The sequence below is a fragment of the Phascolarctos cinereus genome, unplaced genomic scaffold (genome assembly GCF_003287225.1).
Source record: "Phascolarctos cinereus isolate Bilbo 61053 unplaced genomic scaffold, phaCin_HiC Scaffold_9;HRSCAF=440, whole genome shotgun sequence".
In the NCBI taxonomy this organism is placed as follows: domain Eukaryota; kingdom Metazoa; phylum Chordata; class Mammalia; order Diprotodontia; family Phascolarctidae; genus Phascolarctos; species Phascolarctos cinereus.
Window position 1 is genome coordinate 172258987 of NW_027556402.1, and position 144179 is coordinate 172403165.

At 38.1% G+C, this 144179-nt stretch overlaps 1 protein-coding gene across 1 annotated transcript; it reads left to right on the top strand.

The window, feature by feature from the left end:
* Positions 1–23107: 23107 nt before the first annotated feature.
* On the top strand, positions 23108–91098 carry SEPSECS (Sep (O-phosphoserine) tRNA:Sec (selenocysteine) tRNA synthase). Its single transcript, XM_020992404.2, has 11 exons — positions 23108–23335; positions 24979–25133; positions 28639–28757; positions 28952–29110; positions 40756–40909; positions 59078–59180; positions 64255–64384; positions 64499–64590; positions 81669–81762; positions 87633–87723; positions 89267–91098. Exons 1-11 carry the CDS (start codon positions 23222–23224, stop codon positions 89577–89579), a joined length of 1524 nt encoding a protein of 507 aa, XP_020848063.1. The 5' UTR covers positions 23108–23221; the 3' UTR covers positions 89580–91098.
* The last annotated feature ends 53081 nt before the right edge of the window (positions 91099–144179 follow it).

Consider the following 144179-nt stretch of genomic DNA (forward strand, 5'->3'; position numbering starts at 1 on the left):
CATATTGTCTCTGTCCATCTGTCTGCCTCTCTCTCTTTCTCTCTCTCTCTCTCTCTCTCTCTCTCTCTCTCTCTCTCTCACACACACACACACACACACACACACACACACAACACACACACACACACGATGTCCCCAAAGTCTTAGTGCATTTTAAGGTTTATTATATATACATACAAACAGGAAGTTTTTATTAGGGTCTTATGTGACTATGACTATAAAGAAAAGATTAGCAGTCCTTTCTTCACATGATTGATTAGAACATATGCCAAGAAAGTCCCATGATCAGTAATAGAGAAATATGGTGAGAAAAAAGTCAGTGAAGACAGCTGACCTTTGGTTCTGAAAGAGAACATAGAGATCTTCATCCCATGTACTCCTTCCGAATACATAAATATCCTTGTGATTCATCAGGTCATTAATCTGGTAAGAAGCTGCTAAGTGGACAGACTATCAAAAACAATAGATGCTTCAAAGAGCCATGAATTATCGGCTTCATTCACCTGAAAGCAAAGGCTATTCTAGAAGTAAAATTCAACTCCCAGGTTCCTAATTTTCTGTCTAAAACTAGGGAATGAAGGGGCTCAAGACCCTTCTATGTGTATGGGTTTGTATTTTTTGTTTTTGGTCAGGTAAATAAAACTTGTTCTTTATTTAAAAAAATAATAAACTGGGGAATGACTGGGCCAAATCTTATAGACCCTAACCATGTCTATAAATAGTCAATGAATACTTATTGGTAACAGTGATGATAATGACAAAAATGATGATATATGGCTGATTTGGACAGAATTAAGAGACCTGGTTGACCTGATTTACCACAGCTCGTTTGGATTGTGTAATAAATGATAGATCTGGAATCCCAAGGTCCAAATGAAAACAGAATCTCTTGATTTCACCTGAATTAGCCTTTTCCCTATCAGAGTAAAGATTGGTTGACATGGCCCTACTGCAGGACTCACACACAGCCTTTGGAGAGATGTATTCTAGAGACTTTTCCCTAATGAATGAGGGCCTGTCTTGGCCTTGAACAACATGGGAACATTATCCATAGGCATACCCTGCATTGAATCATACACAACAGTGACATAAATATACATATGGTACTTGAAACATTTGAAAGAAAAGTACTGTGTAGTGAACATATGATCAGTCAATAAACATTTAAATGCCTATTATGTGCCAGAAACTGTCCTAAATTCTGAAGGAGCTCAGTGTATATACTGCTCAGTAAGAGCTAGAAATTTCTCCTCTTTCCTCCTCTTTCTTCTCCTATTATTTCCTTTTCTACATTATCATCATTACTGTTATCAAATTCTTAAGTGGAGTGGGAATTAGAATTGGAAAAAAACAAAATCTGTGTTTTTATGGACTTCATTTTCTAAGATGGACATATTGACAGAGACACACAAACCAAAACATTTATGAGGGATAAAGTACACATAACACAAAACACATGCATAAAAATTAGTTCAGATAATCACAAAATAGTAACAATATATAACATCTATAATTTCAGAGAGGTTTTTCTTTAGATTGTACTGCAGACCTACAGAGGAAACCAGAGATATATGGAGGGAATTATAAACCATCTCCTTAAATCAAAGTATATTGATATAATATATAACAGAACCAAGTATAAAGTGCTGTTTTGAGCTCTCTGAAGGATGAAAAGTTAACTTGGATTCTTTGTCTTTGGTCTTATCTCAGTATCTGTAACCTAAACACATTCGTTTAAGATTGAAGACAAAATAAAACTATACTGACATATCTTAAGACACATAAAGACAACTTATTCATTTGACTACTCTTTTGCAACAGAACTATAGCTGACTCAACTTTCCAAGGTGCAACTCTGTCATAAAATAGGGATGAACAGTGGATGAACTGACACCTGTAATGGGCTTTTATTTCTATTGTAGGACTGTGCTTAGTTTCTAATATAATACTAACTACCTTCACTCTGAAAAGTCCTGTCGTAAATCACTGAATTCAGCATTATTCTTAGGTGGTATATGGGACTAACATGCTCTTAAAAATGAAATGGTTTGTTATTTATGTGGAAACCAAAAGAGAATTCTCCAGTATTAGTCTGGGTCACAAATTATATGAAATTTTCATTATTTCTGGAGGTGTAAACATATAGTAAAGAGCTTTGGTTGAATAGTTTTGACCTTTTTGTAAAAAAAAAAAGGTACGTAAGCTGACAATAGAAATATTGGTAACACTCAGGTAGAGGAATAAATATCCTGAACATAATTCTATTAAACAGCTTGTTATCTTGTTTTTGATGCAATTATACTTAACTCAAAATGTTCTGACAGAATTGAAGATCCCCAATGAATATTTTTGTTAGGCTGTTAAGAGTGTTGAAGAAATGCTTTTATAAAACCTATTAACTGGAAGTCAAGCAGACTATTTAATAATTTATTTATTTTTATAGGATAACTTTAAAATTTTGAACTCAGTCTAATTCCATACCTTTGGAGTTATTTTGATAAGGAGCTACTATTAATATTAAAATGGTGATGTCATCTACTGGTTGCAAACCTTTGCAACTAGTAGAGCTCTTAAGAGCTCTTTGGTCTCTTAGGAGACCAATATATTTAAACTGGTTGCTTAATCATATATAGCAACATAGACACCAAACTGAATTCTGTGATAAGACTGTTAGTATATTTGAAAATTTCAAGTTATTTTTAAGATATACTGGGTTTGGCAAAAATTTCCATTGATGTCGTCAATTGCTTTTTCTCTTGGGGTTAAAAACTATGAACTAGATCTAAAGGGATCATTCATCTATGCACAATCAAACCTATTGATTTTATGTCTAATAATTTCTTCCATCTTTTGATTGGTTATGTTGCTTCTCTCCATCAGTGGGGCAAATATATTATTCCTTTTCCTTCTATATTTTTGTTGGAGAGTTTAGTCCATTTACATTTAGTTTTGAAATTATTAGATTTGTCTTTTCATTATGCATTCTACTGATAATATGGCATGAATGATAAAGCACTTATTATATGCTTACTAAATGGCAGGTACTGTGCTAAGCACAAATACAAGAGAGCAAGACAGTCTCTACTCTTCAGGAGCTCATAGGGAAATCAACATATAAACAGGAACTAGAAATCAGGATGAGGGGATGTGAAATTGTGTGGAAGTTTGGTTATGGCTAAGATAAGGTGAAAGCTCACCAGTCAGATTCTGATTCCAGGTGCAGAGTCTTCCTCCCAGTGGTTTTTGTGGGAGGGGATAAGGATAATGAGGATGACCTCAAGAGTGGAGGCTGCATGCTTTAGAAATGGCTGGAAGTAAAAGTATTAAAAGAGAATACACATTCTAAAATTCTTATTTCTTTTATTAATTAAAACTTAGCAAAAAACACTCCAAATAAAGTTCATCTGTCTTACATTAATAAATAACCATGTAGCTATCTCTTAAAATTACCTTGATTTCATCTCCTCCCCCATTTTTATTCCACATCTTTTTTGTTTGTTTCCTGAAGCACTCTTCTGAAGTATTTGGTGATTTAATCAATATAAAATCCCAAGGGCTCTCAAAATATTAGCAACTGGTTTATTTTTATTTGAGAAGTTTGAATTATGTTAAGTACTTGTATTTTTGGCTGAGAGTCTTGGATGTTGTTGAAAGACTCCTTTTAATTGGATATGTCTTTCTGCAAACTTTCTAAATCTTTTCAAACATTCGCCTTTTTCCTTGAAACAGCATACTGAGTTTTGCTGTATTCCTAAAGGGAGAATTGGATATGGATTAGGAAGATTTTCCCTAGTGTGTATATTACTTCCTGTTGATAAGTTTGGAACTAGGGTAAAAACATTACCTTTATCACTTGGGTGTCAATCTTTGGTTCCATAAGAAGGCCATGGAGAAGTAGTGCACTAACTGGTGCTATATATAATAGAATAAAATCAGTCATCTGGCCTAAAAAAGTTAATGTGTTCTCTAAACACCCAAGTTAATACAGAAGTAATTTCAGCTTTGAGGAACATAAAGAAAAATAGTACCTTACATTTTATGTTTAAAAATTAAAAAAAAAACTTTCAAGACCAATGATAAAGAGTATGAAAAAGAAGTGAGGTCTATGAAGAATCCCAATTCTGTGACTCAGATCTCACTCCTCTTTGCAAGAGGATCACAGTTATAAAAAAAAAAATCAGTGAAAGGAAGTCTAATAAGCTAGGCTGTCGTTTTGCCTCTTATTTTTATGTAGTATTCAGATCCCTAAAAAAACAAAGGGTACCCAAAATTTCTCCAAGAATCCCTGAAATTCACTGGAAATACAACTGGAGGTCCACATTCATCCCTCCCTCTGACAAGCAAAAAAGGAAAACAAACTCATAAAAGCCTCCAAAGACATGCGGAGTTCCTAGAAAGGGATTAAATATTTAGGGTTTATTAATCCGGATTTCTAGGGATGGTGAGAACAATATTTGAATCCCTCCTCCCTGTCAGTTTCTCTTTAAAAGGTGTTGAGGCCATCCTTGAGACTTGACTGACTCAGGAGATTAAAGGCTCTTGCTGTTAACATCACTTCCAGGTCTCCAAAGTACAAAAAATATTCATGAAGTGTTCCAGGTGTGCACTTTGATACTTGGCATTTGGAAAACAATGGGCAATTCAGGCAAGGGAGCTTTGCTCAGCTGAATCAACTGAAAGTGTCCCCAGTGCCTATCCTTGTTGAATACCCTTTTCCTGCTATGGCTAAGTAAATTTCCTTTTGTTAACTATTAAATGAGCCCCAAGTGATTCTTTTCATTCTAATATCAAGTATGAACTACCAGGGGACTGAACAGAGTCAGGTCCAGACAGAGCACAAGGCCATCAGGCAAACCTTACTTTATGAACTTATAGTTGATGAGGATTTCAGACAAGTTCTCCTTTAAAAGGTAAGCAAATCTAGGTAGTCTTAAAAGTTTTAAAAAATGAATATGTATGAGCTCTCCATATTATACTCTAGGCAATTTGTGAGGTACCAGTGTTCTAGGAATACAAAATCTACATTGCTCATGTTTACTTCCATAATCATAATGGGCACAGTAATACAATAGAGAGCCATACGTAAAGCATTAAAGCAAGCAAAAGTTATCTCAAAGAAACCGGTCTGACTAGTAAAGGAAAGGCACAGGAAAGCAGACTGTTTAAATGTAGTCTAAAACACAGGAAAAAAAGATACCATTTTTTTCCTAGTGGAACCCTGAAAAATTAGGGCATTCCGGTAAAGTCCCAGACTAAGAATCTCTCCAGTGGGTTCCTGCAAACAAATAGGGGATCTTAATATATTCCAGATGAACCCCACACAGTACAGTACCCCTCTGGCCTACTTTTTCAGTTTTTTTCTCACACTCAAGGATTGAATCCCCAGTGGACAACAACTTCAGGTTCCATCTGTGGGTTGGCCTTTCCATCACTATAGTAAGGTAGCACTCATGAGTCCCCACTGGTGTACTTCCCATTAACAACCAGCAAGTAGACACAATTAGATCTTAGCAAAAGGATTTACTAAGATGGCATAATAAGAACATAGTAAGTACAAAACACTTCTTATAAATCTGGACCACCCTATCTGTCACAAAATGTGCAGTGTCCATAGGAAGAGTGGGGTCAAATACAATTGTAGTGAGAATAGAGTTGTAATGAGTCACATGTATAGGTTCCACATATGTTAAAGGCATTTCACAGTTCCTGGTACTGCAGAGCTAGAAATTCTTTCTCTTCACAGAGTGCTTATTGGGTTTTCAGAGTCTACTTTTTATAGCCTACTCTCTTCTTTGCTACAGGGTTATGATCTTTGGAGCTGCTTCCTTCTTTAGGTGACTTATCTCTATAACTGTCTGTTTGGAGTATGTGTCTCTTTTCTCACTAGATACATTTAGTTCTTCAAAGTGACATGACCAGTCTGGATAGGAAGGAGGGAGACATTTCTTCTCTTTTCCTTTCAAGAGCATTCTCCTTAGGAAGTTTCTGGTTTATTATGATCACTCTCTCTCTTGAACAGTAACTCTGAAATTCATATGGGCTTAGCTATTTAGAGCTTACAAAGGTATGGCTGATTTGTTTGCTCAATCGTTAAAGTTTTTGCTTTCTCTGTTCAAGCAGAGAGGTGTTCATACTTCATAAAAGGATCAAGACATAGACACATCTTTTTCAGTTAGTTTAGCACCTTAGTAACACCTTGAGATTACATTTTGGGCCTTCTGTGACTATGTGACAGAAGTAGGAAAGAAACTCATTCCTTTACATATATATAATAACTTTGAAATGTTTAGTTATTCACATCAACAGAATAGAATAATGGTATGAATGCTGCAAAGTTGCAGATGAAGCACCATTCTCCTCACAAACATATATAGTACCTGAGAACATGCCTGTGGAACCTGTCAAGATGTGCCATGACCCTAATCCACTGAGGTTTCTAACAGGCTGGGTATCATGAAATTCTGGCAGCAAGGAATTTTGAGAGAGGGGCAGTAATAAAAAAAAATTAACATCCTTCTTTGTCCAATGGTCCTATAACCCTTCTGGGTCACTAATGTATCAGTGGGGTATGGCTTTGTCCAATATGGTAGACCTTTTGCTATATGACTTGGTGAGAAATAACCTAGTTGACAATGTAGATTAAGCATCTGTAGGGCATTGTACTACCTGCTAGTAGTGCAAAACTGAGGGTAGTCCCTGCCCTTAAGGAGCTCACTGTCTATTAGGAGATAAAATATGTTCACTGATAAGTAAATAAGTATGTAAGAAATTAATACACAGTAATTTGGGAGGCAATAATGACTGGGAGAATTAATTAGGAAACTCAAAGGAAATAACACTTAAGCAGAGCCTTGAAGGGAGTGAAAGGTTGTAGAGATAAGGAGGAATATTCTAGGACTGGGCAAAGATAAAGAGGTAGAAAATAGAATGTTGTATATAGGAGGCCAGCTTAGCTCAAGTAGAGAGTATGTGAAGAAAAAAAAAGTTTCATTAGCCTGGAAATTCAGGCTGAAATCACATTGGGAAGGGCTTTAAGAGTTTTTATTTTATCTTAAAGTCAATGGAGAACTACTGAAGCTTCTTGAACATAGGAGTAATGTGGCCAGACCTGAGTTTTAGGAATGTTAATTGGGCAGCTGAGTAAAGGATGAATTCTAATGGAGAGAGACTGGATACAAGGAGATGCATTAGGAGACTGTTGCAATAGTCTAAGTGAGAGGTGATGAGGGCCTGAACTAGGATGGTGGTGGTGTGAATAGAGAGAAGAGAGTAGATACAAGAGATGAAGTAGAGGCAGAAGTGAAAAGACTTAGTATCTGATTAGATATAGATCTTAAGGGGGAGTGAAGAGTTGAGGAGGACTCCTAAGTATAAATCAAGGTGACTAGAAGAATAGTGGTATCTTCAAGAGAAATAGAGTATGGGCCGTACTAAGATTATAAGGAACTCATCATACTCATAGTAGTTTCTCTTAGCTTCTCACTGACAATTCTGGGAAGTGGTTTACTATTATTTCCACTTACAGGCAGGGAAATAGAAGCACTGAGAGATTATTAAGTAAGTGGGAGCACCAACAAGTAGGTCGATAGCAAAGTGCCAGTCTATCATCAATGATTTGACCCACTGCCTCTCTCTATGATTGGTTTACACTATGAGTTCAGGTGAATGATCAATCCTCTTTTTCTGTCATCTAGAATATGATATTAAGGAAATTTGCCAATTTCCTCCCTCTCTGAGAAATAGCTGGTACTTAGAACCGATTTGAATCTCATAGGAAGAATGAAGATATGATAAGATGGCCACTTTGAAACTCTAAAGTGAACATTAGGCCAACTTGATTTCTTTTCCAAGTAGTGAGAAGAAAAGCTATCATCAGACTGTCCTATCCACTACAAATATGGTTTGTTCATTTGAATAACAGTTTAGAGGAGAGTAACTGAATAATTTTTCTAAACTTTGAAATCTAGAGATATAGATCCAAGATAACTTGGATATCCAGGAAAATGAATACTTTAAGTATGGTAGCTAAGTCAGGACTTGATCTTGTAGTAGGTAAGGCAGCTTGGTATGGTGGAAAGCATACTGGACATGGGTTCAACTCCCAGTTCTGTTGTTTCCTAACTATGTCCTTTCTAGACTTTAGCTCTCTCACTTATAAAATCAAAGTGTTGGACTAGACAGGCTGTAAAGATCCTTCTAGCTCTAAGTCTCAAGCTCCTACATTGTGAGCTAGTCTATCATTCCTGACAGAATTGGTTTGCTGGAATGAGCATGGCATTGTATATATTAGTTAAGAGTTTGCTTATTCTCATGTAGGAGATGAGCATAATAACAAACTCAAATTTACCTAGCAATTTAAGGTGGATTCTTATAACATTCCTTTGAGTTGTATGATATTATCATCATCCTCATTTTACAGATTAGGAAACTCATGCTGGGAGAGTTTAACTAACTTGCCTAGGGTTATTCAACAATAAGAGTTTGAATCAGGATTTGAACCTATGTCTTTCTGACTCCAAGTCTAGCACTCTTATCAACTGTACCACTGCTTCTCCTGCTTATACATGTTCTGATAAATGTACAACATTTGTTGTTGGCCCATTGTTTCAGTCATGCCTGATTCTCCATGCATGGCAGAGATATTGGGATAGTTTGCCATTTTCTTCTCCAGCTCATTTTATAGATGAGGAAACTGAGGCAAACAGGGTTAAGTGACTTACCCAGGAGATCACACAGCTAGTAAGTGTTTGAGGCCAGATTTGAATCAGTAAAGATTAGTCTTCCTGACTCTAGGCCAGAGGTTCCCAAACTTATTTGGCCTACTGCTTCCTTTAAAAAAAATTACTGAGGCAGAGACAAGATGGCGGAGTGAAAGCAGTGACTTGCTTGAGCTGTCCTCCAAACCTCTCCAAATACTAATAAAAAATGGCTCTAAACAAATTCTGAAGCAGCAGAACCCACAAAAAGACAGAGTGAAACAAATTTCCAGCCCAAGACAACCTGGATGATTGATCAGAAAGGTGTATTGTGCCAGGCTGGGAGCACAGCGCAGAGTAGCATGGGCGCGCAGGCCGCAGCGAACCTGGAGCAGGCCTTAGAGCACTGAATCTCGGGCAGCTGTGGAGGTTTCCAGACTCCTCAATCCACCAATGGCAAAGACAACTTAGAAGGTCAGTGGGAAAAGTCTGTTTCTGTTGGTGCTGAGAAAGGAAGGTAGAGTTTCAGCTCCATTCCCCAACAGCGTGGCCCTGGGGGACAGGGGGTAGGGGGGGAAGCTGCTTCCCAAGCTTCCGGCCCACAAACTGAGGGGAATCCAGTGGCTGATCAGAGAGGGACTGCAGGGATCTGTTTGCCAGTGCTGAGGCAGGAATCTCTTGCTTTGTCCGTGTTTGGATCTGGGCCACAGTTCTAGGCAGCTGTGCTGGGGTGAGGAGGAGCGCTGGCGTGGTGGAGCATGTAGTGGCTGTGGAGAGAAACCCCTCCTCACAGTTACAGGACAGAAAGGAGTACCTGTAGTCACAGGCCAGGAAAGGAATAAACACCTCGCCCCTTATCAAACCACCTTGGAAGAACTGAAAATTTACAGGTCCCTACAGGTATCTCTGAAAACAGCTGTACAAACCCCTGAAGCTTGGGACAGTACATTGTCCACATTAAGAAGCAGATTCATACCTTAACAAAGAGTTTAAAACTCAAGTAATTGGCCGGGATCATGAGCAAGCAGCACAAAAAGAGTCAGACCATAGAATCTTACTTTGGTGAAAAAGAAGATCAAAATATAGAACCAGAAGAAGACAACAAAGTCAAAGCTCCTACATCCAAAGCCTCCAAGAAAAATATGAATCAGTCCCAGGCCTTGGAAGAGCTCAAAAGGGATTTTGAGAAGCAAGTAAGGGAAGTAGAGGAAAAACTGGGAAGAGAAATGAGAGTGATGCAAGAAAATCATGAAAAACAAGTCAACAGCTTGCTAAAGGAGACCCAAAAAAATACTGAAGAAAATAACACCTTAAAAAACAGCCTAACCCAAATGGCAAAAGAGGTCCAAAAAGCCAATGAGGAGAAAAATGCCCTAAAAAGAAAAATTGGCCAAATGGAAAAGGAAGTCCAAAATATTACTGGAGAAAATACTTCCTTAGAAATTAGAATAGAGCAATTGGAAGACAGTAACTTTATGAGAAATCAAGACACTGTAAAACAAATCCAAAAGAATGAAAAATTAGGAAACAATGTGAAATATCTCATTGGAAAAACAACTGACCTGGAAAATAGATCCAGGACATAGAATTTAAAAATTATTGGACTCTGAAAGCCATGATCAAAAAAAGAGCCTACACATCATCTTTCAAGAAATTATCAAGGAAAACTACCCTGATATTTTAGAACCAGAGGGCAAAATAGAAATTGAAAGAATCCACTGATCTCCTCCTGAAAGAGATCCCCAAAGGAAAACTCCTAGGAATATTATAGCCAAATTTCAGAGTTCCCAGGTCAAGGAGAAAATCTTACAAGCTGCCAGAAGGAAACAATTCAAGTACTGTGGAAACAATCAGGATAACACAAGATTTAGCAGCTTCTACATTAAAGGACCGCAGGGCATGGAATATAATATTCTGGAGAGCAAAGGACATAGGATCACAACCAAGAATCACCTACCCAGCAAAACTGAGTATAATCCTTCAGGGGAAAAAAATGGTCATTCAGTGAAATAGAGGACTTTCAAGCATTCCTGATGAAAAGACCAGAGCTGAATAGAAAATTTGACTTTCAAATACAGGACTCAAGTGGAACATGAAGAGGTAAACAGGAAAGAGAAGTCATAAGAGACTTATTAAGATTGAATTGTTTACATTCCAGCATGGAAAGAGGATATTTATAAGTCATGAGACCTTTGTCAGTATTAGGGTAGTTGGAAGAAAAAAATTATATGTATGTATACAGATAGATAGATAGATAGATAGATAGATAGATAGATAGATAGATAGATAGACAGATACATAGAAGGCACAGGGTGAGTTGAAGATTAAGGGGTCATATCTGGAGAATAAAATTAAAGAATGAGAGAGGATTATACTTGGAGAAGAAGAAAGGGAGAGGTAGAATGGGGTAAATTATCTCACAAAAAACCCCAGAAAAGTCTCTTACAATGGAGGGGAAATGGAGGAAGGTGAGAGGGAATGAGTGAATTTTATTCTTGTAGGATTTGGCTTAAGCAGGGAATAACATACACATTCAATCGGGTATGGAAATCTGTCTTACCCTACAGGAAATACTTCTGCTGGAATATATGACTGAACTGAATTATGAATTCAGCCATGAAGAATTAATGGTATATAATGTATGATCACATGTTCATGAACATGTCATATGTTATAGTTATACTGAAAGACCAGAGCTGAATAGAAAATTTGACTTTCAAATACAGGACTCAAGTGGAACATGAAGAGGTAAACAGAAAAGAGAAATCATAAGAGACTTATTAAGATTGAACTGTTTACATTCCTGCATGGAAGATGATATTTATAACTCATGAGACCTTTGTCAGTATTAGGGTAGTTGAAGGGAAAAAATTATATGTATGTATATGTAGATAGATAGATAGAGGGCACAGAGTGAGCTGAAGATTAAGGGGTCATATCTGGAGAATAAAATTAAGGGATGAGGGAGGATTATACTTGGAGAAGAAGAAAGGGAGAGGTAGAATGGGGTAAATTATCTCACAAAAAACCCCAGAAAAGTCTCTTACAATGGAGGGGAAATGGGGGAAGGTGAGAGGGAATGAGTGAATCTTATTCTCATAGGATTTGGCTTAAGGAGGGAATAACATATGCATTCAATTGGGTATGGAAATCTGTCTTATCCTACAGGAAAATAGGGGGAGAAGGGGACAAGAGAACAGGGGGATGATAGAGAGGAGGGCAGATTGGGAAAGGGGGTAATCAGAAGTAAATACTTCTGAGGAGAGACAGGGTCAAAAGAAAGAATAGACTAAATGGGAGGGCAGGATAGGATTAAGGGAAATAGAGTTAGTTTTTCACAACATGTCTGCTATGGACATGTTTTGCATAACTGCACATGTACAACCTGTATTGAGTTGCTTGCCTTTTCAATGAGGGTGGGTAGGGAGGGAGGAAGAGAGAAAATTTGAAACCTAAAGTTTTAAAAACATATGTTTAAAAAAATGTGTTTTCACATGCTACTGGGAAATAAGAAATACAGGAAATGGGGTACAGAAGTCTATCCTGCCCTACAGGAAAATAGAAGGGGAAGGGGATAAGAGAAGGGGAGAGAGATAGAAGAGAGGACAGACTAGGGGGAGGGATATTCAGAATGCATGACATCTTGGGGTAGGGGGAGGAGGGAGAAGGGGTGAAAATTTGGAACTCAAAAACTTGTGGAAGTGAATGTTGAAAACTAAAAATAAATAAATTTATATTAAAAAAAAAAAAAAAAAATTACTTAGCGCCCCCCTGGAAATCTACTTTCTTTAACTCTTTAATGTTTCTTTTTAAATTTATAAATTTTAAAAATATACAAATTTTTTTAAATGATGCATCTTAAATTTAATAATTTATTGTAAATGTGTGGTTTTTTTTCCTGCATTGAAATTTTGATGAAAAAATATTATGTCATGTAACTATATAGTATCATATTATAAACAAGGATCATTACATACACATATTCCTGTTGATCCATGATGGACTTCCCGATGATGCATGACACACTCACCTGTCAACACTTTCTTATTAAGACCTGTTGGCAGACTTGGCCACTGATTGGTTATATTATAACCAATTATAACTTGCTATAATCATAACTTGTTATAATCATTATAACTTGCATTTTGTGTGTTTATTTGGAAAATGATTTAATCACTATGACTTTAACTCTGTTATACAACAGATGAAATGTACAGTTTTTCAAAATTTTCTTTTCTTCTTATGCTTCCACAGCCCCCCTTTTTTATTCAGTACCCCCCACTTGTACTAGAGGCTACTACCACCCCCCTGGATCATTCCAGTGCCTCCCAGGGAGTGGTATTCCCCACTTTGGGAACTATGCTAAGCCCAGGACTCTATCCCCTCAGCCACCTAGCTGCCCTTATGTACATCATTATTTTAAGATTAGTACCACATATTCCCTTCTCTGTCCCACAAAGATGCAAAGTATTCTTACAGGCCTCAAGCTTTCCATGACATCAAAAGCCCAAATTTTTAACACAAACATTTTGTTGGTGTTTCTGTATTGCAATGAGAATCGGAACACCACTACCTCTGAAGAATTAAAGGTGAGCATCCCGCAGAGGGCAATGGACATGTAACCAATGAAGAACTCTAAAGAAGAGCAGAAGTAAAGAAAACAGGCTGGCCAGATGGCAACAGTAAGGGATAAAGTGGTGGATGAGCACCTGTGGTGAACTTTTGGAGGGACATTGACAAGGGTTGGAAAGGATTGGCAAGCATGAGTAGGTTGCCTTCTGTTGGTTGGAGAGAGCTGCTGAATCAATGAGATCCCAAATCCATTTAGGAATGTTCCCATATGTGTAGCCAATTTCAGAATAATTAAGTGGGACAAGTGTTAGCCAATGTGTCAAGATTGTACATAAATAAGAAGTAAAATCTTAAAGTAGCCAGTTGTGTACGATAGTATGAAAAGAGTACTGAATTCGGAATCAGAAAGCCTGGGTTCAAGTTCTGGCTTAGCCATTTATTAGTTAAATGACCTTGAGTAAGTTAATCTTTGGGGCCTCAGTTTTCTTTTTCTATAAAATGACTTAAAAATGAGGATAATACTATTTTCACTACCTATGTCCCAAGATTGTTGTGATAATCAAGTGGAAGCTAAGTAGCCCATTGGATAGAGTGCCTGGCCTGGAGTCAGGAAGACCTCAGTTCCAATCCGGCCTCAGCTATTTACTAGTTGTATGATCATTGGCTAGTCACTTAACTTTTGCTTGCCTCAGTTTCCTCAACTGTAAAATGAAGTAACCTCTCAAGGTTATTATGAGGATCAAATGAGATAATAATTATAAAGCATTAGCACAGTACCTGGCACACAGTAAATACTACCTACTATGTAGCTATTATTATTGTTATTATATAATTGTTGCTAAGCATTTTATAAAACTTTAAGCTATACAAGTGGCAGCCCTCATTATCGTGTCCCACCTGCTATAACATATATGAATACCTAAATTTGGACCACTCCATAGGGTGGTCCTATATAAGGTTTAGAGTCTCTATAAGGCTTGGTGGTTCATGATTTTGTACCCAAAGTTACTTCTGGACCAAATATAACCTGAACCTCAGTACAGTTCCAGACTCTGGAGGATCCCTGGGCAAATAGGAGCCCACAGACACTCCAAACAACTAACTGAACTCCAAATTCAACCTTATTATCTTTGAGTAGCTCAGAGTCTTTAAGGGTTTGGGGAAAATGAGGACTATTTCATCCCACCTGAATCTTGGGAACTAACTCAGAACAGTAATAAACTTCCATAAGAAACATGCTTCCTGGAACAGGTCCCCAATCCACACATTTTGTTTTAGGTCTGAATGCTGGAAGATCCTGGGTTTCCTAGGGTGCTAGAATATAAGGGCATTCAGTGGCATGGGTAATTTGGCCACAGGGATGATCGACACCCAGAGGATGTGAAATTTTTATAGGCGCAAGCATGCAACTGTGTTACAAGAATACAAAATTGTATGAAATTTTTTCATCATTCCCCTCACCCATTTTCTAACTTGGTTTCTTTTTTTTTATTCTATTTTACTGTGCACAGCTTAACATCCTGACAAGACAATGTTGGCAAGCTGTAATGAACTTTGAAAAATATACTTTTGAAAAATCCATTCAGTGTTGAAGGAATCTTAAGAAGGGTACCATTTGCTTGCAGAAAGATGAGTTAAAACAGCTCTCTTGTGATGGCTTAAGATAAATTGGTGATGAGAAAGTTGATGCATAAATATAAAGCATGAGGCATTATTACACTACTCTGACACTTCAGAGAGGGAAGATGGTTAGGGGAATATTTTTTTTCCTGATGAAATAACTCAAAATACTCAATGTTCTTTGTATTTAAAGATGACACTGCTTCCAGCATAGTCTGTCAGTGGCTGTCAATCCCCAGCTCTCAGAAGCTGTATCACAGTACTTTAACTTGTTTTTTTAGTCTTTGTAGTCAGCATGTCTTTGAAGCAACTCCTTGGCTCATCTCTTCCTCAGTGCATAACAAAAGCAGCCTTACTCCAGCCCAGCAGGAGACCAGGTAAATGCCTGGCAGCCACTGGCTTTTAGGAGTATCTTGGGCTTTTAGGACTGAGACAGTCAGCTGCTGAGGTATGTGCTGTCATACTTTTGACCCTGCCCTAAGGGCATGTCCTGCAAGTCATCACTGACCTGTAGGAGCTCCCCTGTTTCATTTTTTAAAAATCCCTTGTACCTTGCATATCATAGGAACTTAATAAATCCTTTCTGGACAAATGAATGAATCCCCATGTAGAGTCCACAAGTTTGTGACCATCTCAGTCCATTCCACTACCCTCTTCCCCTCTTTCCCCAACACACATACGCTCACTCTGAGTTCCAATAAAACAGGTCCCTAATAAATGCTTTGGGGATCCAAAAAGAGTCAACTTATTACTTTTAATACCAGAAATAAAAATAAAAGCTAACAAACTTAGATAGCCTGTCCTATTTTTGGGGGGAACTACATGGCACAGTGGATAGAGTGCCAGGCCTGGAGTCAGGAAGAATCCTCTTCTTGAGTTCAAATCTGGCCTCAGACATTTACTAGCTGTGTGACCCTGGGCAAGTCACTTAACTCTATTTGCCTTAGTTTCCTCATCTGTAAAATGAGCTGGAGAAGGAAACAGCAGAGTACTCTAGAATCTTTACCAAGAAAACCCCAAATGGGGTCATGAAGAGTTGAACATGACTGAAAACTGACTGAACAACAACAAAATTCTATTTTTGGACAGCTCTGTAGATTTCCCCAGTTGATATAAAGAAGTCTAATCCCTCTTCCACAAAATACTTCTTCAAATACTTACAAACAATAATTATATCCTCCTCCAACCTTTCCCCAAGGCTTTCCTTCTGCAGACTGCAAGTCCATTATTCTTTGTATTATACTGAAATAGAACTAGACACATTAGCTTTTTTTGGATGCTACATCATTTTACTAACATATTAAACATGTAGTCCACTAAAATTCTGGGTCTTTTTTATGTAAATTCCTCTCTCACCACTTTCTGAATCTTATTCTTACTCAATTGATTTTTTGAACCCTGATATAGAACTTTACATTTAGGCCTCATAAATGGGTTCTTATTAGTGAAAGCTGTTCCATTCTATTGATAAAATTTTTGTATTGTGCTTCTGTTATCCAATGTATTCAATATCCCTCCTAGCTTTGTATCACCCTTTTACTTTGTATCATCTGAATCGTTGATAAAAATGTTAAATAAGACTGGGTGTCATGGACAGAGGTTTGTACCACTTCACTAAAATCCTTTTTCTCAGTTGTTATCAAACCATCAATACAATTTTGATACAAATGAATGAATGAAAAAGGATTTATTAAGTTCTGACTATCTATCAAGGAGTATGCTAAATGCTGGGGATAAGAATAGAAAAGGAAGTAGGTTTTGCGTTTCAAGGAGCTCCCACTCTAATTGGAGGAGGCAACACTTAAGAGTTTAGCTTCAGGGCAAATGTAAAGGCCTGGAGTCCTTAGGGTGCATTTCCATGTCAGATGACAGTTTCCAGGGTTCTGGAAAGTGTAGAGGGAGGGCTCCTGCTGCTGCTGCTATATAAATGCTGCTAATAGCTAGCATTTATATAGTACATAAAGGTTTATAAAATGCTTTACAAATAGTATCTCATTATCATGGTAAAGCCCCAAGGACCTCAGAATCCAGTGGTAGGGCAGATGATAGGGCCTGGTGAGCCTTCATTTCACTAGAAAAATTACAGTTTTTGAGTCTCATTATCTCAGTGGTGTAAACAGTCATTGCCAGCCTTAATAAGGTATGAACAACCTAGGGTAAGGGGGAGGGGTGGAAGGAAGTACAAGGAAGCAGGGGCCCCGAATAGTGGATCTTTCGGTTGCCTAGCTGCCCTGGGCCTGGGAGGATGACCCAGAGGTGGATGAAATAATATGCTTATTTAGCCAGATCTGAACCTGCCTAACTGTACATTTAAATAAATGTGTATATCCAGTCCGTATGATTATTTTGGCTTATATGTGGTAAAGCGCCCCTGTACAGATGGGTATACCTATTTGAACAGCCATATGGGACCTATCTAAATACAGAGAACAATTTAGGTCCATTCTCAACCAGAATATCAACACACTTTTAAAAAAGGCTGTTAGTAATGCAAATGTTAAATTATCTCTAAGGAGCTAAACAGAATAAGCAAAGTCTATTAGAAGATACTCCTGAGACATGTATGCTTTGAAAACTTTCCTTTGATTACTTTGAAAGGTAGAAAAAGGCAACTGAACTATTTCTCACTTGGGCAGAAGTTGGTTTATTTTATTTAGCACAAATCAAAGTTAAAAGTTTTGAATTCTTGTAAATGGTTCTCTGTACTTGAGCCATTTAGGTTTGGGTCTTCTATCTGGACACATATATGTGCATGTGTGTGTGTATGTGTATGTATATATACATATGGAGATATATTCAGTCAGTCAATTAATAAAGATTTATTTGTTTATCACTACTATGTGCTAGGCACTGAGTTAAGTGCTGGAGATACAAATATGAAAAAGAAAGACAGTCCTTGTCCTCAAGGATCTTATAATATAATTGAGGAAGAGAAAGCATAAAGGAAACTGAAAAGAGGAAAGGGACTGGGGGAGAAAGGACCCAGCATGGGGGCGTGGTAGAATCTAGTCCAAGGGGTAAAAGATGGAAATTTTATATACATACATATATATCTACACACACACACACACACACACATACACACACACACATAATCATCACATATGTTTCAGCAGCATTGCATTTCTACAACTTTTTCTTTATTCCACAGCTACCCTATGAGGTAGGTAATATAATTATTATCCCTCATTTTATAGCTGAGAAAACTGAGGCTCAGAGAAATGCAGTGACACATAGTCACAAACCTAGTGTATTGAGTTTGGGATTTGAACTCAGGCTTTCCTGACTCCAAGGCTCTATCCACTCTTAAAGGCATTCAGTAGAGAAATATATTGTTATCACAGACAGAACCAGGATTTGAATTGGTCCTTCCAGTCAAATATGTCTTTTGAAATCACTTTGTTTCTTCCCTGAGGCAATTTTCTCCAGTACAAATAAAGGCTGATCCCAGGGTGTTGTCTCTGGATGGAAGCAAAGTGAGTTCAAAAGTCAGATTTAATCTAAGAGACTCTCACTGGCTGGCTGACTGTGACCATGGACTTGAATCTCAAAAGGGCTAAAATATCCCTGTGTCTTCTCTGGAAATAATTGTCCCCACTCCCTTTCAGGAAAGAGGCTACATAGTAGCCACAACTCATCAGAGACTATTAGATGGCAATATTATCTCAATGCAGAACCATCAAATGGCAACCTCAGGAATTGCAAAAAAGATTTTTGTGACTATATCCTCTGGGTTACAACGTCAGCAATTTCAGCAACACTCATTGAGGCATGAAGATATGTTGTCAATTAGTCAATAAACATTAAGTGCATACTATATGTCAGGCACTGTGCTAAATGCTGGAGATACAAATATGAAAAAGACAGTCCTTGCCTTTAAGGAGTTAATAATCTAATGAGGGAAGAAGACACAAAACAAAGCTGATAAATTGGGGGCAGAGGGGGAGTAGATACTGGGTTGAGGCATGATAAAATTCAATCCAAAGTAATGCAGCTGGGTGGGAAATGAAGAGTGGCTGGCCCAGGAGGTCTCTTTAAATAAAGGATTGAGGAGGAGTTAGTGTTGTTTTATGAACCAATTGGTTAGGTTTTCTTAGGCATATATAACTAGAAAAAGTCATGAATAGGATACAATTAAACCAATTTTTTAAAAAATAAGAATGTAACTCAGCTTCCAGGATCTTCAGGAAGAGATTAGAGTAAAGAATCAGAGAGGCCCACATAAGCTAGGAAATGCAGAGAGCAGATGAGCCCAGACATTGCATTGGAAACTTGATTGGAGCAAGACTGGCAGCTGTTGGAAAGGACCCCAAAGGCAGTGAAAATGAGCACAACTCAGTTCCAGTGCTTTCTTCTCTCTCTTCCCTCAGAGTGCTTGCTGAAGATGTGTCCATTGTCAGTTTGTCCAGTCTTTTCCTTTATGTCCTCTACTTAGACTAGCTGGGAAGAGGAGTGGTGGGATGGGACATTTATTATCCATGCTGCAACAATCCTGAAACCTTTTGAAAGTCTTTTGTTTTACTGTTTGGGGTTCTATGCTATGTTATTGTCTTAATAAGTCACATGGCCATTAAAAATAAATTACTGAATCCTATGAATTGGGGATTGTGAATGAGGAGAAAAGAAAATTACGACTCATACGATAGGGGCTTGAAGAAGATAGTTGAGGAGGATTTGTTATTTTTGGTAATTTGGGGCATATTCAATATTAGAGAGGGCTCACCTTGAAGGCAGAAAGAACTAGATTCAAGTCTTGTCTCTGACACATATTAGCAGCATGACCTTAAGCAAGTCATTTAACCTATTAGTGCTTTAGAGAGTTCTGTAAGTCCTTAAGCTGCAGAGAAGTGGTAGACATACAAGCATTGATAGATGGAGTCTTCTCTCCTGGGATCTTTTTTTTTTTTCTGGTGAGGCAATTGGGGTTAGGTGACTTGCTCAGGGTCACAGCTTGCTCACAGCTAGCAAGTGTCAAGTGTTTGGTCTGAGGCTGGATTTGAACTCAGGTCCTCCTGACTTCAGGGCTGGTGCTCTATCCACTGTACCACCTAGCTGCCCCTCTTCAGGGATTTTTGTGTGCCAGTGAAATCACAGGTCTAGTACCTATCTTTATCCCTCTTCCAAATCGTGTCTTAGACAATAGTCAGAATGCCATCTGGTGGACAATTAGTATCTTATTACCATTTAGCTGGTTAATTAATTAATCACATGACATTTTACTGCCCTCGATAGTTACAGAGAGCACAGGAATGAGGCAGGTGTAGGTGACTGTAGCCTGGCAGAACCTCTGTCATATGTACCACTATGTAGCATCTACCTCCTGAACCTGCTGACACCAAAAATTATGTTTTGATTGATTACTCATTTGTGCTTGGATGAATGAATAAAGCACTTATTATGTGCAAAGCACTGGGAATACAAATAGAGAAGTCAGAAGGTCTGGTCTCTGCTCTCAAGGAGTTCACATTCTAGTTGGGGAGACAACCCATATGGAAGATTTCAGATGCAAGTCAGAGGGAAAGGTACCATGGTCCTTAGGGTATAGAGGCAAAGCAGACAGCAGTGCTTCTTCTTTAATGTCATTTCCACGATAAAATCATATCAGTTTCTGATGATAGAGCATTCGACGGTGTCAAAGACTTTAGTGGCAAGAACTTTCTTTTCTTGAACATCAGTAGAAGTCCCAGAAGGCTGGAGGACCTTTAGGAGTGGTTGCCAGGCTATATCTCCACAGGATTTGCTTCCCAGGCTGATGTCTGAGGATACTGAGCTAAAAATATTGCTGTTCCCAAGGCTCTTGGGTTCAGGGTTCTGGGTTCTCCCTTAGGGTCTGAAGATAGATAGTGATCAAGGTGGTGGTGGTATTTTGATTTGTCTGGCATATGTTGCCCTCCTGTCTCTCCTTCAGGGTTGCCTTGTTGCTTCAGCTAATCTGGTTTTCCTACCTTTTGTGGAGCAGTCAATAAGTGTTGTTGGTCTCTAATTCATGGGACTTGCTTCCCCTGATGATGACTATGAGGGCTGAGCTGGAAGCAGAAATGATGGTCTGGTGGGGTCTATGAAGGTTCTGTCCCTAGGCCTTTGACTTTACTAACTTGTGTAAGCTTGCTGTTAGGGCAACTCCTCTCCTTGGAACTTGGCCAGGAGACTCTGTCTTTGGCAAGAGATTACAATACTTTTTCAACCTGCATGATTGCTGAACCTGAATTCAAAATATGCTTCTAGAACCTTCATGATCCTTGAACTGGCCTGGCTTCCTGAATGTAGGCTACCACCTGTCCCTCCTTTTTTTTTCTGGTACTATTCTTTGAAACCTGTTTCTAGCACTCACTTCTCTCTTTCTTTTCTGTCCCTTGTTGCTACACCCTCCAGACCAGTGAGCATGTTGTCTAGATTTTATTTATAAGAGAAGGGAGAAGATACAATATACCAGGGTAAGATAATAAGATGTGCATATGGAATAAAACTCCCAGATTGAGTGACACCTAAACCTTCTAATCTAATTGTAACAAAAGTTTCCTAGACCTAGCCTGATTCTCTCTCCGGACTGGGCAGAAGTGTCTAGTATCTTTCCTGTTCTAGGCCAGAATAGAATCTCTTCTACAATAACACCCTGAAGATGATTTTGAGAAATATCTACTTGGGTTCACTGAATTGAGCTTGTTCCTGGTCTCCAATCCCTATGTCTCAGCCAATTATTAAAACTTCTTAACTGGTGTGGTAGATTTATGGTATTCCATATTTCTACTTGCTATTTCACTTCTTCCTTCCTTGGACTCAGATAAATACAATGGGGTGCTGATAGCTCAAATGTTGAAATACTTCGACTGTTTCCATGTTACTCACAAAATTCACAAAAGACAACCTCTTCTCTTATTGGACTTGGTCTATAAATAGGATCATTTCAGACGAAGATGATCTAGTGCTTCCATAAGAGTCACAGACTATGCCCCAGTGGCAGTTCAGTGCCACACATAATTACTGCTGGAATGTGTAAAGTAAAACAGTAATCCTTTATTGTTCAGCTGCCCTGTTTTTGTTCTTTTATGGGAAGAAGGATTCGTGAGAGATAGGCATTCTCACTTTATACCTTCAGCTTTTAAACTCATATATAGTGATTGGATGCAGATGTAGAACATGCAATCATGCTTTATAACTGGATTTCAATTGGTTATAATTATACCTTCAGCTTTTAAACTCATATATAGTGATTGGATGCAGATGTAGAACATGCAATCATGCTTTATAACTGGCTTTCAATTGGTTATAAACTAATATTCTTGAGCCTTTGCTAATTACTAATAAGAAATCATGCCAGTTTGTGGCAATATTAGTATAAATTCTGCTAATTGCAACTGCTTTGGCATTTCTTCCTGGACATCTGATGAGCAGATGATTCCCAGTCTTCAATTAAGCAAATATTTATTGAACACCTAGAATGGCTTTGGACTAACGTCCTAATCTGGTGCCTCTTGGTGTGGAGGTGAACTTGGATTCTCAAAAGCTGTTTCAGGAAAGCACAAGCAGCTCCTACCAAGGTGATAACTTGGAGTTTGAAGCTAATGATAGACTATGTATGTCTTTGTTGTCTGAGGACCTTGTTAAAGTCAACCTTGTTAAGTTCAGAGAAACTTGCTGCAGGTTTGGCTGCAGGGTGATGACTTTTTTTTGGCTTCAACAATTCTTCAACACTGTTATGTTATAGAAGGAGTTTTTTTCCCTTCGCTTTCCCTGACCATGTAGAAAGGTTTTGGTTTGTGTCATTGGAGAGAATATGCATACCCATAAAATGACATTTCCTTGAAATACAAAGTATGAACAATGCATTGTGCTAGGCACTGGGCACCAATCTGTTCTTTGGCAACAATCTCCAATTCTGCATTTGGACCAATGCTTTCCAGCCTAAATGACTTAAATGATCATGATTTCTGATCACTGTGTTTGCTAACAATAATATGGGAAACATCTGCTTACTTCATTCCACCCCATGAAAAATGCTGGTTTAGAAATGTGTGCTTAAAAGTGGCTCCAGAACAACTAGGGAGTAAATCGAGGTTTTCAACCACTTAGAAGTGTTTCCCAGCCCCTATTCCCGTCCCTCCCCACACTGTGCCAGGAACTCGTCACGCATGCTCCGTTCCTCCGTTCCTCCCTAGTCTCAAAGGTTAGGGAGGCGGGGGACGGAAGGGGGTGGGAAGGGGAGGCGCATACGCATGCGCACCGCCTGCCTGTCGTCGGGCGCTGACTCACAGTCGACGCTAGCTCGCTTACTAGCTGGACGCTGCTCGGTCTGCGAGTCGTTTGCCTCACGCGCGACTGTGGTCGTGGGCGCCATGAATTGCGAGAACTTCGCGGCGGGCGAGCGGTTGGTGTCTCCGGCCTACGTGCGGCTGGGCTGTGAGGCCCGCCGCTCCCACGAGCACCTCATACAGCATCTGCTGGAGAAGGTACCGACGTGCCCGGGCCAGCGGCCCATCAGGAAAGTCCGGTCCTGACCCGGGGGGCCGAGCGCCCCCAGCCTGGGCTCCAGTGCCGGGGCCTCCTGGGCCTGGGGGTCTGGGCGGGGCGTAGAGGGGTCTGGGTGGGGCGTAGAGGGGTCTGGGTTGTGCGCCTCTAGGCGAGGGAAGTTAGATTGGCACGAGCTGCGTGTAGAGGGCGAAGTCCACTCCTTCTCTAGGAGCTGCCCGTAGAGTGGGCGCGCCCAGCCCTGACGTCAGTCAACAAACATTTATCGGGCTTGTCCTCTATTCGGGCGCTGTGCTAAGCAAGTTCCCCCCCCCTCAGTGAGCAGTGGCCAAAGATTGAGCCCCGTGCCTTCTGGGTGGTCATGGGCGTGTCACTTCTCCCCTCTTGAGCCTCAGTTCTCCATTGGTTAAATGCGGTGTGAAACTTGAACTGAAGGGCGCCATAACTCTGTGGTTAGAGGGATGGGCCTTGGATTCTGGCCCATCTGGGTTCCAGCGTGATTAAAGGCTAGTCCTTTAACTTCCCAGCATCCCCAGGCAATTAAGACTGTAATTTACAGAGGAGCTGGCCATATGCCTAGGTGAAAGTAGAGTACACACCTAAGGAAATTTTTTTTAAAAAGTCAATATTACGTGCCAGCGCTGGGGGAGAGGGGGAGAGGGAGGAAGGGTTAGTTCCTGCTCTCAAGGAGCTTACAGTCTGAACACTGCACAAGAGGAAGCTGAAAAGGGAGGAGGTGTAGGGTAAGGTACTTGGTGCAGAACATGATGGAGAAATCCAAAGGAGTGCGGCTAATAGGAAATAAAGAGATTGGCTGGCCTGAGTGCTCTCCTTAGATGGAGGCTTTGGGAGGAGCCTCCCTCTGCCTGCCAGTCTGACAAGGTGTGAGTGAGTACCAAGGCCGATGTGATCTTGCAGGATGGTCACCTAACCTCTGTTTGTCTTAGTACACTAGAGAAGAAAACGGTAAACCACTCCAGTATCTTTGCCAAGAAAACCCCATGGGTAGTATTGGTATGCTATGGTCCATGGGGTCAGGAAGAGTTGGATACAACTGAACAACAGTAGCTAACTATATACATTTTCTAATCTGAGCCTTCGTATCCCTGTAAAAATAGACGGTAGAGGTATTTTTCAGATAGGGAAACTAAGGCTCACAGAAGTTAAGTTACCCATAAATGCCAATGATCACAGCTGCTAAGTATTAGCTGTAGAATTGGATGGGCAGCAAGGTGGCTCAGTGGATAGAGTGCTGGTCCTGGAGTCAGGAAGAATGATTTCCTGAGTTCAGATTTGTCCTCAGATACATATAAGCTGTGTGTGACCTTGGGCAAGTCACTTACCCTATTGCCTCAGTTGTCTCTGTAAAATGAACCGGAGAAGAAAATGGTGAACCGTTCCAGTATCTTTGCCAAGACAACCCCAAGTGGGATCAGGAAGAATTGGATATGATTGAAAATAATAATGTGGAATTGGAACCTTTGGCTTCTTAATTCCAAGTCTGGCACTTGATCCAGTATATGAAACATAAAAACACCAGTAAAACTCTTATAAGGAAGCACAATAGTATCAAATAGCTACTGAAGACTGACTAACTTTCAAAACATATTTTCCTCTTCCAAAGGGTAAATGTCCTGAAGATGGTTGGGATGAAAGTACCATTGAGCTGTTTCTCCATGAACTTGCCATTATGGATAGTAACAATTTCCTGGGCAGCTGTGGTGTGGGAGAAAGGGAAGGTAGAGTAGCATCTGGGTTAGTTGCCCGTCGACATTACAGGTAATTTTTAAAAGTGGTGTGTGGTTTCTATTATGTCCTGTAAGGATGCTTAATTTTTTAATGTCTTCATAAAATGTTTTAAATGTTTTAAAGATCAGATTATATGTTTGTCTATATTTTCTAATTTAGAAGTTCTTTAAAAAAGACTTAGAAATAAACTTATCTGAAAATCATTCTCATTCAGCTGCATCTTATTTTCTGCAATACATGTGGAAAAGTCTAAATTTTATTTTAAAAGATTGAACTTTATTTTTTCTACCGACTCACCTTAAATTTTAGAGGTTTTCCCCATTATTTACCACCTATTTGTTGGTTACTACATGTTAGTAATAACAGTAAGAATTCATGGACCATTTAAATCACTTGGTTTTAATATGATCTTATTGAAGTGAAAACCATGTTGTTTTAATTTTCATTTATTTTTGTTTTTTCTTAATATTTCTAAAATTTTATCATTTATTTATTTTCAGCATTCTTGTTAAATTTTTGAGTTCCACATTCTCTTCCTTCCTTCCATCCCTTCCCCCTCTTCACCAAGAAGGCAAGCAGTGTGTCAGACATGTGAAATCATGTAAAACATTTCCATATTAGCTGTATTTCCCAAAAAAGCAAGAAAAATAAAGAAAGTGAGAAAATTATACTTCAGTCTGCACTCAAGTTCATTAGTTGTCTCTGTAGGTGTAGCATTTTTCATCTCATGAGTCCTTTAGAATTTTCTTGGGTTGTTGTATTGTTCAGAGTAACCAAGTCTTTCACAGTTGATTATCATTAATTACAACATTGCTGTTATTGTGCACGATGATCTCCAGGTTCTTCTCAAGTCACTTTGCATCAGTTCATATAAGTCTTGCCATGTTTTTCTGAGACCTTCCCCATTTCTCACTGCACAATAGTACTCCATCACAATCATATGCCACAACTTGTTCAGCCATTCCCCAATTGATGAGTCTCCCCTAGATTTCCAATTCTTTGCTACCACAAAAAGAGCTGCTTATTATAAATATTGTTGTACATTTAGGTCCTTTTTATTTGATCTCTTTGAGATACAGACTGAGTAATAGTATCACTGGATCAAAGTTTTGCAATGCTTTGGACCTAAAAACCATATGTTTTAAAATATCTCTTTGAAAGGAAAAAAATAGATATGCATTAAACATATATAATAGTGAAGTTTTATATAAGCCAAATTTGGTGGTAAATGTAGGTGCCATATTCTGATATTAGTGTATTAAAAATTTTGCAGTAAGCCACAATAACGAACATATACTCAGGCTAATAGCAACAGTGAATTTAATAATATATGTGAAAACACTTTGAAAATAGTTTAGCACTAGAGAAGCTCTTTTTTTTTTTTAAGGCAACTGAGGTTAAGTGACTTGCCCAGGGTCACACAGCTAGTAAGTGTGTCAAGTGTTTGGTCTGAGGCCAGATTTGAACTCAGCTCCTCCTGACTTCAGGGCCGGTGCTCTATCCACTGAACCACCTAGCTGCCCCCCAGTTAGCACTATGAAAATATAATTGTTGAAGCATTGCATTTTAGAGTTCATCTTAATGGTCCCATTATTTACAAACTGAATGTTGCATTTATCAAGTGCCTGCTCAGTGTCAGGCATCATGCTAAGTTTTGGGCATGCAAAAAATGGCAAAAGACTGCCCCTGCTCTCAAGGAGCTCACAGTTCAATGGATTATTATTATTATTAATAATTGACTATTATTATTCTTATCATAATGAAGCTTAGTACTGGTATGCTCTGCTTTATCACAGCCTGCTATAAAATAAAATTTCTGACTAGCAAATTAGGAAGTGATTACTCACATTAGAGGGGTTTTTTAAAAATAATTTGGTGGTTTTTAATTATTAGAACCTTTATTTCACTTATAATATAGTTTAATTTAGGAGCAACTTTTCAAGGAGCTAATTTTTTGTGTATTGTCAGGTATACCACTATGGCAATTCAATTCAACAAACATTCTTTAAGTGTTTGCTGTAAATAAGGCACTGTTAGAGGCTAGAGGTCTGAAGAGATGAAGAAGTGAAACAGACCATGCACTTAAAGAACATGTAGTCTAATGAAGTGATAGAAATGACAAAAGTAAGATTATGATAAATGCAAAAGGTAAGTATGAAATTTGCAAATACAGAGAGTACTTGAAGATGGGAGAAATCAAGAAGGAGGTGGCACCTGAAAATCAAATGGGGAGTACGTTTTAGGTGTGAGGGTAGGCCTGCATGAATGCTTAGAGTGGAAGAAAACAATATTGAAGTACCATGATAGTAGTCCATTTTGATTAGTATGAGGAGTTGATGAATATCAGAAATGAGAAATAAGGCCAGACTTTATTTGGAAAGCTGTGATTTCTACTACCTACTTCTTTTTTTTTTTAATTTGATTTTTGTTCAGTGAATAAAAATCCATTTTTTCTCCCTCTTGTTTTCTTGCTTTGGGGAAAAAAAGGAAGAAAAACATAATTCTTTTAATATACATAGTCACATAAAACAAATTCCCACATTGGCCTTGTCCAAAAACTTTTGTACCTCTGGCTTCACTTTGAATGTATCATCTCCCTTCTCTTGAGGGGGAGAGCATGCATCAGTCATTTGGAGTCATGGTTGCTCACTGTGTTGATCAGAGTTCTTAAGCCTTTCAAACTTTTTTCAAACTTGTCACAATGTTATTATATACTTGTTCTTCTGGTTCTGTTTACTTCTTGTTGATCAGTTCATATAAGTCTTCCTGGTTTTCTCTAAAATTATTTTGCCATATCAACTAAATGAGTTTTTCTCTCAGGTCAGTGGTCCAGATAAATCCTACCACATAGAGCTTAAACAAGGCACTCTAGGAAGGTGTGAAAATTGCACCCCTGTGTTTGTACTACTCACTTGAACTTTGAGCCTATTGTAACACATGTAACTTAATGTAACACAACATGGAGCTCAGCATTTTCTGGCATTAAATAATATGCCTTTAAAAAAGCAATACTTTAAAAGTGTCCTTTGTTTTGTTCTCACTTCATTTTTTATACCTTAGACTATTGCCTTCTTTTTCTGCCCTAATCCTGGTTCTGTTTGTAAGCTCTAGCATCAAGGTAGCACAGTTTCCTTTTATCTGGGGAGAAAATGGCGCCTTAAAAAAAAAATAGGGTGAAACATGTCACTCGCTCCTCCTTAGTACCCAGAGTGTTGACCAAATTTTAGCTTACTATCCTGATTAAAGGAAGGAGGGATTAAAAGGGAAAATTTATTTTTCATGGATGATTAATTGGTCATTTAATTATTATAGTTTCTATATTATAGATATACCTATTGGGAATATAATAGAGGAAATTCTTATATCTGGTAAAAATCTTAACTGGATGTTCTCTTGATCCCTTTTAAGCCTCAGATTCTACCCCTAAAAGCTAACTATTGCTTCTGATTTTCTAGGCTATCTTGTTTGCATACATGTACATGAATTATTTTGCATAAGACTTTTCTTCCCATTCATTGACCCTTCTTTTGTTTAGGTTCATTCATGGAATTGGAAGATCAGGTGATGTTGCTGCTGAGCAACCCAAAGCTGCAGGTTCTAGCCTTTTGAACAAAATAGCCAATTTATTAGTTCTGGACATCGTAAGGCTGGCTGGTGTGTATTATATTAATTCTGCTACTTTTTGCTGACCTGCTAGTGTGTATTATATTAATTCTGCTACTTTTTGCTGACCTGCTACAAATGAGGGAGTTGGGATAGATGGCCTCTGAGTTCTCTCTAGCACTGAATTTGTGATTTCATGAAATGCTCTTAGTTGACTTAATTTCTAATTGCTTCTTTATTTACAGGTGTCCGTTCAGTGGCTGACTGCTTTGTTGTTCCAGTGGCGACTGGTATGAGTCTAACCCTGTGTTTCTTGACACTACGACATAAGAGACCAAAGGCAAAATATATTATTTGGCCACGGATAGATCAAAAATCCAGCTTTAAATCCATGATCACTGCAGGTAATGGAATGCATTGTTAATTATTAATTTTGCATTAATATAACATTGAGAGACAATATGGCTCATTAGATAGAGTGTTGGACTTGGAGTCAGGAAAAAATGGATTCAAATCTTGACTCCAACACTAGCCATATGACCATGGGTAAGTCACTTAACCTCTCTGAGCCTGAGGCTCTAAAAATTATTTACTATGTTGTCTTCAAAATTTGCATTTCTAGAATGATTTCCTGCATTGATAAAAATCACAGATCATTGATGTAGTGAAGTTAATGTTATATAGAGTTTTAGACTTGTTTAGAATCATAGATGATAAACTAAAAATTTATTAAACAGAATACAGTAAAAAGTTACCACAAGTGTGTGTGTGTAGACACACATAGACACACACACCCACACACCCAAATCTAAAAAACCATTACCATGAATTAAATAGGTACCCTTCCAACTGACTGGATCAAATATGAATAATAATTGAAAAATTGGAGAATAATTTTAATAATGATAATGGCTAACATTTCTAACTTTAGGTTTTAAAAGTACTTTACATATATTATCTCATTTGAGCCTTACAACAGCTTTGTGAAGTAGGTTCTATCATTATCTCCATTTTATAGATAAGGAAATTGAGAAAGAGAAGGATTAAATAACTTGTTCAGGTTCTCATAGTATATTAGATAGGATTTGAACTTAGGTTTTCCTGCTCTTAAGTCCAGCTCTCTTCTATGCCACACTGTTTTGAAGAGAAATAAAGGCTGATGACTAGGTCATGATATTCAAGGAGATTAAGAAGTAGACAGTTTAAGGTTATGTAATGAGACGAAATCACTTCTGTAATTTTTGAGAAGGATAAAAGATCAAAACAGAGCAAATAGTGTTAGAAATCTAGATTAGGATTTCTGTGTTTCCTTAAATAAGGCTTAGATCATAAATTAGAAGACTTAGCATATTTTTTTGTATAGTTTCAAATTAATTGAACTACTGTATTTGTACTGTCTTTCTATAATGAACTACTTATCAAGCCATGAAGGTACTCCACTTCCATCAGAGTTGATCAGATAATGCAAAGAACTCCCATTGTCTTGAAAGTATCTGTATATTTCAAGGTCAGAAACCAAAGACTGATTCTGTAGGAAAAATTTTCATTAATAATTCAGAATAACTCTTCTTGTGGCATTGTATTTGCAAGAGAGTGAGCCCCCAGGTTCTGTAAGAAATAATTTATAGCTACTGTTCTTACTATGTAATTTTGATAAATGCCATTTCTTTGAAAGAAGTCAAGATAGACTTACTTTTTTGCAGATGTAATGTGGAGAGGGGTCTGTGGTCTAAAGTTTATTCTTATTGTTGTATTCCAAGGATGTTGAAGGATGTGAAACTAAGTGCAGAATTTCTCTGTTATAATTTTGGTAATTCTATCTCATGTTAGAATTTCACACTTCTTATGAGCAAAAGGTAGAGTTGAGAAAAAAGATGGATGCAGATGCACAGGGAAAATTATCAGCCAACACAGATTTTAAAGACAGATGCAGAAGATGGAAGCAAAGGTCAGTAGTAGAAAATGAATACATAAGTGTGACATGCTCCTGTAAGAATAGTACCAGAAGAACCAAAGCTCAGAATGAGCTGATGCTGCCAGTTAAAGAAAAGGATAGCAAAAAAGATTTTGTTAGCTGTATTGGAGGGGAAAAGAAAATTGGAGAAGAGAGAGACCCTCTACTTGGAGTGTAAGGGATGATGATGATAACTGAATGATAGACATAAGACAGAGCTTCTCAACTCTTGTTTGTTTTTCTCTGCTGAAGAGAATAATCTTTGGACTGGAAAGAACAGAACAAAATTACTAATAGGGAGCTGATACCTGTACTAAGCTGAGAGATGGAAAGTACTTTAGCTGTCCTTGGTGAGTTCAGTTTACTAGTCTCAGATGAACTATATTCTAGGATACCAAAGAACATAACATGTAGGAATCAGTCATTGGAGTGATCTTTGAAAGGTTGTGGAATCCTGGAGAGGTGCCACAGAACTGGAGAAGGGCAAATGTCCTGATTTTCAAAAAAAGGAGAAGAGTGGCATCTGAAAACTATAGGTCGTCTATGTGTGACTTACATTCCTTTCAAAATTCTAGCATGTATTGTTAGAGATGTTAGTGAGTATCCAAAAAAGTAAATGTCTATCTTGAAAGTGAAGGATTCATCAAAAACAAGTCATGACAAACTAACCTCACTTCTTTTTTTTTTTAATAAGGTTACTAGACTTGTAGATCATGGGATTGTAGCAAAACAGTTGACAGTCTCCCATGCTGTTCTTATTGAAAGAGCTTAGAGGAATGACAGTGTGGTTAGATGGATTTGAAGTAACTTAAATGTTTGGATTGAAAGGGTAATCATTAATCACCTAGGTGGTGTAGTGGATAGAGCAGTGGCCCTGGAGTCAGGAGGACCTGAGTTCAAATCCTGCTGCAGACAAATAACACTCACTAGCTTGTGTGACTCTGGGCAAGTCACTTAACCCCAATTGCCCTAACCAAAAAAAGAAAAAAAAGAGTAATCATTAATGGTCCATTGTCACCTTTGAAGGAAGCTTCTAGTGTAGTAGGCCCCAAAGATTTGTGCTTTACCTGGTACTTTTGATGTTTAACATTTTTTTTTATCAGTGACTTAGATAAGGGGATAAATAGCATGTTTGTCAAATTTTCAAACCAGGGGCAGATATTTTAACACACTGCGTGACAGGTTTGGCCACAGTTCTTGATGGGTTTGAACATTGAGCTGAATCTGGTAGGATGAAATTTAGTAAATGTAAAGTCTTATACTTGTTTCAAAAGACCGATTTCACAGCTACAAGATGTGGCACTTATGACTACACAACAGTCTGCAAAAGATTTGAGAGTATATAGTGGATTGTAAGCTCAATATGGCAGTAAGAAAACTGAATGTAGTCTTTGACAGTATGAAGAAAAGTGTTAGGACTAGGGAAGTGATAGACCTGTTGTACTTAGACCACATCTGGAGTATTGTGTTCACTTTTGGGTACCTCATTTTAGGGAGGCTGTTGATAAGCTGAAGATCATCTAGAGGAGGGCAGCCAAGATGCTGGAGATCTCAAGATATTGTTGCATGTAGATCAGTTAAAGGAAATGGGGATATTTATCTTGGAGAAGAGAAGATCTAGGGGAGAACATCATAGGTATTGTGAAGTATTTGAAAGACTATCATGTGGAGGAGGGGGGCCATTTGTTTTGATCTGTATATTGCCACTGAGGAGAAAGTGAGGCTAGTGACTTTGCACAGCCCTACCTTAAATCCAGCGCACTTGTAAGTCATGGCATCACTTTCCTGATGTCATGATCCTTTTTGAGAACGAAGGACAAAAACAACATGTGGAGGAAGATTATATTGTTTTCTGTTCGGTCTCAGAGGGCATAACTAGCTGCAACAGAAGATAGTTGCAAAGGGACAAATTTAGGCTTGAAAAACTAACAATTAGAATTATGCAAAAGTGGAATGAATGGACTATCTTGGAAGTTGTGGGTTCCCCATCACTGGAGAGCTTTAATAAAAGGTTAGTTGATCAATTGTTGGGTATACTTCTTGTATATATGGGTTTGACTAGTTGGACTCTGGGGTCCAACTCTGAGTATCTGTGTGGGTAGTTATACTTTATATCATATGAGAGTTGAGAGGCTGTTTGTTATCTGAGGACCGTATAATTGAATTTGGGGAAATCCATTACCAGAACATTGATCAGCCAGGTGATACATATTTTTTATCTTAGCAACCCAAGAAGATCAGCTTCTAAGGTGTTTAAGAAGTTTCAGTCCCTATATAATGGATCACTAAAGCATATTGTAATTTATATTTAAGAGTAAGTGCTTAGTGACAAATTTGCTAGGAATCATTCTTTCCTCTCATCACCAAACCTTTATTATTATCTTCCCTTTCTTTTCCTTCCTCCTTTTCTAAGACAGTGATAGTTAGATCTGGGAGTTTCTTTCCTTTAAGGAAAAAAAAAACTATGTAACTCTTGGAACTGAATTCCACTTATATTTATGAGACCAAAATCAGATTTCAGACTCAGTAGAACTCATTATTGATGCCTCCTATCTTCCATTTTGAACTTCACAATTTCTGTTGCGGGTACAACCAGCCTTCTGGTCTTCCAGTTTTTCAACCTCAGTGTCCATACTTGACTCCCTGCTTTCTCTCCCTCATGGAATTTCAATCTCCACAATACCTCTTCTGTCCCCTCCTCTTTACTCATAAAACCATCATCCTCATTCGAGCTTTAATCACCCCTTGCCTGACCTAGTGCAATGATCTTATAATTTTCTTCTTTACCTCAAATCCCTGTCTCCTCTAGTCTGTTTTTCACATTGCTGCCAAAGTGATATTCCTAAAGCATCGGTTTTGAACATGCCACTCCCCTGCTCAATAGACTCCAGGGCTCACCATGACCTCTGGGATCAAATATAAACTCATCTGTTTGGCTTTTAAAGCTTTTCACAACCTGGCCTCATTTTTTACCTTTTCAACTTTATTAAACATTATTTCCCTTCTTGCACTCTGTAGTAGAGCCATGCTGGCTTTCTTGGCTGTTCTCACATGTTGCCTCCCATCTCTGTCCTGCTGCCTTCTGTAGTGGCTGTCCTTCATGCCTAGGATACGTTCGCTTCTCGTCTTTACCTTTTGGAATCCCTGGTTTCCTTTGAGACATAGTTCAAGTGCCACTCTTTGCATAAGAATTTTCTTGATATCTTGCCAGCTGGAGTCTCACCCAGAGTTCCTTATACCTGCTTCGTATTTGTTTTACATATGCGTATATATGTATGTACTCATATAAGCCCATAGTTTCTGGCACATAGGAAGCACTTAATAACTGCCTCTTGGTTGATAAGTTGATTGAAGATGGAGAACAAATTCTGAAGCCATTATAACACTCTCGAAAACTCATTCAAAAAATATTACTGTATCCTGGTTTTACCAGTCTGCGGAGATAATAAAGCACAATTCCTATTCCTAACCAATGCTGTTGAGGTCTGAGAAATAGAGGTAAAAGGGAAAAAAAATGGGAAATAGTAATAGCAGGTTATAGAAATAGTATGAAGTAGTAGAAGAACTGAGGCAACAGGGATTTAGAATCCTTTCACATCTCTAGCTTTCTAATGACAGGAAATATAAAGATTAATTATTAGCAAGAATACTTGTATCAAATGGATGTGATCTCATCAGTTTGGAAGTTTTCTCCACAGTACTTATTATCACCTGTTAAACAGGAGGCACTGGAGTGGGAGCAGGAGCAGGAGCTTTCCTAGCAGGTTTACTAGTGATCTGGACAGACAGAAGGACAGGAAAATAGCTTCAAAGGGGTTAAATAATTACTTTATTCTTCTCAAGTGGGTTGCTGATAATGGGAGCATCAGCTCCTACAGCTTCCCCTAATTACTCTTCTCACAGGGGCTGGTGAGAGTGGGGCAACAACACCTACATAGGTGTCCTAGCTCATTTCCCTAAGCCTTGTTGGGGGTCCAGTTGAGGCAGCACAGCATTCCAGCTTGTGCATTCCCCCCTAAACCTCAGTGGGGGCCGGGTGAGGCAGACACACATGCATTCCCCTGTGTATTTTTCAAATCCCCACTCACTGACCAGCGCTCACCTGATTTATAGGGAGCACACAAAGAAGGCAATTAGCCAGCAATAGCCTCACAAGTTTACATGAACTCTAGCAATATTATGCTGACTTAGCACTGCACAAGTAGTAGATTATTCACAAAACAACTCAGATGTTTACATTACCTCATCCCTATATCTCACTGTGCAGTCGCAATAGAAACTGTTTATGATGTGAAAACCTGGGAACTAGAGATATTTTAGCCATGGGATCCTGGTAACTAGTATCTATGATTCTGGGAACTATTATCTAAAAAAGAATAACAAAGTCCATCTTACTTACACCACTCATTCATGCTTGTCCTTGTATGATTCTTGTCCATATCCTCCCATAAGTTTGACATAAGGGGGTCCCATTGTTGTAAAGGCCTTCCTTGCTTTTTCCTGACCTTTTACTACCTCTCATCTTCACCATGTGATCTTGGCCCATCTCTTCCTTTCGTGAAAATTGTAGGTGACATATTTTACTCTTGTTCTTCAAATTTTTTCATTGTTTATGTGTTGCAGTCTGCTAACATGTGCTATGTACCTCTCCATTACTTTGTGTGATACTTATTTTTACTTCGGTAGAGCTGTTTGTATTCCTTGTTTTACTGCTGTAGCAAACCCAATAGAATAATAGTACTAAAAAGATAGGCCATTGTTTTCATGGGAAGCTTGGGGTCAGTAATGGAGCTTTGCAGTTTCTTGCTTGCTTTCCTTTTGTCCAGCTGTAGGTCCAGCTTGTTCATTTGTGTGCTCTCACTCTCCCTGTTGGCTCTCTGCTCTCCACTCTTTCTCATAAGCTCTCTAGGTTGCCCATTCCAATGCATATTGTAATCTGGGTAAAAGAGATTCTTTATCTAGTTGGTCTTTGTGGTGAGGATGGGCAAGTGAAACTCTTGACTGATTGTAGAAGGCTTCTAGGAGACATTACAATCCAAAGGGAATCCTCTTTAATTTAGACTCTGTGTTTGATTTCCTTTGTCATAGGGGCAGTCATATTTGTTAAGAAAGCTTTCTGTTTTATATTTTGCCTGGTCTTTTTGAGCAGAGAGTAGTTGAACAGTTATATTTGTTGTTACATCTTTCAAAGATACTTCATATACGGATTGATGACATTTTTGGGAAGAGAGCTACTTTTTCACAGTCAGCAAAATAGTGAGCACAGTAGGTTCTCTACCTCATTTAGTTAATTGTGGAACAGTTAAGATAGATCCATTCATTGCTGAATATACCTTGCAAAAGCTTGCTTGTACCCTACTGTTTTGACTTCATTGGGTTAATTCCAAGGGTTGGAAAGGTAATTAAGCTTTTCTTCACTTCTCAGCATTTAGCTGTTAATGTACCTAAATGAAGTCACATGATAAACACTACTCCTGTGCCTCTAAAAAGTAAAAGCAAAACCTAGTACCCACAATGTTGAATGTTCCAGTGGGATTTATTGAAGGATATCAGTTGTGGATGAGATGAATTATATCTGGCTGGATCATGAGTGTAAGGAGTGCAAAAGCTTCATGGTCCTCTTGAGTACTTCAGGGTGAAGGGCATACTCCTCTGAGTCTGTAGAGTTCCTTTTAGTCTCCTCCCAACCTTTTACATGCCAGTATAAGTACTAATATCTGTATAATGGTAGCAAGATGAATCTTTGGATCATTCTTGCATATATAATGATGAAGTTATGTTTCTGATGTCAGCCTTTATCGGTAAGGCCTCTTTTCTTCAAGTATTCTTGAAGCTTTATAAGCCTTAATTGCTCAGGAAGGTTTAAAAGCCTTAATTGCTCAGGCAGATACATGTATAAATTCATGTATAATCTTTTCTGAGTAATAGTTGGCCAGGGCACTTAAGATTAGTTTTTTTTAATACATTCATTATTAGTCATTGAGGCAATTTGGCTTTGGTATATATTCAAGATCCTCAGTGACCTTAGGTGCCTATTTTTTTGACATACATTTTTATTTGTGTCTTACATTTGTGCATCGCATAAATTTCTTTCTGTATCTCTTTTCTCCTTATATCAGAGAGTTATACCTTAAAAAGAAGAAAAAGAAAAGAAAAACCCAAAACCAATTAATACATAGACAAAATCTGAAAATAATATGCAATATATCATACCCATGGACCTTCAACTTTTGCAGAGGAGTAGGAGGGAGGTATTTTCTGATATCCTTTTTGGGCTTGAGCTTTTCCTCCACCCTACTGCCCCCCACATTAATTTTCTATCATTTGGTGGTTCTTTCTGTTTACGTCGTTATAGTTGTGTTTTTGTTTTCTTGGCCCAACTTCGCTTTGCATCAGTTCATGTAAGTCTTTCCATGCCTCTCTATGTTCATTGTATTTGTTATTTCTTATAGCATAGTAATGTTCCATCATATTTCTATACCACAATTTGTTTAGTCAGAGGCATCGCTTCCCTTTTTTCTGTAGGAAGAACTAGAATGGACTGGTCGTTATAATGTAAGATTGGTATATAGTTGGTGACATTGGCAGTTGGGTGGTTTTCACAGCATGGTTAGTCTGCTTACCTTTGATATTAATAAATATCCTGAGAATGATCTTGAGAAGAGCTACTGGTACCTTGGGGTGGGGGGAACCTTTTGCAGAAGTTAAAAATCTGTCACAGAAAAAAACACAAACAACCTGTTGAATTTCATGCATTTAGATTTATGAGGCTTCAAGCAGCTTTGCTTCAATCAAATGGGATTACAATAAATCACTCTTAATGCAGTAGAAAAATCCCCAAAGGAGGTTGTGCTTGTGGTTTCAGAAACAATACTATGGATTTCATTTATTACTTATTCTCACTTCCTTCTACTGGTGGGAATACAGACATCAAAGTTTTTTTGTATAGATGGGAGAATAGACATATATAGGTTGGTAGTTGTTTTCTCCATAGCATTATTTGGTTTTGTGAGATTTTGGTTTCTTCCCCTCCTCAGATACTATTACAATAACCTGCAGGTTGACCTGTCTGTCAGGTCATCCTCTGCACGGTTTCCAAAGTGATCTTCCTAAAATTCGGGTCTGACTTTGTCTTTGTCTTCTCTTCCCCTCAGCACCCCCTTTAGTCAAATTTCAGTGATTCCCAGTCTCCTCTAGGATAAAATATAAAATGCTTTGTTTAGCATTTGAAGTTCTTCATAGCTCCCCCTCCCCCACTCCCCTGTCTTCTTTAACCTTACCGTGCTCTACACAATACCTCCCTCCCTCTTCCAGCAGTCCATATACTTTGCGGTCCAGTGACACTGACTCCTTGCTGTTCCTCACACAGGAAAATTCCATCTCTTGACTGAACGTTTTCCTTGGCTGTTCCCCATACGTGGAATATGCTTTCTCATGTGAGCCTTCTGGTTTCCCTAACTTCTTTAAATCTTGGCTAAAATCCCACTTTCCACAGGAAGTTATTTCTCTACTCCCTTAATTCTAGTGACTTCCATCTGTTGATTATTTACAATTGATCCTGTATATAGCTTGTTTGTTCATAGTTATTTGCAAGTTATCTCCACCAGTATTGAGCTCCTTGAGATCTGAGACTGACTTTCGCATTTGTGTTTTCAGTGCTTAGTACGGTGCCTGGCACATAGTAAGTGCTTAAATATTTATTGGTTGACTGATTGAATATCGCTCTTCTTTCTATGTGCTTAATTTTATTCAATTTTTTTCCCATCATTTATACCTTCTTTGTAAACACATCTGAGACAGTGATATTCAATTGTGGTTATTTCACTGTCCTTAATGGTGAAAATTTGTTATTGTAATCTTTGTAGACTTTTTTTTTCTCTGTTTGACAAGGATATATAATGAAATCATAAATGTGCATTGCAATAGAATGAAATAAACATCAACTTCAATGAAATATTAATGTCGAAGCATATATGTAATTCAGGGCCTCCTTACTGTTTGCCTAATTGGTCTTCTTGTTGCCAGACTCCTCCCTCTAGGCCTTCCTTTGTAATTTGCCAGATTTGATATTCCTAAAGTATAGATTCACCCCCCCCCCAAGATGTTTCATTAGCTTCCTGTGGCCTCTAGTATAAAATAAAGTAAAACTTCTCTTTGTTATTCAAAACCCTTCATAATCTGGCTCTCTTTAGTCTTTCAGATTGATTTCAGCTAACTCTCCTTTACTTGAAAGGCTGAATGGTATGTTGTAAAGAGAACTGACCTTGAAGCCAGGAAGATCTCATTTCAAGTCTTGTCTTGTCACACATCTGTATAGTAATCTAAGTAATTTGTGGCAAAGGTATCGCCACACTGGTAGAAGGAATTTTCTTATCTGAGACCTCCCTAAATCAGGTAGTTCATTTATGGAGGATTTGGACAAGATTACATAGGATGAGCAAGTGTGAATGCATTGTGATAGAGGGAGTATATGAATAGAGATGAGATCCTAGATCCGTAAGCATTTCAGAAGGCGGTTATCTATTTAGAGTACTGAACTTGGAGCCAGGAAGATTTGAGATCAAATTCTGACTCAAGTACTTACTAGCTGTGTAATTCTGGGCAAGTCACTTAATATCTCTGTGTCTCAGTTTCCTCATCTATGAAATAAGAGGGTTGGTCTTGATGACTTCTGAAGCTCCTTTTAGCTCTAGATTCATGATCCTTTGATGCTATTTTTGAACAGTGAAACATCATTCATATCCTTCAAATTTAGTGTTTTCCTGGTGTACATTCTACAGTTCATTCAATCTTCGCTGAGCTTTGCCACTCTGGCATCTTGGACAAGTTAACTTAATCTCTCTAGCCCATAAGTTTCCTCAGCTTTAAAGTAAAGGAATTGGGCTACATGATTTCTGAAAGTCCATCTAACTTTTAAAATTCTATAATCTTATTACTCTAGGTTGCTTGGGTATTTAATGTAATAGTTTTTACCTTTTTAAACTAATATTTTGTTTGTTTTTTAGGCAGTTGGGTTAAGTGACTTGCTCAGGGTCACACAGCTAGTAAGTGTCAAGTATTTGGTCTGAGAGCAGATTTGAATTCAGGTCCTCCTGACCTCAGGGCCGGTGCTCTATCCACTGTGCCACCTAGCTGCCCCTAACTGATATTTTAAAGGGCAGTTTCATCACAATAAAAAAAATTGTGCTTATGGTTGATATGCAGATAGCCTTAAATGCTTTGCCAATTTGCTGTTTCTACCAGTTGCCTTGTACTCATAATTTCTTTTTTTCTTTCCTTATAGTAGTTGTTTTATTTATTTATTTATTTATTTTGGTGAGGCAGTTGGGGTTAAGCGACTTGCCCAGAGTCACACAGCTAGTAAGTGTTATGTCTCTGAGTCCGGATTTGAACTCAGGACCTCCTGACTCCAGGGTCAGTGCTGTATCCACTGTACGACCTAGCTGCCCCACTTTATAGTAGTTATCTTCACAATGTACTTAAAATAACCTCTGTATTTTTTCTAGCTAATGTCTTATCATGCATTTCTGTATATAAATGTATAAATTTATACTTTGAAAATAGAAACATACTATCTTTCCTGTATGTGGAATCTTTAACTTGTTCTGGCTTAATGATGCATACTTAATACAACAAATGTCTGAAACAGGTTTTTTTGCCTTTTAAAATGTGCTAGCTTTCACTGTTCCTGTTTATTCTGATGTTAAATAGTTGCACTTAATTGGTAGAATTTGTATGTAAGTGGTAGATCAATCTTCAGTGATTTCTATATCTAAAATTTATTATCATTTACTTAAACATTCATCTGAAATTGATTTTAAGCCTGATTCCATTACTTCAGTTTCTGTGTTACTTAATACTTAATTGAAGAAACATTCTTTTTGGCCATCATTGTCTTTATATTTATATAATTATACTTCCATGTCTTATTTCCTACATTGCTTGGATGATCTATCTTCTAGCAGAAGGAAAAATCAGCCAGGCTTCAGTGATAGAATAGGACTGACTCTATTTTTATGCTATTTTTATAATCTTGCCTTACTATGAATAGTTGGATACATGAATACTCCTTTTCTTTTTGGATACCTTTGTTAGGTTTTGAGCCTGTGGTAGTAGAGAATGTATTAGAAGGTGATGAGATACGCACAGACCTGAAGGAAGTAGAAGCTAAAATCAAGGAGCTTGGGGCTGATAACATTCTATGTGTTCATTCTACTACATCCTGTTTTGCTCCAAGGGTGCCTGATAGGTAAGTCATTCATGTATATTATTCTTTACATGTTAACAAATTTTGTTAATAAAGTGTATATATCATTATTTTAATATGTTTGATTAACTTTTGGGAATAATTAAGTAAATTAATCTCTTTCTAAGAGGATGTAGAGAATTCCTCTGAAATGTGGAGGAAAGCATAACGGAATAGCAAAAGGATTTACTAAAATAGAAGAAAAAAAGGATCTAATACAATGTAAATGATTCCTTTTACTTGAATAGATTCAAGTCTCTCTACCTTCTGCCTGTGTTAAAATTATGATTGCTTCCCCTCCCAGTACTGTTAGCTCTTCTTCATGAAAAGGTGCTGTTTGTCTTGTTATTTAAAAGATGCTTTCCTGCTGTGCTAAATGTCATAGTTTCTCGTGTTCATTTATTTCTGCTGCCATCTCTAGTTCAATATTCTTTCACTCAGTGGGCTGATGTTTTCGATACTTCTGATAAACATGGTTGGGAGCCATCGATGATATTTGCCGTGCAAGAATAAGAAAATAAACTTTTAATGATAGATGAGGATTAGTAATGTTGAGCATATACCTTATAATGATACATATCTAGTTTTTAGCTCAAGATAAAATAATACTTAAATTTATACTTTAAAGATGTTAACATACAGCCCCTTGGAAAAACATTTAAAATTAAGACAATCTTGCTTGAAAAGTATTTTTTTAAAAATTGTCATACTTAATCTTATACACAGTGGTTCTTTTCCTTTGTTTTTATTGGGAAGAGATATTATGATGTGCAAATGTAGATATTTTGCTTTCCAAATGAAAGAAAGTATAAATTTCCTAGTTCAAATTTTAATTTGTACTTGTTTAAATCAGGCAGGCATTCGGTGAGTGCCTACTGTGTGCATACACTGTGCTGGACATTGGGGATGCAAAGACAGAAATGAAACAGTCCTGTCCTTTGGTTCTGTTGGGTTAGATAACATGCTTATATAAGCATATACAAAATAAATATGTAAATGTGAGTTAATTGTGGGGTGAGGATAGGGCAGTAGTAGTTAGAGAGATTAGGAAAGGCCCTCATGTAGGAGGTGAAGCTTGAGCTAAGCTTTGACAGGAACTAAGGATTACAAGAAGTAGAGGTGAGGAGAGAGTGCCTGCCAGCCTTGGTAAACGGCCTCTGCAAATTCACTGGAATGGGAGATGGAGTGTCACGTGTGAGGAATATCAAGAAGGCTACTTTGGTTGGACACAGAATGTATGAAGAAGGAATAACACATGTTAAGATTGGAAAGGTAGGTCAGAAGAAGGCTGTTGTGAAGGACTTTAAGTTCCAAACAGAGGAGTTTAGATTTGGTCCTAGAGGCGATTGAGGTTTAGGAAAATCACATTGGCATCTATGTGGAAGATCATTGAATGGGGGAGAGAAAGGATTTGAGGCAAAGACACCAATTAGGAGGCTTCTGTAGGAGTTCAAATGAAAGGTGATGAAGGCCTGAAGTAGGGAGGTGGAAGGGGATATTGTGGAAATGAGTAGGTAGAACTTGACTACTTATTGGTTATGTTGGGTCAGGGAGTGAGGATGAAGCTATGTGACTAGAAGGATGGTGTTAACTTTGACAGAAACAGTGACGTTCAGAAGCAGAATGGGATTGGGGAAAAACATAGAGTTTGATTGTGGACATGCTGAGTTTGTAATCCTTACAAGACATCTAGCTTCTTAAATAGAATGTTTTCAGCTTTTTTATTTAATTTTTTAAGTTAAAAAATCTATTTTTTCTTCCTTGGCCCCCTTACCTCCTACCTCACAACTCCCCCCTTGAAATAAGGGAAAATAAAACCCTCATCATAAATATGCACAGCTGAATAAAACAAATTTCCACATTGGCCATAATTTTGCACACAGAATGGACCATCCCTTTGTCAGGAGGTGGGTAGCAAGCATCCATCATTAATGTTTTAGAATAATGATTGGCCATTGTAATGATCAGAGTTCTTAACTCTTTCAGAGTTGTTGGTCTTTACAGTGTTTTTATTGCTTAAATTATTTTCATGGCTTTGTTCACTTCACTATTCCTCAATTCCTTCAAGTTTTCCTCGGTTTTTCTTTCTTATAGCACAATGGTATTCCATCACATTAATATGTTGTAATTTATCTAGCCATTGCCCTTGTGATGGTCACCTCTTAAGTTTCTACTTTGCCACTATAAATATTGCTGCTATACGAATGGATACTTTTCTTCTTTGATCTCCTAGGGGTTTAGTTGTGTTAGTGGTATTGCTAAGTCAAAAGGTACTCATAGTATGGTGATTTTGGGGGGCATAGTTCCAAATTGCTTTCTAGAATGGCTGGAAACACTTATAATCCTTGAATAGGCATTTAATTTGCCTGTTTACCACAGTACCTTGAACATTTATTATTTTTCTTTTTTGTCAACTTCACTAATCTGATGGGTGGTATTGAGGTAGAACCTTTCATTTGCATTTCATTGCATTAGTATGAGTTGGAACATTTCAGTAGCATTTTTCTACTTATTAGTATCTTGGAATATTTCATAGAGTTGGGACATTGCATGCTTTGTATTTATTTTTCTGAAAACCACCTATTCATCTTTTGATTATCAATTTAAGAATGGCTCTTAGTCTTAAAATTTGAAGCATTGTCTTACATATCTTGGAAATGAGACTTTTATCAAAGAGACTTGTTGCAAACTTTCCCCCATTTACCATCTAATTTTACTTACAATTGTTTTTGTTCATGTACAAATGTTTTAATTTTATGTAATAAAATTATCCTTGTTATTTTCTGTTATTCTCTCTACCCCTTGTTTGCTCATGAGCTCTTCTTCCTCATCAATACGTCTGAAGGGTAATTTTTTCCTTGCTCTTCTAATTTATGTTGTCAGCCTGTGTGTGTGTAAGTCATGTATCCATTTGGAGATATACCATGTTGTGAGATTTTGTTCTGTAGAGTACAGTTAAGTTACTTCTGCTCTAACTCCACGCTAGACTTTGCAAAATCATAGTGTGGAAAAAAATGGAGTTTAGAGGCACAACCCTCAAAAAACTTTGTTAGTGATGTGTTTTTTTTTTTAAAAAAGATAGGAACATAAAAAAAGCATAATTTTATACACGTTAAATGGTTGAGAAATACGTACATACTATAATAAATGTTAACAGTGACCATGGCCTCAGACTGTCTGGGCTCCTACTACTTGGCTTGCATATAGGTTACCAAGTGGGCCAGGTTAGTAAAGTGTCAGGAAAGTTGAACAGGCCATTCCTGGTCTCCAAGTTGGAGGCCGTGGGCAGAAAGTGGAATGTGGTGACGTGGACCAGCTATTCTTTGTCAACAGCTCTTGCTGTACCTGAAGATATACAGTAACTATGATATTAGTTTTGTTTGTGCAAAAAAAAAGACCTGAAGTTTTCTTGTAGAAGTGGGTACCAGAATAGTTGTGGCTTGTAAGTTGTTGTGAAGAGGTGTAGTTTTCTCTATTCTTGCTGTTTCTCCAAGAAGGAATTGTGCAAAAGCAGATTTGAAATATGCATTATGTTCAAATTCCTCCTTGATAATATCAGTCAAATTGGAATAGATTTACATTTTCAAAACAAGTGTTAATAGCAGAACTGATTGTACTTAGTTTCTGCCAAATTACCTTTCAATTATTCCAGAAGTTTTTTCAAATAGTTGCTATATCAGTAGTTGGGGAGTCTTTGGATTTATCAAACACTAGGTCACTGTGTTCATTTGCTTCTGTACATACATTGTATACCTAATCTATAGTATTGATCATCCTCTATTTCTAGTGCCAGATCATTTTGATGATTACTGTTTTGTAAGTATAATTTGAGATCTGGTATTGCTAGGTCCCCTTTTCCCACTTTTTTTCATTGTTTCCATTGAGATTATTGACCTTTTGTTTCTCTTGAGGAATTCTGTTATTTTTTTCCCCCAGCAAATAATCCTTTGGTAGTTTGATTGGTATGGCACCTGAAATAAGCAAATTAATTTAAATAGTATTGGTCATTTTTACTATATTGGGTCAGTCTATCTATGAACAGTAAATATTTCATTATTTAGGTCTGTCTTTAATTCAGCTAAAAGTGTTTCGTAATTGTATTCATGTAGTTCCTGTGTGTGTCTTGATAGGTTGACTCCCAAGTATTTTATATGTTCTGTAGTTTTAAAAATGGAACTTATCTGTCTTTTCCTGTTGGGTGTTGTTGATGTTAGAGAGAAATGCTGAAAACTTAACATGGATTTTTGTATTTTGCAACTTTGCTGTTATTATTTCAGTTACTTTTTTAGATGGCTTGCCATGTTTTTCTAAGTAAACCATCTGTAAACAGTAATTTTTTTTTCCTTCTTGCATGTATTCATTGCTTTAATTTCTTTTTCTTATTGGTGCTGCTAGCATTTCTAACACTTTGTCAAATAGTGACACTTGGCATTCTTGCTTTACCCCTAATTTTATGGAAAGATTCTTTACTTAATTCTTATTACATAAAATATTTTCTCTAGGTTTTGGATAAATACTATCTGTTATGTTAAGGAAATTATTATTATTATTCCTTTGTTGTCTGGGTTTGTTTTTTGAATATGAATAAGAAGTCATATCTTGTCAAAAGCTTTTTCTGTGTCTGTTGATATAATGTGATATTGTTGTTCTTATAAATATGGTCTGTTATATGGATGGTTTTCCTAATATTAAACCAACTCTGCATTTCTAGAATAAATCCATCTTGGTCAAAGTGCGTAATCTTTGTGTCATATTATTGTAGACTCTTAGTTAATATTTTATTTAAAATTTTTATGCCAATATTCATTAGAGATATCAGTCTGTAATTTTCTTTCTCTCTTTCCACTCTCCTTGACTTAAGTATCAAGACCATATTTATATCTTCAAAGAAATTTGATAGGACTCCTTTTCCAAGACCGAAGTTCAGACGGCTGAATCTGAGATCCTCCACTCTGGTATCAGAACCATACAGTTGCAGCTCTGTTCTTTTCTGTTCCTTGCCCAATAAACAGCCGCAGCCTAGACTGTTTCTTGCTTTGTTATGCTTCCACAATTTCACAGTCCCTAAGCATAGGTCTGCTTCTCAGTCCACACTGGATCTGCAACCCTATTCTGGGGTCAGAGTGACAAAGCTGCCTGATACTGCCTGTTCTGGTCCTGCACAGAATCAGGCTTGCCTCTGCTGGATCCATAATGGCCTCTTCATGCTCTGGCTGAAGGCCCTGTTCAGTCCTAGGGCTCAGTGGCTTTGTGAGATACCCTCCTGACCTGACCTTTATCTCAGAGCCAGTAGACCTCTCTCTATCTTCCTATGCTGTCCTGGGATAGACACATGACTCAACCAATCAATAAACATTTATTAAGTGCCTATGAGGTGCCAAGCACTGTGGTAAGTTGGGGATACAAAAGGAAGCAAACGACAGTCTCTGCCCTCAAGGTGTTTACAATGTAATGATTGTAATGATTCACTGTATTTTCTTTTTTTTTTTTCCTCAAGTAAACAAGCATTTATTAAGGGATTATTATGTGCAAGATACTGTGCTAAGCACTGGAAACACAAATGCAAGCAAAAAGAAAGCTATTCCCTGCCTTCAAGAAGCTTGCATTCTAATGGGAGGAGAGATAACACATAAAAAGGAACTGAAGGGAGATGGGGTTTGGAGAGTAGATTGAGGGATGGCATGGTAAAGAAAATAGAATGAATTATCAGTGCAGCCTAGGAAGGAATAAAAACTTGGTTGGTCCAGGCTTCCGTTGTAAAGTGATTTCTAGGAAGCGCCAGCCATTTACAAGGAGAGGCCAGAAACATGAGGCATACTTCTAATGTGAATTCAGGAGTGAGGTGTGGTGGGGTTTTAGGTTAAAAGGTTTCTGTGGAAAGGTAGAAAAATTCTTGGGGGGATGAGTCAGTAGTACAGCTTGGAGAGGCATGCATTCATTCACCTTATAGCCCAAACAGATTGTTCACTCTTTGTCCAACATTTTAATCTCCAAGTCCATGCTCAAGTCATCTCTTCTGTGTAAAATGCCTACCTCCTGAATCTCTGCTTATAGAAATCCTATGTGCCCTTCAAATCTTAGATACTATGTTTGATCCTCTCTTGTATCACTTGTATTTATCTATTATCAGAGTAATTTGTTTAATTGTTTTAACCATGCTGCTGGATTACAGGCCATTTGAAGACAGGGATAATTTTTTTTTCCTTTCTACTTTAATATTTTATTTTCCCCCAATCATATGTAAAAACCATTTTTAAGTTTCAATTCTAAAAATTTTGAGTTCCAAATTCTCTCCCTCCCTCTTTTCCCTACCCTCTCCCTGAGACGGTAAGCAGTCTGATATAGGTTATATATGTGTGGTTATGCAAAACATTTCCATGTTAGTCATGTTATGAAAGAGAACACTGATAACATCAAGAAAAATAAAGAAAGTAAAGAAAAAGTATACTTCAATCAACATTCAGACTCCATCAGTTCGTTCTCCGGAGATAGATAGCATTTTTCATATAAGTCTTTCAGATTTGTCTTGGATCATTGTATTGCTGAGAATAGCTAAGTCATTCACAGTTGATCATCGTACAGTATCGCTGTTACTGAATACAATGTTCTCTGGTTATGTTTATTTCACTTTTCATCAGTTCATGTTAAGTCCTTCCAGGTTTTTTCTGAGAGCATCTTGCTCATCATTTGTTATAGCACAGTACTGTATTCCATCACAATCATATACAACAACTGTTTCATCTGTTCCCTAATATATGGACATCTCAATTTCCAGTTCTTCACTACCACTAAAAGAGTTGCTATAAATGTTTTTGTACATATAGGTCCTTTTTCTTCTTTTTTTTTAAATAAAAACTTCTTTGGAATATAGACGTGGTAGCGATATTGTTTGGTAGAGGGTGTGCATGGTTTTATAGACCTTTGGGCATAGTTTTAAATTGTTCTACAGAATGGTTGAATCAGTATACCACTTCACCAGCACTGCATTAACGTTTCAGTTTTCCGCGTCTTCTCCAACATTTATCATTTTCCTGCTTTGTCATGTTAGCCAATCTGATAGGTGTCATGTGCTACCTCAAAGTTGTTTTAATTTGCATTTCTCTAATCATTAGAGCATTTTTCCAAGATTATAGATAGCTTTGATTACTTCATCTGAAAACTGCATGTTTATATCCTTTGACCATTTATCAGTTGAGAAATGGCTCTTATTTCTATAATGTTGACTCAGTTTTCTCTATATTTGAGAATTGAGTTCTTTATCAGAAAAACTTGCTATAAAATTTTTTTTCATAGTTACAATTACTATGTGTTACCTTCCATCCTATTTTCCCCATTTATCCTGCACTTTCTTTCCTTTCTCAAAAGTGTTTTGCTTCTGACTTTTAACACCCCAATCCACTCTCTTTTCTCTTTCCCCTCCCTTTTCCTACTTTCCTGTGTGGCAAGATAGATTTCTCTACCGTATATTATTCCCTCTTTTACCTGGTTCTGGGAGAGTAAGGTGCACACGTTCCCCACCACATCCCCAATCTTTCCCTCCACTGTAAAAGCTCTTTTGTGCTTCTTTTATATCAGATAATATGTTCCATTCTACTCTTTCCTTTTGCATTCTCCCAGTGCATTTGTTTCTCATTCCTTTATTTTATTTTTTTAGATAGTTATCCTATCATATTCAGCTCATACTTGGGCCCTCTGTCTATATCTACTCCATCTAACTGATCTAATAATGAAGAAGTTTTTAGGAGTTACAAGTATTATTTTCCCATGTCAGAATTTAAATAGTTTAACCTTATTGAATCTCTTATGATTTTTCTTTCCTGTTTGCCTTTTTATGCTTCTCTTAAATCTTGTATTTGATTATCATATTGTATCAGATTTCTATTCAGCTCTGCTTTTTTTCTTTCTCTCTTTTTTTTTTTTGGTGAGGCAATTGGAGTTAAGTGACTTGCCCAGAGTCAGACAGCTAGTGAGCATTATGTGTCTGAGGCTGGATTTGAACTCAAGTCTTCCTGACTCCAGGGCTGGTGCTCTGTCCATTACTCCACTTAGCTGCCCCAAGCTCTCCTTTTTTCATCAGGAATGCTTGAAAGTCCTGTATGTCATTGAATATCCATTTTTTCCCCTGAAGGGTTATACTCAGTTTTGCTGAGTAGGTGATTCTTGGTTGTAATCCTAGTTCCTGTGCTCCCTGGAATTGGAATATGGCAAGCCCTCTGACCTTTTAATGTAGAAACTGCTAAATCTTGTATTATCTTGATATATCAAGATATATATCAAATATCCATGATATTTGAATTGTTTCTTTTTGGTTGCTTATAATATTTTCTTCTTGACCTGGGAGTTTCAGAATTTGGCTATATTATTCCTGGGAGTTTTCCTTTTGGAGGTGATTGATGGAGTCTTTCAATTTCTGTTTTACCCTTTGGTTCTAGAAAAATCAGGACAGTTTTCCTTGATAATTTCTTTTCTTTTTTTTGTGAGACAATTGGGGTTAAGTGACTTGCCCAGAGTCACACAGCTAGTGAGTGTTATGTGTCTGAGGCTGGATTTAACTGGAAGTCCTTCTGATTCCAGGGCCAGTGCTCTTATCCACTGTGTCACCAACTGCCCCGGTAATTTCTTGAAAGATGATGTCAAGGCTTTTTTTTTTTTTATCACGGCTTTCAGGTAGTCCAGTAATTCTTAATTGATCTCTCCTGTATCTGTTTTCTAGGTCAGTTGTTTTTCCAGTGAGATATTTTCAATTTTCTTCTAATTTTTCAGTCTTTTGATTTTGATTGTTTCTTGAAGTCACATGGAGTCATTAGCTTCCACTTGCCAATTCCCAATTTTTAAGGAATTGTTTTCTTCAGTGAGCTTTTGTACATCCTTTTCCGTTTGGCCAGTTCTACTTTTTAAAGGAGTTCTTCTCTTCAGTGTATTTTTGTACCTCTTTTTTCCACTTGGCCAATTCTGCTTTTCAAGGCGTTCTTCTCTTCATTGGATTTTTGTGCCTCTTTTACCATTTGGCCTATTCTATCTTTTTAAGGTATTATTTTCTTAAGTATTTTTTTGTGCCTGCTTAACCAAGATGTTGACTCTTTTTTCATGATTTTCTTGCATTACTCTTTCCTTTTCCCAATTTTTCCTCTACCTCTTTTACTTGATTTTAAAAATCCTTTTCTGAGTTCTTCCATGGCCTGAGCCCAATTCATATTTTTCTTTGAGGCTTTAAATGTAGCAGTTTTGACTTTGTTTTCTTTTTCTGAGTTTGTTTTGGTCTTCCCTGTCACCATAGTCATTCTCTGTATTCAAGATCTTTTTCGACTGTTTGCTCATTTTTCCAGCCTATTTCTTGATTTTTAACTCTGTGCTGAAGTGGGACTCTGCTTCTAGAACACCATCCCAAGGGATCACTGACTATCCTGAGCTTCAGGCTTCTTGTGCAGCTGTTTTAAGAGATAATTCTGGGGAACTGTAAGTTTTAGGTTCTTCTGAAATGGTATGATCTAAGAAGAAGTGTATTTCCTACTTTGTTGATCTGTGCTCCAGTCTATAAATGACCGTAAGCACTCTTTTCCGCCCTGAAACTGTGACCAGCTTCCCAGATCCCCTACAGCCACAAGCTCTGCTGTGGTAATAATCCTCCTTGTGCTGGGAGGACCCTGAGATCCGGAACAGCAACCCAGATCCAACTGTTGTTGGCAATATAACAGAGTACTGCCTCCATTGTCAGCAAAGGGACCCTTGTAATCTCCTTCAGATCAGTTTTCTGACCCTCTTACCCACTGTGGACTGAGAGGTCTGGAAACCACCACTGCTGCCACTGATTCAGTTGTCCCCAAGGCCTACTGCTAGTTTGCTAGGGTGTGGCCTACACTAGACTGTGCTGCATTCTCACCCCATTGTGACAGACCTTTCTTGCCGATCTAAGTTATCTTGGGCTTGAAAATTGTTTCACCCTGTCCTTTTTTTGGGTTCTGCCCCTGTAGATTTTTTTGAGGTATTATTTAAAGTTATTTGGCACAGTTTTGGGAAGAGGTCAGGTAAATCCCTGCCTTTTCTATGCCATCTTGACTCCACCCCACTGTGTTTTCTTCTCAGGCTTCCCAATCACAGCTCATTTTTATTATCTTTCTCAGTCTTTGCTGAAGTAGTTGTAGGAGAGAGTTGATCTGTACTACATTGTCATTACTGTCTTCAGTATTTCCAGTTTTGAAAACAACATTTCCTCTACTTTCTAAGTTTTATTTTAACACTTAGAATGGTTGTGTTAATACATTTTAAAGAAATACAGTGATCTTTTTCTTTCTCTCTAGCTTAGGGACACTTAGTTTGGTATATCACATAAATATCACGTAATTTAGCAATAATGAATGCATGTTAATTTTTATTACAACACAGTTTTTAGAGGACTACTATAAAAAGGTAAATAAACCCAGTTCATGATAATAGATCTGGCTATTTTCAAGAGCATAGGATTTATGTTTGTAGGTTATAGTGCTTTGCTTTCAGTAGGCATACTCAAGTACTGGACTAGGCTAGGAGAAGGATCTCGTTCCGACTTCACTAGCTCTATGACCCTGGGCAAGTCTCTTGTCATTCGTTATACCCAGTTCCCTCATCTGTAAAATTAGGATGATAATACTTGCTCTGTGTATCTCATATGAGAAAATATATTTGAAAGCCTCTTCTGGAGCCAGGATGGCAGAGCACAGGCCACAGGACACAGTTGACTCTCCCAAAATTCTCCTCCAAACTGTTTTAAAATAATGCCTCAAATAAAATTTTGGTGTGTCAGGGGCTTAACAAAAGGTCAGAGGAAGACATTTTTCCAGCCTGAGAAAACTTAGAAAGTCTGCAAAGGAGGTCTTTAACACTGGAGTGGGCACAGGCCTGGAGTATGGCTGGAGTACCACCAGTCGGCCTTGTAGATAGCCATGACAGCAGCAGTCCAGAGATGGTAAAGGGGGTCTGGTCAGAAAGAGATTACAGGGGAATCTTTGCTGGTACTGGGTGCAGCTAGTATTGATTGGCAGCTCTGTTGCCCCTAAAGAGTCCTGAATTGCAGGTCAAGACATAGAGAAGTACTTGTAATATGCCACAAGGGAGCAGTTCCAGGACCCACTAGTATTTGTGGCTTCAGGGAGCCGGGGCCCTTCCTGGGTAGATACCAGAGCTATAGACCTGGAGAGCAGTCACCACACCTCTCTTAGGATATCACTATCTTGAAAGCACCAGAAACTTGCAGACTCTCAGAACTAGTTGTGAAAACAGCAGCATGGAAAAGTCTGAAGCTTGGGATAGTGTCTCCCCACTCCCAGGTGAGCAGAGCCCAACTTTAACATAAAGTTCAAAGTGAAGAAATAAGCTGGGAAAATGAGCAAACAACAAAAAAGGAATTTGACCATAAAAAGCTACAAAGGTGGCAGGGAAAACAAAGGCAAACTTAGAAGATGACAACAATGTAAAAACAGCTATGAACAAAGCCTCAAAGAAAAATACTAATCGGACCCTAGGCCAGCAAGAATTCTTGGAAGAGTTAAAGAAAGAGAGACGAGTAGCAGAGGAAAAATTGGGAAAAGAAATGAGAGTGATGAAAGAAAATTATGGAAAGAGACTTAGTAGCTTGGTAAAAGAGGCACAAAAAAAAAACTAGAGAAAAAAATCATCTTAAAAAACAGAATTGGCCTAATGGTAAAAGAAGTACAACAATTCACTGAAGAAAAGAACTCCTTTAAAAGCAGATTAGCCCAGACAGAAAAAGAGGCACAAAAATCTGCCAAAGAGAACTTCTTAAAAAGCAGAATTGGCCAAATGGAAAAGAAGGCACCAAAGCTCACTGAAAAAAATAATTCCTTAAAAATTAGAATTGGGCAAGTCATTGGGCAAGCTAATGACTCCATGAGACTTCAAGAAACAATAAAACAAAGTCAAAAGATTGAAAAATTAGGAGAATATGTAAAATACCTCATTGGAAAAACAACTGACCTCGAAAACAGATCCAGAAGAGATCATTTAAGAATTATTGGACTACCTGAAAGCCATAATCAAAAAAAGAGGCTAGACATCATCTTTCAAACAATTATCAAGGAAAACTGCCCTGATATCTCACATGCGGTGGTAAAATAGAAATAGAAAGAATTCACTGATCACCCCTGGAGATCCCACAATGGAAACTTTCCGGAATATTATAGCTAAATTCCAGAGCACCCAGACCAAAGACAAAATACTTCAACCAGAAAGAAACAACTCAAATATTGTGGAGTTATAGTCAAGATGGCACAAGATTTAGCAGATTCCATGTTAAAGGAGAGGCCTTGGAATATGATATTCCAGAGGGCAAAGGAGCTAGGATTGCAACCAAGAATCACCCAGGGGTGAGGAACCTGTGGACCCAAAGCCACATATGGCCGTCTAGGTCCTGAAATGTGTCCCTTTGACTAAATCCAAACTTCACAGAACAAATCCCCTTAATAATATGATTTATTCTGTAAAACTTGGACTCAGTTAAAAGGCCACACCCAAGGACCTAGAAGGCCACATGTGGCCTCAAGACTGCAGGTTCCCCACTCTTGTATCCAGCAAAACTGAGTATAATTCTTCAGGGGGAAAAAATGAACATTAAATGAAATAGATGGCCTCCAAACATTACTGATGAAAAGACCAGAGCAGGATAGAAAAATTGACTTTCAGATATAAGACTCAAGAGAAGCATAAAAAGGTAAACATGAAAAAGTAATCAATTATACAGGACTCAATGGAGTTAAACTATTTACCTTTCTTTGTGGGAAGATGATACATGTAACTCCTAAGAACTTTATAATTATTAGAGCAGTTACAAGGGGTGTACCTACACAGAGGGCAAGGTTATGAGTCAGTTATGTTGGAATAATCTCCAAGAAAAAGAATGTAAGGGTAAGAAAGAGAGATGCCCTGGGAGAAGGGGAAAGGGAGACATAGAATGGGATAAATTTTCTCACATAAAGGAGGTGTGCAAGGAAGAGTTTTTATAGTGAAGGGGGAAAAGGGGCAGGGGAAGATGGTAAGCAATGCTTGAACCTCACTCTCATCAGAATTGGTTCAAATTGGGAAGAATATATATACACATTCAGTTGGGTATAGAAATCTGTCTTGCCCAGTTGGGAGATAGGATGGGAAAGGAGATGAGAGATATGGGGTGAGGTTTTAAAGGGGAGGATGGATTAGGGGAGGCACTGGTTGGAAGTAAGACAGACTTTTGAGGAGGGAGAGAATAAAAAGAGAAGGATAAACAGGAAAATGGGATGGAGGGAAATGCACAGAGAGTAGTCATAACTGTGAATGTGAATGGGATGAGCTAACTTCCCATAGAGTAGAAGTGGGTAGCAGAATGGATTGGCAACTAGATCCAACTATGTGTTGTATTCAAGAGACACACCTGGGACAGAAAGCCAGTTGAAATGAAAGGTTGAGTCAGAGTCACTTCAGCTGAAGTGAAGAGGGCAGAGTTGGCAATCATATTCTCAGACAAAGCAGAAGCAAAGTTAAACCTAATTGAAAGAACATAATCAGAGAAGCCACATTTTGCTAAAAAGTACCGTAGACAATGGAGTAATTATTTTTAAAAATTTACAGCAAGTTTCTCTGATAAATGCCTCATTTTTCAAATATATAGGGAGTTGAGTCAAATTTATAAAAATAAGAACCATTCCCCAATTGATAAATGGTTAAAGGATATAAACAGGCAGTTTTCAGAAAAAGAAATCAAAGCTATCTATAGTAACATGAAAAAATACTCTAGATTACTATTTATTAAAGAAAGACAAAACAACTCTGAGGTACCACCTTGTACTTATCAGAAATGGCAAATACTGGGCAGCTAGGTGGTGCAGTGAATAGAGCACTGGCCCTGGATTCAGGAGGACCTGAGTTCAAATCCAGCCTCAGACACATAACACTTACTAGCTGTGTGACCCTGGGCAGGTCACTTAACCCCATTGCCTAACTAAAAAATTAAAAAAAAAACCAGAAATGGCAAATACTGGAGAGGATGAGAGAAAATAGGTATTATGAATTGTTGGTGGAGTAGTGAACTGGTCCAACCATTCTGGAGAACAGTCTGGAACTATATCCAAAGGGTTATAAAATTGTGCATACCTTTTGATCAAGCAATACGACTACTAGGTCTATACCCCAAAGAGATAAAAGGAAAAGAACCTTTAAGTACAAAAATATTTATAATAAGCAGCTCTTTTTGTGGTGACAAAGAATTGGACATGAAGGGATGCTCATTAATTGGGGAGTGGCTGAACAAGTTGTGGCATATGATTGTGATAGAGTACTTTCATGCTGTAAGAAATGATCAGGGAGAGGAGGTTTTAGAAAAAACATGGTAAGGCCTATATGAACTGATGAAAAGTGAAGCGAGAAGAATTTGGAGATCATTGTGCACAGTAACAGCAATGTTGTAAAGATAATCAACCTGAAAGACTTGGCTACTCTGATAAATACACAGTGATTCAAGACAGTTTCAAAGGACTCATGATAAATCCCATCCACCTCCAGAGAGAGAACTGATGAACTCTGAGTGCAAATTGAAGTATAATTTTCTTTCTCTTTTTTTGACCTTTTTTTTTTTTGCAATATGGCTAATATTGAAATATATTTTCCATGATTTCACGTGTATAATTGATATCATATTGTTTCCCTTCTCAGTGGGTGGAGGAGAGGTGAAAGGGAAGGAGAGAATCTAAGTTCAAAATTTAAAGAGAAAAACTAAAAAAAAAAAAATTTTTTTTTAAAAGGAAAAAAAAAGTCTTCTCTCCCAGCCTGTTTCTGACTTTTCAGACTTCACCACCATGCTACAGTTATCTTCTCACCCTGGAAGATCCCCCCTCTTCTTGTACCTTTTTACTCTGGAAGATTCCTCAACACCTGGGACCCCTTCTTCCCATTGGTGAGTTCTTCCTGAAACTTCTATTTTGAGGAGAGGCTGAGGCCAGCCATCCTTCACCCCTCTCATAGCCTGTTCCTGACTTGACAGACTTTGCCACCATTCTACTGTATGGGTACCTTCTCTTTCCCCACTCCCTTCTCAGCTCCCTTTTATATGTTGTCTTCACTTATTAGAATGTAAGCTAACTGAGGGCAGAGATTGTGTTTATTTTTGCTTGTATTTGTATTCCCAGTATCCCTGTGCCTGTCTCTGGTGCATGAGAATCTTTTAAGAAATGTTTATTGACTGACTGTGTTACAAAATTCTACATGTAGATATGAGTAATTATGTTATCTTAACAGTAATATAAATTTATGTCAATTTAGCTGTTGAATCATTATTTCTGATTAGAGATCTTTTGTAGCTTGAGTTCTTGAAAAATTCACAGGTGTTAGAAATAACTTCTATAATATTTTACAAATTTCTTTGATGTTTTTATATGACCTTGTATTTGGCTGAAAAAATGAACAGGTAATCAGATTTTTCACCAGCCTAATAATAATGATAATAGTTAATATGTATATAGTGCTTGAAGATTTCCCAGGCATTTTACATATACTATCTTCTATATCTTATATCCCTGAGATTGAATGGTAAGGAACTAGACTAACAACAAATATGTCTTCGCAGATAAATTAATTTTATAATTATAATCATAATTAATTTTATAGTTATACTTAATACAGTATAATTATATATTACTTCAGCATTTCAAGTGACCAGAATTTGTTGGTATGAATATTCTTTTTTACCAATGCAAATTCAGCTCTGTTGCAACATAAAGATAGGCTTAGAAAGTTGCAGTTGCTGTTGCCAATCTAAAAATGTTGTTTTAAACTTCAGTCAACCAATAAACATTTATTGAATACCTACTACATGTCATCATTGTGCTAAGCAGTGAAGATATAGAAAGAGGCAAAATCAGTCCTTGCCCTTTAGGAGCTATCTAATGGGGGAGACAACATGCAAACAAATATATAAAAAGCAAACTATAGGCAGGATAAATAGAAATAATTAATAGAGGGGAAGCACTTGAATGAAGGAGGGATAGGGAAGGCTTCTTGTAGAAGTTGAAATTTTAGTTGAGATTTAAAGAAAGTTTGGCAGGTTAGTATTGGAAACGGCGGAGGTAGAACATTCCTTGCATAGGCAACAGCTGGAGAAAAACCCCATACCTGAGAGATGGATTGTCTTGTTTGTGGCATAGCCAGGAAACCAGTGTCACTGGATCAAAGAATATGTCTCATGAGGTAAAGCGAAGAAGACTGGAAAAGTAGAAGGGGGCTAGGTTATGAAGGGCTTTGAATGCCAAACAAAGTGTTTTCTATTTGCTCCTGGAGGCAATAGGAAGTCACTTGAGTTTATTGAGTAGGGGAGTGATTGGGCCTACACTTTAATGGCCGAATGGAGCATAGATTAAAGTGGGGAAAGATTTGAGGCAGGCAGATCCACAGCAGACTACTGTGATAGTCCATGTGATGAGGTCCTGCAGTAGAGTGGTAGTAGCATCAAAGGATAGAAGGGGGCATATTCGAGAGATTTTGCAGAGGTGAAATCAATAGGCCTTGCTAACAGTTTGGATATGGGGAGGTAAGAGATAGTGAGGAGTCCAGGATGCCTTCTAGGTTGTGAGCCTGTGGGACTGAAAGGGTGGTGTTGCTCTCTATAAAAATAATGAAGGTTGGGGGTAGGGGAGGACCAGGGGTGGGGAACCTGTGGTCTTGAGGCCACATGTGACCCTTTGACTGAATCCAAACTTCACAGAAAAAAATCCCCTCAATAAAAGGATTATTGGACTTGGACTCAGTCAAAAGGCTGCACCCAAGGACCTAGAAGGCCACAGGTTTCCCACTCCTGGTTTAAACTTCAGGAGAAAAATAGTAAGTTCCCTTTTGGACATACTGAGTTTGAGATGGTTACTGGATAGCTACTTCAAATTATCTGAGATGCACTTAATGCCCTTTAATAATATTTTTGTATTATTGTAGTTCCTCTTCCAGGAGATAATCTAGGAGCTATTTTTATTCTTCATTTAATTTTTATTATAGTTTAGAAAGAAACTTTGTATGTTTTCTAGGATTTATAATGTGTTTAAAAACTATTTCCCTTTAATTGTTCATGTGAGAAGCAGTTGTATGTAAATTTGTTTATAGGTTTTATTTTTAAAAATTAATACTGAAATGTTTTCATTTAACAGAAATTCAGACAGGTCATTTGAAAGTTACAGATATAGCAGTATTATACTTTTTTTTAGTTTTTAAAAAAGATTACATCTTATAAAAAGAAATGATTTACACAATAACCAAAATGATTTTACAGACTGTTTTTGTCTGGCATTTAAAGCAGTCTATAATCTTGCGTTTCCAGTCGTAGCTTCATATTGTCTCCCTTTATAGGCATTAACTTCTGTCAAACTGCAGTACTCCTTTCATTAGCATCAAGGAAACAAATACTGCATTTGCATTAATTTTGGCCAAAACTGCGTTAATATAATATAGATTCTTTTATATTTCACATAAGCAAAAAAAATTCCTTTATTAGGTTCATACAGTTGATAAGGGTTCTGAACAAGTAATATCAAAAGTGGCTTTTAGTTCTGTGAAGGGGCATCTTCTTATTAGGCTTTGGTCTAAAGCTATTAACTTTTTCATAGGTTATCAAATTTTCACTATAAATTTTTAAACTCTCTCAATAACAGTATTTTAGATTTATAGTTGAAAGGATATCTCCTTTAAAGTATCCTCAGTATCTTAATTATCTAAAAAGTTTTTAAAAGTTGGTACCAACATATAAAAATAAATTTAAAGTATTTTGTAATTTGTGACTGGCAAATTTGATTTCTTGGTCATAAAAATTTAGCTCTTAATTTTTTTTTGGTCAATATACACAATTAAGTAGAGATTTAAAAATGCTTCACTAGTTTGACACAGGTCAGAACTTACTTTTTTAGTGTGTTAGACAGTTATATTAAAATTGTCTAAATATGTGCTACCTTTTATCACCTGATATCATTACTTGAATTGAAAAGTCCTTTGCTTGTTGCTATAAAATAACAAAATGACTTTTAGTATATTTGTGTTCCACTTGTGTCAGTCATTGAACTTTATTGCTATAAAGATGAAAGCTGAATACTGTTAAATCAAAGAATAATTTGAATACTGTAAGTTTACAGTATACCATATGAGTGTCACTAAATTATATTTTTATGTTTATAGATTAGAAGAACTGGCTGTGATATGTGCTAATTATGATATTCCACATATAGTCAACAATGCCTATGGAGTACAATCTTCAAAGTGTATGCATCTCATACAACAGGTAAAAAATAGTTTTTAATTAAAAATTAAGTTTTCAAGTGTAATAAAGTTTATCTTTTAAAAACAGGGTACTTTTGTAGTGCTTATACTACTTCTGTTACATATTAATCATCAGAGCTTAGAATATCAGTTCTGAAAAGTCTAGAATTAGAGAGTGTGAAGGCCAGAATAAGGTCATAGAGAAAGAGGAAGTGAAAACACATAGATGCATAAATTTTATTCTTTTAAGAGGGATACCTAGAGCTCAAGTCTTCCTTTATGTGTTTAGAATGGGGAGAAATCCAGTACTCCTACTTCTTACTCCCATCTCAGTGTAACTCGAGGAGTACTCATATTTTACCACAGAAAAACCAGATGACTGGTTCATGTTGTAGCTTTGCCATGTACTGACTGTAATGACCTTGAGGAATGCTTGAAATGAAAAGGTTGAGGTAAATGATCTCCACAGTTCTTCTATTCTGTGACTATGTGTTACCTTCAGACTCTTTCATTTTTACAGCAGACTTTTTCTTACTGACATCATGACCTCAAGATGTGGACTAAGGTTCGGGTACCCAACAGCAATTATTTCTAGACCTTCGATTATCTGTCAGTACTTTTCCCAACTAAAATATGTTGACCTCAGTCTGCTCTTCATTGTCATGTATTTGTCTTTATGATGAAGGAATGGGAGTGCTGGTGTAAAGTTTTGCTTACTGGTACATTACTTCTTGCCATTTTTGCTTGCAGTGTGGTCTCAGTTTTTTCTTTTGGGACGTCTTAAGAAATATTTAGTAGCCTGAGATTGTGAAAATGTAACTCTGACCTTAACACTTGTGTTCTTAGCTGTTTTTACCTCATTCTGTGGGTCTATTATTTTTTTTTCTTCATTATGCTAGTCTTGGGATTTGTTCATGGTCAACTTGGGTCATGGGGTAATCAAAAATAGTGATTTACAAAGGATGTTAAAGATTTAAAGAGTTAAGGTGTAGCTTCTTTACTACTCTGTTTCTGATTCCATGTGAGTGTTAGGCTTTTGATCTCAGAGTAGCTTTTATTCTCTATGTTTGGACTTCTAGGTCACATGACCAACAAGATGGAAGACTAGACATTTTCTCTGATCCTCACAAACTCTCCAAACTTCTCCAGACCATGCATCAGAGACAAAGCAATTTCATCTCTCTCCATGGTCTAGGACAGTGGTGTCAAACTCAGATAGAAACAGGGGCCATTAAACTGTACATAAGTATATCATTAGGCCACATATTAACTTTGTTTTAAAATGTAACGGTATCTATGTTTTATCATATTTTTATTTATTTTGTTAAATATTTTGCAATTGCATTTTAATCTGGTTTTAACTGCACTCAGGTGTTCTGTGGGCTGGGGACGTGTATTTGGTACCTCTGATCTAGATCACTAAGAACCCAAACAAGACAAAAACTCTGTGAACTAACACCGAACTTGTACACACTCAGCACCCCCTCTTCCACTGCCCACCATGCTTTTAGCAGCAAGGCTGCACTAACCCAGCCCATGGGCTTATGACAGAAGGCAACCCCATATCCTAACTAACCTTCATTTCTAGTGCCTGGAGATCCAAGCTCCAAATTCCAAAAAATGTGCTGAGGTCATGATTGCCAGTGCATGATGATAATGATGTGCTGCAACCCAGCTCTGCAGGAGAGCAGAGGAACAGAGGGAGTGGGGCAGAACATGTGTCTAGGCTTGCAGTAGAGCTCTTCTCTATACTCTGATCCCTGCCTCTGCCCAGATATCTGCACATATCCAAATTCCTAAAAATTCAAGCAGCAGAAATTTGTCCAGGCTGATAGTAGAAGGGTGGCAGTGTTCTTTATTGTTGGGTCAGAGGACTGAGGACCAGAGGGAACAGAGCAGGACACAATGTGTGAAGGGCTATGTAGCGTTTCACTAAGTCTGAGAGAAAGAGCCCCAGGATCCAGCAAGGACTAATTCTGTCCCCCCAAAGCAGAGACCTAGGCTGATAAAATGTGAACAAAATATGAATAGGAGGAGACTGAGACACTTGGAGATCCAGCCCCCAGGGAAACCATCATCAGAGGGGGAAGGGAGTCAGCAAGTGAGCAATAGGGGAAAATAAATGAAAAAAAGACTAAAAATACCGAAGATCTCATGAAGAAAAAAACTCAAAAGACCATGAGCCTAAGTAGATAAACCAGTAAGAAAAACATACTAGCTGAAGGAAATATGGTTTTTAGATCCAGCAAATGAGTTCAGCATTTATGAACAAATGCTGTAAAATAAGGGAAAATGATTTAAATCTGAGGAAGGCAGAGGATCCCTCTGTATTTTCTTTTTTTCTCCTTTTTTAAAAAGTAATTTGTTTTTTTCATAATTACATATAAAACCAGGTTTTAACATTTTTTTAGTTCCAGATTCTTTCCCTCTCTTTTTCTTTCCCTTTTCCCTTCCCTGAGACAGTAGGCAACCTGATATATAGTTTATAAATGTGGCATCATGCAAAACATTTCCATGTTAAGTCATTTTGTGGAAGAAAACTTGAACCAAAAAAAAAGAGAGAAAGAAAGTGAAAAATAGTATGCTTCAGTCTTTATTCACACTTCACCAGCTCTTTCTCTGGAGGGGGATAGCATTTTTCATCATGAGTCCTTGAGATTGTCTTGGATCATTGTATTGCTGAGAATAGCTAAGCCATTCACAGTTCTTCATCATACAATATTGCTGTACATCTGTATGATGTTCTGGTTCTGCTCACTTCACTGCATCAGTTCATTTAAGTCTTTCCAGGTTTTTCTGAAATCATCCTGCTCCTCATTTCTTATAGCACAATAGTATTCTGTTACAGTCATATACCGCAGCTTGTTCAGCCATTCCTCAATTGATGGATATCCCCTCGATTTCCAATTCTTCGCCACTGCAAAAAGAGCCACTGTAAATGCTCTTGTACAGATAGGTCCTGTTCCCTTTAACCCTATGTATTTTTAGTAGAGCATGGAATGATAAAATGTCATTCCTGAGTAATTTAAAAGAGAAATGAGAATTGTGAGAGCAGAATTTATGGCCTGTGTTTCTGGATTATTGGCAAAATACAAATAATTGGCAGAATAGAAAAATTTGAATTTGCAGTGGCTAGTCTCACCAAAGAAACAAACAAACAAAAGAACAAGGGATTTGGGAATGCAAATTATAGAAGTCAGAGAAGAGAAGCAAAAGGCAATAACATTAAAAGAAAACATACTCTCCATACAAGCAAAATATAGTCCCTGTGTTCTTCCCAAGTGTTATAAAGAGCAGATACGGAGCTATAGGTTAAAATATGGTTATAATCCATATTTATAGGAAATTTGTGGATGCAAATAAAGAAAAATCTGTCTGAGCAGTACTTGATAGATAGTATCATTTATCAGATGAGGGAGGGGACTGAAGCATATTAAGGTAAAGCACAGGTTGTATAGTCTAGGACTAGGATTTAATTTCATATTTCCCATTTTCAAGTTTTCTAGTTGTCAGTAGGACTTATTGCCATTCAAATTTTTACTTGAAAATGTTTGTTAGCAATAGAATTAAATAATTTAAAAATAATTGTGTGTAGAGAATTATACAGAGAAGTATTACTTTTAGGATTTGTAAAACAGAACCAATTGTTTCTTTGATCTTACAGATAAAGTTTTGTCTTGTTTTATTTTGCATCATACTTAAAGCAAAATTTTGTGTTTAAAGTATTCACGTAAAACAGGAATCCAATTCACTAGGAGCTTCGAGCAGTTATTGTCCAGATGGATAATTGTGGACCTTCTTTGGATTCTGTTTAGTCATCCTGAATCTTACAGACAATGGTCAGAGCTGCTTTCTTTAGGTGTAGAAAATACTATTGGTACTTAACGATTAAATCTTGGATGTGTGCTTTGGGAGACCAGTGACTCCTATGTTTGTATGGAGTAATTAAAGTTTCTAAGTTTCTATTGCATTGTATTTCTTATTTGCTGAGACAAATATTGAAGTATATTGGAATATTAGCTGTTAAGAATAATTTGGGGCAGCTAGGTGGTGCATTAGATAGAACACTGGCCCTACAGTCGGGAGGACCTGAGTTCAATTTTAGCTTCAGCCACTTATTAGCTATGTGACCCTGGGCAAATCATTTACCCCTGATTGCCCCCCCCAAAGGATTCATTCTAAATAACAGCTGAGAGATGAAAGTGATATAATGTAAATGTGTGCCCATAAGACTCAGAGCTAAGTTCCAGTGATTTTTAACCAGTGAGAATGGCTTAACTTTCCATATGTTCTTCATTTTTTTACCTAGACCCTACAGGCCCCATGCCATCTCCTCAGTCTTTGTTTCTGAGACCTTTCCTCTTGGGGTGCTTATCTCCTTTTCTCTGGTTTTCCAGGGAGAGTGGAAAAGCATGAATCTTCTACTGAAGTTACTATTCTGTTATATATGCCATATGCATTATATATATGTCATGCTCATTCTTGCTTCTTTGTATTAGTTTATGATATTTCACCTAAATGGAATACTCTCTTGGTATACTTTCTGCAAGTCCAAGTCTTAGATTTCTTTGAGCCACAGTTCAATTCCTACTTGGAACTTTTATTATTCAGTTGGACATTTGTTAATAGCATTTGAGGCTCTTCTCAATCTGGCTCCAGACTACCTTTCCAAGCTTATTTCTCATTGTTCCCAATCATGTACTCTACCTTCTAGCCAAACTGGCCTACTCTGCTACTCCCCAAATTTGGCATGCCGTCTTATGCCTTCGAACAGACTGACCATGATGCTGGAAATGGACTTGCTTGCTAGACTATCCTATCTTTGAGGATAGGAATCTTATTCTTTTTGTATTCCCACAATTCTAGGAAAAATGGAGCTAAATATACCATTGACTTGATGAATAGTAAACTTTAAGACTAATATTTAATTCTGCTAACTAGCAGAATTAAGCCTGTAAGAAAACTATTTTTATTTTACTTCTTTTAATTTGTACTTATTTTAATAATATTCCTTGGTATTTCTTACTCCAGTTATTATGTATCTGATGGTAACCTATAGCAATAAATATTTAATATTTCATGTCATTTGATTTTAGGGTGCTCGAGTAGGTAGAATAGATGCCTTCGTTCAGAGCTTGGACAAAAATTTTATGGTTCCAGTAGGTGGTGCTATCATTGCTGGCTTCGGTGGTTCCTTCATTCAAGAAATCAGCAAGATGTATCCAGGTAAATAAACTAATTGTCCTTCAGAAGAAATTGCACTTATTTTGCCCCTGTGATAGCTTTTCTTTCCCAGAGTGCTGTCTTTTTATGAGAGTAATCTGTTTTTTATTATTTCAGGAAGAGCCTCAATTTCCCCAGCTTTAGATATTGTCATTACCTTACTATCACTGGGATCGAATGGCTATAAGAAGCTTTTAAAAGACAGAAAGGTAAACGTGTTTTTAATTGTAAATATATTGTATATTGCAATACCACCTGTTACTGTGTGTGACTGTTGTCTGGGAGGAGCTAGGAGTGTTGATTTTTGCTAGTATCAATGCCTACGGGACTTTCTGTGATCTGGACACAATGAAAATGCATGTACTTAGTACCAAGGATATATGGGTCATTTCTGGAAAAAAAAAACCAACTACTGCAACTTCCAATTGGCCTAATTACAGTTCTGATCAATACCACTTAAAGGTGGAGGTTCTTACATAGCAAGAAGATGCTAAAGAATTTTTGTTTACATTTCTGTCCTAAGATTGAAGAGCTGTTGAGGTCTTGAGGATTCAGCCAGGAGGGGAGGTGCTAGAGAATGAATTTGACACTTTACCTTACTCCACAAATCTGCCCTTGCAAAAGCTGGTTTCATTATTGTTATGGAAAGGCAAGAAACCTTTAAAGTTTTTGTTTTATCATTGTCTCTGAAAACTTATTTAATAATCAGTCCAAGAGAATAGGTATAGTTTGTGGTGGGCCTAGTGAGTAACAGTTGTGGGAGATTAAGTGTATCACCTGTCTGAAGGATCTTTCAGAAGCTGGTTGTAAAGGTAGCTGCCTAAACAAATAGTTTCCGTTCATTGTAACTTCTCAGCCTGTCATCCCATGCATGTGACAGATACGCAGTAACATAAGTGTTAAGTGGGGAGTTCTGTGTTTAATTCTGCCTGGTCTTCTCTGTTCCCACTCAATTTTTAGAATCAACCCATGGAACAACAATTATTTTATCATAACAATACTTATATATTAAGATATGTGGAATTAAAAATCAAGTCCCCTGGCACTGAATTCCAATAATACTGTCTAAATTATTTTGGGTACTGGAATATAGTTGCTTTTGGTATTCCTTAAAATAAATGGACTTATTAGAATTTGTAAATATTATTGTATTTGTCCTATAGTAGCAACCCAACATAAAGAATTGAACCAAGGCAAGGAACGATTTTTTTTTTCATATTTTACTTGAAAATTTACCTATACACACTAGATAGAGCACCGGTCCTGAGGTCAGGAGGGCTTGAGTTCAAATCCAGCCTCAAACACTTACTAGCTAGCTGTGTGACCCTGGGCAAGTCACTTAACCCCCATTGCCTCCAAAATTGAAAAAAAAAAAGAATACAGAAAATTTACCTATACAATACTATAGAATTTCATGTTTACATAAGATATTAAGTTTTCTTGGCCACATTTCTAGTGCATTCATACTCAGGATCAGACAAAAATTAGGTGTTGAGTAATGGTTTGAGTATTTAACTTCTACAAATAATACTTGTTGTCCAAGAAGCTGACCCTAGAATTACTCTGTCACACTGGAGAGTCCTCTCCTTTTTTTCTGAGACCGTGTCCCAAAGGAGTATACTGTAATAATTAGCAACTCGCCAGATAACTGAAAAAGTTTTACCTAGTACAGGTGCGGAAATAAAGACGTTAAACATTTAAGACACAAGAATTTCAGACATAATGAAATAGGGGAAGGAAAATCTTGTTCGTTTATAGGACAGTCATCAGAATAAAATACTGTCCATGATGAAAAAAGGATTCTAGTCCCAAAGATTGAAATTTGATTGTCTTAGAGATAACATTTTCCCTAATAACGTATAATTTTGAATGTTATTCATTTGGAAACTAAGACTCTATATAAGTATTACGGACTTTTCAGGAATGCATTTGAATGCAGTTAAACATATGAAACTCTGTTCCCCTCACAGTGTGTCAGAGGCAGTTGTCTGTTTCACCTTAACTTGTCCTCTGAATCACTGGTGTCAAACTGAAATAGAAACAGGGCCACTCCTCTCTACATAAGGATGTCTTGCAAGCCATGTATTGGTTCAGTTTTAAAATGTCATTTTTCAGAGTTTTTTGTTTGTTTTGTTAAGTATTTCCCAATTACATTTTAATCTAATTCTAGCTGTATTGAAATGTTGTGTTTGATACCTCTACTCTAAATGATTAATAAGTACTTAATTAATTGAGCCAACTTAGCCTTCAGGGCCAATTAAGGGAAGCAAGGATTTAAACTCTTAGTCCTCACTGGCTTAGTTGGGGAGATAAGACATATACACAAAAAGATGATGAGTAATTATGGTATGGTGAAAAGTGTACTTGACTGAGGCAAGAAACCATAGTTCTAATCTTGGTTCTGCCATTAACTAGTTATGTGACCTTGAACAAGTAACTTTACCTCTTTAGGCCTCAGTTTGTGTAAAGTGAGAGAGTTGAATAAGATGAAACCAAAGCCTTTACAACCTGAATTCTGTGATTTTACTGCCACATGCTACATAATAAACACTAAATGAATGTTACAGAATTTAGAAAACAGGAAGGAGGAGAGATCAGGAAGGAGAGATCACTAATAGTGATCAGTGAATGCTTTACAGAGGCATTGCTATTAGATTTAGTAGCATAAAAAGTTGGTTAGACATTAAGGGAGGAAAAAAGAAGGGAAAGTCCTTTTAGGCAGAAGCAACAAGGTAAGCAGTGTCTTGGAAATAGGAATATGAAGAGTGTATTCAAGACACCGTGAGCAGGCCAGTCTGGTAAGATAGTTAGTAGCAAGGGATGAATTTGGAGAAGTAGACTGCAGACAGATTTTAGAGGATCTTAATGCAAAGTAAAATGGTTTGGGTCATTCTCATAGATAGCTGGGAGTTGTTGTAGGCTTTTGAACAAGAAAGTGATAATGCAGTGTTCTAGGAAGATTAACCACTTTAAAGTGTCACTCTGATTCCTCATGGGATGGAAGGAACCTTGGCTTCTTGAAAGCTCTGCCAGCACAGTACAAACTCTGGTCTCACCTACCAAATGGAAAAGCTTTGAGTATGGTCCTGTCAGTGTACTATAGCCTAGTTAACTGTGGAGAGGATTCAGCACTGAAAAGCTGAATTTTTTGGTAATAGTACTCATGAAATTATTTAATCTACTAAGGCGTAGATGAAGTTTCATTCTACATTAGTGGAAGAAATAATCATATCCGTGATGTCACTTTGGATATCTTTCGAGGTATTGAAAAATGTAGTGGCATTATATATGCTGGGTTGGAGTTGGAAAGAAGTTGGAAGTGTTAAGAATGGTTCTGACTACTTGACAGGTATATCATATTGGGGATTTCCTATGATTATGGGTTGGGCTAGATGACCTGAAGTTTCTTGGAGGTCTAATCATGCTGTGGTGAGACTTAACCCTAAAAACTCATGTGTGAGCAAGAATCTTGTTTGAAAAGTCATTGTGTTTCAGTTGTGTTTGTGTCATTGTACTTTGTCTTAAAGGAGCAGCAGTCTTATTTGGGGAGAGAAAACACCAGAAACAACCAGCAAACAATGAGTATGATGATATAGTGAGTTCTGGGGAATACAAGAATCAAGATTGAAGGTTTTATTTATTAATACCTTTTGGGAATAGAAGCATGAAAATTAGCACAATTCATTATTTTGCTTATTGGTGTGCCCTGTTTAGGAATATTAGCTTGTGTTGATTAGCCTGAGATTTAGGTCTCACATACCTATCAGAAACTCTTCAGGAATACTTCATTTGGGACTAGGAAGAAAATACAAGATAGTGAAGACGAGTGTTTATATTTTAGGTTGCCCCATTTAATTAGAGTAATATTATCCTTTTATCTGTGTACTCGTGGAAGAAAATTGGTAGTCTTACTTGTTTAACCCTCCAAGATGGTTGATTGACGTGACTTGGTGGGCTTTGCTAAATTTCATGTGTACTTTCACAATTTATGTTTTGATGAGAATTTAGCTGTTTTGTAAACTTGGTTATTTAGACTTACCAAAGATTTTTGGGGGTTAAATTTATTTCTTTATAGTGATTACTATCTTTCTCTTCATTTTTCCTTTCAGTTTTGGTTAACTCATTTCCTACTTAGTAAAAAGAGTATAATACATAGCCCTAGCATGGTGACTTTTCTCTAAAATTTTAAATAATTAGTTTTTAATTGCAAAACATACTTGGTAAAGTAGAAGCTCTTAAGATTTGTGCGTGTGCATGTTGTCATAGCAAAGAACCATGATATTTTATACTCAGATGGTATTATTTCTGTTTCTTGTACACTTTGTATTGAAATTAAAGTGACAGCAACAGTTACTGGATTTTACTTAATCATTCATTAACTCTAACAGATTAACAGAAGCCTTAAGTAATTCCTTTGCCATACTGTCTTATACCCCCCAAACCACAAAACTTCCGTCTCATTAACTATTTCAGATACAGTTTAGTTTTTTACATTCTGCAAAAGAAGTCAGTTGGTATTTGTTTATAGTACACATTTTCACATTTTATTTAGGAATACACAAAAAATTAAATTCTTGGGGTTTTTTTTGTTTTTTTGGCAGTTGGGGTTAAGTGACTTGCCCAGGGTCACAAAGCTAGTAAGTGTCAAGTGTTTGGCTCCTGACTCAAGGGCAGGTGCACTGTGCCACCTAGCTGCCCTAAAGCAAAATTTCTTATATATTTTGAGGGAACATATTTCAGAGGACTCAGAAAAAACAAGTAATATCCAACATCCTAAAATTTTACGAGGAATGTCATCCTTAAGAGGGGATGGGAAACTCTCATAAATGAAATTTCAAAAGACATAAACACAATTGAGTTCAAAGGGAAAAAAAAGGTTGGCAAGTTGTCTAAAGGGAGACTTATTGACTAAGTTAGACTCAAAAAGATGTGTATTGAAATAGTGCTCTATCCACTGCACCACCTAGCTGCCCCCTCACAAAAAAATGAAATTCTGTAGCAAATAATACATATTAACAAATAGAGTGATTTCTTGCTTTACAGAATAGAAATATACCATTAATTACAATTTGGTTCCAGCTTACCTTTCCAAACTGAACACTGCTTTTCAAAATCCTACATTCTAGCCAAGCTGGTCTATTTGCCATTCCTGTATGGGACTTTTCATTTCTTATTTCTTTGTCTGTTCTGCAGTCTGTTCTTCATAGAACATGAGGAATGCACTTTCCTTTTCATTCCTTTTAGACGCTCCCTTCCATATTCCTTCAAGATCAGCTCACTTGCTGTGTCCAACTTGAAGTCTTTCCTGACCCCAAAATTGCTACTGCCTTCCATGCTGAAGTTTGTATTTGCTCTATATGTATTTCATATTTACTTCTTTGTGTCTCTATTGTATCCTTGAAAGCAGGGACTATTTAATGTTTTTGTGTTTTGTATTTATTTGTAATTTTGTGTTTTTTTTTTATCTACAGTATCTAACATGGTCCCTGGAACAAAGTAGGTAGGCATTTAATAAATGCCTTTTGAATCATGATTAACCACAAAGCAGATTCTATCTTGCTACCATATTCCATTCTTAAAATTTATATTCAATTAAAATTGTTATTTTATTTTAAAAAATTTCCCACAATTACATGTAAAGACAATTTTTAACATTCATTTTTAAAAATTTTGAATTCTGAATTCTCTCCCTCCTTTTCTCCTTCCTTCCCAACTCATTGAGAAGGCAAGCAATTTAATATAGATTATACATGTTCAGTAATACAAAACATTTCCATGTTAGTCCTTTTATGAAAGAAAACAGACCAAAAAAACCCCAAGAAAAAGAAAATTAAAAAAAAATTTTCTTTGTTCTGCATTCAGTCTCCCATCAGTTATTTCTCTGGAGGTGGATAGCATTTTTCATCATAAGTCCTTCAGAGTTGTCTTGGATCATTGTATTGCTGAGAACAGCAAAGTTATTCACAATTGTTCATCATACAATATTGCTATTATTGTTTACTCCTGGTTTTGCTCACTTCATTTTGCATCAGTTCATGTAATCATAAACTTCACATTGCATCAGTTCCAGGTTTTTCTGAAAGCATCCTGGACTTCATTTCTTAAGCACAGTAATTTTCCATCACAGTCACACACCACATCTTGTTCAGCCTTTAGCCAATTGATGGGCATACCCTCAAAGTCCAATTCTTTGCCACCACAAAAGGAGCTGCTATAAATATTTTTATATATCTATCTGTCTGTCTATCTATCTATCTATCTATATCTCCTTTTCCTTTTTGTTTTTTATTTCTTTGGGACACAGACCTAATCGTGGTATTTGCTGGGTTAAAAGATATACATGGTTTTATAGCACTTTGAGCATAGTTCTAAATTCTCTCCGGAATGGTTCAGTCAGTTCACAATCACACCGACAGTGTTTTAGCGTCCCAATTTTCCCACATCCCGTCCAACATTTGTCATTTTCCCCTTCTGTCATATTAACTAATCTGATAGGTGTGAGGTAGTACCTCAGAGTTGTTTTGATTTGTTTCTCTAATCAATAATGATTTAGAACATTTTTTCATGTGACTGTAGATAGCTTTGATTACTTCATCTGAAAACTGCCTGTTTATATCCTTTGACCATTTATCTATTGGAGAATAACTTGTATTTTTATAAATTTGACTCAGTTCTCTATATATTTGAGAAATGAGGCCTTTGTCACAGAAATTTGCAAAAAATTTTCCATAGTTAATAATTACTAATTGTGAATTTCCCTCCATCCTGTTCTTTTTCGCTTTCTCAAAAAATGTTTTGCTTCTGACCATTACCTCCCCCAGTCCGCCCTTCCTTCTGTCAGCCCCTCCCCCTTCTCTTATTGCCTTCCCCTTCTGCTTTCCTGAAGGTAAAATAACATAGATTTCTGTACCCAACTGAGTGTCTATTTTCTTTGAGCCCATTCTGATGAGAGTAAGGTTCAAGAATTGTCTGCCACCACACCCCCTTCCCCCAGTTCTCCTCTACTCTAAAAGCTCCTTCCCACCTCTTTTTTTCTGAGATAAATTACCTTATTCTACCTCTCCCTTCTCTCTTCTCCCAATGCATCTTCCTTTTTCATGCCTTAATTTTATTTTTTTTAGATATCATCCCGTCACAGTTAACTGATACTTGTGCCCTATGTATATGTATACTCCCATCTAACTGCCCTAATAGTGAGAAAGTTATTAGAAGTTGTAAGTATTATCTTCCCATGTAGGAATGTAAACAGCTTAACTTTATTGAATCCCTTATGATTTCTCTTTCCTATTTACTTTTTTTATGCTTCTCTTGAGTCTTATCTGTGAAAGTTATGTTTTCTATTCGGTCTTTTCATCAGGAATGCTTGCAAGTCCTCTATTTCATTGAATGTATATTTTTTCCACTGAAGGATTATATTCAGTTTTTCTGAGTAAGTGATTCTTAGTTATAATCCTAGTCCTCTTGCTGTCTGGAATGTCATATTCCAAGCCCACTGATCTTTTAATGTAGAAGCTGCTTTATCTTATTTATCCTGATTGTGGCTCCATGATATTTGAACGGGGGCTTTTTTGGCTGCTTTTAGTATTTTCTCCTTGACGTATGAGCTCTAGAATTTGGTTATAATATTCCTCAGAGTTTTCATTTTGAGATATCTTTCCGGAAGTGATCAATGGATTCTTTCAGTTTCTGTTTTACCATCAGATTCTAGGATATGAGGGCAGTTTCCCCAGACAGTTTCTTGAAAGATGATGTCTAGCCTCTTTTTTTGATCATGGTTTTCAAGTGGTCTCTCCTGGCTCTGTTTTCCAGGTCAGTTGTTTTTCCAATGAGATATTTCACATTTTCTTTTAGTTTTTCATTCTTTTGACTTTATTTATTGTTTCTTGAAGTCTTATGGAGTCATTAGCTTCTACGTGTCCGTTCCTAATTTCTAAGGAATTATTTTCTTCAGTGAGCTTTTGTGCTTTCTTTTCCATTTGTCCAATACTGCTTTTTAAGGAGTTCTTCTCTTCAGTGGATTTTTTTTTCTTCTTTTACCATTTGGCCTATTCTCTTTTTAAAGGTGTTATTCAGTATTTTTTTTTGTGCCTCCTTTATCAAGCTGTTCAATCTTTCTTGCATAGTGTCTTTTTCCAATTTTCTCTCTACCTCTCTTATTTGATTTTTTAAATCCTTTTTGAAGACTCATGATGGAAAATGCTATCTACATCCAGAGAAAGAACTATGGAGTCTGAATGCAGATTGAAGCATACTATTTTGTCTCTCTCTTTTTTTTTTCCTTTCTCATGGTTTTTCTCTTTTGTTCTGATTCTTCTTTCACAACATGGCTAACATGGAAATATGTTTAATATGACATGTGTAGCGTGTATCAGATTGTGTGCTGTCTGGGGGGGGCGTGAAATTTAGAACTCAAAATCTTATAAAAGTGATTGTTGAAGACTAAAAATAAATAAATTTAAAAAAAAACCAAACTCCTTTTTGAGCTCCTCTAGGAATTCTTTTTGGGCCTTGGATCAATTCATATTTTCCTTGAGGCTTTGGATGCAGCTGTTTTGACTTCGTTGTCATCTTCTGAGTTTGTGTTTATATTTTTCTTGTCACCATAGCAGCTTTCTGTGGTCCAGTTCTTTTTTTGTTTGCTCACTTTTCAGCCTATTTCTTGACTTTTAACTTTATATTAAAGTTGGGTTCTGCTCCTGGGATGGAGGGGCCACTGTCTCAAGCTTCAATTTTTTGTGCTGCCTTTTTCAGAGCTCACTCTGGGGGTCAGTAAGTTTTCGTTTCTTCCAAGGTAGTGTGATCTGAGAAGTGTGGTCACTGCTCTCCTGGCCTATCCTCTGGTCTGTTAGTGGCTACAAGCATTCTTCTCCACCCTGGAACTGTGACCAGGGTATCCTGTACATAGTCCTGTAGACAATCCCTTGTAATCTCCTTCTGACCATTTGTACAGCTCCCGTACTATCTGTGGACTGAGAGTTCCATAAACTACTGACTCATTTACCCCCAAGGCCTGCTGCTGGCTCACTGGGGCATAGCCTGCACTGAACTGTGCTCTGATGTCACTCTGGTCAAACAGACCTTTCCTGCCAAAATTCTAAGTTGTCTTATACTGGAAAATGGTTTCACCCCATCCTTTTGTTGGTTCTGCTATCTGACTCTGTACTTAGAGCTTCATGAGTTTTGCTCTTCTTTTAGCTAAGTAATTACATTAGTTTGTATCACATGCCCATATCAACAGCGGTGTTGCCATCTAATTGGTGAAAAACTGATAATAGTAGCTCCACAGAGTCCTACCCCTATGCTTGGCTATAGTGAGTGTAATCCGTGGAACATTGTACAATGTTGCTAGTGCTTTGAATATGATCCCAGTGATACAGGGGTGAGGGCTAACCCTGCTAAGAATGGAGAGGCTTATCACTGTAGGTTGGCGGGTAGGTTTTGAATTCTTAGGCCATGTCAACCTATGAATAAAAGAAATATTAAAAGTGTCCCTAGTCCTGTGTGACCCCTTCCTCTTCTGTGATAGTAGTGGAATATTGTAAAAGGGGGAAAGAAGACATAAAGAATCGTAATTTTTAAATCATCTAAAACATTAGCCTTAAGTATTGATTTTCTAGATGCAAGATCTTTGTTCATTGGTTAACAGAACAGCATCCTACTGGAAGAACTAAAACACAACGATAGTAGTGTTTTTGTGATAACTTAAATAGAAAATACCAAGAACTTGGAGGACTGGTTAGCAAAGAGCCATGGCAGAACAATGTCAGTACAATCTAGGGCAAAGAGTATTCATAAGAAGGGAATGGTCAACAGTTTCAAATATTACAGGACGTTCAAGAAGGATGAAGACTGAAAAAAGGTCATTGGATTTGTCAGGATTTGTCAAAAGATCATTGGTAATCTTGGAGGGAGAAGTTTGAGTGATGAGCTTGGAAACCAGATTGCAGAGTGTTTAAAACAAGTGGGTAGTGAGGAATTAGAGACAATGAATTTTTTTTAGGAATTTGGTTGTGAAAGGATGAATATAGGTTTGATAGCTAGAGGGGATGGCAGAATCAAATGAATGCTTTTTGAGTCTGAAGATCTGGGCATGCTTGAAGGCAGTAGGGAAAGAGCCAGTTGGTGGAAGATTAGGAAAGGAAAGAGGATGATGGAAGGAGTAGGCTCCTAGAGAAGCCTGAAGGGAATGGGACAAAGGACACAGGTAAAGTAGCTGGCCTTGGCAAGAAGGACAGTACCTTTCTGTAAGACTCTAGAGCAGAGGAGGAGAATTAGGGATGATGTTGAGAGATTTTGAATTTAGAATTGAGTAGCATAAGCATATTCCATGTTTATGATGTATGGCTTCAATATTCTTTGTAAAGTATGAAGTGTGGTCTTTTTTCCTGGGGCGGGGGGGGGGGGAGAAGGACTGTAAATTCCAGTTTGAAAAGAAAAATGAATGTTTGGAAAAGCCTCAGGGGAAGTGCAGTAGGGTGTCAAGGGAAGTATAAAAGGATTGTTGTGCAAAATTGAAGGTTTAATTAGATAATTAGATTAGATAATACAAATTTGTAGTGGATTTAGTCCATATAATTGTGCTGCTTTGTCCAGCAATAGTCCTGCAACCTGATAGCACTTTTATCTCATGAGTCTAAATTCAGCGCACTTTTCTACTATACCATAATTGTTAGACCTCTTTTTAGATATATATATGTCTTATCTCCCTACCTAGCTGTGTAAAGATTAAGAGCAAGTCAGGAGAGAGGAAGGGAAATGATGGAAGTAATGCAGGGTTCAGGTTTGGGATAAATTGCAGTAGAGCCAGTTAACTACACATCAGTATTTTGAAGGGAGAAAAATGAAGCCAGAGAAGCAGTAATAGATTAGGAGAGGAGGGAGGCCCAGAGTAATGAGTTTTGAGAGGTTGAAGAACAGTTTTGAGGTGAATGAGGCATAGGGAGAAAGATAACAGATTGTGGTAAGAGAGGAAGAAGATAATAATGAAATTAAGATATCCTATATAAGACTTACTTGTGACTGAAATGAAGTGAAAGTATAGGTCATAGGGATTTAGGAACATGTGTAAACTGGGGACCAAGAGTATTTAAGAGGTTTACCAACATGTATATTGAAGTCTTTAGGTAGAAGAGAATAGCTTGAGTATAGAGAAAGACTGAGTCAGGTATTGAACTCCTTGAGAAAGGTGGGAGAATGATTTGGGAAAACTGGTAGATAATTATCTCCAGGATCTAGATGAAGCAGACCACCAAAAGGAGAGGTTGTTGATTGATTGCAGCAGAAAGAGGAACTGAAAGTTTTATTAAGAGGCCCCAGTGTGTAGGGGAGCATGAGAAAAACTGTGACCATTAATGGGAAAGGAGCGCCCAGCAATGGAACAAATTTGCTAAGATTTCTATTGTGTTTTGTTTTTGTCATCATGGCATTTGGATTCCTAATGTGGCAGTCTCTGTGGTTCTATGCAAAGTAGAAATGTCCCAAAGGAAGATGAAAGGAATTGGGGCTGCACCAGACTAAATATAAAATGAGAAAATCAATGCTTCAATCCATTGGTGTCAAGCAAAATAGAAACAGGCCACTAAACCATACATAAAGGATCCCTGGGGCCTTTGACTTAGAAAACCACATATTAACATTGTCTATGTTGTACAGTATTTTGATTTATTTTGTTAAATATTTCCCAAATGTATTTTAATCTGGATTGGGCAGGACTGGAGAGTGTTGCTGGCCATATTGGGCTACGTGTTTGACACCTCTGTTCTAAGTAACATAATCTTTGGAAACTTAAGGAAAAGCTTGTACGAGAATCACAGGATGAGAAGGCGTGAATGAGGTACAATCTTCAATAGAAATACCTATATCAATAAGTGGAAATTATGATAGATGGTTTAAAGTTTACAGAGGATTTTACATATGTTATCAATTTAATCAGCTTAAAATCCTAGATATGTTGTATATTGGGAGCAAGGGATGTTTGTTGGAATGTTCAGAAGTAATGAGATACTTATTTTGGGATTATATCTTTACAAGTAAATCAAACTTTAGGTTTTAACAACTTCATCTAACAAGCACATCTTTTCATTGAAAATGTGGATATTTTCCATAAACCCTAATTGCAGATATTTATTATAAATATTGTTTTTTTATTGGATTTGTTGCAGAAGTAAGGACCTCTTTTGTTTAAATGTACTTGCTTTTGAACTGTGAAAATTCAATAGTGATAGTTTATTGGTTCAGCTCTGGAGTAGCTAAGGTAGAACTATTATGCTTTCAGCTAGAGCTATTTATATACTATCACTGAGAACTCCTTTTTATATTATTGGCGTTATTGCCTCCTATAAAAAGAGTGTTAAAAGAAAACTTGGGAATTTTTTTATTCTATGCCCTTATTCGCGGCAATGATATTTTTAGAGGTTATTTCATCATCCAAGCTTAGATCTTTGCAGAAAAGGCTTTATCTTTACAGTAAAGGCAGACAAGGACTCAACTTGAAAGCCTTTCCTTCTCAATCCTTCTGTTTTGAAGGGGTGAAAGGATAAGACCGAGTGGAACTCAGTGTGTGAATTGTACCCCTTTGCCTTTGTCTCCCCTCTCCTGATGGAGAAATCTACTTGATTGAGGAGAAAGTTGTCTGAAAATTGTCTGCCTTTTAGAAAAAAAGTCTAAACTACAAGAAACTGCTTCTGAACTTCTCTATGCAAAATGAAAAATAAACCTTAGTGGTTATCCTTATTCCAGTTTTGCTTTAAAAGAGAATATTTATCTTGAACATTCTAGTATAATAGGTCAGGTAAACATTCCTTTAGAATTTGTTTCTGTTAACATCCATTGGACTAGTTCTGTACCAAGGATAAGCTACTACTGCAGGGTGACTGGGTATCTACAATATGAAATAGAATGGAAAAGAAGTGCTGCTATAGGAACATAAAATATATCAAACCATATTATTAATAATAAGTTATCGACATTTATACGGTACGCTATAGTTTACACACTGCTTTAGAATATGATTCTTACAATTCTTACACCTTAAAGAAGGTGATACAGGTTTTATTTTCCTTATTTCACAGATGAGGAAACTACAAGGTTAAAGGAATTAACCAAGGTCACTCAGCTAGTGAATTTAAACCCAGGTCTTTGAACCTAAATCCAGCTCTCTTTCCACTCTACTGTTCTTCTCATGGTCATGGAATATTTAAAACACTAACTAGATTTGTAGTCATTATTTTGGCTTGCAACATTAAAACAGTGGTGCAGTTTTATTTAGCCAGTCTTCAGATAGCTTTAGTGGTAAAAATTCCTACAAATGGTGGTTATAGTTACATAGGAAATCATGAAGCTGTCTACATCCAGTGGTATTATGGTAAGCATTATGATCTCAAACACAGGTATAGACAGGGAGAGTGTGTGTGTGTGTGTGTGTTGTGTGTGTGTGTGTGTGTGTGTGTGTGTGTGTGCGTGTGTTTTGACTCTGCCCGTAAGATTAGGGTAGAATAACACTGAAGGACATGAAGTTCAAGGCAAAGCCCCTAGTCCCAGTCTTTAGACTCTGTCCAAGTATAATAAACAGGAAGTTCCTCCCCTTAGGACATGGAGTTCATATACTGCCATCCCTTGCTCTCTGCACCCTAAGAGGAATCTTAGGGGGTAAGGGTAGCTAATAGTACTCTCAGAACTCTTGTCCAGGTTTATAAGCTAAGGCATCCCAACATAGTGCCAGAGGTTTGACATGTCAAAGGGAATTCCTGTGAGAGGCAATAAGGAAACAAATACTGTGGGAGGAAGAAGCGGGTAAAGGCAGTCAGGTTCATTCAGTGCGTACTTCTGACCAGAAACAGCTTGGGCAGAAGGGATGCTACCTTGGTGGGTCATTCACAGGTCAATTGTAGTGGGAGAGATTTGGCCATATAAGAGTGAGGGGGCCTTGTATAGGGGCTAAGGTGGGATCATTCCCTTTACTTGCCCCTTACTGGGATTAGACTTGACCAGAGCCTGTTGGTGGGTGTAGGACATAGCTTTTGATACGCTGACTAGGCAACTCCAAGATGGTGGGGAAGGATCCCAATAATGAAGGGGCAGGGGCTCTTTTGGCCGGCAAGCAAGACACTCTAGAGCAGATGAGTCAAAGGTCAGTAGGGGTGGGGGGGGTGAAAATATACAAACACTGTATTAGACTTCTTCCATCAAGTTGTCTTTGCAGTCTTTGACTGTTTCCTTGTTTTTATGAACTATTATTACCTATATAATTGTACAATAATGACAGTCAAATGTGAAATTCCATTTTCAGCTTAACCTAAAAAATGAAATAGTATGTATTTCAAAGGAACACACTAATCATTGTGTCCTTGTATAAGAATTTTTAAATGATTATTTAAGACCAACTTTTGCAAGACTTGGTGAATTTTTTGCCTCTGTGGGGGTTTTAGAGGCATTATGTTTCATGACTGCAAATCAATTTGCAAAAAGTCTACTGAAGTGTAATACTTTAATATAATTTAACATACCCATGTACCAGGGTGTGAAGTTGGATTTTTTTTCTTTATTCAGAAATAAGCTGACAGTAGCATTCAAGTATACAGTTCAGTTTATCTCTAGTGAGAAGTCTTCTAAAATTAAGTTAAATATAGTACAAAGGGTAGAGAGAATCAATAATATTTCATTTCTTTTAAGTAAGGTCTTTATGTATTTGCTTGGTATGCTTATAAATTTCTCAGTATAGGAATATTTTATAATATATGTCAGTTATAGATTTAACCATAATAAAAAAATAGTACCCAGTTCTGAAATATCTTTTATCTGTCCTATAGAAAACTGCTTAGCTAAGTCTTTATATAGGAAATAGATGTTTAATATATTTTTTAAATAACTTTTTAATACTGTGAATGTTAATGTAAAAGTAGTAAAACCTTAACACATAGTAAGTATCTTGTACCACTTGCTGTGTATAGCACTGTGGCATAATAGATTTCTGGATTTGAGACCAAGAACCTTTGGTTTGAATCTAAGCTCAGATACTTATTAATTATATGATTATTGTCAAATTATTTCACCTCTCTGAACTTCGGTTACCTCATCTGTAAAATAATTATAATAGTTAACATTTATATAGTACTTACTATGTTCCAGGCACTGTGCTAATATAAGTGCTTTATAATTATTATCTCATTTGGTCCTCACAACAACCCTGGTAGGTAAGTGCTGTTATTATCCCGATTTTATAGATGAGGAAACTGAGACAAACAGATGAAGTGAGTTGTGCAGGGTTACACAGGTAGTAAGTGTTGAAACTGAATTTGAAATCAGGTCTTCCTGACTCCAGACTTGGTACTCTATCTGCTACAATCACCTAGCTAAAAATAATACTTGTATGACCTATTGCAACAGGGAGCTTGTGGGAAAAAAAAACAACTTTGTAAATGTCAAATTGATATGTAAAATGAATTACCAGCAATTAAATAATTGGGAATTCTTCTGCTTACTAGAAAACACTGCACACAGTAGGTAGCTCAGTATATATACTTCAGTTCTCCAGTGGAACTGTAATTTCCTCATAAGTTCCTGTTAATGATACAGATCATGAGCTATTTATATTTGCCTATCATGTTTGATTCTTATCCATATCTTTCCATAAATTCTTCATGAGGTTTGGGAGGGGTCATTTTACATTGCTTGTATACCTTTGGAACATGAGCAGTACTCATTGATTATTCCTCACTCTTGCTACTTTATTGGCCCATATTTTCTGGTCATACATCTCTCTGGTGACATCTTTTATGCCATTTCACTTGTACAATTTTGGTTTTAGTTGTATTGCAACCTAATTGCAACTTCCCTGTGCCTTTCCATTGCTTTTTGGGTGAACTTCAACTTGAATTCTCAGGAAACTGATATTCTATGACTTGTAGTCATGTAGCCCTACTAGAAGAATGTTGTTAAAACAATAGGCTTTTATTTAGGGAAGAATTATCGTGTTATTGAAAATCCCATGTTATTGCCTACTCTCCTCCTTTTCAACTCATGGCTTAGTTTGTTGGCCCATGAACAATATTTGTCTAAGATATATGTACTAATAATGGACCACCTCTTTGGATTTTTTATCCAGTTGTATATCATAAACATGAGACATTCTTTATCCACTTAGTTTTTCTAATTTAGATGGTTAGGTGGAATCCTCTTAAATGATTATAAATGGCATTTAGGAGTCTCTGCAGTATAGTTATACATAACTATCAATAATGTAATTTTCAATTATTTTAACATTTTTGTGGTCTAAAGATTTTCATATTGCAGTGACAGTTGAAGCCACATTACCAAATATAAGGATTGTTACAGCAGTTTCTACAGTAGCATTAACAAATGAATAATAAAAATGACCAGAGTGTTACCGTTAGAATATTAGAAATGAGCATTGAGCAATTATCTTTTTAGTGTGTCAATAAATTCAAAAGAGCTCTAGGTGTTTCTGTTGTTAGGTCTTTGGAACAGTTTCTTATTTACAGAAATATCCAAAACAGGGGAGTACAAATTAACTATAAATCATATTACTGAAATTGTACTATTATTATCACATATGGGATGGTTATGGCAACAATAATACAGTAAGAATTTATAAGCCCATAATAAAAAAAATCACCCCCATTTATTCATTTACTTTAAGGTTTACACAGCACTTTACAAACATTATCTCATTTGGTCCTCACAACAACCTTGGAATGTTGGGTGCTATTGTTTCTATGTTATAGAAGAAGAAATTGAAGCTAAGAGAGGGTCTTACTGCTTGTAAGTTGTCTGAGGCAGAATTTAAACTCGGGTCTTCCTGATTCCAAGTTCAGTATTCTTTCCACTGATGCTGTTTCTTCATTTGTAAAAGGTCATGCATGTTTCCAGTTCCTGAAGGATGTGCCAACATTGAATTTACTTAGCTATGTACCTTTTTTTCTGCCCAAGAAAATGTGGAGTTTTTGGGAACTGGGACTAATTCATTATTGTCTTTGTATTCCCGCTTCTTATCATGGTGCTTGGTATATAGTGGATATTTAATAAATACTTGTTGAATAAATAAATGAATGAACAAATGGATTTACTATGTGGGATCAAAGGAGAGTTGAGACCTACTTGTAATTCCTAAAAAAATTCTTCAGCTCCTAGGGAATGTCAATGGATGGGTTAATTTATATGGCAGGTTTAATTTATTTTACAGGGTTTTTTTATGTTTATGTTAAGTCTAGCAATTAATAAGTATTCTTTTAACTTTTTTTGAATGTCATCTTCTCTCTTATTTTTTCAGGAAATATTTTTATATTTATCCACTGAACTAAAAAAGCTATCAGAACTCCACAATGAAAGACTGTTGGATACATCTCATAATCCTATATCTCTAGGTAATTTTCCTTCTTATTTCTTATAAATATTTGTGACTTAATGAGCCCTAAACTACTTTCTAGAAGGAAATAAATCATTTTTGCTAGCTGGGTAGACTTTCTGGTTTCATGAATTTCACTAACTAAATCCTCTGATCTAGTGAAGTTTCACATAACTTCTGCGTGACTTATTTCTAGGGAGTCTCCTACACACTGAGAAAATCTCAATCAGAACAGATATATTCATCATAACTGCTTAGACTGCTCATGTATATCCATTATGGCAAGTAATAGCAGGAATTCATTGTATAATATATATTAAACCTTATTTCTGACAGTCTTTTTTTAGAAGTTGTATTGTTTTTGTACCAGTCATTTTTCCTTAATTTCTTTTCCCCATTCAGAAGCCTTCTCTTTTAAAACAAAAAAATGTAAGCAAAAGCAAATAATGTAGTTGACTATGTCTGAGAATGTGCAGTGTTTAGGATCTGTAGTCTCTCATCTCTCCTGAGAAGCAGGAAGAGATAAAAGTAAGAAATTCTGCCAAATACTAAGCAAATCTGCCAGTCTCCTAGCAACAGTATGGGGGGGGGAGCTAGATTTGTTTTTTTCTTATGTCATTGATATATAATTTTGGAGAGAGAAAAGTTTAGCCTTATAATTTTTATTGATGTAGGGAACTCTTGTAAGAAAATTCTCTTTACCAGTGCAGATTGACAGTTTACAAACTTAGAAAGTAGGTGCACTGAGAAGTTTTTTTCCTAGGGTCACAGAGCCAGACATGTGACAGACAGAACTTGAACCCAAGTCTTCCTGACTCCAAAGCTGCTGCTTTTATTCACTATAAATTCTTTAAAATTAAAAAGAGAAATGTCTGTGAAAAAAGGGAAAAAGAACTATTTTTACAAAAATATTTACAGCAGCTCTTTTTGTGGTGGCTAAGAATTAGAAATCAAGAGGATGCCCTTCAGTTGGGAAATGGCTAAAGAAGCTGTGGTGTATGATTGTGATGGAATATTTTGCTATAAGAAATAACAAGTAGGATGATTTCAGAAAAACTGGGAAAGACTTACATGAACTGATATAAAGTGAAGTGAGGAGAACCAAGAGAACATTGTCCACAGTAACAGCAATATTGTATGATGAACTGTGACTGACTTAGCTATTCTTAACAATACAGTGATCCAAGACAGTCCCACAGAACTAATGATGAAGCATACTATCTGTCTCCAGAGAAAGGACTGATAGTGTTTGAATACAGACTGAAGCATGCTATTTGTCATTTTTTTCTTTTGTTCTTTTTCTTTTATTCAAGTCATCTTGTACAGAATGACTAATATGGAAATGTTTTACATGATTGCACATGTATAACCTATATCTGATTGTTTACTGTCTCAGGGAAAGTGAGGGTAAGAGAGGGAGGGATAGAATTTGGAACTCAAAACTTTAAAAAACCTGCAAATGTTTAAAAATTACCTTAACATGTAATTGGGGGGGAATAAAATACGTATTTTTAAAAATATATGCAGGATGTCCCAAAAGTCTTAGTGCAGCTTTAAGTTGTAGGTGGGATACACAGGGCTAATTCAATATTAGGAAAACTATTAACATATTATATCAGTAACTATAACTATATAACAAAAACAACAAAAATCTTATGATTATATCAACAGAAATAATGTTAAACGTACTCAAGCAATAAACTCCCTGAAAATTAGAATAGAGCAAACAAATCAGTTAACTCCATAAGACAGCATGAAATACTAGAACAAGATCATAATATTCTGAAAATGTAAGATCATAACCAACTGGAAATTGAAAAACATGTCAAGGCCAGATCCTTTAAGAAGAATTGAACTCCCTGAAAATGGATTTTTTTTTAAGACCTGGACACTATTTGAAGAAATCACAAATTAAAACCTTTCAGATCTCTTAGAACCAGAGGGCAAAGTTAAGATGGAAGGAATTCACTTAATACTTCCTGAAATATTCCCCACCACCTCCTCCCCTCTAAAAAAAAAAAGAAAATCCCAAGGATATCCTTGCCCTAATCTAGAGTATCCTTGTCCGTGAAAAAATATTGCAAGCATCCAGAAAGGAATTCAAGTATGAAGGAACCACAGTCACGATCATACAATACATGATAGCTTCTACTATGAACGTCAGGAGATTTTGGAATACAGTACTAGGAATTATAACTTAACCTGCAAAGCTGAATATCATCCCTTAGAGGGGAAAAATAGACCTTTTATGGAATAGAGAACTCTAAGAATTTCTGATAAAAAGACTAAGCTGAGTAGGAACTTTGAAATACAAACACAAGAGTCAAAAGAAACAAAGGAAGGTAAAGTTACTGCAACAGTTGGAAGGGTGTGTATGATGATGCATTGCTAACATTCTAATAGGAGTAAAATGTGAGATAGTTCTCTCAGAGCTTTAATGTCTTCAATGGGATTGAAGGATTTAAGTAAGAAAGAAAATTTGGGTGTGGATTCTGTTCTGAGGGTTTGAAGATAGATAAGAGGTGGACGAAAGGAATACACTAGACTGAGATAAGAGTGTGGAACTTGCTCATAATTGGAGTGTATAAAAAAGCTATACAAAAATGGAGGAAAGGAGTGGAAAGGAAATAAATCTTGCTCTTACCTGAAATAGACAAAGGAGAATTGAAAACACACTTAGTTTGGTTTAGAAACATCCTAGACTCAGAGGGAAAATAAGTAGGGATAAGGAAAGAAGAGCGGAATAAGAAAGGCATGATGATACCAGAGAAGTAGTAGCCTCTAATAAAGCAAACCTTCTGATCCTGAAGGGGAGATTAAAAGGGAAAGAAAAGAATTAGTATCTAAGGGGATGGAGAATACTCTTCAACTATAGAATAGCAGAACAAGGGAAAGAAGGAAAAAAAGAAAAAATTAATTGGGATCTAAGGGGTATGGAGATACCCATCAACTGGAGAATGGCAGAACAGATTATAGTATATGAATGCAATGGAATATTATGATGTTGTAAGAAATGATGAAAGAATTTCATAGATACCTGAGTAATATGCAAAGTGAAGGAAACAGAGAACCAGGACTGCCATTTTATGACAACATAAACATTGTAAAGAAAAATAACTTTGAAAGTTTTAACTAATCAGTGAGGTGTACAATCACAATTCCAGAGGACCACTGATGAAAGATGTTCTCTATTTCCTGAGAGAGAGAGATCATGGAGTCAAGGTTTCAAAAAAAGTATTGATTTTTGAACATTGGCACCATGGATTTATTTTCCCTCACTTATTCTAATTTGTTAAGAGGGATTTTTTTCTCTCAAAGGTTGATGAGAAGTGACTAGCACAGTGATGCCCCCTAAAATAGTTCCATTGAAACATTTTTCAAAGTGTTTCAGTGAACAAAAGAAAGCAACAGTTTGAAAGTAATGTATGGAATTTGTTATATACTTTTTTTGAAAAAGTGTTATAAAATAGTGATTCATGGTTTCATATGCAATGTTTTTATGTTCTGTATATACAAGAAAATATTATTCTAGTATTTAAGTTCATAATTTAAAGAAATCAAAACAAAGATAAATGTTCCCAGTTTTCTAAAAAGCAAAAACTGTTATGAAACTCTTTAAAAATAAAAAAAAGCTACATCTTATGAATGATGAACAAACTAAAATTCAAGTCTCAGAATTATCATTGTTCAGTCCTTTCAGTTGTGTCCTATTCTTCGTGAACCCATTTGGGTTTTTTGGAGGGACAAAGATACTTGAGTGGCTTGTCATTTTCCTCTCCAGCTTGTTTTACAGATGAAGAAACTGAGGCAGTTAAGCTACTTGCACAAGGTCTCACACAAATAAGAAGTGTCAGAGGCTGGATTTGAACTGAGGTCTTCCTGATTACATTATTTCACCTAGCTGTCCAGTCTCAGAATTGTCTTTTTATAAATGAGGCAGCATGGCTTAGTAAAGAGCACTGGGCTTAAGAGTCAGAAAACCTTGATTTGTGTCCCAGCTCTGACACTTTCTAGCTATGTGAACATGGATAATTTATTCAATTTCTATGAGCTTCAGTTTACTCATTAAAAAATGGTTTTAATAATTCCCATACATTCTTCCTCACAGGGTTGTTTTAAGAAACACTTTGTAAACCCTAAGGTATTATATAAATATTGTTAATTGTTAATATATTTAACACAGCACGGTCTCATTTTATACAATTCAGGTATTTATAGGTAGGAAAAAAGTACTTAAGATGTATATGTTCTGCAGTCTGGAGTTATACCCAGAGCGTTATGAAACTGTACATACCCTTTGACCTAGCAATACCACTATTAGATTTTTTCCCCAAGGTGATCAGGCAAAAAGGAAAAGAACCTGTATGTTCTAAAATAGATATAGCAGCTCTCTGTGGTGTAAAAGAACTGGAAATTTAAAGGAAGCCCATCAATTGGGGAATGACCAAATAAGTTGTAATATATGATTGTGATGGAATACTACTGTGCTGTAAGAAATGATGAGCTGGTTGATTTTAGAAAAAAAAAACATGGGAAGATTTGCATGAAATGAGCAGAAGCAAGAGAACATTGTATACAGTAATAGTAATATTGTTCAAGGAATAATTATGAATAGCCAAATTACTCAGAGTATTATGAATGCTCAAATCAACTACAAAGGACCTATGAAGGAAGATGCTACCCACCTCCAGTGAAAGAACTGATGAAAGAAGTATGCATAGTATTGTTTTACATATATTTATAGATCTTTGTCAAGTGGTGGCCTCTCTAGTGTGGTGTAGTTTGGGAGGAAGGGAGATAATTCAGAACTTAAAATGTAACCAGAAAACAAATTTAATCTAATTTAAAAAGATGTGTGTGTTTTGCTAGCTGTTCTCTATGTATGATGTTCCATCTCTTGCCTTTATGCTTTTATGCACATTTTCCCCATACCAAGAATGCTGTCTTTTCTGTGTTTCATAGTATCTTTCAAAGCACAACTTGGATGCCATCTCCCATACAAGGCCTTCTCTAATGAACCCACTGTCGTTTCCCACCCCCATTTTACTGGCACACTCTCTTAAACCTACTTTGTATATACGTAGTCATTACTTATGTAGGTGTTATGTCTTCCTAGTAGAATGTAAATTCCATGGGGGCATGTACTACTGTCTCATTTTTTATCTGTATCCTTACTGCTTAGCACAATGACTTGTACATAGAAGGCACTTAGTAAATATTTATTGAATTGAATTGAATTGGAATCACATTTCCTGTTGACTTACAGCATAACTTCAGAGTTCTGTTAATATAGGTAAAAAAATTTTGGCAATTGGTATTGAAAATCACAATTTAAATCCTAAAATTTACTTCTAGGAGCATTGAATTTTTTTAAGCAAATATTTTATGTGCATATAATTTACCCATACAACCTCTGCAAAAGAACATAGGCTCCATATTCCACTTACATAGTCTTTGCTTAGTCAGTAAAAGCAAATATATATTAAAATACATTCCATGTAGGAAGTTTTCATAAACTGCATTGGATTTTTGAATATTTGAGCAGCTACATTGACCATATCATCATTCTCATCATTTACTTGGCTTTCTTACTAGCTGGAAAAGTTACATAGTGATACTTTTTAGACATTGAGGTGGTTATAATCAAATGAATTTGCATTGCTGTGATGTTGTTAATAGATATGCACATTGAATTTTGGCTTTATTTAATACTTTAAAACAAAATTGTCAGCTGAAAATGACTAAAAGATGATGGTCCTTGCACTTAGCACACCTACTAGGTGCTTAATAAATACTTGTTTCCTTCCCCTTCTGCTTCCCTGTTCCTGAAGTTTTTATAATTTCTGGAAAAACTAAGGCTGTCTTAAGACCCTGTTTTTCTTTATTCAGCTATGTCCCTTAAAACATTGGATGAGAATTCTGACAAAACTGTCACACAGCTTGGATCTATGCTTTTTACTAGACAAGTGTCTGGAGCCAGGTAAGCATGTTTGAGAGAGGTGGTTTGTGTTTTGAGTTTGGCTTTTTAAGCTTGATGTTTAATAACTATATTTTATGTAATAATCATATGTTAAGTATATGCTGAAGCATACTTGGAGACTATTGAAAAGAAGACTGGTTCTTTCCAGAAGTACTGTTAAGAACTTGAGTATGTCATCTAGCCCATAGTCTTCATTTTTAGATATTTTTATATTTGAAGCATTCCATTTTTTAAATTCTATTTTTTAAAGATCTCAAAGTTTAAAAAAACCAAAACTTCTCTTGGTAAATAAGATGCTAATAATTCTAACTTGATTATTTTAAGTGATTGCAAGTATAACTTTTTTGTGTTCTCATAAACACAAATGGATATTTCACCAGCAATTTTTAATAAAAGACAACCACTGTGAAGGAAAAACTTAGTTCTTGAATTAAATAGAGTGTGGAATTCCATCTCTGGGAAAATTCACTTGAAAATTTTACTGTATATCTGTGTGTATTTAGCTTGGAAGAATGTGTATAAAATCTGGCTCATTTCATTTAATCTTTTATTAGGTCATGGAGAAAAAAGAACTAAAATATTTTTATGTAACTGTTCTTTATTTGCTTCAATTAAAGAGTTTATATTTTTCTGTGGAGTGCATAAAGGGTAAGGATTTCCCACAGATGACAAGCTCTTTTACCTTTGATTATTCGGTGTTCTTCATTGGTGAACTTCTACCGTATGCATCTTAGTTTTGGTTCTTTTAAACTTGTCATTTTCACCTAATCTTCAGCTTTGTTTTTGATTGTCTTTATATAGGTTGATTTTTTAAAACTGATTACAAGTGCCTCTAATGCATAAGATTTTAGGGAAAGAGCTTGAAAGGATCTTAGATGGCCCTGAGCCTAACCTTGTCATTTTACAGATGAGAAACTGAAGCCCAGAGAAGGGATGTGACTTGGTCAAGGTCACAGAGGTAGTAGTAAGTGATAGAGGGGAGAATGAATTGAAATTCTCAGGTTTCAAAAGAAGTGCCTCTAGTTGACTGAGGCCCTCTGCTCCAAGTGTGCGAGTTTAGGTCTACTGATAACAAAAACTAGCCATGAAATAATAAAAATCACACATTAGAAACTACCCTTAAGATCTGGCTGTTATTAATTGCCTGCCTAACACCGTACCTGCTGCAAGTGTGAAAGTGGCCAGTTGGGTCAGGGACTTAACTGTCCCTTCTTCTTTATTACTTGCAATGCATCCTTAACATAGTGCTGAGGACATAGTAGAAAACAAATAAGTACTTCTTGATTGGGTGATGCAAGACATTAAAGTGGGGTTACTGGTGCCAAGTAGAAGTGGCATAGCCATGTTTTTAGGGATCCCAGAGAAATTTAGAATTGGAGTAAGGTTACATATGTATAGTAATGTTGATGTATGTGGTTTTGGGGTTTGTTCTCCACTGACATATATATGATACTTCACATTAAAATTTTGTAAATGGTATTGTGTCAATAGCATCAAATATATTAAATAGTGAATGGTTTACCAAATAAATTTTTTCTTTCAGGGTTGTGCCTCAGGGGATTCTGCAAACTATGAGTGGCTACACTTTCAAAGGCTTTTCTTCTCATGCAAGTAACTATCCTTGTGCTTATCTCAATGCCTCATCAGCAATTGGAATGAAAAAACAAGATGTAGAATTGTTCATAAAAAGGCTTGATAAGTGCTTGAAGTCAGTGAGAAAAGAAAAAAGCAAAGAGAATGGTGGTGACAGTGCAGTTGATAATTGTAACATCACTGAAGATGTGAATATTCAAGAAATGGCCTTAAATCTGGATAATGCAGTTGTTCTCGATGAATGCAAAGAAGTTTATTCCTGACATATGCAGTCTTTCTGTTTATGGTTTGAAATAAGTTTTTGAAGATAACTACAATGAATAATAATTTGTAATTTTTTTTATATTAATAATTCATTTGAAAATGTGTAGTTAATGTGCCTGAACAGAGAGTGAATTGAGTGTTAGCAAATATTATTATCTTTTGAATCTTGGGCTGTTTCATAATTATGCCTCAATCTTTATAATCTTCCACAGAATAAAATATACTTAACATTTTTCTAACTGAAAAGTAGTCAGCTATGCACTTTTATTCAAGTAGTCCTTACTAATATAAGGATAGTAAAATTGCATATAATTCTCTGAAATATTTGAACTGCTTTTTTTTCCTGACTGCCCCCTCATTTACACGTTATATATGTTCTAAGTTATGTCCTGTTGTATAGTTCATATGTTTGTTGATAAATAACCATATCCTAAGGAAGGTTGATTAAAAACATGCTTATTAGTTTGTTTTTATTAAAATAAAGAGCTTTTCAAGAAATGGTGAATTTTTCAAATTTTCTATGGTGACTTTAGTTATCTAGTTTTATTTTTTAATGAAATACTTCTTTATGGGTTCACGATGTGATGGAGTGACCAGAGCACTGAAAAGTGGGAGGCCTGGATTTTCATCTCATGTTTGTCATTGTGTGATTATGTAAGCCTGAGCAAGTCAATTAACTGCTGGGATTCAGGTTTCTTATCTGTAAAATTAAGGGATTGATATTTAAGATCCTTTTCTGCCAAAATTCTCTGATCCCAGATTCTTTGAACAAATACCTTGTATTTTGGCATATGAGAAGTATAAGTGATGGTCAACTTCAGTAGTTCCAAAAATACATTTTTATTAAAGAAAATTTTAAAATGTACCTACACTTGTTTTTCTTTAAGCTCATAATAATATTTGATCTTTTGAATCTATCTGCTGTAAGGCACCATGCTTACATAATCTTTTGTGGGGCAGCCAACACTAGGATTGATTAACTCAAGCATATTTGGATGTATGCATCTGCTAGGGTAGAAAATGAAACAGTGTGAAAATAGTTGCTTCTCATGAAGTAAAATTCTTTAACTTAATAACTGTGGTATATATAAGGTATTTGGCTTATGTTCCACATAGATCAAAATGCCAGAAAAACTCCCAATTGAGATTTGACTATACCTTTGATTTCATGATTGCATCTTTTTTGATTGATTTTAAAAATGAGAGAATTTCCTGGTACTTGAGCTTACATAAAGCATTAGTTAAACTTTCAGACTATTGTCCAACATCAGCTACAACTTATACAAGTTCCAGTAAATGTAAAAGGAATACTTTATAAACAAATATAATAATGTTTTAAAAATCTTTTATGTCTCAAAACTCTTAATTAGAAAATTTTATATTCCAAGCATCACATTCATATCTGTGTTTTCTTTTTGTTATCTTTTGAATTCCAACAATATTTTTAAAATTAAATTGCTTTTGAAATTTTGATGCATTTCACATAAATATTCATGAATAAAAACATTGTGCAATGATCATACTGGGGGTTTTTTTATTTTTATTGTTTGAAATGGGATTGTAAGACACATAAAAAACCAACCAGATGTAACAAAATCTCTAGAGCATAAGAAAGAAAATTAAGTAATAATGCAAGTGTAAATGCTGGCATTGCAGCTTCATATACGTGTAAGCCAAAATTGTTTTGTAGAAAAAGTCATCTATATTGTGGAATCATCATTTAGCTTAAGAAAAGGTAGAGCCCAGAGACTAGCAAATGTTTTAATCTGCAATGTGTCAGCAGTTCTTGGACTTCAGCTGCTGAGCAGATAATACTAATTAAAGATAAATTACATGAACTCACATATAAATGATAGATATGGTATAACATTCCTGTTCTTAGTGTATAAAGTTTGAGCTGCTATTTTTATTATCATTTTTAAAGAAGTTTTAGATTTCTGGTTTAAATTCTTATTGGCCCTAAAACAGCTTTGTGATCACAAAAATAAAAAGTATTTTGAGCATGTGTCTAACCCCAAAATATACAACATAAATGTCTTTAACATATAACGTGTTCATTAACACATGTTCATATATTGTATATTGTTAATAGCAACAGTATAACTGTAACATATGACATGTTCATGAACATGTGATCATACATTATATACCATTAATTCTTCATGGCTGAATTCATAATTCAGTTCAGTCATAATATTCCAGCAGAAGTATTTCCTGTAGGGTAAGACAGATTTCCATACCCAATTGAATGTGTATGTTATTCCCTGCTTAAGCCAAATCCTACAAGAATAAAATTCACTCATTCCCTCTCACCTTCCCCCATTTCCCCTCCACTGTAAGAGACTTTTCTGTTTTTTTTGTGAGATAATTTACCCCATTCTACCTCTCCCTTTCTTCTTCTCCAAGTATAATCCTCTCTCATCCTTAATTTTATTCTCCAGATATGACCCCTTAATCTTCAACTCACCCTGCGCCTTCTATGTATCTGTCTATCTATCTATCTATCTATCTATCTATCTATCTATCTATCTATACATACATATAATTTTTTCCTTCCAACTACCCTAATACTGACAAAGGTCTCATGAGTTATAAATATCATCTTTCCATGCAGGAATGTAAACAGTTCAATCTTAATAAGTCTCTTATGATTTCTCTTTCCTGTTTACCTCTTCATGTTCCACTTGAGTCCTGTATTTGAAAGTCAAATTTTCTATTCAGCTCTGGTCTTTTCATCAGGAATGCTTGAAAGTCCTCTATTTCACTGAATGACCATTTTTTCCCCTGAAGGATTATACTCAGTTTTGCTGGGTAGGTGATTCTTGGTTGTAATCCTATCTCCTTTGCCCTCCGGAATATTATATTCCATGCCCTGCGGTCCTTTAATGTAGAAGCTGCTAAATCTTGTGTTATCCTGATTGTGTTTCCACAGTACTTGAATTGTTTCCTTCTGGCAGCTTGTAATATTTTCTCCTTGACCTGGGAACTCTGGAATTTGGCTATAATATTCCTAGGAGTTTTCCTTTGGGGATCTCTTTCAGGAGGAGATCTGTGGATTCTTTCAATTTCTATTTTGCCCTCTGGTTCTAATATCAGGGCAGTTTTCCTTGATAATTTCTTGAAAGATGATGTCTAGGCTCTTTTTTTGATCATGGCTTTCAGATAGTCCAATAATTTTTAAATTCTCTCTCCTGGATCTATTTTCCAGGTCAGTTGTTTTTCCAATGAGATATTTCACATTGTTTTCTAATTTTTCATTCTTTTGGATTTGTTTTACAGTGTCTTGATTTTCATAAAGTCACTAGCTTCCAATTGCTCTATTCTAATTTTTAAGGAAGTATTTTCTTCAGTAATCTTTTGGACTTCCTTTTCCATTTGGCCAATTTTTCCTTTTAGGGCATTTTCTCCTCATTGGCTTTTTGGACCTCTTTTGCCATTTGGGTTAGGCTATTTTAAGGTGTTATTTTCTTCAGTATTTTTTTGGGTCTCCTTTAGCAAGCTGTTGACTTGTTTTTCATGATTTTCTTGCATCACTCTCATTTCTCTTCCCAGTTTTTCCTCTACTTCCCTTACTTGCTTCTCAAAATCCCTTTTGAGCTCTTCCAAGGCCTGGGACTGATTCATATTTTTCTTGGAGGCTTTGGATGTAGGAGCTTTGACTTTGTTGTCTTCTTCTGGTTGTATATTTTGATCTTCTTTTCACCAAAGTAAGATAATATAGTCTGACTCTTTTTGCGCTGCTTGCTCATGATCCCAGCCAATTACTTGAGTTTTAAACTCTTTGTTAAGGTAAGAGTCTGCTTCCAATGTGGAGAATGTACTGTCCAAGCTTCAGGGGTTTGTACAGCTGTTTTCAGAGATACTTGTAGGGACCTGTAAATTTTCAGTTCTTCCAAGGTGGTATGATAAGGGGTGAGGTGTTTACTCCTTTCCTGGCCTGTGACCACAAGTACTCCTTTCTGTCCTGTAACTGTGAGGAGGGTTTCCTCTCCACAGCCACTACAGGCTCCACCACGCCAGCGCTCCTCCCCATCCCAGCACTACCACCAAGAACTGTGACCCAGATCCAAACAGGGACAAAGCAAGAGATTGCTGCATCAACACTGGCAAGGAGATCCCTGCAATCCCTCTCTGATCAGCCACTGGATTCCCCCTCAGTCTATGGGCTGGAAGCTGGGAAGCAGCTGCCCCCCCCCCCACCATGCTTTGGGGAATGGAGCTGAAACTCCCCTTTCCCTTCTCAGCACCAACAAACAGACTTTTCCCACTGACCTTCTAAGTTGTCTTTGGCATTAGTAGATTGAGGAGTCTGGAAACCTCCACAGCTGCCCTAGATTCAGTCCTCTGAGGCCTGCTCCAGGTTCATGAGGCCTGCATGCCCACGCTGTGCTGAGCTTCCAGCCTGGCACAATAAACCTTTCTGATCAACCATCTAGGTTGTCTTGGGCTAGAAATTTGTTTCACTCTGTCTTTTTGTGGGTTCTGCTGCTTAAGAATTTGTTTAGAGCCATTTTTTATGAGTATTTGGAGGGGTTTGGGGGAGAGCTCAAGCAAGTCACTGCTTTCACTCCGCCATCTTGGCTCTGCCTCCTATTAAAGGATTTTCTAAATCATCTAGTCCTTTATTTGGAAATGCAAAAATTATACCTATCTGTGTCATTGTCCATTTCAGATTTGCAAGGCCTCGTATTTGAATTCTATAGGTATAATTTTAATTTCATAAAATTAATGTGCACTAATTGGAATCCCATTTATATTCCCCATTGAAATCTAATTTATCCTGTAGGGCTTTGACCATTATTGTTCTAGTCCCTGGGCCAGCTTTAATTTTAAAAGTATAATTGATTTTAGATAAATTATCTGAAACATTTCAGAAAACAGCTTTTTCAGAGCTTTTATTTGGGAGTCTTTCAGTTTCCTTTTGTATTTAAATTTGAAAATCCCTTCAGACTCATGTAGAATATAATTTGCTTTTACTTTTATTTTATACAAGTGAAATTTCAGGTCACAACACAGGAAAGCTAACATGATGTAGCAGAGAGATAGGGACTGAACCTATGATCTGGGTGATAGAGAACTCCCAAATGAGGAAATTCCTCTACTAATGCAAGTTGGCACCGTTTCTGTAGTAAGGTGGTTAAATGACTTAACATAGTCACATAACGATTATTTGTGTCAGAGGTAGTATTTGAACCCAGGTTTTCCTGGCTCCAAGGGCCAGCTCTCTATCCATGAGGACACTGCTGCTGGAGACAGACATAGATGGATTGACATTGATAAAACTGTATGTGCATATACAATAGAGACCTGTACATAATTTATATTAATTGATCAAAGTTTTTGATGCAATCAGCAGATCATAGTAAATCACTCAATAAGGTTGTTATATTAAAATTCATGATGGAATTACTAGTTATATTAGTTTTGCTGTTTAGTTTCTGGTCTTTTCCCTATTACTTGCGGAAAAGCAGCCAGGCTAGCATTATTTAATCAGTTCTACACAACCATGCTTGAAAATGCAGCAAAACCTAATTGTTCTTGTTAGACTATTTAGAACTTTAAAAATGATGAACATGGTTCAGCAGGCAGCCCACACCAAAAGTAATTCAGAAAAGTATGCTATTGATTATCCCATAGATAAAAAATAACCACACATGATGTATCATAATGTAACCATTATCTTATTATAGGTTAGTCTTGAAAGTCTGTAATCACACACATATGTATATGTATATATAAAATCACATATGTCCTGGGTGGCCATGACCCAGTGCTTGACAATTCATAATTGTCTCTTAAGGTCTAATGGTATAATGGAAGGTCGATTCACTTGCATATTGCACTTTTGGCATTGTGTCTGGTTTGTGTGTTTGTATGTACACATAACTACATATCTAGATGTATACATAGAGTAATAGTAATTCCTGGTTGTCACTAAATTCTAATGCTAAGTAATTGGAAAGTCATAGTGGATACTGCATCAAATTTAGAGTAAAGGTGGTGGCCTCGCACTTTGTCTTTCTTACAACAGAGACAATTGGGGGTTCTATGAATCTAGCCTTAGATTTCCAGGTTTGGAAGAAATTGATATTGTCTGTCTAGGTCACGGGTGGGGAACCTGTGGCCTTGAAGCCACATGTGACCTTTTAGGTCCTTGGGTGCGGCCTTTTGACTGAGTCCAGGTTTTACAGAACAAATTCTTTTTATGAAGTCAGTAGACTAGGAGGCGAAAAGTTGGAGGGAGGTAGTTCAGCAAAGGGAGTTTCTTTCTAGAAGAGGGAAAGTCAGCTATTAGTGGTACTGTACATCCCAGTAAAATCAAACACAAGTACCTACCATGAATTAGGCCCTGGTATACAAAACTCAGATGGAACAGTTCCTGCCTTTGTGAGCTTACATCCTATAGTGGGAGAGAACATGTCTATATACAACTATATACAAAATATATACAAAGTAAATTCAAGGTAATGGGAGGTGGAGGGAATGGGAGGAGACAGCAGCAGCCAGGAAACATGTCATATAAAAGCTGGCATGTCAGATGGGCTTTGAAGGACACTGAATTCTAAGAAGTAGAGCTGAGGAAGAGAATACATTGCAGGCATTGCAAAGACAGGAGATAGGGCATTGTGAAAGAGAACCATTAGGAAGGCCCCTTTGGCAGAACCGAAGATTCTGTAAAAGGGAGAAATAGGGAGACCCTGGAGCTTTAGGAAAATTGTTTCAGTAGCTGTGTGGGGCGTCTTAAGGTAGGGAGGCCCATTAGGAAATTATTTAGGTATGTCTAGAGATGTGATGAGGGCCTAAACTAGAGTAGTTGTGGGAGTGAAGAAAAGGGGACATTCTAGAGAGATGCAGAATTGACCAGATTTGGCTAATGGTGGATATATGAGGTAAGGGAGAAGTTGAGGATGTCTCTAAGATTGCAAACCTGGGTGACTTGAAAGTATGGTAGTACCCTCAATAAAAAGAAAAAGCTAGGAAGAAGGGTAGTTTTTTGGGGAAAGATGATGAACTCTGCTTAAAGATGTTGAGTTTGAAATACCTATGGACAACCAGTTAGAAATGTCCAATAGGAAGTTGGTGATGCAGAATTGGAGCACAGGAGATCAATATCATTGGTATTGTTACAGAGTGGCTATCATCTTAATCTGTTCATTACCATTTTAAAAAATTTAGACTGACTTTGGAATTTTTTTCATTTTTTCATTTTTGAAGTTAGCATTGGTTTTAAAATGATATTCACTTTATAGCCATCTTTTCCAGAAACCAATTTTTTTCCCACAAAATATGAAGGATACCTATTCAGTTCTTTTAATAAAGCAACACATACATGAAAGCAAGAATCATCTTCCTTTCCCATATTCATGCCTTAGCTATGCAATCTTACATTAATAAAATGTTACATAATAAAATAGTTTACATTTATACATATACATGTGGAATACAATCATACGTATATGTCTGTCTGTATTAGTCTGTAGTGTGTCTCAATACAGAACAGATTTGATGGTTTTAATTTAACCAAGTCGTTCAGAGCAGTGGGACCAGTTATGTATGGACACAGTAGCAAAGACTGTTACTGTTGAATCACTGTCTTCTCCACACCGAGTAGTCTCAAGTTCTTTAACCTCTTCTTCTAGGACACATTTAGAATCGTATGATTTTGGAAGGGACCTGAAAGATCACTTAGTCCAACCCCTCATTTTACAAATAATGTAACAGGCCTTCAAGGGAGGGGTAGTGACTCATCCAAGCAAGAAAAGTTGTAAATTAAGGGATTTGGGATTTGAACTGAAGTCCTCAGATTCCACCAGCAGGGAATTTCCCACTACCCCACAGTTTCTGTCCTCAAAATAACTGTTATTGCCTTTCTATACTTTTCATTGTTGTTCTTTTCATTGTTTTAAATGTTCCGAAATATGGTGTTTTTCACAAAGGTCTAACATGAGATATAATGGAAGAACTGCTCACCTCTCACATGTCAAACTTTTCAGCATTGTCTCTGGCTTTGTGTGTGTGTGTACATTATACATACAGATTTAATAACAATAATAAGTAATATGTAGCATCTGTGATGTGCCAGGCACTGCACTAAGTGCTTTCCCGTGATCTCATTTGATCCTCCTGAGAAGCAGGCACTATCATTGGCAAGTGGTGATTCAGTGACTTGTCCTGGGTTACACAACTGGTGAAGTGTCCGAGGCTGGGTTTTAACTTAGGTCTTTCTGACTTCAGGCCTGGTGCTCTAGCTCCTGTGCCACTTAGCTGTCTTCATTTGTAAAATGTTTTAATGAAAATAGTTAAAATAACCTATTGTATAGCACCTAGGGCCGCTCTAATGTGGCCCCTCATTAGCTAATCTCAGACCCATGCTACTCAAGAGGTAATCATCTCCAGCCCCCAGCTCATGAGCCCCCATTTAAACTGGATCTCCCTTAATAGCCATTAACAGAACACATCATGCTACAGAAAAACAAAGCATATCTATTTAAAACAAAGTAAGGAAAGTTACAAAGGAAAAACACATCGGCAAACACAAGGATGCACACTCCCATGGATTCCTATGACTTCAGTAAAAGAAGGAACATCTGTAGCCCTCTAAATGACTAAATGCCCCTAGGGTTGCTTTCTGGATGGAAAATATTGCTGCCTAGGAAGATGCCCTTTGTTACTTCCCCATTGATTTGCTACTGCCATCTGATGGGCTGTTACCTCTGCCAAGCTGCAAGTGGTTATTACTCAAAGACAAAAACCAAGTTCCTCAAAATAAGGAAGCCTTTTATATCAAGAAAAATCCCAAAATGAAATTGAGGATAAATTGCCAGGAGGAGCTTTTGATATCATATTAATTAAATAAATGAATGGTCAGAACCTAGTGTTGTTTTTTTTTTAAGCCAAAGGCAGGGATAAAGTCAAAATAACTAAGGGTTGTAGACTAGCTTAAGTTTAGAGGTGGCTTGTAGGGCACAGGTCAGTCAAGTGGGGAATGGATCTTATGAGGTACTTGAAGGTCTTTCTAGAGCAGGAGCCAATAAGGAACCAAAAATCCGCAGGGCCATTTAGGGAAATTCCAAAAAATCGTGACCAAGAACTGAAAACTTGGAATCCAGAAAGGAAGAAGGCAGCAAAAGTCATTGGGATCAGAAAGGCCAATAAAAGGGACTCCTGAGAGTAGGAAATAGGAAAGGAGTCCCAAAAACCAAAACCAATTCATGGGTGAAAGAGGCTCTGGAAATGCAGGTGTTCTTAATTTGCATGTTTGTATCTTAGGCTTTGCTTTAAAAGCTTGTCCTTTTATCTGTTTTGATGTTTGCTTAAATTTAGCTGTTTTCATAAAATTCAATTTTATTTAAAAAAATTTGAATCTCAGTGATGCAAATCAGTGGTCTAATGTAAATGATCACCATCTTGAAAATCAGAAAAATCGTAGGATCTCCTAATTTTATAACCAGAAGGTACCTTAGACATCATTTAGTACAACTCCCTCATTTTGTTGATAACACTCACAATATCTAGAGAAGATGAGAGAGTTGTCCAAGGGTCACATGGCTATCTTTGGTCAGAGGTAGAACTTGGACCTCAGCAACCATGCATCTTGGGAGTCTGGATCACCCTCACGGGGTACCTCTTTGTTACCTACTGGTTATATAAATTGCAGGGTCACTTCAAAATGAGATGAATGAACTCCTTTGGATATCGAATCTGCAAATGTAAAAGTCGTGAGGTACCTTTGTGACAGTCTTCTGAAGATGTGTTCAGAACTGTAAGTAGTAATTTTTGGACCCTGGGGCAAGCAATAGAGTACTTGACATACAAAACAAAGATGCTACGCATAAGAAAAGAACCTGGATGAGTGTGTACCTGTATGTGTGTGGATGTTGGTATGGGAGGGTGGGGCATGAATAGGGTAAGGTGTGACAAGGCTGGGGAGGTCACTTTCTCTTTTATTTAATTATTCTCAGCCTCAGTTTCTTCATATGTAAATGAGGGGTGACCAGTTAACCTGGATGGTTCATTCTACTTCTAAATTTGTGGTTCTAGTATTTCTAAGTAGGTGTTAAACTCGGTTATTCCAAGTGATACCAGTACCCTGGTAAAAAGCCCCAAATTCCCTACCCTAGTTTTCATTCTGGAGGTGTTTGCTGATTTCTTGGATCTGACCCATCCTTCTCCCCACCTTCTCCCATCTCTCTTTATTTACAAAGCCCCTGTAAACTCTAACAACTTTTCTATGTAGTCAGGAGCCTTCCACACAATGACCTCCTGCTAACTTTTGTTCCAGGGCCAGTAAAATACTTTTCCATTTATATTTACTAATTACAGGCAAATGGGCCTTGTAACATTAGGAAATTCATAGTTTTATTTGTATTTACAATCATCATCTATTTTCCATTTATTACCTTCTATTCGTGCTAAGTGTATTTTTAAGCCAACTCAGTTTATGCTGTTTCCCAGGAAAACAAAACAAAACCAAAAACTGCTTATATTGCCATCCCTATGGAGCCCAGAGCTTCCTAGGCATGAAATTGACTGACGCACACAAAGGCAGCAGGTGCGGATACGCATGTCACTAGCCACTTTTTTTTTTTTAGTGCATGTTTATAATCAGCAAATGGATGTGGCTGGTTAAATGGTTCCCTGATACTGATGGAGAGCGGATGCCATTATAACTTGAACTCATATTGCCATGCAGATGGTGGAAATAAACATCCAATTTTGTACACAGTTTTGTTGGTTTTTCACTTTGAAAAGATCAACTGGGTGTCAGGCGTTCTCTGCCACCAAGCTGCTCCAGGACAGGACAGTGCTGTTTGCTCTCGGCCTTTCTCTTTGAAGTGGGACATGGCATGATTCCCTGGGAACTGGGAGGGCTTACAGTCTTGTAGTTGCTTCCCTGGCTTCCCAAGCAGCAGAACATACTTTCACAGAACCCAAATGTACATCTGCAAAATGCATCTGCATGAAAAACAGTTTGACTTTGCTGACTATGGAAGCATATTTGAAAACCTCCCTTTTAGTTTCAATGGAAATATTAAGAAATACTATTTCTATGACTTAAAACCTTTTCCTTTTAGGAAAATGGAAAGAACAAAAGCTAAGGGCTTCCTTTGAAATGGACTAAGAGTGATAACCTAACTTAACTCTTGTCTAGATAAGATGATTGACTCCCTACTACCTGGAGTAATTGATTCTATGACTCACCTAAGGACAATGTCTGTTCTTTTTTTAAATTCAAGGTTAAGACAATGTTCATAACAACTCAAGGGGAAGTAGTTCAGAAAGTAAGTATTATGATCTTTTCCTTCTTCAAGATTCTTCTAAATGTTCCCTGAAAACTTCTTGGGGCAGAGAGTCATGTCAGAGGGCATGGGACCCTATGCTAGTTTGATAAGTGGCACAGTGGGCAGAGCTCAGGCCATGGAGATAGAAGGACTTGAAGTCAAACCGGCCTCAGACATTTGCTAGCTGTTTGACTGTGGGCAAGTCACTCAACCCTGTTTGCCTCAGTTTCCTCATCTGTAAAATGAGATGGAAAAGGAAATGGCAAACCATTCCAGTATCTGCCAAGAAAACCCCATGAAGAGTGAGACACAGCTGAAATGACTGAACAACAACTCTCTCCCCAAGTTAGAAATGGTTATGTATAGAATAATGTTAAATTCAATAAAATTATTTCTGGATGACTTGAGTGTAAGTCGAAGGGTATTATGTTAGAATTAATATTTTTTCTTTGCATTGAAAACAGTCACACATCCCAACTTTCCCATCTTTTCCCTCTGAGTTCCCTCACTTCTGCACTGGAATAGCTCTTGAGGTTCCCACTCCTCTTAGTTTCCTACTGTCTACTTCCTTGTGGGTTCAAGGAAATGGGGCATGACCTCAGGTAAACTGAAACAGGCATCATTTGTCTTTGTTCCTCTGGGACTTCTCTTTTCACAGACTTTATTTTTTCTTCATACTTCTTCTTGCTCCTTCCCCATAAAAAGCTACTCTTGGGAAAGGATTTGACCAACTTTTCCACACTGCAAATTGTCAGTTCAATTTACCAAACATTTATGAATCACCTACTGTGGGCAAAGTACTGTTCTGTATAATGGAAATATAAAAGTGAAAATGATGCTGCTGCTTGACCTGTCTTTTATTGTCCTAGGGGGTCATGATACATACACAAATAACTATTATAAAGGGTAGAATGTGATATGGTCAAAGAAGAAATCCAGACAAAATACACTAGGAAAATTTTAGGAGGTAGGGAACATGAGAAGAAGGGAAGGGCTTTAAGATGAGAAAGGGAGGCTTCATGGAGGACATGGAACTAGAGCTGAGCTTTGAAGAAATAAAAGATTTCAAAAGTCAGAAACAAAGAAGGAGTGCTTTATGGGTATGAGGGATAATATGCACAAATACACAGAGACAGGAGAGGGCAGGACAAGATCAGAGAACAGCTAGTATTCTGCTTTGGCTAGAATGTTGAGTGTGAGAATAACGTAAAATAAGAGAATTATAACATCCCTGCTCAGATGGGTGAGGGCAGTTCCCTGAAGAACAGTCCTAAGCTGCTGCTGACATGTGTAGGGAGATGTAGCTCTTGAATGACTGAGGGATCTTTGAGCCCAGGATGCTCTTTATAGGGGAGATATGGCACACATGGGGGAGATAGACTTTGTATAGACTGGAGAGAGGAGAGCAGAGTTGAAGAGAGATAGCAACAAACTTTGGAAAGGCTAATGGAGTCCTGGGAGTCAGATGTGGGGAAAGTTGTCCCTTGAGTCCCCATGCTTACACCTCTAGAATCCACTATGACCATACTTCTCTTGTGGGGGGCCATCTCCAATTGTCCTGATCTGTATCTGGCAGCTGGACCCAGATGGCTCTGGAGGAGAAAGTGAAGCTGGTGACCTTTCATAGCCCCGCCTCACTTAAATCCAATTCACCTGCAAGTCATGGCATTATCTTCTTGACATCATGGTTCCCTTAGAGAACGAAGGACAAACAGCAGCTTCTCTGGTGGGATCTTCTTCCTTGGTGGAACTGAGATTCTGTCTCTTTTCCAAGTGGACAAGCTATTTACCCGTGTGTATTCTATTGCCTAACCTAGTCTCTATAACTTCCTTAATTTCTGCTTGCTCACTATCTGAGATTGTATTTCAGGCAACAAGAATTTACATGAAACTCATGGGGGAGAGCTAAGGGGACTGCTAATAAGCAAGAAAAATGTCCTCCACATGCAGAGAAAAGCACTTTCTCCCATAATACCTCACTACCAGTGAGGGGGAAGAGCACCTAGAGGACATTCACGACTAGAAAAATACGTTCGTTTGACAAGAGCACGTTTTTAAGAAACACAAGAAGCCAGGAAACAATACCAAAGAAAGTAATGCCTCTGATACTGAAATGCTTCTGGTGTTCTCTAATGAGGTAATCTGGTGCACTGCTTTCTCTGCTGAGCTAAAGTTCTTTGGTGTTTTCTTCTATCTGCCAAGGTGCTCTCTACTAAATGTTCCAGTTGCTGTTGCTACTGCTGTCTGCTATGTATCTCCAAGGTTGCTCTCTGCTACCATCTGCTGCTTTTCCACTACTGTGTGGTCTCAGAAGAGTCTGACAGTGCCTTAGTTTAATAGCTCCAGGGGCCATCTTTAGCTCTTTTGTCATTAAAGAAACCCTGAGGTCTTTTAAAGTCTATTTTCAAAACCGAATTCTGCTTTCTAGACTTGGGGTTTCTGATCCCAGTCTCCTATTTGGCTAACCCTTGTCAAATGCTAATAATTATTCTACATCCCTTCCAAACATTTCAGGGGCTCCATTTAACAATCCTGACCAAGTTGTGGTATGGCCTCTCTTGAGATGACAGTTGGGGCACCAATCAGGAGAGCAGGGCTTCATAGTAGAGATTTCTCCAGGGGGGGAAGGCAGCTGGTGAGGAGGTAGAGAATTCAGGAGAGCGAGTCTGTGCTAGGCTCTATACTATGCACTGGAGATAAAAAGACCAAAACAAAACAAAAACTAGTCACTGATGTCAAGAGGCTTCCATTCCCTGGGGCAGGGGGCAATACAATTAAATAAATGCAGAATGATTTGACATTGGGTGAGTGCTGAGAACAGGCCATCAAATTTAGTAATTAAAACATAAGGCACTGGAGTTCTTTACATGCTGCCGATTGAAGGATGGCTGTTTCCCAGAAAATAAGAATGTTTTAAGATGAGTTTATGGGTAGAAAGAAAAAAATGAAAGGAATGGAATGGGAGAGGAATGGAAGGAATGGCTTATTTTTCATTTTATGTTCTCTCGTTGCTGCTATCCCAACTTGACTTTGGTTTAATACAAACCACTACCCCCTTTCAAAATTCTTATTTATTTATTTTTAAAAAATCACTTCTGTTAACATCTTTTGTTTTCATATTACCTTCCTTTCTAAATATATACCACATCTTTTCCCCACCCAGAGAACCATCCCTTATTTTTAAAAATTTTTTCTCTTCTTCCCACATCCTAACATCTTCCCTCCTCCCCCACCATTGAGAAAGCAAGAAAAATAAAACCGCTGTAACAAACATATATAGTCACACAAACAAAACAACTCCCCACATTAGCCATGCCAAAAGAAAAAAAAAAGTTGTGTCAATCTTCACTCTGAGTCCAGCTCTTCTATATCCAGAGGTGGATAGCATGTTTTATCATTAGTCCTCTGGAACTGTGTCTGTTCATTCCATCTTTCAAAGTTGTCTGTCTTGCAAAGCTGTTTTTATCATATAAACTGTTTGTCTAGTTCTGTTCACTTCACTCTCTATTAGTTTATATAATTCTCTCCAGATCCCTCTGAAACTATCCCTTTCATCACTTCTTACAGTACAATAGTATTTTATCACATTCGTATACCAAAACTTGTTCAGCCATTCTTCAATTGATGGGCACCTCCTTAGTTTCTAATTCTTTGCCATTGCAAAAAGGGCTGCTCTAAATATTTTTTGTACATATGGGTCCTTTTTCTCTTAGATCTCTTTGGGAAATAGTTGCAGTAGAAATATTGCTGGGTTAAAACTTATGCACAGTTTAATAACTTTTGGGGCATAGTTCCAAACTGCTTTTCAGAATTTCAGGACAAGTTCACAGATCCACTAAGAAAGCATTAATGTATTTTTTTTTCCCACAGCCCTTCCAGCAGTTGTTATTTTCCTTTTTTTGCCAACTTTGCCAAACTAATGAGTGTGAGGCAGAAAGTCAGAGTTGTTTTAATTTGCATTTCTTTAATTATTAGTGATTTCCTTAATTATTAGGGGTTTAATTATTAGTGATTAATATTTTTTCATATGGCTATTTATAGGTTGGATTTCTTCTTCTGAAAACTGTCTGATAATGTCTTTTGACCATTTATCAAATGGGGAATAGCTCTTATTCTTCTAAATTTGACTCTGTTCCTTATATGTCTTAGAAATGAGACCTTTATTAGAGAAACTTGCTGCAAAGATCCCTTCCCACACTTACCTGCTTCTCTTCTAATTTTAGTTACATTAGTTTTGTACAAAAACTTTTATGTAATAAAAAATGTCCATTTTACCTTCTGTAAACCTCTATCTCTTGTTTGGTCATTCTTCATAGATTTGACTGGCAATTTCTTCCTTCTCATTTGCTTATGATGTCACCTTTTATGTATAAGTCATGTTTTCATTTGAAGCTTGGAATTCTGGTACACAGTATGAGATGTTGGTCTATAAGGAGTTTCTGCCAGAGTGCTTTCTGGTTTTCCCAACAGTTTTTGTCAAATAGCAAATCCTTACCCCAGTATCTAGGGGCCTAGGTTTATCAAACACTAGTCTACTGTCAAGTCATCCCTTATAATAAAGGGTGGGGGGAGGGAGAGAGCGAGAGAGAGGAGAGAGAGAGAGAGAGAGAGAGAGAGAGAGAGAGAGAGAGAGACAGAGACAGAGACAGAGACAGAGACAGACAGAGAGAGAGGGAGACAGAGAAGCAGTGCAGCAAAACCAGCTGAGAAATCAGCAGTTTCTGGCAGTATATGTACTATTCCACACCCATAGTCCCCCACTTACACAAAGAGGGGAAAGAGGCACATTTCCTCTTCTTTTGTTTCAGCGAGCAATCTAATATCAATAGGTTTAATTTAATTTAGCTTAATTCAATTCAACAAACATTTATTAAGTATATATAGTTACACAGCATTCAGATTTTCTTCCATTTGCATTACTGTAATCATTGCCTCACCACTTTCTATGGTAAACAAACTGCTTGTGAGATTTCCCCCAAAAGACCCTACCCAACTCTCACTATAACTTGAATAACACAGACAGAGGGAAAAGGGCCATCTGTTTCAGGGCATCTTCTCTTATCAGCCTTGAGAAATGGGAATAAGAATTAGTGACTGTGGACTCTGCTCTTGCCAAGTTTGGACCTTGGCTGACCTCACCTTTTTCCTAAGAGCTATTGGAAAACCTTTTAATCCCTCTCTCCTTTTCCTCCACAATCTCCTTCTTGACTTCTACTCCTTTCCTCTCCTTTCTTTCTCTTTTGCTTTCTTTTCCCTTTCTCTTCTCCTTTTCACTTTCCTCCTCTTTTACTTTTAAATTTTCCTTCTCCTCTTTTCTCCCCATTTTTACCAATTGACATTCCTATATGTTCTTCTCATCCTTAAGCTCTAGGTGACTGTTTTTTGCTGATACTTCCAAGGAGGAGAAATCTATCCTTTCACTCCCACTCTGGATGCTTAGATGAGGCCTGGGATCTCTTAAATGATCCATGGAAAAGAGTTATTCCAGAGCACTCCTTGAATCAGCACTTCTTGAATTCCCCAAACAGGGTGTTCAAATAGGGTTCTAAATAAGGAAGAAAAGAGGGAAGGAAGCATTCTAAATAAACCAGTGTGACTGTGTAGGGACCTCAGATTTTTATATATAACTAAACACACACACACACACACACACACACATATATAATGACACATATATAAAATGTATGTAATGCTATATATATATGTGTATATGCATATATATATGTGTGTGTGTATGTGTGTATGTATGTATGTATGTATGTATGTATGTATGTATGTATGTATGTATATAAATACCCCAGTAGCTGGGGTCTAGGTTTATTAAACTCTAGGCTACTGTCTAGCTATCCCTTATAATAAAGGCTAAAAGAGAGATTAAAAAAAAGCAATTCAACAAAACCACCTGGCAAATAAGCACTATCTGGCAGTATATTTAATATTCCATGTCCACAGTTCCCAACCTTTACAAAGAGGAGAAGGAGGCATATTTTCTCATCTTTTGTTTAAGAAGATGATCTAATATCAATAAGCTTAGCAATATATAATATGTAATTATATGTATAATATAACATATATACTTAGGTATGTATATTTACACACATGATTACATGATATATGAATTATATCATATTTATATATCATATATAATACACACATATATGCAATGTATATACATATATTTATATATACCTATATAATGGAAATGAAGAAGCATCTAGGTTGCTCTGTGGTTAGAGCATTGGGCTTGGAGTCAAGAAGACCTGAATTCAAATCAGATCTCAGACACTTACTAGCTTTGTGACCCTGGACAAGTCACTCAAGGTCTGTTTACCACAATCCACTGGAGAAGGAAATGGCAAACCACTCCAATATCTTTGCCAAGAAAATCCTTGGGTCCATGGGGTCTGACAACAACAGCAATGAAAATGAGACAAAACATGATAAAACATGAACAGAAACAAATGAACACAAACGCTTTGGAGGAATAGGGCCAGAGGGTCCAGAATAAGCTTAATCTTAGTGAAAATGCTGAGGAAAACAAAAGGACTCTATTCAGAGAAAGGACAGAAAGGGATAACACTGTGATTTTGGGAATACTAGAAGCTAATGCTTATTTAGCACTTCAAGATTGCAAAGTGCTTTATAGACAATATCTCTTTTGATCTTCGAAATGACTTTGAGGGACAGGTATTACATACATTATTATTGCCTTTTAAAGATGAAGATCCTGAGCCTCAAAATGTTTGACTTTTCCAAGATTGCAAGAAGAAGGCAATCTAATATCAACAAGTTTAATTTAATTTAGTTTGAATTCAACTCAACAAATATTAATTAAGCACCTACTATGTGCAAACCAGTATGTCTTAAACAAAGACAAAAACAAAAATATAGACTTGTCTTTAAGGTGATTACACTTCACTCCATAGGAGGGGTCCATAAGTCCACAGGAGATCGTTTGAAGAAAGAGAAGAGGAGAATAAGGAAGGTATTCATGTAGGAGGTGGCGCCCAAAATGAACTTTGAAGAAAGCTCAGGGTGACAAAATGGGGAAGTGAAGAGAGTGCCATCCATCCATGAGATAGCCAATGAAAAAGCACTGAAATGGGAGATGGAATGTTGAAATTGGTAAACAGCAGGTAAACCAATTTAATTGGAATACAAAACATATAAAGGGGGGAAATATAAAATAAGTGTGGTGGGGTAGGTTGGAGCTAGATTGTGGAGCGCTTTAAATGTCAGGCTGAGGAGCAGCAAAAGGGAGCCACTGAAGACTTTTGAGCAGAAGCATGATATAGTTAGACCTGATACTTTTGTAATTGGAAAGGAGTGAACCTGAAATCTGGAAGACTAGTTAGAACAGTAAAAATCCAGGCAAACAGTGTCAGGACTATTCAATTTCCCATTTGTTTCCACCTTTTACATCAACTAGAGCGTTCTTCTAGCTGGAAAAGGCAGAACAAGCATCATTAAGAAGGAACTGAAGCCCAAGAGAGGTACAATAAGGGATTCAAGTTTCTGGGCCCAGATACATTATATTGAATTCAACAAACACTTATTAAGTATACATTTTGTAAAAGGTACATACCCCATTTGGACTTCCTACAATTCATCACTTTGTTCTTTTCTAGTGGGCACATCTTATTGTATTTTGTTGTCCCTGCTTTTGTCTTCTTCCTCTACTAGACTATAAATTCCATGAGGGTAGGAGATACACCTAATCTAAAATTTGTATCTCTTTCACTGCCTCTGTTCTCTATACAGTAGGCACTTAATCAGTATTTGTTAAGTTAATGTTATTATTGGAACCATACCATGCAAATCCCATTTCCTTTTTTTTTAATAAGCTAACTAGACTAGTAATAGCAATAACAATGATGATGATGACAGTGATGACAATATACATTTATAAAATGCTTTAAGTTTTGTGAAGCATTGTACAAATGTTATCTCATTTTAATTCCACAGCCACCTTGGGAGAAAGGTGCTATTATTATCCCCATATTTTTTCTACTGGTGAGAAACTGAGGTAGACAAAGTTAAGGTGACTTGCTCAGGGTCACACAGCTAGGAAATATGTACGGTCAGATTTGAACTTGAGTCTTCCTGACCCCAGGTCCAGCACTCCATCTGCTGTATCACCTAACTGCAATGTCAAATGCACAGAGTACCTTTATTTCAAAAAGACATTTGATGAAATTTTCTCTTGATAGCCTAATGGATAAGATGGAAAAACACAGAGGTCAAATGACAGCATACTTAAGTTCTTAGCTGACTGACTGAATGTAACTAAAAAGTCTGACTGATTGATTAGTGTTTACTGGAGGAATGTGTATGCATCTTCTCTAGGACAGGAGCAAAAGCAGGAAGCTGGCAAGAGTCTTAAAGTATGACTTCATTGTACCTCACCCTGAGCACAAAAAAATGCTGACATCTCAGACCTTGGTTGCATCTATCAAACCTGAGCCAGAATATCTACCTAGCACCATTTCTGGCTTAGATTCAAGGTCCCTGGATCTTTGTTTATATACTGGTGTATCTCATTGGTAAAGACCTTTCACCACTGTGGACTGGTTGCAGTTATATTCACTGAAGATTTTGTAGTAAGAATTCAAATAAACACCTTGACAGGAGAGGCCTGACACCACCATGCTATGGAAGTCTGCTCAAGGCTCTGTCACATTCGATATTTTTTATAAACAACTAAGGAATGTGCAGGTCCTCAATTGTTATTATTACGATTTAGTTTCTGGACCCCTAACCAATCTGATCACCTTTTCTGGGATCCCTTGAGTTGTCTCCTATCTTGTTGCCAATATTGCTCCTCCATTTTAATCTTAGATGCACCCCCCTCCGGCCTCTTCTAGGTCCTTACTTCATCAATTGTCTCTCTGTCTCAGTCTCTCTCTGTCTCTCCCCATCCATCTCTCTATCTCTGTCTCTGTTTTTCTCTCCGTGTGTCTGTCTGTCTCTGTTTTTCTCTCTGTGTGGTTCTGTTTCTCTCTCTGTGTCTGTCTCTCTCTGTCTCTTTGTCTCTCTCTCTCTCTGTCTTTCTCTCCCCTTTTTAGTCTCTCTCTCCCATATGAACTTGCTCAGTCACCCTCTATTTTAAGAAAGCCTCCTCTAAACCTTGCTATATAACATCTTGAGTTACTATCACATCATTCTCCATTTCACTGTCAGACTTTTGAGACCACACTTGCTATCCTTATTTCCCTCACAGTCTACTTGGTCCTTTACCTCTTTGCTGCCCTTAACAACTTTAACCACTCCTCTCCTTGAAACAAACTCTGTAAATAGCACTACCACACTCCCTATATCCTAGGCTTGTAATGAATCATTCCTCTTGCTTCCTGAAGACAATCATTCACTAAACCATGGCTACTTCACCTTTGAAATCCATTCCCTTCTCTTCCTTTCCACCCCAGTTCCATTCCTCATCACCTTCATTGCCATAATGTTTTAGTTTTAGTTTTTGACCATCATCCTTTAACTAGCGTCCCTGTTTTCAGGGACCCCAATTCATTTTACATACTGTTGCCATGTTAGCATTTGAAAAATGCAATTCCAATGATACAATTCCTCCGTAATAGCTTACCATCCACTATGAAAAACTTCTAAGCTTTTTTGCCTGTTATTCAAAAGTCTCCAGGTTTTGCTTACAGGATAACTTTCCAATCTCATTTTTTGACATTTCTCTTCATTTCCCCTACAGTCCAACTGGACGAATAGTTATCTCTAGAACATTCCACTCCACATTCTCTTTCTGTGACTTATGAGCATGGGATTCAGAATGTTCATCTGAATCCTGGATTTCTCACTTACCTTAGGTAAGTCACTTAAAACTCCCTGAGACCCAGTTTCCTCATCTGCAAAATGAGGGGGTTAGACTAAACAACTTCTGAATTCCTTTTCAGCTCTTAGTCAAATCTTTTGATCCTGTCTATAATCCCCAACCTGACATGTCCTTCCCCTTGTCAATCCCATGTCCTCAAATCTCACCCACCATTCAAGTTCCAGGTCTCATTTCCTCCAAGAATTCTTTTTCCCTGATGTCACCTTCCAGAAGTAACATATTCCATTTCTAAACTCCCAGAGCAGATCTTACTTTTCTTATTGCCTTTGCCATTATACCTTATATTTACTTGTATACATATATTTTCTCTCCTTATGGACCGTAAGGACCATGTGGGCAGGGGCCATTTCTTTTTCTTCCTTATCTCTCCCTGCACCCCCAATACCTAGCATAATGCCTTGCACCTAGTAAAAGCTCGCTGAGTAACTTTTGAAGGAATGAAGCAATGTTTATGATGATTATAGACTGGACTTCCAACATAAAGGCATGATTCTGAGACGTTAGGGAATAGGAAGGAGGAATGCAGAGTTAAGGTTAAGACAGAGTAGTAGAGATTAGTGGTATCTTTATTGGATTGGGAAAATTCCTTTGGCTCTTTGCCCTTGCCCAAATTAAATGGTAGATAAATGGAAATGCATAAGCAATTTCCTGATAACATGGGAAAATCCAAGATGGGTTTTATTGAAAGCCCCTAAGTGTGGAAATGCACATGAATTTGTCAGCCTTTGTGCTGGGATTTTACTTCTAGGATAAAAGTCAGCAACTGAGAAGGGACTGTCAAAGACAAAACTGCAGTTCAAGCATTTTTTGAAAGCAGAGAAGAATGTAAAAAAATGATCTTCTGAAAAAAAAATTAGTTTGACCAAAGAAGATCAAGACATTGAATACTAATAAGTGCTCTATTTAAACCAGTCTTTTTTTTCCCCTCAAGCCCTAACTATAATATATATGTGTAAACCAGCTTGCAAATAGTGCTTTAAAATATACACACGGCATCGCAGGGAAATGTGCGTATGTAAGTGAAATGGAGTATGTGGATCATGGGCAGCAATAAGCCAGAATCCTGGCTCCGCTAGGGGTTGCTCACTGCAGCTGCATTTGGTTACTTTTATTGGCATATAACTGGGAAGGGAAATTAGGAAATGTCTCATGTGGAAATTTGGTGGCTAAAGTCCTTGAGAGCCATCTACAATAGATATCTTCACTTCCTTTCCTTTCATTCTCTCAGCTCTTTGTAGTCTGGCTTCCAACTTTATTATTCATCTAAAAGTGCTCTCTTTAAAATTACTACCAATCTCTTTTCTCAATCCTCATCCTTCTTGAACTCCCTGCAGCCTTTGACATGTCAATCAACCTTTGGTCTTTGCTTCTCTCTTCTCTTTAGGTCATCTTGGCAATACCCCCTCCTGGTTCTTTTCCTACCTATCATATTTCTTTTTATCAGATTCCTTAGCTGTATCTTCATTCAGGCCACACCCACTAATCACATGTGTCCCACAGGGCTCCGTCCTGGGCCTTTTTCTCTTTTCCCTCTATACTATTTCACTAGGTGCCTCATCAGCTCTTACCTATTCAATCATCATCCCTCTGCTGATGATTCTTAAATCTACTTATCTAACCTTAACCTCTGTTGACCTCCAGTCTTACATCTCTAACTGCTATTAGACATTTCAAAATAGAATGTAAAATTTTTTTAAATGAATATTAATATGTTCCATAAACATATTAAACTCAACACTTCAAAACTCAAATAATTTTCTTTCCTCTTAAACACTCCCCTCTTCTTAACTTCCTTATTAATATTGAGGATATCACCATTATCCCATCACCCAGGCTTACAACCTAGGTATCATCCTCAACTCCTCACTCTGTCACCCCCCCATATCAAATCTGTTGCCAGGGCTTGTCGATATTATCTTTGTAACATCTTTAGTATATGCCCCCTTTCTCTCCTTTGCCATTGCCACCACCATGGTGCAGACCTTCATCATCTCCTACAATAGCCTGCTGGTTTTTCTTCCCGTCTCAAGTATCTCCTGGCTCCATACCATCTTCTACTCAGCTATCAAAGCGATTTTCCTAAAGTGCAGGTCTGACTATGTCACTCCATTCCTCCAGCTCATAAACTCTCATAGCTCCCTATCACTTTCAGAATCAAACACAAAATCCTCTCTTTGGAGTTCAAAGCCCTTTATAACCTGCTTCCCCAGTCTTTCCAGTCTTTTCCACCTTCCACCCTCGAATACCCTGCAATCCACTGGCTTCCATGGTGTTCCTCAAACAAGACACTTTATCCCTCAATTCTGGTCATTTTCACTGGCATTCTCTCATACGTGGAAGTTCTCTCTCCTCATCTCTGCCTCCTGCTTTCCCTGGCTTTCTTCCACACTGGGTTAAAATCCAACCTTCTCCAGCGAACCTTTCCCATTTCCTCTTAATTCTAGTGCCTTCCCTCTGCTGATTATTTTCAATTTTTCTTGTATATATCTTGTTCATACATAGTAGTTGCATGTTGTGTCTCCCAGGAAATTGTGGGCAGGGACTGTCCTTTTCCTTTCTCTGTATCTCCATTGCTTAATACAGCGCCTGACACATAGTAGATGCTTAGTAACTGTTTATTGACTGACTGAGTGTGGGAAATAGCCCCAGAGCTGTTCCTTGAAGGCAACTAGGGATTCTGAGGACTTTTAGGAGGGAGTGCATTATAGAAAAAGAGTGGGGGCAGCTATGTGGCACAGTGGATAGAGCACTGGCCCTGAATTCAGGAGGACCTGAGTTCAAATCTGACCTCAGACCAAACACTTGACACTTACTAGCTGTGTGACCCTGGGCAAGTCACTTAACCCCCAATTGCCAAAAAAGAAAAAAAAGAAAAAGAGTGGCAGTCAATGCAAAGCCACCAATGTGGGGAACAGTTAGCTGAACTGAAACTGGGTGCAGTTCTGAATGGAAAGAAATGATCTTCTTTCTCTGGCATTATAGCCTTTGGGGGTATGGAAGGAGGTAGGGGAAAGTCTACAGTTGGTATAAGGTAGTGGGAATTGTTGGTTAAGGGCAGAGAGAGCTGAAGCCAGCTCCTACTGACTCACAAGAGCTGATTGTTAAAATTTCAGCATGAGGAGTTACACCTGGGAAATTGGAAAGTGCTAAAAATTTGGGGCTTTATTTTTGCTTTGTTGATTTCCTAAACTTAATAAAGTAGTAGAGAAAATATCAATGATGCAGATTAAACTTAAAAGTGTTTCTGGCACTCATTACCCACCCCCACCCCAGCTCATTGTTAAATGAGTTTACCCCTGGTTAAGGGTCAGGTTACTTTTAAAAGCAGTTCATACTATTTCTTGAGAAGTTTTTGGCTTTATGCCCCTAATCAGTGTTTTTAAATTATCATTACCAATCTATTATTTATTAAGTAGCTGCTCACAGACCTGTCTAGGGAGTTAAAAAGGAAGTAGAAGAGACTTTCTGTGTCCTCATTTTCTTAATCAAAGGAAGCCAGACACAACTAATTATGAGCCCTGTCACGTCCTTGAGAAAACCCAGGACTGAGAGCATTAACAGACGATGGGGAACCCAGGAAGGGTTATATAGAGCAGCTGGGGGTAGTCAAGGACAGCTGAGAATTATGAGGATGTGAAGTTCATGAGGTAGAGCCGACAACTCCAAGCTGGGGGAGTTCCAGAACTCAGGTCTAGGCAGGATTAGGAAACAGGTCTGTACCTGTGAAATCTCCCCACCTGCAGAAGTTCAAGTTGAGAATGGACTCAGAGAGGAGACAACTAGAGTTAAAATTCTCTTGTCAAGCAAATTCAAATAAAAAAAAATATTTTTAAGCAGCTTGGTGGGGTGGGGGGAGGAGGGAAGATAAACAATTTTGGATCTCTGGCCTCTGGAAATGTGCAGTCTAATTAATACCCAAAGGGATACAACATGTTCAAAAGTAAGCATGATGCAAAATATAACGTGATGAGATAAAGAAAAGGTCCAGGCAAGGTGCTGCGAGAAATTTGAGGAGGGAGAGATTACTTTTACCTTGGGAAGTCAGAGAAGCTTCGTGGAGTCCATGGACTCTAGGCCTCGAAGGAAGGAAGAGACTCAACAGATGAAGATGCTGGGTGATGATTGGGCAATGGCATAAGAAAAAGCCTAGAAATGGAGGAGGCTATTTCTAGGAAATTGGTAGGTAGGGTGGGAAGGAAACTGTAAGACAGAGAAATAGTAGTGAATGTCAACACCAAGACTAATAAGAAGGAAAACCAGAGACAAGCCACATGGTTTTGGGGGCCTCCATGTCCTGTTCTGTAGAACTGCATTATGGGATTTCTAGAATCCCTTCCAATTCAAAATTTGAAGGACTAAAACTCATATGTGGACACAGATCAGGAATAGATGTAGGTATGATAGCCAGGTAGGGAGTCCTACAAGTCATAAACTTTTGGGAACAGCTATGTTTTGGCGATTAATCTATAAATATACAGAGATATAAAAAGGAGTAAGAAAGCAAAGAGGGGCTAGAGTAAGGATGAAGAAATGGAGCAATGTGATTGACACCAGGGAGCTTACAAAGAAGCATTAGCAGGCACAGTTGAACTGCCAGGCTTAGCTATTTGTTTGTGTTTCTTAACTCCCCAAAACTGTCAAAGCAGCTAGTCTCCTGCTTCAAAACTGGCAGGGGAAAAACCAGCACATTCTTTTCTCTTTTATAAGCAAGAAGAGTAAAAAACCTCGTCCTTCACTGGGGGGCTACCATGTCCTCAGGTCCTGTGCTAGGCAACGAGGGAGATAAACAGTTGAATGAGATAGTCGCGCAGTTCCCTCTCTAGTACAAGCTTGTAAATCTCAATCCCCTCCCCCATCCCATGCTTCCTTTCCCCACAAAGCACTTCATCCTTTTTTTTTTCCAGGTGAGGAAATATTTTACAGGTATTTCTGTTACCTAGGAGCCAGAAAGACCTTGAAGGGTGTTCATTTCAGCACCACAGGGTGAACAAAGACCATTTTATATTATTAGCACTCAGTTCACTTATGTGTAAGAATAACTATGGTTCTTATGGGGTTTTTTCAGATCCTCCATGTTTTATAGTGGTAGAAGCTGCTGTAAACTCCAATCTTTGACCTATAGAAAAAAGCCACATGACCCTTTTCCATTGTAAACATGGTTCCTAGAGACCATGGAAGAGTCTCTTACAGAAATCTCAAAGTGAAGTGCTCACTGCTTAGCATCTTTAAGGCCCATCTCAGCCTCCCTCCTCCAAGAAATCTTCTCTGATAACTCCTATCCCATTCCCCATCTACTCTATAGCTCCTGATATCTGTGCTATACATTCTGATGCTCCATTAACTGCCAGGTACAATTTCCTTATAAGCTGTCTTAAGTTGTTTTCTCATTGTTTCGTGTATGTGAGTCTAATGGCCTGAAAGCAAGTACTATTTTATACTTCTCAGTCTCTTACAGTGTCTAGCACAGTGCTTGGCACGTAGTAGGCATTCAAAAAATAATTGAATGCTTATACTGTGTTCCTTTAAGTGAGTCATGCCACTAATATATACAGGCAAAGCAGAATTAAGGAGAGAAGTGACTTTACCAGCTTGTTTGCTTGTGCTTCCTTTTAATAAATATATTCTGAGTTTTGGAAACACTAGATACATATTATAAAATTGTAATGACAATAATATATTTTAAATCTTCAATGGATATCATTCATGTGGATATTCCTTTCATTGGTATCCAATGCAACTTGTATGGTTCTTACTCATGTCTTCCCAGAATGTCTTTATAGAAGACCTACCCATCATGCTGGAGACCTTTTGTGCAGTGTTTGGGTTATCAACCTATTTGTCCTCATTCTCATTATTAAAGAAACGCTGAAATCACTGCAGTCTTTGAAACTATTGTCTTCATAATCAAAGCTCTTTCTGGTTATTTTTAAAAAATGTGTATTTGTATTTTGTCTCCTTGAAGAAGGGCAACTAGATGGTGCAGTGAATAGAGCCCTGGGCCTGGAATCAGGAAGATTCATCTTCCTGAGTTCAAATATGACCTCAGACACATACTGTGAACCTGGGCAAGTCACTTGACCCTGTCTGCCTCAGTTTTCTCATCTGGAGAAGGAAATGGCAAACTACTGCAGTAGCTTTTTCAGTGTCTTTTCAAAGAAAGCCCCCCAAATGGGATCACGAAGAGTAGGCCATGAATGAAATGACTTCACAACTGCTTGAAGAAACAAAAAAGTTGAGAGAGTTTGCTATGTGGGATTCTTAAAGGCAAGGAGAAATGCCATTTCATAGGATTCTTGGATTCTTTTAATGTTAATGATGAGCATAAGCAAAAAGATCGCCATGGACCTACTGCCAGCTTCTGTGCCAATGGTTGTAGCCCAGGATAAAGAGGTAGAGAAAGTCTAAGGAGAATTTGGCAAGATCCTCCAAATCAGGTCAACATACACTTAGATATTCATTGACTTCAACGTGAAAGTGGGCACAGGGGAGGCTGATGAAAGGAGATTTGAAAATATGGCTCAGGTATGAGAAATGAAATTGGCCAAAGGCTTATTATAGAGTACTCAGAAATCTATTTATCATTAATGCTTTCTTCTTTTATTCACTTGTATCAGAAGAGAACAAGAAGGTTCTGGACATGTTAAACACCAAATATCTCACAAAATGAAATGGACTATATATTAATAAACAGAAAATAATTGATATTGGTGTGGGAGTCACTACATAAGAAACTATCTGTGTTCAATCAGGCCATCAGTTAGAGCAAAGGTCAAAATTAGCATAAAATTCAAAGTAAAAAAGTGATTGAACTAGAACAAGTATGCAATGATGAAATCCATACCAGAGGAGATATGATTATTGTCTGTTGATTGAGTTTTTAATGACCAAAAAAGAAAACACTAATAACCACTAATCCACATGCCTATTTTCTCATCTTTATAAGAGTGGTTTATACACATAACAAGGGTATCCTTGATGAAAACATATGAAAGGGGAACAGGTGAACAGTTGACTGAGTACTGAAGTAATTACAAGATCCCATTACATCTATTCTTTGTTGATTACTTAAAAAAAGTGCAAAATATTGCCCTAAAACCTCCTATCTAACAAGAAGTTTCTCATGTACATATGCATATATTAAGATCATAAAATTTCCTCATAAATACAACCATCCTATAAGGAAAGTACTATAGCTGTTAATATTTCTACTGTATTGGCATAATTCCAAATTGTTTTCCAGAGAGCTGTACCAATTTGCAGTTCTACTAACAATGCATGAGTGTGCCTCTCTTTCCATAATCTCTCCAACAGTGACTATTCCTATCCTTTTTTATCTTTGCCAATTTGCTAGATATGAAGTTAAAACCTTGGAGTTGTTTTGATTTGCAGCTTCTCATTTATTTAAATTGTGGTTCTAACTACCATTTTCTACCCTAATTCTTCCCTGTCCCTTTGCTTCATGGTCTAACAGATGCGTTTGCTCCATATACCCCTACCCGCTATTTCTGACTGCTGCATACCAATGTGGTATATTGGTATTTACTTCCCAGCATCCTCCAGCTGTGCCACATGGCTAGAAGTCAAACCTGAATGATGCATGGAAGAGACCATCCAGGAGTCTGGAGCCATATTTTATTCCATTTCATTTTTTTATAATCAGATGACACAAGCAGAAAAGAGATATAGTGTTAAATAGCTAGGGGCCTGTCCTTTGCTGGCATATTCTATACTAAGGAAAAAGTCAGATAGCAGTGATTTTCCTAAATTCATAAAGTTGCAGAGATATTTTTATGTCCCCACTGAAAAACCTTTCTGAACGATAAATGTTTCTGAGGCTGATGACAGCCCCCAGATGAAAAGTCTTCCCAATTTATTGCAAGTCAAAGAGGCTTGGCTTGGGTGAATGAGGCTGGCACCACATTAGAGGAACAGCTGGGAGATCAATTTGGGTATGGGGTTATTAGCTGTGAGTTAGGTTTAGAAGTGTATCTTTGGGGAAAATGGATCTTGGGCAAGGAACTCTCACTGCTGTGAATGATCCTGACAGCATCCGGAGCAGTTTGGTAGGATTTAACTGCCCTCAGCTGCTAAACACCAGCCCCTGATTAGAAAGAGGACTCAGCTCGTAAGAATAACAACAAGTTGACTGAGACCCCTGTTGAGAGCACTGGCTGACCCAATCGCAGAGAAATTCAGCTTTGGTCCATTTCATCTGCGGGGAGAATGGCATTCACTGGCATCCAGGAAGCCTCAGAGATGGGCCATGCTGAGTAATCCAGTGGTCACAAGCCAGTACACTATGTTAAGATAAAAGGTCAGCCTTAATAATGGGGAAGCTAGGGGAACTCTGCCTCCCCATACTCTCAACAGCATGTCAAAAAGAGCCTCAAATTAAAGGTCCAATAGGTAATAAATATTTCCATTTGCATATTGCTTAGGGGTGACAAAGTGCTCCACACACATATATTCTCACGTGATGCTCAAACCAATATTGTGAGGTATGAGTGTTATTATCCCAATTTTATACATGTGGAAACTGAGGCCGAGAGATCAAGTGATTTGTTTGAGGTTGCACAGTTAATAAGTAGCAGCACAGATGGTATTCAAACCCTGGTCTCCTGGTGGGAAAGCCAGGACTTTTTCTGCTGCACTACCCCCTTCTTACTGACAGATGGTGTATTTCCTATATGCTTCTCTTGGGGCCCACTTAAAGAAGGCAACAGATCTGAGATCCTGAGAGATCTCCTCTAATTAAAGGCTCTATGCTTAGAAGCGGCAGCAACAGCTGTATCAGCCTTCCCGGGCCAATTTCTGCAAATATTCCAAATACCTCAACATCCTGAACTGTGCACTTGAGATGTTTCAAAGTGCAATAGTGATTGTATACCTATCAGACTTAGTCACTACAGGCTGGAAGGTCATAGTGAAGAGCAAGGAGATGTAATAGAAAAGACTGAATCCAGAGTCCAGAGACTGGTCTTGGATCTGTCATTAAGTAGCTGAGCCTGAACAAGTAACTTGACCTCTGTGGGCCTTAGCTCCTCACCTATCACATGGGAGACTCTGACCAGATGGAGCCCTCTGGACTTTGCTGCTGAACACCACTGTTTCTTAAAAAACTTCTAGCAACGTGTCTCACATCTAGTCCTTTCTCTCTATTCACGTAGACACCACCTTAGCTCAGGCCCCCATTACCTCTGAACAATTGCAGGAGCCTCCCCATGTGTTTCCCTCCCTCACGTTTCTCCCACCTCCAATCCATCCTCCACACGGATGTTAAAGTTGCTTTCTTAAATCATAGACTCCCCATTCTTGATAAACTTAAATAGCTCCCTATTAACTTTTAGGATCAAATACCCAGCATTTTATATACATTGTCTTATTTGATTCTCAGTCCTTTGCGGTAGACAATGATACCATTCCCATTTTACAGATGAAAAAGCTGAGGCTCAGAAAGGTGGTTGCCCTATTTATTCAGTCTATGCTTACTAGCTATCTGACCTCACTCAAATCACTCAACATCCTGTGCCTCAGTTTCCTGATTGGCAAATTGAAGGTCCTTTCCAGCTCTATATTTGTGATCTAAAGAGATTAAAGAAATAGTGCATTCTGATTATGGGTGAATCCAGCCTTGCCTTTTGTAACCACACTCTGTTCTGGTACTTCAGGATTTGAACCCAGGTCTTTTTGGCTCCAAGGCAAGGCCTTTAGCGGCTACACCACGGTATGTAGCACCAGCAGCAGCATCTTGGAGCTCTAGCTCCAAGTTTTGTTAGCATTTGCTCTGTTGGGTAAATTTCTAGGTCTTGCTGAGCCTGTAGGCTTCGAGGTGGCTGTCCATGTAGAAGACTCGGGCAAAGGACTTGATTCTTGAAAGGTGATCCTGTTGAAGCTGTAAACCCTAAGTGAGAAGTGCTTTGGCCTCCAGGAGACAAGATTCTTTGTGTTTGTTGTGGGGGATGGGGTTGTTGGTATTAAGCAGATGGGGCCAAGAGCAAAGGAAACCCAAGGCTCACCTTTCCAGGACAGTAGTCAGTTAAATGGTGGGGAAACTCCCCTAGGTGAAGTGGCAGCAGCCTTAGATGGAGCCTGCCCAGGTAGCTGCCTACAGAGCCAGCCCCCAAGCGCTCCACATTAACATAATGTGGAAAATCCAATTTATGCTTGTTTACTCCTGTTGAAGCTCTGACTGGACGCCTCTCGAAAGGTAAAGCAGGGAAGAGCTATGGAAATGTCAAAAAGCAATTGATGCAGCTAAATCATGGTTGTCATCTACAGAAGCATCCATATATTTTGAGCCTGCTTTCCCAGCAATCTTGGCTAAGGCACCTCTCCTATTGGTGGGGGAGGGTGGAGGGGGTGGGGAGGGGAGGAAATGCTGGGATTTCAAAGAGGCTGCCAGATGGCGGTGAGAGGCCCAGTGCACACATGTCACCCAACCTGACAGAATCTGAAATTATGCAGATGGAAAGGCAGCCCTTTCGATACAGTGGATAGGGTTGATGAAATTCACTGAATACCTATGCAGGGAATAATACACCTTGATAACTGACCATAAACTCTCACTAAAGGTCTTTTAAACCGAGACTGGGGGCACGTGCAATGATCGCAGGTTCAGTCAGCATCTGGGGATGATATTCATTGGAGTCATCCTCTCTGGAACTAAATAATGCAGTTGCTCTTTCAAGGTTGCTGACATAAGTCCAAGGAACAGCAAACAGTAAACAGCTTTCGCTTGGGCTGTCCTACATACGTGAACAACTACTTTCTCCTCCTTTTGCCTGCTGTACAATATCCCTCCCCTTCTTTAAATCACAGTCCCAGCTCCCTCTTCCTCCCTCTAGAAAAAAATAATAATAGCATTCATATAGTATTTTACGGTTCACAAAGTACTTTGCTCACAGCATTCTGTGAAGGAGATATAATGAGTATCATAAGATGTTGTATGACTAGGAACTTTAGAGGTCATCTGAGCCAAGCCTGCTTATTTTGTAGATGAGGAAAATGAGGTTCAAACAGGTTTAAATGATTTACCCAAGGGTATATAGTTAAGGGTCAGAGCTAGAGTTTAAACCCAGGTCTCCTGATTCTAAAGCTGGCTCTTTTTCTACTATACCACATTCTTGGGTTAATAACACAGACCTGTGAGATAACTTCTTTTCCTGCTGATTACATATTGGTTTATCTTACCTTTGCTACGAGATCTATGAGGTTCCGCCACCCTATCCATTCTTTACTATGTTATCTTTGCTTAAGAGATTCTTTTGCAGCACAAAGGACCTGGGTGTGCATTGGGAGACATTTGATCCTATCATTACCTCCACTCAGAAGAGCTGACTAATTCAGTAACTGACACCTTTTCCCAAGGGTAGTCACCAGCACATCTTACAAGCACATAGGTTCACAAGCCTCAAAATGTGAACAGTTTTATTTAGTTAAGGGAGATAGATTTTGTACCAAAGACCACTCAAACTAATTATGTTTACTAGTATAGCAACCCTTCTCATAAGAGGTCTGTCTCAACGACTTATATATATACTGGGTGGGGGAGTATTCAGACTCAGATCTTCCTGGCTCCACAGCCAACCCCCTTATCCACTGTACTATGCTGTGCAGAACAGAGTTTGCCTCTACGCACTAAACATCCCTTCCTTAACCCTTCTGTCTGCATAGCCCCTTGTTTTCATTAGCTCTTGCCTCTGGCTGTTCTCAATTTGTATCGCCCTATCACTGTCCTGGGCCCCTCTTCCTTCTGAGCTCCCAGAAGGTGGTAGCAATTCATCTCCTATCCCTTTCTGCCTTCCAGCACCCTGCAGTTGTAAGGTCCCTTACGTTCTCTTTAGCCTTGAGCAGTGATGATCATTTGTCTTGCCAGTAGACCAGCTCTCTGACAAACTGACCATAAATGATGGGTTACCTCTGGTATGTTTACAACTTCAGAATGCACTTTTGGTTTGGAGTGCCACCATTCTTCTGAAATCTTCCTTGGTAAACCGGTCATAAGCTACCATAAACAAGAATTATTCCTGGAGATTAGAAGAATGATGGCCTCATAGAAAGAGCACTGGACCTGCAGTTAGAGAACCTGAGTTCAAATCCCAGTTTTGCCACTTACTGTCTTTGTGACCTTGGGAAAGTCCCTTTATGTCTTTGGGTCTCATTTTTGTGATCTGGGGATGGATCTGATGACCTTTATGGTCCCTTGTGGCTGTAAATCTATGAGCCTTGTGAACCACATTAAAAATGGGGAGCCCAACCTCAACTTCCATTTATAACTTCTTTTCCCCCCAGTGCCTGGATGCTGTGCCTCCTACTTGTGTTAACATTTCCCCCTGTGGGATTTTCTCTTCATTCCTAGCATTTCCACCCAAGTTGAGTTATCCAACCCTCTACGGCTACTTACAAAACAAACAGGAAAGGGAGGAGGAAAGAGCAGAAACCTTCCAATGCTATTTGTCTTATGAAGAGAGAGGTTTGTGATCCCTGCTGGCACTAACATTATATAGCCCTGACTGCCTGGAACGCTGCAGTACACCTTGTGACTGTTCAGGGTTGGGTGGGGACCTTTTCAGCTTTTATTACATCCCCATTTAATTCTCTGCAGTGACTCTTCCAACCCTTCTCGTTTCTCCACAAGCTCCACTCAATGCCTTATATGTAACACAGATGACCCAGCCTCCTATTTCACAGAGAAGTTTGGGACCATTCCACGTGATCTTTCTCAGCTCCCTTCCTGACTTCCTCTGAGATTTTCAGCATCATCGATCACTCTCCTCCTTTGCTATGGTCCCAGAAGTATATTCAACTGCAGAGGTCTTCTCCCTGCTCCTACCACCACCATGGTGCAAGTGGGTGTTTCTTGTACATGCACATAGACTACTTCATGGACATGCTACTACCCCCTCTACACCACTTCCTTTACTGACAACCCCCCAACCATCAGCATCTTAGCCAAGTCACTATTGTCCCAGATCAGCTGGGTCTTTACTGCCCTCACTTGGCGTCTGCTAGTCTTACTTCTTCACTAGTCCCCGTGGCCCTGATTTAATCCTGTGTGCCATATATTGCAATCAGGACAGCTTATCTGGATCATAGTATCATGCATTTAGAGCTGAAAGGGACCTTGGAGATCACTAGCCTGAGCAGCTCATTTTTTTATTAATTTATTTTGATTTATCAACAATCACTTCCATAAGTTTTGAGTTTTAAATTTTTCTCTCCCTCTCTCCCCACTCCCTCCCCAAGATGGTATGCAATCTGATATAAGCTATACATATACATTCCTATTAAACATATTTTCACAATAGTGATGTTGTAAGTAAAAATTAGAACCAATAGGAGGAACCACCAGATACAGGACACAAAACAAAACAGAAGGAAAAAAAATAGCAAGTAGTATGCTTCAATCTGCATTCAAAATCCATAGTTCTTTCTTTGAATGTGGACAGCATTTTCTATCACGAGACCTTTGGAGGTGTCTTAGATCCTTGCGTTGCTGAGAAGAGCTAAGTCTATCAATGTTAGTCATTGCACAACGTAGCTGTGTAGTGTTTTCCTGGTTCTGCTGAGCAGCTCATTTTATAGATGACAAAACTGAGGTGTAGAATAATAAGTAACTTACCCAAAGTCTCACAAGTAATAATGCTAACCATAAGAAAGCATTAAGATTTTTCAAGTATTTTACACACATTTATGATCTTCAAAACAGCCTTGTATAGTAAGTATTATTAATCTCATGTTACAGTTGAGGAAACTGAGGCTCAGAATTAGGTCAAGTGCCTTGCTAATGATTACATAACTACTAAGAGCCAAAAGTAGAATTTGAACCCAGGTCTTCCCTGATTCCAAGCCCAGTGCTCACATTCCCAAAAGTTCTAGGAAGCAACTGTCTTAAAATGTAACTAAGGCAAAAAAACCCTGTAATCTAGACTATAAAGCATTAATTTCTTTTGCAACATCTGTGACAAGTTAGCCTTCATTTCATGATCTCTGATGACAGGGAACTCACTCCTTCCTAAGGCAATGTATTTCATTTTTGACAGCAACCATCATTAGGACGTTTTTCCTTATATTGAGTTGGAATCATCTCTCACCAACCTCCCATTGGTCCTAGTTCTGCCCTCAGGAACTACACAGAACACACCTAGTCCTTCTTCCTTACGGCAGTCTTTTAATTGCTTGAATACAGTGATCAAATTCTTTCTCAGTCTTTTCTGGCATCAACATATCTAATAGAATTCTTCAATGGATCCTTGTATGGCATGGTTTCAAGTCCTCTCACCCTCTCTGTTAGTCTCTTATGGAAACCAACACATAAGAAACACAGCTTTGTTAGGATCCCTTCCAAAATGTGACCCTGGGGGGCAGCTAGGTGGTGCAGTGGAAAGAGCACCGACCCTGAAATCAGGAGGACCTGAGTTCAAATCTGGCCTCAGAACACACACTTGACACTTACCAGCTGTGTGACCCTGGGCAAGTCACTTAACCCCAACTGCCTAAAAAAAAAATGTGACACTGAATTGAGCACTCTTATTCAGATGAGGTCTGACAAGTAAGACATTCAATTGAACCCTGAACTCTTCTGTTCTGGCTGCTATATGTATATTATGAAACCTTGGATAATATTATCTTTTCTGGATGCTACCTCACACTCATATTGAACCTGCAGTCTACTAAAACCCTCGGGTTTTTTCAAATTAGCTGCTGTCTATCCAATCCTGTGTTTTTGTTTTCCAATCTAAGTGTGACCTTACACGTATTCCTAATAAAATCAATCTTTTTAGGTTCATTTGATCATATCAGGCTCTAAATATCCTTTTAAAATCCTCATCTTGTAATCTATGGATAAGGTGCTGGTCTTGGTGTCAGTAAGAACATAGCGTCATAGATTTAAAATTGGAAGGGAAAGATCATTAATTCCAATCCCCTCATTTTACAAAGGATGAAACTGTGTGACTTGTCCAAGGTCGTACCAGGTAGTAAGTAGAATAAGCAGGATTTAAATCCAGGTCCTCTGCTTCCTCCAGCACTCTTTCCACTGCACCACAGTCTTGGGTTCAAGTCCTGACTGACACATGCTACTTGTGTGACCATAGCAAAGTACTTAATCTATCAATGCCATAGGTGATATCTAAGATTATAAATTACCCACAAATTGTTGATCTGTATTAATGGAGGGAAATTCCTTACTGGGAGTTAACGTAACAGTAGAAATCACGGCTCACTCTGTTAGTCAACAAGCATTTCCCAAGGGCTTACTATGTACTGGGCGGTGTACTGACCCCACCCTCAACTCCCTAAAAAGTATCATCCATCTGTCTCTGCTTTTTTTACCCACTAATTGGATTAACATTTTTCTCATGGATAAAATGAAGAAGTTGTACAGACGATCTCTGAAGTTACATTTAGTTCTAAATCCTGTAATTGAAATGGCGGGGATTTATGGTGAGTAGGTCTTGGGGGTCAGGCAAATCTTTCCTAGGCAGCACCTTACTTACCCCAGCCACCCATAAGGCCCTCTGAATTCCTTTCCATTAGGAGGAGCATTAGTGCTTTTTACACATAGTAGGCTCTTGATAAATGTTCCTAAACGTCCACTGAGGGACATGGAGAAAAGGAGAAGTGAAAGAAGGCCTTCCAAGGCTACTTCACTCCAGATGCACTTGGAAGAATCCGACTTATGCACTTAGCCTTACTTTGCCATTTTTCAAGCTGTCACTTTTTTTTGGCACCGTACCCTCGGAGACATTTTAAACCTTTCCAAACAATCAACAAAATGAGGAAGCAAAACGTTGCTGTTGCAATGAGTCATGAGATCATAGTCGGCTACAAGCCCACTGTGTCAGACAGAGCTTCAGGAAGCCTCTGGAAAGAAAACATCTGTTTGCTTGTATCGTCTATGCATTTGGGGCATGTGTTAGTTCAGTTTGCCACTTGCTAGTCTGTTGCAAATCTCACAATTTCAGAGTCCTGGGGAAGAAGATAGTAGAGAAGAAAAAAAATAATAAAGTCTAGGAATGTATGACTGTTGCTTAACAGTACTGGGTACCTGTGGCTTGTGTTCAATGGATAGGGAACCAATCAGTCACTGGGGAGGGAAAGTATTTTATGAAAATAATGGTTCCACAGCCAAGAAGAGGCTAGGCTGTACTCAGCTCTTAGAGGTCTCTTTCTTAACTCTTTGATGCTCATATGCAGGCTATAGACCATACTTGTATAAAGCTGAGGAAGGATGAGCTCACTGGGTTTATGCAGGCGTGGGAGAATACACAGAAGCTATAGTGGGGCAGATTTTCCTTTCAATACCTGCTTTACCCCTGTGACATTTATGCTGCAAAGGGAGCTAACAATAGTGATTCTGTTGGAAATTCTTCCCCAGGGTGGTGGGGTTAGAAATTGGAGGATCCTGATGGCAGGAGCAAGGCCAAGATATCATGATGTTTTGTTGTACAACTTTCAAAAGTACACAGGGAAATATTAGAGCCATTAGGCCATTGCTCTACTGAGAAAGGGAAGGTAGACGCTGCTGAGAAGGTCAGTGTAAGAATAAAGATGTTTAATCATTGAAACTGTCCCAATATGCAATGGCTTCTCTTGAGGAAGTAGATTCCCCATTGTCAAAAGTCTTCAAGTAGAAGTCAATGCCCACATGATGAAGATATTGTAAAAGGCATTAGGTTGATCCTTGAGGATTCTTCCAATGTTGATATGCTGTGACAATCCAGAGAGGGTCCAAAGGACAGAAACCAAGGTGATGAGAGGATTGAAGACCATTTTATTCTGGAGGTAATTTGAACCTACTGAAGATTTTTTGAATAAAGAGCTAGTCAGACCATACATGGTTGGATCTATATTTAGGCATATAAACTTGATAAGGTATGTCAAATCGATAGATTGGGAAGGAATTGGATTTTGCTCAAAATGACTTAGATTGTTATGTTAAACACCTAGAGTTCATAGTTAGCCTACATCTTTGTTTCTTGGGTCAAATCTTTATGATCTCTCATGGCATTCATTTTGGCTGGAAAGTCATCTAATCTCTTATCTTATGTTCTCATATGAGAGGGTATTATTGTTGTTCAGTCATTTCATTCACACCCCACTCTGCATGACCCCATTCAGGGTTTTCTTGTTTGCCTTTTCTTTCTCCAGCTCATTTTACAGATGAGGAAACTAAGGCTAACAAGGTTAAATGACTTGCCTAGGGTCACACAGCTAATAAGTATCTGAGGCTGGATTTGAACTCAGGTAGCAGGAGTTAATTTAAAAAACAAAATAAAACAACATTGATTTGAAGTCAGAGTAAATGACTTCCAATCCCAGCTCTGCTGTTTACTAGCTCTATGACCTTGGGCAGGTCCCTTAATATCTCTTGGACTCAGAAACCTCATTTTTAAAATAAGGAAGTTGAACAAGGTATTCTCAAAGATCCCTTCTAGCTACTGTTCTTTAATCTCTACTTTACTGCTGACTATAATGATTAGTAATTGCCTAAAAAGAAGCTAGAGACTCTCAAGAAGTAGTAGGGCATTATATATATTAGTGGGAGCCTGTAGGAGGTATAGTGAGTTCTTCAGCACTGGAAGTCTGTAAGTGGACTGGATATGCTGGGGGGGAATAAAGTATTTTTTTGGGAAGACCAAATGTGAACACTATAGGTCTGCCATCCCAAAGTGTATTAATGTTTGCTAAGCTGATATCAACAATTGAGAGGATATGAATCCAACTTATGGTTGTCTTATCAGGTTGAAAGTTTAGAATCAACATTCAAATACAGGTCCTTGGACTTGAGATCCAGCACTCCCCACTACCCTAGAAAGACAGGGGTTTTAGAAGAGAAAAGAGATCTGGGCTGGCATCTGAGAAAAGGACTTGGATTTGGCACTAGAGCTTAAAGGCTAGCCTTTTAGCTAGCTAGATGGAACATACCTAACAAAGACTAGTGAGATATAAACTTACCTCGTTGTGCAGATCTATTCAAGAAGATCTTAAACTAAAGATGAAAGGGGAAGGAGAAGATTGCCTATATATATCCACCAAGCCAGATGCTACAGAGAATAGGAGGTATAATACAGGAAAAAGAAGAAGAGGTTCAGTATTAATTCATAGGATTCAATATTCAAGAAAGGGGTCAGCCATGAAGCCCAGAGTGTCATGTGTATACATAAATGCACAAAGAATGGACAATAAACAAGGTGAAAAGGGAGGTCACTTTGACCTCCTAGGAAGAACTGAGATTTTAATGAGCTGAGTAGAATATGGCTCTTATTCATAAGAAACAGAACAGATTTTTAAAGGTCAGTGGAGTAGCATTGCATATTAAGAATATGTACTTTTAGGGACAGCTAGATGGCGCGGGTGGATAGAGCACTGGCCCTGGAGTCAGGAGGACCCGAGTTTAGATCCAACCTCAGACACTTAACACTTACTAGCTGCATGACCTTGGCTAAGTCACTTAACTCTGATTGCCTCACCTTTCCCCACCAAAAAAGGATATATGCTTTTGAGAGAAAGTAGAATCTGAGTGGGGGAACCATGGTAGAAAGCATCTGAGTGAGAATCAGCCAAAGGAGAAACTGAAGTTGTATTGTCACTGACGTATGCTACAGAACCTCTGGACAGGAGGAGGAAATAGGCAAGGAATTCAGGAAACTAATTATGAGTCTGGTTATAGGGCCATAGGGGACTTGAAGCATTTAGACATCTCCAGGTATCCTTTCTATGTGAAATGCAGAGAAGCTGACAAATTCTTGACTTAAACAACAGTAATTTCATTTTTCACAAGGTGGGGGAGAGTGAGAAAGGGAACTCTCATTCTGGATTTGATTATGATGAAGAGGAATTGACTGCTGAATAGAAATAATGGAAACTTTCGAAGTTAAGTGACCATTCTGTTTTTGAAATCATGATAGAGGAAATGGAAACTACATATATAGTACCATGTGGGTTCTAGATTTTGTGAGAGCAGATTGCAAAGAACTGAGAGAAAAGGTTCCATGGCCTGAACATTTTTAGGAAAAATCAGTCTAAGAGAGACAGTATCTCTTAAGAATGAAATTTTAAAGACAAAAATGTAAATCATTTCACTGAGGAAAAAAGAGGCAAGCTGTCTGCAAAGATGTACACATACAGGGAACTTACCAACCAACTTAGATTTCGAGAAGATGTATACAAGCAAGTGTATGTAATGTTGGAGGGATACTAAAGAACAGCATCAACTTATTACAGTGGAATCAAAAATCTTTAAGGTGGTTATGAAAGTTAAGGACAAACATAAGAGCTGTGTTGGGGGCAAGATAGGAGATCAAGAAAAGATATGGCCACTGTTTGGGTGGATGGGGAGAATGAGAACTGACAATGATGAGAAGGTGGGACTACTTAACCTTATTTTGCTGCTATTTTCTCTGCTAAGGAGAATGATCATTGGACTGGGAAGAACAGGACAAAATGGCAAAGAACTGAAACCCAAAGCTAACAACAACAACAACAACTAACCTTCATATAGTGCCTCCTATGTGCCAGACACTGTGATAAGTGCTTTAAAATTATTAACTCATTTAATCTTCACAACAATCCTGTGAAGTAGGTGCTATGATTATCCCCATTTTATAGATGAGGAAACTCAAAAGAGCACCTGTCTTCAAAGAGCTCAAGGCAGCAGGTCTAGATAACACTATATCCCATGATACTAAAAGAATTGCTAAGACACTGCCAATGATCTTTGAAAAAAACATGGAAGATTGGGATAGGCTTCTTGCAGAAAGAAGGTGGGATTTTAGCTGAGACTTAAAGGAAGCTAAGGAAAGAGTGAAGGAAAGTTTTCCTTATAAGTAGAGCTATCAAAAGTAGAGTGGGCTACAGAGGGAGGTAGTGGGTTGCCCTTTTCTGGACATATTTGAGTCAATCCTGGGTTTCATTGAAGAGATTCTTATTCAAGTATGGCTTGGACTACATGGCCTCTGAGAATACTTCAAACTGAGATTCTGTGATTGGGGCTAAGGCTTCTTCTCAAGCAAGCTGGCTTTGGTAGATCAAAGGGATAACTTTGTTCAACAACTCTGTAATTATCAATACTAGGTGAGGCATAAAATGTGGCAACGTATACTCACCAAAGCAGAGTCTCACATCACAGGGCAATGTCCTGTGCATAATCTAAATGGAAGAGGGATCACCTAATAGATGGTGAGGCTCTCCAAAAGTTCCTGTATGCAGCTGACAGGCTGAGTTTTGCTGAGCTCTGGAACACTACAGGGTCTCCTTAATGAGATCCATGATCACACAAAATAAATTAGCTTTGTAATTCACACAAGAAACACTGAGAGGACAAAGATTGCATTTTGTCCAGATTATGACATAGAGTTGGATGGGAAGCCTATTGAGTTAATCAGTATATATATCTTGGATAGTCACTGGAGTTAAATTGGATGCAGAATTGAATAGGAGGAGAAAAGCAGGATAGATCTCACGTGAGAAATTGTGCAGTGATTTCTACCATCCTAAACTGTTCCCTGTTGCCAAAGGACTTTTAAAAAAAATACCAAGATTCTCCTAGTAATGCTGTATGACTACAAATCATGGAGGTGTGTGATCTCAGAAGGATTGTAATTGTAGATGACCTAAAGGAAAATGACAAGTATGTGACAAGTGTGTGCTAGCAGACTGGCAAATAGTATCAATGACTTGTACACAAGAGGTAATTATTAAAGACATCACCCAGTACACGCAGGAAAAATATGAAGGCTGGTCATGGAACAAGAGAAAATATCAGAGAGGCCTTCTAAATAAAGCCCTAGTATTGATTCAATTCAACAAGCATTTATTAAGTGTTCACTATATACCAAGCACTTTTCTAGGCACTGGAGACATGAGAAATAAAAAATAAGAAGCAGTCCCTGCCTTCAAGAAGCTTACATTCTAGATGAGAAGTATCGTTTAAACATAAAGGTAAATACAATTTCATTTGAGGGGGGAAACAGCATAAACCCCCCACTAAATATTAAAAGAACCAGAGGAAGGTGCCTTTGAATGGATCCTCTGTGGAGGATTCATGAGAAAAAATAGGTAAGACCTGAATGGGGATGAGAGGGTATGGGTGGGTTTCAATCTGTAGGGAGAGGCCACCTCTATGAGCTCAAGTTAAAGTGAAAATACTTGTTTAAAGTTAAAATTCTGCTGCGTAATTGGGTTTCTCTCTCATCTTTCTATTTTGTTAACACCAAGAAACAAACAAACAAACCCGCACTCCCACACTGTCTTTTTCCCTCCTTCCTCTTTTATCTGCTCTTTCTTACAAAATCTAGCCAAGGTACAGTGTCATGCCACTGGTGAAATTCATGGTCCAGGACTGATTTTTGCATCATGGTGAACTCTTCAAGAATCTCAGTCCCAACACTCTAGAGTCCAGAGGGTGCAGAATGACAGCAATTTTCACTCCCCCCACCCCAATCTACCTGCTAGAAATTTATTTCAGTCTTTTGCAGGGTGAGTAGGAGACAGAAGGAGTAGTAAAATTAGCATGTCAGAGATAAAATAGCTGTTTGAATAAAACTTCCTTTTCCTTACCTGCAAGTTCATTTTGGGACTAAAACGATTTCCAGTTTAGTCCCTTTCAGGCTCCTATGTCCAGAGGTAGGGGGAGGGGTTCTGTAGGGGAAGTGGGGGTGGGAGGGCAGTGTGAGGCTCTGGAGAGAAACACAAGTCAGCTATTCATCTCCCCAAGTTTATTTACTAAAACAACATTTTTATTACCAATACATGTTAGAAGGGAAAATATGACAGCCTCCATTTTATGTGGCCATTGCTTTTTAATCTGAGCCCGCCTGAAGGTTTCCTATCAAATCAGTCCTTTCCCCCCCCCCTCTAGTCGTCAGCCCCATGATGCCGGCAGAAATGAATGAGGGCCAGGCCTGCTCTTTTCTCATCTGAAAGGGCTGAAATTGCTTTGTGTAAATGTGTGGAAAATGCTGATATTTGGTTTCTATAAATATCTCGCCTCCTGAGTGCCGTGTTTCATTTGTGCTGTTTCCTTGGACGGCTTGGCTGCTTATCACTTTTATCCAGGGCGCTGAATACAAATGAACTCCTGCTACAGTTTACCCGGCAACCAATATTTGGAACATTTGCGGCGGTTATGCTTTTAATGAGGGAGAGGAGCGGCTGAATGGAGGCGAAGATTGCCCATCAGGCCGGCCAAAGGCTGCCGGTGTGCGAGCCTTCATTTGCACGGGGTGGGAGCCGCGAACGTACGGCCCCTGTGCTGTGCTCTACGAGCCAGGTAGCCCTCCCCGCTGCGGGCCAGGGCGCGGGGCAGCCGCAGAGGGCTATCTATAGCGCTCTATTTATAGCAGCGGCTCCCGGAGAACCTTGACAAGCCACGTTAATGACGGGGATCCATTGCAGCGTAGCTGCTACGCTGGGGATCGGGAGGGAGGGAGAGAACGGGGGAGCAGATGCCGCCAGCCTCAAGGTTGCTGCATCGGAAAATGAATGCCCTTCCCTGGGGCTCTAAGTAGGGACCGTAGGGGGAGGAGTGCAATGGAACGCTCTCACTTTAACACCCCCGCCCCAAAAGATGTTTTAGTCTCATAGACTTTTTAAAGTCAGAATTTTCCAGCTGAAAGGGACTTTTAAGACATCATCAAATGGACCAATCTATTCCCCTTATTTTACAAATGATGAAACTGAGGCACTCAGTGTTGCTCCCCAAAAGAACGCAACATTCTGGAAGACAAGGGATGTTTGGTTTTGTCTTCGCATCCCCAGCCCTTAGCACAGTGCCTTGCCCGTGGTGGATGCTTAATAAAAGCCTGTTGACTTAAATTGAAAGGTAGGATTCTTCCATTGCAACACTCTTCTGTAGGACCTCAGGGCAAGGTCGCTTATCCTCTCCAGACTCATTTTCCTCATCTATAAAAGGGAGATAGTACTGGTAGTGCTTAGGTGATGGGGAGTTGGGAAATGGCTTCTCCCTAGTTAGTCTCCCCCTCCCTTCTTCTTACACACACTTCCCAGGATCGTCACAGGATTAAATGACAAAATTGCTATAAAACACTTTACAAACTTTGCTGTGTAAATGTCATCAGCAATAATACAGCATGGTGCATGGTAAGTGCTTGTTGCATTTGTTTATTCATTCATTTGGAGGCAGACGACCTGGGTTCATATTCTGGTGCTGTTACTTTCTATTTGTGTGATATCTTGAAAATAATTCAGCCTCTCTGGGACTCCTTTCCTTATCAGTAAAAATAAATTGGACTACATGACCTCTAAGGGTCTCTTCTGGTTCTAAATCCATGATTCTCTGACCCCAGTCTAGAGTCAGATGTTCAGTACACAAAGTATTAGCATGAGGGAATGGTTTAGAAAAACACCTGAAAGAACCTGGGTTGTAGTCCTGGGACCTTGGTCTTAGAACCTCTCTGGCTTTCATTTTCATTGTCTGTAAAACAAGAATTCAACTAAATGACATCTAAGATCCATTCCCCTTATTAAATTGAATATAGCCTTTTAGAAGGATTAGGTCAACTCATGATCAAGCTGTCTGGGTCAGTCACAGAGAAACCTGAACAGCACCTCAGAAACAAAGAGAGATTCAACTAATCTTAAAGCCAGGGGCAGAAGGGAGCCCCTGGGTCTAGATTGGCGCTCCAGATCTCTCTGGATGCTGGGCCAGCAGCCCCTAGGAGAGGTCTATGACAGCCAGGGAGCTTCTACTGACTTTTAAGACAGATAGCTTGGCTCCACCACACCTTAACTATATCAAAAAGGTTTCTCAAGCATTAGGTCAGGAGGGAGCTTTAAAGATCATCTAGTCCTGGTGTCCTCAACCTGGGAATATATTTCTGGGGGTCCTTGAATTTGAATGGAGGACAATTATATCTTTATTTTCTTTAACCTCTAACTGAAATTTAGCATTTCCTTCAACAACAAATCATTATTCTGAGAAGACGTTCAGAGGTTTTTCTTGTAAGCAGGAGCTTTCCTAGCACTAAGAAGAGAGAATCCCTTAACCAGGAGAAATAATGTGAGATTTGGAGGTCCCTGTTAAGAGTTCTTTTGGGTTTGCATCTCAGCTCTATCTCATCTCTTTTCATTCTCCCAAAGTCTTAGAATAGGCAGTGTTGGTGTAAGCTAATAGTCTGAGCCCAGCTCACTTTATATTTCTGGTTACTTGATTAGTTTGCTCCTCGGTTGCCCTCTGCCTACCCTTCTTGCAACCTCAGCTCTTTCTTTAACTTCCAATAAAGTCCTGTTGAAAGGCTTCATCGTGACATGGAAGTGACCCTGGGGTCTTGAAGGCTTTGCTTCCTACCAAGCTGAAAAGGGGGTTTTTGAGTCGTGTGGCTTAGTGATAGGACAGCTATCTGAGGATCAGTTGAGCTAAATGTGGTCTGCGTTGGTAGAGAGAGCACTCACATTGAGAAACCCAGGGATTGTCGAGGAATTGAGTTTTGAGGAAGTATACCCTCTCTCAAGCTTTCTAGTAGTACCATTTGGAGCTAATGTTTTCATTACCCACTATTTCCTTTTCTCTGAGACCATATCTCTTGTTTCATTACCATAATAGAAGGGCTAAGGGGTATATAGTGGAGAGAGGATTAAGTCTGGGGTCAGGAAGACCTGAGGGTTCAAGTGTCATCTCTGATGCATTCTAGCTATGTGACCCTGGGCAGGATAGTTAACCTTGCATTTCTTAGGGCAATTAGGACTCTAGGTTGTTATTGTTGTTGTTGTTTTTTGGTTATTGTTGTTCAGTTGTGTCCAACTCTTCATGACCCCATGGATCATAGCACAATAATACTGTCTATGGTGTTTTCTTGGCAAAGATACTAGAGTGGTTTGCCATTTCCTTCTTCCAGTGGATTAAGGCAAACAAGAGGTTAAATGACTTGCCCAAGGTCACAAGCCAGTAAGTTTTGGAGATCAAATTTGAACTCAGGTCTTCTTGACTCCAGATTCAGTGCTCTATCCAATGAGCCACCTAACTGCCTCCTAGGCATATAATTAAGTTACTTGCCCAGGATCACACAGCTAGAATCTGAGGTCAGATTTGAACTCAGGTCTTCTTGACTACAGGTTCAGTGCTCTATCCACTGAACCACCTAGCTTCCTCCTAGACAAATAGGGTTAAGTGACTTGCCTAGGGTCACACAGCTAGTAGGTATCTGAGGTCACATTTGAATTTGGGTCTTCCTGAGTCCAGGCTCAGCACTCTATGCACTGAGCCACCTAACTGCCTTAGTGGTTTGCCATTTCTTTCTCCAGTGGATTAAGGCAAACAGAGTTACTGACTTGCCCAGGAAGGATTACACAGCCAGTGAGTATCTGAGATCAAATTTGAACTCAGGTCTTCTTGACTTCAGATTCAGTGCTCTATCCGCTAGCCACCTAACTGCCCCTAATACTCTGTTACCAAGTGGCTTATCTTCATTTGTGGAGGGAATTTCCACACCAGAGATTCTCTACTTATTAAATCACAGGTCTGGATTCCCTTCCCCCATACCCCCCAAAATAGTAGGACTAGTGGAATCCTTGCACTAGAGACCCATAACATGAAGGATTCAAATATATTTGAGATATTTCTTATGGTTCTGGCTCATAGCCTGAACCTGGGAAACAGAATAATTCATGCATTGTATTCTAGGATACAGATACAGATTGATCCAGGATATGGATTGATTTCTCACTACAAGCACATGATATTACAGAAATAGTTTTATGTAAAAAGCAAAACAGAACTCTGAAAACAAACAATAACCTTGCTTTAGCATACCCAGCATATGTAATAGAGCATTGGGTTTGAAGTCTGAAGACCCAGGTTCAAATCCCAGCTTACCTACTTACTATTTATATGATTTTGGGCAATAATCATAATCATAATTTATGTAATACTTTAAGGTGTGCAGTTATGCTGTTTGATACAGCGACAACTCTGTGAGGTAGGCACTATAATGAATCCCCATTTCAGATGAGTAAACTGAGGCTCAGAGAATTAAGTGACTTAAGGTCACTAAGCTAGTATCTGAAGCAGGATTCAAATTCAGATCTGCCTAACTCCAGGGCCAAAACTCTATGTGTTGTGTCCCCTTGCTATACCTTTAGGTCTCAGTTTCCTCACCTATAAAATGAGGGGTTGCAATATGATCTCTAAGATTCCCCTTGACCTAAATCCTAGGAATGATTTTGAAAGGTCTATGTCACTTTGCAGTCACTTCCAGTCCCAGATCAGAAGGCTCCTCTCCCTCTGCAGTTCCCTGCTGCTCCCCAAAGGTACTGCTCATTGTCTTGGCTCTGCTCCATCTGCTGGGGGGTTTTAAATCTTTCTTTCTTTCTTTCTTTCTTTCTTTCTTTCTTCTTTCTTTCTTTCTTTCTTTCTTTCTTTCTTTCTTTCTTTCTTTCTTTCTTTCTTTCTTTCTTTCCTTCCTTCCTTCCTTCCTTCCTTCCTTCTTTCTTTCTTTCTTTCTTTCCTTCTTTCTTCTTCTTCTTCTTCTACTTCTTCTTCTTCTTCTTCTTCTTCTTCTTCTTCTTCTTCTTCTTCTTCTTCTTCTTCTTCTTCTTCTTCTTCTTCTTCTTCTTCTTCTTCTTCTTCTGCCCTTGGGGTTCTCTCTTTCTTGCCTTTCTCTACATTGAGCATAATCTCCTCTCACTGAGGCTTTGCTTCTTTGCCATCTGTCCTGATGACCTCCTGCCTTCTTGGAAGCTTCAAGGAAGCTAGCCTAAGGAGCAGGGGTCTATCCCTATTCAACTTCAAGAGAATTCCTGGCCCCAACTCCAGGCTCAGATTTGAGTGAGGACTAAGAATCTTGATGTACTTTTGACACTTAAGAGGGCTCTCTACACTCCCTACTTGGTCAGCAACCAATCTCTAACTAATTACTTGTCTTTATGTACTGAAGATTCTGTCTGAAGCAATAGTAGTATTTAAATCACCCTGTCTCAAGTATTACCAGGCCATTCTAATGTGAACAGTTGTGGGGGTTGTGGAAAGCTGTATATTCTCAAAATGACGGGTTCTTAACTTTTTTGTTGTTGTTGTTTCAGTCATTCTCCCAGACCTGTCCCTGACTTTCTGGACTTTAAAACCATGCCTTCTCTACTTCTGGCTCATCCTCTAACTGCCCTCAGTGACCCACCCCTTTCACTTTTCATCTCCCCTTTTGTGTGGAGTCTTCCTCCATTAGAATATATGTTCCTTGAGGGCAGGGACTATCTTTTTGCTTCTGTTTGTATCCCCAGAGCTTAGCACAGTGCCTGGCTCATAATAACCAGTTAATAAATGCTTATTTCCTCCCTCCCTCCCTCCCTCCCTCCCTCCCTTCCTTCCTTCCTTCCTTCCTACCTCCCTCCATTTTACCTGTCACATTCTGATGGACCCCAATCTCAGCATAAAGTTTTTACATGCATAAAATAAAATACATAGGATTACAAAGGAAACCTATTATATTGAAAACCAGTTATGAGGATGCTTTTTAAAAGCCAAGTTCATGGATCTCGGATTAAGAACCCCTGCAATCTTCTGGTTTGTATTTCCTCTGGGAACAACATTCATTGTGAGAGAAGGGGAGGGGGAAAGGTCCATGCATCAGTAACACTAGTATAAGGCAGTCCTAGATTTGGGGCTATTGAGTTGTCGATTACACACCTTCATGTCATCAACTTAGAGCCCTTAGAGCAGCTGGACAGCCAGTCAATGGCTTCAGGTCAGTCAGTTGTCTTCCTGATGTACCTGATATAAGGCTTCTTCTACCTCAGCCTCAGTCACGCTCCCTCCCTCAGGCTGTGCTATTTCCAGCATTAGACAGAAGATGGAAAGGGAGGAGGGAAGAAGTGAGGAAAGGACAGAAGGAAAGAGAGTGGAAGAAAAGGGGGAGGGGAAGACATTAGAAGAAGGGTAAGGAATCAAAGGGTAGAAATTTCAGTACCAATGAGTTGGCTCATACATTTTAGAGACAGCTATGGCCTGTATTCCACCAGGGTGCAGGGTGAAGCTAATACTTCTGATGAGATGGTAGTAGCACCCCTCCCCCCCAAAAAAAACCCCCAACCAAACAAAAAAAAAACCAAAACCCAAAACCCGAAACAACAACAACAACAACAACAACAACAACAACCCAATTTATTTTCTAACACTGATGCTTGCTTTCCCTGTAGGGAAATTTTGCAGTGAGAAAGAGAAGGAAAAAACAGGTCTTCAGGCCGGTTTTCAAAAAACCATCAAGCTTCCTTTGTTGTCTCCTCAAAGATGAAAGTCTTCTCCAAAGAGGACCCTAAGGAAAATCTTCTTTCCTCTTGAGATTTGTTGTGAGAAAAATAAGGCAGGAATTGTAAGCAAGATAAGAATTTTATGTGGTATCCTAAGATACTGAATTATCTTAAATAAGTGAGGATACATTGGAAAGCTTATCAACCTCAAGTCTTGGAAGTAAATCTAAATGCAATTACTCAAAATAAGTGGCCTTTTTGGGTCAACATCCAGAGCAAGTTGGTGTGGCTTTCCCAGTGCCCAATGTCCCCATTCCTTGTAGTAGTTTTGGGTACTCAGGAAGTTTTCACAAAAGAGTCAGGTCAATGATGCTCAAAGCAAGAGACTTTTATTTGGCATGTTTTAATTCACATAAGGGAAGACTCGAAGTTTAAAGGGAAGCTCAGGGTGGGAGCATGGAAAGGAAAAGCCAGGGCAATAAGTGAAGAACACCATCAGACCTTGGACATGATGGTCTTTAGGCCCCAGTAGGGAGAGGAAGGGTGTTCTGAATTTCTGCACAGAGGCAACTGATTCATTCGGAACATCTAGGGTTAATACTAAGATTGTGGGAGGCTGCCTGGATTTCTTCCATCAGGGAAGCTTGCTGGCTGCCTCTCTCTATCCCTCTCATCCCATTCCACCCCCCCCCCCAATTCCATGCTAAGGTTGACTAATTAGCAACTAAGGCTACCATTTGCACCAGAACAGCCTTCACACTACAGTAACCAAAGGTAACCTACCTCCTGGGACTGCAGCAAAAGTGTGCATTTAGGGTTAGGGATTCTATAGGGAAGGAAGGGGTCCCACTCAGGCAGATCTGATTGGTTTCCCACTTTTGATCTCATAAGTAGAGAGACACTGGGAAGTGGTTTGTCTAAAATTATCCAACATTTCCAGCATTTGCAGGATAAGGAAAATTTTGAGAACTTTTAGCATGTAGTTTTCCCCAGAATGGGCAGGTTACCAGGCAAGATGAGGGGATATGTCTAGAGCAGAAATATCTTGCCCCATACCAGCTCTGTAGATCTCAGAGAGGCAAAACAAAAGGTGTTTTTACACAATCACATAGGAGGAAGAGTGGCGTAACAAGAGGTGAGAGTATTGAGAATACCTCCTGAAAATGAGACATGAAAATGAATGACTACAACACTCACTGTTTTCTGTGCACTGAGAACACCAAATAATGTATTCTGGGAGATCAGATCTGGCAACTAAAGTCCTAGATGAGGAACATATTCTATTTCAAGTTTTAATTGTGGTTGCAAATAATGAATGCGATGGCTCTTAAAAACCTCCAAGGACTTTGCTTTATGTCCCTTCTTGTTTCTCTGTAATAAAGAATGTATAATAATCAACAATAGTCAGTATTGGGCATGGGCAAACATGTGAAGCAGGTAACATGTGTCTTCAGTTCCCTTTCTCTCTTTTCTAGATTTTTTTTTCATATTAAGTGCTTTCTTAACACTTCCCCCCTTCTTGTACCTGTGCAGTTAATTTTGAAAATGGAAGTAAAAGACTTCATAATTATAAGGTTCCCTTCAATAACCCTTTGGCACAAGGGTTAACCTTGATCCTATAACTTTGTGTGAGGTAGGTAGGGCAAGTTATTATTGTCACCATTTGAAGAGATTACCTGCCCTGAAATTGAACTCAGTCTTCATATTTAAAATTCAAGGCTTTTACTATGGCACTACATTCATCAGCAAGGTTCCTGGCCTGGCTTCTCCTGAATTCTATTGTTGTTCCATTTAGACATACGATAGTGAGAGCTAAAGCTGTTTTGGAGTCAAAGAAACAATCGGCCAAACAACACAGGAGAGTTTGAAAACATTGGCCTCCTGTAAACATCGGCATCTCAACAGCTCACTGGGCTTTTCCAACCCAGTGGCTCTAGATTGCCAGATCTGAAATATATGACCATCCCTACTCTGTGTTTTGGCTAGAGAATTCTTTTCTTTTCTAAATCCAATCCATTAAGCAGGCCATTCCTACTCAATGCCCTGTCAGCTAATCATGGAAAATGATTTTTTTTGTGTGTGGAAAATGAAATCGCATCTGTAAATAGCTGCAGTCATTTGTGCCGAGATTTCAGTTCATCACCAATCTGCAAATTCTCATTGATTGCCAACAAGGGGTAGAGTTGTGGGTTAAGGACTGTGGGGGAATACAAGGGAAGTAGAGGACATGGTTCCCATCCTCAAGGGCCTTCCAGTGTCATGGAGGAAATCATATCAATAGCTAGCATTTGGATACCATTTTAAGACTTGAAAAAAGGCTTCCACTTCTGGAAGCCAAGATGGTGGAGTGAAAAGGTAGTCGCTCTCACTCTCCCCTATCAACCTCTGAAAACCCAGAAAATATCACCCCAGAAAAAAAACCTTGGAACACCTGAACTAGAAGAAAGACAGGGAGCAGCAGTGCAGCAGTCCAGCAAATGGGTCTCCCAGTGGCTCAGCAAAAATAAGGGAGACAGAACTACAAGGGGCCCCAGGCAGATAAGTACCCTTTGGCATTCATCTGAAAGGAGGTGAAAAAAACAACCTAAAGGCTTCCTACAGCCCTGGACTTGCTGATTCCAACCCAACACCAGGTGAGCTGTCGGAGCCTGCAGTCTCCAATTGTGAAGAGGTCCTGAAGCCCAGGTGGCAGAGCGGGCAGGCACCAACACCTGGGCCTCCAAGTGGCTCGGTGAGGGCGGGGGAAACCGCTGGAAACCAGCTCAGAAAACCACCAGGTGCCTCGGCATTCCACTGCAAAGGAATCTCCTAGTGCATTAGCAGAAAGGAGGGAGACAACACTGCAGGGCCCCAGGCAGATAAACACCCTGCAGCCCATCTAAAAGGAGCTGAAGAAAGCTAAAGGAAAGGAAAAGCAGGCAACCTAGAATTGCCTGAAAGTTCCAGCCTTGCTGATTCCAGCCCAGCACGAGGTAGGCTGCAGGAAACCTACAGCCTCCAATTGCCAGCATAAGAGGCCCCAGCACAAAGCCAGTGACCAAGACCTAGGCTCCCAACACAAGAAGCTTGGGTCAGTACCCTCTGTTCCCCAGCAGGAGAGCTCAATCTCTTTAAAGGCCAGGGAATAAAGAAACACCATGAGTAAAAAGAAACGTACCATAGATTCATATTATGAGAAGAGTGAAGATCAAGACAGAAATTCTGAAGAGGACAACATTGTCAACAAACCCACATCTGCAACAACAAAAGGGAATATGAACTGGTCTGAAGCCCAAAAAGCCTTCTTAGAAGAGCTCAAGAAGGATTTTAATAGTCAAATGAGAGAGGTAGAAGAGTCCTTCAAAAATACAATTGGCCAATTGGAAAAAAAATACACTGAAGAAAACAAGTCCCTAAAAAACACAATTGGCCATTGAAGAAGGAAGTACAAAAACTAACAGAAGAAAACAATCTGTTAAAAACTAGAATTGGACAAATGGAAACTAATGTCTCTATGAGAGAGCAAGAATCAGTCAAACAGAAACAAAAAAATGAAAAAATATGAAAATATAAAATACCTCATCAGTAAAACAACCGACCTGGAAAATGACTCAGGAGAGACAATTTAAAAATTATTGGACTACCTGAAAATCATGATGAAAAAAAGAGCCTGGACAGTATCTTTCAGGAAATCATAAAGGAAAACTGCCCAGAAGTCCTAGAACCAGAAGGGAAAATAACCATAGAAAGAATCCACCGATCACCACCTGAAAGAGATCCCAAATTGACAACCAAGGAATATAATAGCAAAATTCCAAAATTACCAAATGAAAGAGAAGGTGCTGCAAGCAGCCAGAAAGAAACAATTTAAATATCATGGAACCACAGTCAGGATTACACAGGACCTTGCAGCTTCTACATTAAAAGACCACAGGGCATGGAACATGATATTCCATAAGGCAAAGGAGCTTGGAATGCAGCCAAGGATCAATTACCCAGCAAAAATGAGCATCATTTTTCAAGGGAGGAGGTGGATATTCAACAAAATAGGAGACTTCCAAACTTTCCTGATAAAAAGACCAGAGCTCAACAAAAAATTTGATCTTCAAGTACAGGACTCAAGAAGGACTTAAAAAGGTAAATGGGACAGAAGGATACAATATGTTGTTAATGGGGGGGGCTGTTTAAACCCCTACAAGGGAATATGAGACTTGCAACCCTTGAGAACTGTATTGTTATTACACCTTGTTAAAGGAGTATACATAAAGAGGGTGGATATTAGTTGACTTTGATGTAATGATAAAAAAAATCTAATCAAGTGGGTTAAATGGATCCAAATAAGTGGATCAATCTGATCTTAGAAAATGTACTGAGAAAGGAGGAGGCAGACAAGGGTAAATTACATTACAGGAAAAGACACAAAATCCTATTACAGCAGAGGGAAAGAAGGGGGGAGCATTGTTTGAACCTTACTCTCATCAGATTTGGCTCAAGAAGGGCATATAATCAGTTAGGTATAGAAATCTAACTTGCCCTATAGGCAGTAGGAGGGAAAAGGGGAAAGAAAAGGGAGGGGGAAAGAAAAGGGAGGGAAGAAGCAGTAAGACTAAAGGGAAGAAAAGGGAAAGGGATAAAAAAGGGGGAAGGGACTGAAGGAGGCGGTGGTCAAAAGCAAAACACTAGTGAAGGGGGAAAGGAAAAAGGAGAAAGAAAAGCATAAATAGGGGGAAAAAGGATGGAGAAAAAGACACAGATAGTAATCATAACTATGAATGGGATGAACTCTTCCATAAAATGGAAACAGATTGCAGAATGGATTAAAAACCATAATCCTACAATATGTTGTTTACAGGAAACACATTTGAAAAAGAGTGACACATACAGGGTAAAGGTAAAAGGCTGGAGCAGAATATATTATGCGTCAGCTGAAGTAAAAAAAGCAGGGGTAGCAATCCTGATCTCAGACAAAGCAAAAGCAAAAATAGATCTAATCAAAAGAGATAAGGAAGGAAACTACATCCTGCTAAAAGGCACCATAGACAATGAAGTAATATCATTACTAAACATATATGCACCAAATGGTATAGCATCCAAATTCTTACAGGAGAAGTTCAGGGAGTTACAGGAAGAAATAGACAGCAAAACTATACTAGTGGGGGACCTGAACCTCCCCCTCTCGGCACTAGATAAGTCTAACCACAAAATAAACAAGGAAGAAGGAGGTGAATAAACATTAGAAAGTTAGTATGATAGACCTCTGGAGAAAACTGAATGGGGATAGAAAG

What these genes read in the sequence shown, in the direction of transcription:
- SEPSECS (XM_020992404.2), top strand. Translation starts at nt 23,222, where the DNA reads ATGAATTGCGAGAACTTCGCGGCGGGCGAGCGGTTGGTGTCTCCGGCC. An exon ending in GGACATCGTAAGGCTGGCTG is followed by an intron (nt 28,758 to 28,951) that starts GTGTGTATTATA and finishes CTTTATTTACAG; the next exon opens with GTGTCCGTTCAGTGGCTGAC. An exon ending in AATCAGCAAGATGTATCCAG is followed by an intron (nt 64,385 to 64,498) that starts GTAAATAAACTA and finishes TTATTATTTCAG; the next exon opens with GAAGAGCCTCAATTTCCCCA.